The sequence below is a fragment of the Schistosoma mansoni genome, chromosome 1 (genome assembly GCF_000237925.1).
Source record: "Schistosoma mansoni strain Puerto Rico chromosome 1, complete genome".
NCBI classification, from domain to species: Eukaryota; Metazoa; Platyhelminthes; class Trematoda; order Strigeidida; family Schistosomatidae; genus Schistosoma; species Schistosoma mansoni.
Genome location: NC_031495.1, coordinates 1,927,007 through 2,068,751, shown reverse-complemented (window position 1 = coordinate 2,068,751; position 141,745 = coordinate 1,927,007). Strand labels below are relative to the sequence as shown.

Sequence of the window (141,745 nt, the reverse complement as noted above, 5' to 3'; positions counted from 1 at the left end):
AGACAATTGGTGAACGGTTGCTCAACTTCGTGGATCAGTTGAAGTTAGACATTAACACCATTGGATGCCAGCTCAGTGGTCTAAAGGTTAAGGGCTATGGCGTGAGACTGGTAGGTCCTGGGTTCGAATCTCGCGAGCGCGGGATCGTGGATGTGCACTGTTGAGGAGTCCCATAATAGGACGAAACGGCGATCCAGTGCTTCCAGGTTTTCCATGGTGGTCTGGCTTGAATTGACTCACGCTTTCAACTATTGTTTAATAAACATAAGATTTGTAACCCTTTAAATAAAATAAACCAGTTGTATGTATTTATATTTAGCCAAGTGGAATATCATCATCATACAATTGAGTATATGAATTTGCATTTATTAGATGGAGTTCTCAAAAATAAAAATGAAAAATATACATTCAGTAGTTGAATAATTCAATATTATTAATAAAATGGTAGATTAATAATAATAAATTCATTCAGAAAAACAAAAAAGAAGAGAAAACATGCTATCGATAGACTAAACAGATTACTAATTTGTTAATGACAGTTGACTGTTTCTTCAATGCTAATAAAGAGAATAAAAAAGAAAAGAAAATCAGAGATACAAATAGATAATAATGATTTCATTACTACTGTAGTGAATGAGAACACGGGTGGAGACAGTCGGATGTAATTAAGCTCAAGTTACAGACTATCTCTCTAAATTCTGATAGCCATACAGCAAACAGTTAATTTGCAAAATAACCATCAATTGTCTCAATCTTCACTGTTTCTTCTGTAAATATCAGTTCATCTTCTCTAATTCCATTGTTCATGCATTCTCGTACCGATTGCGCTTCATTCCTGTTCTTTCCTTGTCGATCTTCTGCCAAAATACATTCTATGTCTGACCATCGCCATTTACTACTTATGTGGATATAAGTAGACCACACCATACTACAATATTCACTGACGTTTAAAGTTTATCGATCGATATATGAATTTTAAGAGTAGTTATAAAACTAAACCTGACTTTATTTCTTAGGTCTTTATCTATATAAGGGGAAAAATATACTTTAGATTAGTTAGAAAACCATACTCTCAAATATTTAAATCTGATTCTTTCAAGTAAATTCAATATTTTAAATATCATATGGGTCAATTTGCTAGGTGTTGTTTACTTGTATCTTCACATTGTTATTGACGACTGCAATTGATCAGTCTCTTGTTGACATATGTGCATCCTGTGCGGACTGCCTCGATATTGCCTTATGTCACATGCTTTCTAAACAAAGACGGATAGTGGCTAGTAGTGAAATCTAGGACGCTTTAAGCTTTATCAATATGTTAGTAAATATAATAAAGATAAAATTTAAGATATAATTCTAGAAATTTGTAGTACCCTTGCTAATCTAATATTCTGGGAAATAGGAAGAAATATATGATGGATTCGAGCTCATGATTCAGTGATTACAAATTAAAAGTAGAGAAGAAACTTGTCTGGATTTATGCACATTTGCTAAGGTTATATGTTTATATGTTTATTAGGTAAATCTAACTTTGCCTTTACATGAATAATTCTAAACTTCATAATAATCAAATAGCTTAGTGTTTCATACTTAAGTGTGCTGTATAAAAACTATGATTTTCGTGAAAGGTTAACTTTCATCTATTATTCATGGAAGTTACATACCGAATTAAGATACAAATATTAAGAAACGAATTGTAATTACTTTAATTACAGATCGTCGATTCATCTTGTAAAGTGGATACATATATAGTAAACTAACTTACTGGTTAAGTTATATAGCAAATGTTAAATGATGCTTCATTAGAAACTAAATGAAGCTGAAGGATTAGTGAAAACCGGATAGAATTAGTTTAAAACTTTTCTATAGTTTACATCCACTCTCGTACACGAAGTCTAACATATAATCTTTAAGTCTTTCAATGAGCATAATGCCGTTAAGCCATTGAATTTGTATTAAATGGTTTTAATTTTCAACTTTAAGTAGTTTGAGATACATCACAACTATTATTCAATACCAGTGAGGAACTATTACATTTACTACAAGAATGACTTTAGAGATCACTATCTTCTACTTTCAGAAGATTCTTGGTTCAGTTTATTGTTGAATCATTAGTATGTACTCCTGAGGAATTTCAATCTAGCAAGAAAACATATATCTAATGTTCTTTGGTTTTCTATGGTTCTTCACCTAATTTCAGTTCATAATTTAGATGAAAGTGATATAAAATATAGCCATATAACCATCTTGATAAAATGATAAAGGTCAGTAATGAATACAATTTATAATCTGAACTCCCAAAACCAGATTTGTTTTTTTGGCTTGCAACGGTAGCTTAATAAAACTAATCGGCAGAAAACCTTAACAATCACGTATAAGATTATAATAATGTTATGTATACCTATCATTGTCAATTAGAAAACAAAGAAACCGGAAGTACGTTAGGCTATTACTGATTAACTCAAATCTATTGTTTAACATGCTTCTGTTTATTACTTTTTAAGAAAAAACAAACAACAAACAATTAAGTGAATGGATAAATAAACATATCAGAAAACAAATACTACTTATATCTATAATAAGAATGAACGGGAAATGATTTTTTTGTTAATAATGTTTAAATACTGTAAATAAATTTCATCTATTGAACAATGAGCAAGGAAATTGAACATTGAACACAGAATTATATTGTATATCAACCATTGGAGTAGGTAAGTTGTATTAGTTCAATCAATGTTTAGGGAAATGCTGAAATACCTAATTGACATTCTTCTGATTAGTGTTTCCAAAAGAAAACAACTCATTTTATACATAAATTAGTTGTTTTTTGGTTACCATTATAGTATTTAAGAGCTAGATTTAGTCGTAGTGATTCAAAGGACGTCCGTTACTAGAAGGTGAAATTGTTGTAATTTCTGTAAAGAAACCTGGGTTTGTGGAGCCAGACAAATAGGGACAAATGATCTCTGATTAAATTTAAAAAAAACCCAGATATTTTGTCTTTCTAATTGTTTACATTTCAATTACATTGCAGTTGTATTGAAAATTAATGATCATACGTTTGGCTTAGAGGGGGAAAATATATACCAGATCTTCTGATAAGCTTCAAGTTTGGGCAAAACACCCATCTGTTGTTTCTTTTGTCTGCGGTTCAGTCACCTAGCATTTGTGGTTGCGTATGCTTGCAAGCTAACTAAAATTGAAAACTACCAAATCGTATTTTTTAAAAAGTGCTTTTTGCACTAGTGTCTCGCTTTAGAGAATAAACTGTCAACCATGGATAATTGATTATCCATGTCCAGCTCACCAAGATCATCTTCAGTGGTACATATATTTGCCTATATAATCATTTATCCAAGCCTTCGAACCATTTAATCAGAACTTAATAAATCTCATTGTTTAAAACTAGAAATATTTGCAATTTTCTTTAAAGTTATTTTTATTCTATCTGTTCATTTGACGAAAGTTTATTCAGTAAACTTGGTTAGTGCTTAAAAATTATTGAGTTGTTTTGCATTATACGTGCTTATTTTAACTTCTGCAACTCAGTTGGGTTTTCGTTCATGTATTTATCGCTTTCACACAATCTACCAGACATCTTGTAAAGTTTCCAAAGGGCTTCATTTATTTCAAGTATTTGTTCTTACCACTGTAATCTATCCAATGTCAAGTAATCTTCAATCGATTAATCAAATGATGAAATATGGTTGAAATCAATTTTGGGGGATATTTTTGGATTGTGCATTTTGTCGAATTGTTTTTGAATAGTCAAATGACTAGTTGAAGTGCATTTCAGCATTCACAAACAATCCAAAATTAATAAACTTAATTACAAAAATTAGCTATGATTATAATTTTGGACCGATAAATGTAGAATCTGATGGAAATTCACTGTAAAGAATATTCCTCATTAACATACCGTTGTTTTAATAAAATTAGAACTAGAATTTTCTCAGTATTACTATTATCATTATTATTATTATTATATAATATATTCTGGAAATAATATTTACAGAATTCACACCAGTTTACGGGCATGATCAGATTGATATAAAAAATCAACATTTAATGTAGAGAACAAACATGAAATATAAGATATTTTTATGTTTGCTGGTTTAGTAATTGATAAGTAGTTTATATATGGCATATATCACGGCAAGCCAATGCAACACCAGGGAACTTTTAATTTTTTCATAAGTGGATAGCCTGATGAATAATGAACGTTGTTCTGTAAGGTTATTTCCAGTGCCAGAGCGAGTTATTGATAAATATCTACAACTAGAGAAAGTAAGATTAAAGCAAAGAGCACGGAACAACAGAACAATGATTGCCAAAATATGCAGGTAAGGTTACCACTGTTCGTGTTAGATATTATTCAAACGTGTTAGAGTTGCTAGTGACAGTGTTAATGTAAAGTGACAGCAAGTAAGTGCTTATACATTTAAAGTTCCGATAATCTCACTTGTGGAGTAAGATACACTTACAGGTGCTAGAGCATTTAATGCATTTTCAGAGGAGCAATATGCATTAATGAAACGAACAAATAATGGGAGAGAGTTTATCGTACGGATAGTTTGTGGTAGATTATTCCAGAGTCTAGAAAACTTACAGGTAAAGTAATTCATATAAAGAGAAGATCTGGAATATGTTTGTTTCGCTAAAGACAAGGAGTTACGAATGTCGTAATGTGAAGTTTCAGCATATTGAATCGCCTGGTTGGATGTGAAGGATAGTTTGTTAAGTATTTTGAAAAAGAAGATAAGGTTAAGTTTGAGTCTCCTCTTCCATAAAGGGTCAAGCCCGAGTTTACTACACCTAGAATTATATGTCAAGGCACTATCAGTTCCAAGAGTACGAAGTGTAAATCGTCTCTGTACTGATTCCAGTCTTAATTTATCCTTTATGCTCGTGCTACTAAGAAGAAACGCGCAGTATTCGAGGAGTGGTCGAACACAAACTTTGTACATTAGAATACTAGATTCGCTGTTATGAAGGTTCCAAGTTATGTAACCTATAAGGCGTTGAGACTTGGAAGTTTGTTTCATTATCTGTTCAGTAAACGACAAGTCGTCGGAGTACCTAAGTCCTAGATCTACTACTGTGTGTAACCTAGATAACACTTCACCATTTATGGTAAGATCGAGGTTGAGTGATATATCACCGAAGTATAACCATCCACATTTAGCTGTATTAAGCTCCAGTTGCCATTTCGAGCACCAGTGTGCTACCTTGTTAAGCTCCGTGCTGATGCAATTTTGAATATTGCTCAGCTCATGTGGAGAAAATGAATACACCACTTTAAGATCATCTGCATACAAAAGGGACTTACCTACACAAAAGCACTCACAAATATCATTAATAAAAACTAAAAAGAGCAAAGGGCCTAAGACTTACTATTATTACTATTACTACTGCTACTATTACTACCACTACTTCTACTAACGCTTGTTGCACCTTGTTCGAGAGCATAGACCAGCATTCCCTATCAAGGCTCTCCTCTCGAATTGTTTCTTAATGCTATTCATTCTTTTCATGTCTGCTTCCAAGTCCCGACTGAATATGTTCATTGATCTGCCTCCTTTCCTTTTATTATAACGATTCCACATCAGTGCTTGTTTTGAGATGCAGTTTTATGACGTCCTCAGTGTACGTCCTATCCACCTCAAGTGTCTCTTCTTAATTCCCTCTTCAGCTGGAAGCCTGTCTATTCTCCCTCATACCAGGCTGTTGTAGATGTTATTCGATGTCTCAGCTCCGTACAGTAGAACTATCTTGACGTTCGTATTGAAGATTCTGACTTTTGTGTTGACTGACAATCGTTGTCAGTTTCATATGTTCTCCACTGGTTGCAATGCCGTCCTGGATTTGCCAACCCTTGCCCCTATATCTACATCAGGTCCTCCTTGTTCATCGATCATGCTGATCAGTCAAATACGCAAGTGTTTTCACCTCTTCCAGAGTTCCTCCATCAAGTGTGATTCGTTTGGTGTTATCTGTGTTATATTTAGAGGTCTTGTTGTTTTCCTTGTGCAGGTTGGGGCCTACTGATGAAGAGAATGCTGTTACACCAACTGTTTTCACCTGCATTTGTTTGTGTGTATGGAATAGAAGAGCTAGGCCATCTGCAAAGTCCAAATGGTATAATATAGTATAGTTGCATTCAAGCTGTCCACCCTATTTAATGATTCTACTGAGACGTGGAGGTCTTCACAATCCAGTCGGCCATCAGTAGAATGAGGAATGGCGAGAGTATTCTTGTCTGATTTGTCTCACACCGGTCCTCACTTCGAATGAGACTGTCAGCTGTTCTCCATACACGACTTTGCAGTGTAGTCCGCAGTATGAATTTCGTATAATGTTAGTGTTTTTTTAGCAAGGTTGCTTTCTACGGGATGTGGTTACTGACCCCATGCCCAACAATTATCCTTTGCCCTGGCTTGGGACTGTTAGTAACCTTGGAAGTGTTACGGGTGGAGTTAAATCGGATTTTTCAACCAATATTAATTAAATAACATTATTATAATTTATGGTTTATTGGTTTATATCGTGATGAATTAATATTATGCAAACCTCGAAGCAAAAACGTTTTCGAATCAGAACATGTCTATTGGATAGTACATAGTTTCAATGACACATCAATTAACAGATCGAATGATAACTACAATAAATTAATGCAGTAGATATTTTAAACACAGAAATGAGCTCAACAGGCTAAACCGTTGATCATTTGATCAAATATAGGTTACGGTTGTTAAACTTTCGTTCATTCCCTGAATATTTATCGATAGTGGAATGAATCTCAAAATATTTTAAACAACCATTTAAGGTGCATTTCTGTTCTTCTTATTCACACGTTTATCTAAATTATCTTCATATACTTGATTATTCCTTAGAATGTCAATTATTTAATTCAGTTGACTACCCTTACTTAACACAATGAAAATATAGCTCTTCACTCATAATTGATACAGCACTTCTTGACCATTTCTTGAATCTAGTTTAGTCAGTCAGATCGTGAAGTCTTCAACACTCATGCCTAGATTGTGACCATTAACCTCGCGCATGAATTCTTATACTGTCTTTGCAGGGAAATTTGTATTCAGGGGTGGTAATAATATAATTAAAAAACTCATAACGATGTCAGCTTATTTACTGTTTAGTTAATGAGCAAAAGATCATCTCGGTCTATAGTATTAACAAACATCATACAAGGAACCAAAATTCTAGGTTATCAAATTTCAGTTACTTAAATACCGAAATGAATCTATACTTTTATTGTAAAAGTTCATCATAAATGCATCAACAATTGATCTATATAGAAGATTTCAGTGATTTTACTTGACTCAAATTTCTTTAGACATCCTATCCAAAACAAGAAATCAAGACAATCATTTTCAAGATTACTAGTCTGAAATGAGAATAATATAATTAGGTGAATTTCCATTAATAAACTGTCCTATGATTACATCTCATTATCTGAGTATTTAGGTAACAATAGAGGATTTACTTCAAATCTTTAAAAATACCACCAGTTCATCTGAACGATTCAATGCATTTTACTTCGCTAGTATGAGATTATGAAATTGTTGTGTTTCATTCAAATCATAAACCGACTTAGGTTATACGACCGCTGAAAAAACTGGAAGCACTGGACAGCTGTTTCGTCTTAGCATGATACTCTTCAGTAGTGCGCATCCATAACGAAGTTAGGCATTCGCACCGTTAGATACCAGCTCAGTGGTCTATAAGTTAAACGTTCGCACTGAGGGCCAAAGGTCCGGGACTCGATCTTCGCGTGTTGAGTCGCAGATGCGCACTGCTGAGGAGTCCTATACTAAGACTAAACGGTCTTCCAGTACCTCTAGGTTTTCAATAGTGGTCTAACATCGATCAGGTCATGATTGTAATGACATTTAACTTCGTATGAGTAATTCACACTTTATTAAAATCCACAGAAAGTAAATAATGACCTCGTATCATTAAATTAGTTTTAAATATCAGATGGGTTTTTGTGGGTTTTATGGTCATTTTAATAGTTGAGATCATGAGTCAACTGAAGATACACCACCATGGAAAACCTGGAAGCACTGGATGGCTGTTTCGTTCTATTGTGGAACCTCTCAGCAGTGAGCATCTACAATCCCGCCTCGCGAGGTTCGAACCCAGGACATTTCAGTCTCGCTCGCGAGCGCTTAACCTCTAGTTAATCATTCAAGTTTCTAGAACCTGAAATTAGTATGTATAGTAATATTCTTCTCAACCATTGAATATCACTAATAAACCAATGATAGTAAGAACAAATATTTGAGAAGGATAGCACAAATTCATTTTACTTCGTTTGGTTCTCGTCAGCTGGTTACAACCTGTAATATTTAACAATCATAATTATAAAATGTATTTGAATCACTCACATAAAAGAGTTTAGTTGGAAGTTACTATGATCACACAACAGTACAGTAGAACTTATCCGTTAGCCAAATTATATACTGTATAAAACAACATATGCAACAACCCAGTCAAAGGTCGACCAGTACCCTTTTCATATTACCACTAATTGTGTTTCCAAATTTACGCATACTTACCAAAGCAGTTACATTAGCTTAACAGAAAGAAGGGCATATCTTATATTTTTGAGCGTGTTCCAAAAAGCCTTTGAATAAGAGGAAAAAGTGCTTCAAACAATTCAATTACTGCACATCTCTTGGACTCAGAACATTCCAAAATAAGTAATAGACAACCAAGCTCCAGTCTTTCGAAGTTTGCCGAAGCTATTTCTATCAGGTCGTCATTACCCTGATTTCAGTTCCCAAATGGAGACGATTGTTAATCTTTTTTTGCCTATGTGGGAAATATTCCTTCATTACATCATAAAATTCTGTCCAACTCTTTCATTCGATGGACTACACTCTTACGTCTTTTTATTACAACTGACTCTTAGAATAGTAATCTTATTTTAAGTAAGTGAGCACTACGTATTATCAGCGTTTACTCAGTACTTAAACACTTATTTCTAGTCCTTTGGACCTTTGTTACTATCAGTGTTGTAGAATGTTCATTTACATAAGGTATATATTCATAACATTTTATTCAGTCTGCTGAATTTATTTACACCCTTGTTATATTATACCGATATGAGATCATAGCAACTTCCAACTAAACTCTTTTATGTGAGTGATTCAAATACATTTTATAATTATGATTGTTAAATATTACAGGTTGTAACCAGCTGACGGGAACCAAACGAAGTAAAATGAATTTGTGCTATCCTTCTCAAATATTTGTTCTTGCTCTCTTCAAGATGGTAAGGTGAATTATGTATATGAAAAGCAATAGTAAATGGACAATCGTTTAACATTTCTGTAGGCGATTTAAATGACAAATAACAATAATATTTGATAACTTCTAGTGGAAGTGTCTCTATTCAAAACTAGTTAGGTAGTAACTTCTGATTCTAATGTGATTCATGCGTTATTAGTTAAACATATAAATTGATTTGTAAATTTAAGGTGTTATAGTCTATTTCTTTAACTTAATTCTAGACTGAATTATTTTCATGTTAGAATACTTCTCAGTATTAGGTTGCGGAGATTTTTATGATTTTGATTGAGAACATGAACTGATTGATGTTAGACCACCATTGAAAACCTGGAAGCACTGGACGTCCGATTCGTCCCATTGTGGAACACCTCAAAAGTGCGTATCCACAGTCGCGCCCTGTGGGATTCGAACCCAGGACCTTCGGTCTAGCTTGCTAACACTTAACCTCTAGACTATTGAGCTGGTAACCAACGGTGTTAATGTCTAACCTCAATCAATCCACAAAATTGCGCGACCATCTTAGACATTAGCATTGTTGGATGCCGGCTCAGTAGTGTAGAGGTTAAGCGTTCACTCGCGAGACTGAATGCCCTGGGTTCGAATCCAACAGGGTGGAATCATGGATGCGCACTTTTGAGGAGTCCCACGATGGGATGAAGCAGCCGTCCAGTGCTTCCAGGTTTCCAATGATGGTCTAACATCAATCGGTTCATGATCTCAATCGAAACTAGAATATTTCTAGCCATAAATATTTAGTAAATTAGATACAACTATGTCATTAAATTCACATGACAATTTTAATTCATTTAAAGTTACAGGTTAATGACCTTAAAGGTGACAGATCTCAAAGTATTTATTCTTATTATTTAATTATTCTATTTTAGAATTTAACCTATTACTACAATAGTGTAACTTAATGGTTCATATCTCATTGTAATAAATTAACTGAATAAAAAGTCTATAGAGAATATTTAATTATAATATTTATTCATTAATATTTGTTACTAATCATTTATAAATGTTCCGATTATCTACCACCTTACGGTATACACCCATCCATCTATCCATCTATCCATCCCTCTATTGATTCAATAGGAAGACAAGTGATTAAAACAAAATGGATAGATTCAATTTTCAATGACCATAATTGAATAGGTAAATAGAGATAATAATAATAATATGGTATAGTATCTTCTTTAGAATAATAAAAAAATAATATTTATTATATTATTAATTATATAATGTAAAGAGGATTTTATCTTTATTATTCCGGATATGCAATAAAAAGGATTGTAATTAATAAATGAATGACTATTATGTAGAGAAGGAATAATGAAATACCATTGAATAGACCCTGGATTTTGTTTTCCTGTATTTAATTAGTTGTTTATTCATCTATGTAACCGGTTCCTGATTAACGATTAATGAAATCACTTGGATAAATAATAACATTGACAAAGTTAATGGTATTGCTGTTGTTGTTGTTGTTGTGGATGTTGTCATTATCATTAATATCCCATTGTTTTCACTGAGGATAAATGAATAGAGTAATTAACGGGGGAAAAAAGACATTGTATAATTATGCATTAATTAATTAATGACCTTATAGTATGATTAAATAATCAACTTAGTGAGGCTACTCTAATTTAAGGCATATAGAAATATGCATGTACCTATTCATATATGTCAATAGGATAAACTTAGTGAACTGCAGTAACACTTCTCATAATCTTGAAATATATTCTGTTCCCTGTTTGACCAATGATCATATAGATAGGTTAAAATAGAAATCTGTTAATGAAAATGGATCGAACTGGAACTTATTCTGCTTTTCGTATAAAGAATGAAATCATTAGGGTTCATAATAACTTTTCACATTATTGTTGATGTAAGTACTCGAAAAAGACTCATCCAGATGATAAAATCGAGTTTTTCTCTTCAATTTTTATGAGGCTATATTAAGTACTGCCTGAAATATTTTACTTAGTCTTTCAGAAACAGACAAATGTAAAATTTCTCAAATGTTTCAATATGCTAATCTTATTATTCAATACCAAATGAGATGCATAATTCTCAATCATTATTTCTTCATAAAACGACAGTAGTTGGATTAACCAAAGACTGAAATAGCTGAAATTGTTCAATAACATATAACTAAAGTTATGGAAAATATCAATAGTTTATCTCAATTGTTTTCCCATTTAAATCTGAAACATTTTCTATCGTGGTTATTGAACCATTCAACTTAGATAACACTGAATTAAAAAATCGAACTGGAAGTATCAAAATCCCACTACATTACATCCCCGGGCCAAATATTCATATAATTCAAAAAGTAATTTGTTGTAAGGATCATAACAAAACACTGATTAAATTAAATAAGAGGTTTTTAGTTTGCCCCTAATTTTCGCCTATTATTGGCTTACTTATAAGTAGTATGAATTAAACTACAAAAATATCGGTGACCATTACTGTGAAATGCGATTTACTAACTGAGGAATTTCGTACCAAATAGAATTTTTCTATTGATTTGAAGAAGAACATATCCACAAGTGAAGTATAGCTTGACTCGCTAAATAAGTTTATTTATGGAGTAGAGCGACGTGTACATGTTGGCTTTGTTTTACATTGATGTTCCAACGATAAGCTTGAAATCAGATTTTCCTTAACAAATATCACTGAGAATTAATAAATATATTAATGCATACTTCATCTGAATAGGATACGAAGAACTGACTATTCTGATGTACGTGTTTCATGAAAAACTAAAACCAGCAACATAAAACCTGAAATCTCTGGAAAATTGGACAGTCAATAATTGATACCGAAGCGTGAATAATATAGAAGTCTAGTTGACCTTTTAATTTTCATAGAAAAATGTCTTAACAAGTAAATGTGTGATCAGATTGTTCGAAATATATTGTGCAAATATATATATATATATATATTCTGATAAACTTAGTTTTCGCATTGCATTATCGAAATTTATCAAAGGGACTAATTGTTTTAAATATAGAAGTCGTCAGTTTGGATTTGCGGTGAATTTGAGTTCAGTTTAAATCACAAACCCATAAAAATTAGAGAATAACTGAAAATCTAGGAGCACTGAACGGCCATTTCGTTCTAGTGCAGGACTGACCAAGAGTGGGCACCCACGATCTTGCTGGCAGGAATCGAACCTAAGCCCTTCAGTCTCGCACGGACGCGAGTCATTTAGTGTTTTTCGCACTGTGCAGTGAAGGTCATACGGGATTATTCGTCTTTAAGAAGAACTGGATCGCTCTGTCCTTGGAGTTCGATAAGTTGTGTATTTATCTCACCATTCCATTTATCACATGAAGCTATCAACTCTTTAAGTAAGGCGTCAGGATCTCCCCTAGGAAATAATCAAGACAACTTCACCTTAAGCCTTTCAAGATTTTGTAAGCCTGGTACTGATGGCCTCACTTACTTACCGAAATCTCGCACGTCAAAAATGATGAACTGTCATTTCGAATTAGGAATTCAGTACATCTTTATATAGGCAGCTTGTGTCAGGTTACGTATGTAGTCATTCCAATGCATGCTCTAGTAGTTTCAAATGATCCATTATTCTAGTAAAAGCGAAAGCAGTGAGCACACTTCGAGGTATTGCATTCTTAAATTCGGATTCAGCGTGCAGTAATGTAAAAAGTTACTGTCGTTATGCACCAAAAGCGTACATATAATGGTCTTGGAATCTGAAGATTCTAATTTTTTGATTGAAACAATGAAGTAAGTTAGTTATGTTCACAACTAACCGATCAAATCGCCGCTTAAGGGCCCAACACGACAATGTGCTCCGACATGTTTATAGACTATCCCTGCTACATGTGAACCGCCAGTTGAGGAACATTATTATCGTGTTTCATTAGTGCGACGCATAATTTTTATTCATTTCGATAAGACACGGAATACTGGTCGGTATGTTTATGCATTCCACCCAATGACCATAATTCCTTTAATTATTGTACCAATCAAAATGTTATTTTTACGTTCAGAAACGGATAAAGTTTAAAGCTAAGTTGTCCTTGTTCTGACTATAGCTTTCACATAGACTCTGGGGTCGCCAGTATTGCGTTTACAGTTTTATTGGAATATCTGTAGAACAAATTAATTCCTACGAACTATAGACTGTCTTTGTAAACAGTAAAATTGTGAAATGAACTGATAGAATCAAATAACCGCTTCTAAATATGGAAAGTGCCTTTCAGAATTGCAGACAAATACGACATAAAATTATCAGAATCAGACGTTTCACAGCCTCAAATCACAATTTCTATTATCACCGGTATCAAAATGGAAAGTATTCCTACACACAAACTCGATGTTACGAAGGAAGCTTGAAGTATGAAACCAACGATCCTTTTGACTGAATTCTATATATTTGTTGTATTGAAACTTCAAACCTGGTTTGTTTGTCCTGTTGAGCTTTAATGTTTGGTTACACTCTAACTCTTTGAATTGTCCATTTCACTGATAAGCTTTAATATTGAAGTTTTCCCATGACTTTTTTCTCTGTAATTAATGTAAGGAACAATTATTTGGTAGATCCGTACTTATATACAAACTATCCCATTTGGTCTAAATGTTACTGTAATTTTGGCTGTAACTGTAAATAAAATAAAATAAAATAAACAGTCCTGTGAGTCTTCAACTTTGACACTGACCTCTTTAGTTTTACTGGGCGCACCTCAACTTAAAGCGCTCATTCATGTATCGGCACCAGATCGCGAGTGGGTACGCCGTGCTACGTGTCCCTTCCAAATAATAGCGAGCTTACATCAAACACTTATCAGTACAGTGACAACCTTCTAACTCTATCTTCAAATCATTCATTCCGGATTTCTGATTTGACTGGGTTAGTATCCTTCTATTAAAAAGGTGTTGTAGACAAATGCATCGTCAAACCCTGAATATCTGTAGCATATTGTAGTGTTTGTATAAACTAATTGTTCTTTTGTACTGGATTTGCGCCAGGTTTAGAATTCCGAAAGAATATATGTTCGTTTGTGCTCACCTAGTTCTACCTGACATAAACTGCATTATTTTGGGGATTACGTGGAAAGGTTCCAAACCTGGATTATGACAAAGAAAGATGTTGAATATGTTAATAGTGTGGCTCCTTACCTTGTATTCATTGAAAAAGTAACCTAGAGCCAACTAAAAATTTTGACAGTTCCAGATAGGACGGTTTCTGTTTCTTACTCTTGTAGAAAACAACCTTGCTAAAATCGCTAACCAGAATAAATAATTCAAACCATTTGAACTTTGCCCTCCGGATCGAAAGAAGAGTTATGACACCGCTAGATGAAAGCCGATATTCATCGGAAGTCACGAGACCGATATCTTTTTAAAAACCAGAGCAACAATTAATGTAGGTACTTGGAATGTCCGCACATAATGAGAGACCAGGAGGACAAATCAAATAGCTACGGAAATGAAGAGATACAGTATGACAATGCTCAGAATCACTGAAACAAATTGGACCCAAGATGCACAGAGAAGGTTATATCCGGAAGAGATGCTGCTGTACTCCGATCACGAAGATGAAAATGCTCCGCACACTCAAGGAATTACACTAACACTGTCGGAAGAAGCACTTAATGCACTTATAGGATAGGAATGTCATTCATCCAGAATTATCAAAGAAGAAGTGAATCACAATAAATGTTATCCAGTGATATACACCTAACAGTGATAAAGATGACGACGATAAAGATCCGTTTTATGAGGAGCTGTAATCGATCACAGTAAAATGTACAGCAAAAGAACTGACCATCAATATCGGAGATCTAAACGTCAAAGTCGGAATGGACAGAATTGGATATAAAGATACCATGGGACGAAATGGACTGACTATGATAAAGGAACTAGGATGGTAACACATCTGAAAATGTATATGCATTCCACAAATCGGTTATAGGCATCACAATATTACACAAAAGCGCACACACGAAGACAAGTATCACCGGACCAAACTATAGAGAGTCAGATCGATAATATTTGGATCGCTAGAACATACAGAAAGTCAATGGTACACGTGGGAACCAGGAGAGGAGCTGATATAGCTTCAGATCACCAACTAGTGGTTTCCAAAATGAATCTGAAGCTAAAGAAGCACTGTAAAATTATTATTATTATTATTATTATTCACAAACACCTTATGGGTACATAAGTGTTGTGAAGAAACCATTTCGGGTTTCTTCATAAATGCAACAATACACAATTTTCAACAATGTTAGCATTACATATGCCATGTTTGAGAAAGGAAGGAAAAGGAAAATAAAATATTAATAATAGAATAGTAATAATAGTAATAATAAATCAGGTTCTGTGTAATTAGCAAGAATTTTGAATTGATTTTGAAGAAGGAAAGGAAGAAACTAAGGAAATAGAAATGAAGGAGACGCGGAATACGTAAATTGAAGAGGTAACATCGCTAAGGTTAAATAGAACCTTCCTTCGAGATACTGAAAAACCCAGTAATTTCAAGACAGCTCTCAATAACAGGTTTAAGGCCTTACAAGATCTACTGAAAGGAAAAGAACTTACTGTATATAGTAACTGTGAATGCATCAAAGAAGGGATAACTACAACGTTTCAGAAGGTTTGGTTCTGGGCCGCAAGAAGCATCATCATAAGGAAGGGATCTCTTTCTAAACTCTAGACAAGATTCAAGAAGAGAAGAACAAAAAGACCGCAATGAACAACAGTCAAACAAGAACAGAGAAAGTCAAGGCACAGACCGAATACACAGAGGCAAGCAAGAAAGTGAAGAGGAGCACTAGAGCTGAAAAGCAGAAATACGTGGAATATCTAGCAGTGAAAGCGAAGAAAGCTGAAAGAGAAAGAAATATTAGACAACTCTGTGGTACAACGAAGAAACTGGCAGGGAAATATTGTAAACCGGAGTGACCAGTCAAAGACAAGGAAGGCAAGACAATCACTGACATTCAAGAACACTGGAACAGGTGGGTTGAACACTTTGGAGGACTCTTAAACAGACCAGCCCCACTGAACCTAGTGGACATCCGAACAACACACACAAACCTTCCCATATCTGTCACTCCACCAACGATCAAAGAAATCAGCATGACAATCAACCAAATCAAGAGTGGGAAAGTAGAAGGACCTGAAAACATACCAGCTGAAGCACTGAAGTCAGACACTGAAGCAACTGCAGACATGCTGCACGTTCTATTCAGTAAGCCTTGGGAGGAGAAACGAGTGACATTGCTACCAGTGGAGAACATATGAAACGGAAAACGATCGCCAGTCAACACAAAAGTCAGAATCTTCATTATGAACGTCAAAATAGTCTTGTTGAACGGATGGTATGGAAGAATTAGGTAATCTGCAATATCCAAATCGCCAAAGTGCATTCCACCTCTCCACTTTATGAAGTACTTTCGCTGACTTGTAGAGGTCCTCATAAACCCGCTGAGCACCAGATTAAGGTGACAGTGTAAGAGTAATCAGACTTGTTCAAAACTTGTCTTCACCTTGAACGGTTCTGTTAATTTTCCTCAATGTGCTACCTGAGTTTCTATACGGTTAAAATATACAAACTCTCAGATGCTTCCTCGTGGTCATGAAAGTTAATGCATAGTGATCGGTCTTAGTGCTCAATAATGATCCTCAATTTCTCCGTTTTGTCGGTACACGATTGATCTTTAGGAATCGATGATAAAGAAGTCGGGTTTCAATACATATGAAATGGGTATATTTTTGTCTCAAATTACAAATGAAGGGGGGGTCCAGTTTATTTACATCTTTCGGTGACTGTTTGTGCACATTAAAGTTGTAACAGCATAAAGTAATGGAAGCCATATGACATTCCGGACATACTCGCTAAATCAAAGGCGACCAAGCTGGGAGATTTTTTCAGGAGATTTCGCTCCAAGAATACTAATTTTAACTGTTCTCATATTCACACATCTGAGATACAGACCGCAATACTAGCTTTTTGACAAAGGGAACAGTTTATCTCTTGATTAGTGACCTAATAAGCAATTAGTCCCGATGGGTAACATCCACAGTTTTTTGTCGTTTCAAATGTTATTTGCATCAGAACCGCCGAGAAAGTAATTTGACACGTGCATTCCCTATATTAAACACACAAGCCTCCTTTTGATAGGCGACTGAAGAACATACGTCCTTCACCCCTATAGTACAGTGATAGATAACCTAGTAGTGACACACCGTATTAAAACTAATGATTTTGGTATTGCCACGTTTGAGTCCTCGCTACTCGTAATACATATATTAATTGTCACGCTGGTTGTTAGAAGGAGCATCGCCCTCGTGACTTCCGATGAGTCTCGACTGTCACCATGAGGCGTCATACTTCTTCCTTCAACTCGGAGGGTAGAGTTTAAACGGATTAATTTGTTTATTCTTGTTACCAAGGTCATTTCCTTCTTTATGCGGGCTTGGGAATGGCAGCAGCCCTAGGGGAGCTATAGGCTCAAAGACTAATATCGACAGGGTTCACATTGAAATCCCTATTCCGTCTTCAGTAGCAAGGATAGAATGTCTATCGACCCATATTGTTCCATATAATTTGTAACTATGGGGAGATCCTATCTCGCCTTGAAAGTATAACCAGCAGGTGCTGATAGTACGTATTTTTGTAGAAAATTCCAGCAATCCAATACTCGATGTGAAAAACAGAAACTAGAACGTAAGTGGTTTGATTTCGTTTTTCAACTATTTTAGAATGTCTTCTCAGATGAACGGTCCCAAACAGAAAAAAAGATAAAACTTTAACACCAAGATCATAATTTAGTATACGACAAACCCATAGTAAATGGCTAAATAGCACCATAACCTGCGGTAAGATAACAGAAATTGGCTAAGGTGTCTCAGTTTGTCTTTGTTGCGGTAATTTTCTTATATTGTGACATTTTTTGTGTTTTTTGGATATTATTTTTCCTCGTTCATTCCTGTTTTTCATACTTGCCATAACGGAACAGATACCTGAAGTACTTAAGTTAACGACTATGACTCCACCTTGTAGCCATACAACATTGGGGCCTGGTCCTGCTACGCAAAAGCCGACTTTTACGAGCACGACGTGAACGACACACGAATTCAATAGGTACATGACACCGAGTGTGTTTACTAGTGATGTTTCTGAACCTTACGAAACCCTTAAACGATCTATTCGTGAGCACGGAGACCTAACCGTTCGACAAAGGTTAAATCAACTCCTCAATAATGTCGGCCTACAACACGGTTCTGAGACTGACATGTTGCTAAGAACTAGAGAAGTAGTTGGTCAAAGAACTTTCGATGATGGCCTATTCAAACAACTTTTCTTGTCTAAACTTCCTCAACAGGTGCAAGCTGTGCTGGTCTCGTTTCAAAACAACTCCGTAAACGAACTGACTGTATTTGCCGACCGCATCCTAGAAATCACGAAATCTTCTAGTGCCGAGGTTTTTCAGTTAAAAAAAAACTCAAAAGAGACACAATAAGACATTACGGAACTATGTCATACGCTGACATGTTTCCATCGTACTCGTAATGACCGTAAACGGTCACAAACCCCGCGAAGAAATACTTCACATGAACGATCTGTCTCCAAACCAAGAGAGACAGATAACCCCAACTGGTGTCAGTATCATAATCAGTACAGAAAATCTTCTGGAAATTGCATAAAACCCTGTAATTACTCGAAATCCAAACCGACCGACAAGAAAAACAATCCGGGTAACTTCCTAGTCGGCATGCCTTAACGGCAACCATAGCCGGCGAACATAGTCGTTCGCTATACGTCATAAATGTGATCACGGAAGTTTTCTACCTCGTCGATACTGGCGCAGAAGTTAGCGTTCTTTCCGCAAATTCTAACGACCGGCTTCGCGGATCCGTTCACAACATATAGGCGGCAAACGGAAAGCCAATCTCCACACATAATGAAAGGTACTGTAGCGGTAAATAAAACCCCAAAATCAATGGCTCTGTAAGTGTTCGACATTGGATGCTGACCACAGTAGTATTGATGGACTCACCTGGGTGAACGCGTTCGCATTTCGGGGTATTTTCCCCTCGTCCATTCCTATACTTTAAATTTACCATGACAGAACAGACTCCCAAGCTACTTAAGATCAAGACTATGTCCCCACCTTCGTTTCAACTAATTCCCTTCTCGCCAGACAACACCGAAACCTGGTTCTGCTACGCAGAGGCTGATTTCTGTGAGCACGGCATGACTGATCCTGTGGTATGCTCATTGGTGAGCCTAACGTGATCTGGTACATCAACCTATAAACCGTGAGTCCGTTCCTCTCTGGAACTTCATAAATCATTGCTTTACATCACTTTTTTTATATATTGTGCGTCTACTTTAACGTGTGTTTACGCAAACCCATTCACTGGATCTTCGTTGTTCAGATGTTTCGGAGGCTAGTAGACGGAAACACTAATTTATCTCAAGGGGGGTTTTTGTGGAGATTTAGTAATTTTATAGTTAAGATCATGAGTCAATTGAGGCTAGACCACCATCGAAAACCTGGAAGCACTGGACGGCCGTTTCGTCCTATTATGGGACTCCTCAGCAGTGCGCATCCACGAACCCGCTCTCGCGAGATTCGAACCCAGGACCTACCAGTCTCGAGCCTAATTTATCTGTTTGCGAAACTCCCTTTTCTGGTTGCAAACGAATTTGACCACATGATAGAGTTAGGAATCATTCGACCGTCAAAGAGCCCATGGGCATCTCCTTTACACATGGTCCCTAAAATGGACAGCAACGATTGACGCCCAACTGGTGACTACCAGCGTTTCAATGCAAAAACCTTAGATTTCCTAGAACACACTATTGATGCTCATGGCGTCCGACCCCTTGGGAGCAAAGTGGCGGCCATTCTGAATTACCCAGAACCGACCACCATTAAGCAATTACGCACATTTAACGGCCTTGTAAGTTTCTATAGACGGTTCAAACCTGTTACGTCCAATTGTGAGTTTTTGCCCGTTCCAACTATTGAAGTACTGGCCGTCGATATTCGCAAATCACGAACCCAAGTAGGCAAGAGAACCAAAACTCAAAATTAGATACCAAGTTTATTCGCAATTCACAAATAATCGACCAAAGTCGTTCTAACAACAATAATTATAACAATTACAAAACAAACCTTCAATTTTGTAGGTTCCGGGAGCAAAAACTCCCAAATACCAAACCAATGACAAAAGAAACCAAGATTTCCGAAAAGAATGATATAAACAAACAAGTCCAAAGGTTAAGTAAAACAAACACATCCAAAAACACAGTAAAGTTGATGTACAGTAGAAAATGTTTTAATCAGCCAAATGTCTTCAGTTCTCCCGTAACAAAACCGAAATGCCCATCCCTTATGAAACCATTAACCGACTAACTTCGTGGTAATGCGAAATCAATTAATCTGGATGACACCGCGTGAAAAGTATTGTCTATAATTAGGGAACTTATCGCAAAGGAAACCATGCTAGCACATCAGGACACTCAAGCACCCATCAGTATCGAAGTAGACGCATCCGAATCAGCAATCGGAGGAGTCTTACAACAATGGGTTAACCACTCTTGGCAACCTTAAGGATTTTTCTCAAGAAGGTTGCTAGACCCTGAATCTAGGTACAGCACGTTCGGTAGGGAACTCCTAGCTATGTATTGTGCTGTACGGCATTTCCAACATTCCATCGAAGGACGAGAATTAACGCTTCTTACCAATCATAAAACTCTTACCTTCTCTTTAAGTTCATCTTCAGACAAGTACTCACTTCGAGAGTCTTGACAACTGGACTACATTTCGCAGTTTACTTCAGATATACAACACATTTATGGAGCAAACAATGTAGTTGCAGACGCTTTGTCTCGTGTAATTTCCTTGAACAGTTTCCAAGGAATCGACCTTCTTAAACTCGCCCAGCTTCAAAAAGAAGACACTGATCTTCAGCACGAGTCATCCTCGACAACTCTGAAACTGCGTATTAAGCGGATGAGAACAGGTAAGGAAAACATACTATGTGACACATCTACAGGTAGGGATCACCCAATCGTACCAAAACATTATCGACGCAACGTCTTCAATACGTTGCACAATCTTTCTCATCTAGATATTCGTGCATCCATCAAGCTCATAGCCGAACGGTTTTGCTGGCCTGTTATGAATAAAGACGTGAGGGGGTGGGCACGCTCCTGTGTAAGCTGTCAGAAATCTAAGGTCATTAGACACAACAAATGTCCCTTAGGTTCTTTCAAAACCCCCGATGCTCGTTTCGACCATGTTCATCTAGATTTGGTAGGACCCTTACCCGATTCAAACGGATACTCATATCTCTTAACATGCGTAGACCGTTTCACTCGATGGCCAGAAGCAGTACCTATTAAGGACATTACTTCTGAAACAGTGGCCCGCGCTTTTGTTGAACGATGGGTAGCAACTTTCGGCTTTCCTTCAACTATCACTATAGACCAAGGACGCCAGTTCGAATCTCAACTTTTCCGTTGTCTGACTACGCTTTTAGGAATCATACGATTCCGAACGACTGCCTACCACCCATAAACAAATGGATTGGTAGAACGCTTTCGCTGACAACTAAAAGCTTTGCTGTCAGCTGCAAACGTTTCACAGTAGACCGACGGTTTTCCACTCGTCTTACTAGATATTCGCAATGCAGTGAAAGCTGACATTGGATACACTGCAGCTCAACACTCCAACTTCCAAAAGAATTCGTTTCTCCTTCATCTTTTTCAACTAACATGGATCTAAACTCCTACACGAGCAGGTTTACATGCTCAATACGTTCAGTTAAACCTGTTTCCACTAGACTGCAATCAACCGATGTTTTCGTTCAACCTGACTTACCATATAGTACGCACGTCTTCGCACGTCGAGACTCGCATGGACGACCCTTGGAATAAGCATACGAAGGACCCTTCAAAGTTCTTCAACGTGAATCTAAGTACTATGTAGTCGATAAGACGGCACTAACGATAGCATCAGCATCAATCAAGTCAAAGCAGCGTATTTAGAAGGGAATCATATCCACATTGATTTCCTTCGGTACATTCGAACGACACGACCCCTACACTTACGATACCGCATCCGATAGCCATCACTCACGATGATACTTTACAGTATCTGAAAATAGACTCCAAACAACCCGTTCTGGAAGGAGAGTAAGGTGTCCAAGACATTTAAACGATTGTTTCACTTTAGACACTGATTGACGTTTTGTTTTATCTCGATTTTTTGCATTATATAAAACATAAAAAAAACAATTTCAGTATACCTATATTTATATATTTATCCCAAAAAACAAAAGAATTTTTGTTCGTTAATATATGTATATTAAAAACTTTTTAAAAAGCGGAAAAAAGCCATTCTTTAAAAATCATTTTTACGCTATCGCATATGTATGAGTTTATTTTCCTTTCGCCCGCCTTGCGTCTCTATGCTCGTACGAGTGTGATTCGACATGCACTTACATATTCTTTTTTTGCTTTCCAGGATGGCTGGAAAAGACGAAGAAAGAACGGTGAATTTCATGATGAACCGAAATTTTCATTGTATCTTATTTCTTTAGTATTGTACCGCATGGCTTCTTACAGCAAGAAAGGACAACCAGACGCTGCGGAACATAGCAAGCTATCAGAAGAGTGTTTACCAACGAGAAAATTGTTGGGTTTAAACATCTCGCTGGCCACGTCTGTAAAAGTAAATAAATCCCCAAAATCACTAGCTCTGTAAGTGTTCGACATTGTATGCTGACCATAGTAGTATTAATGGACTCCCCTAGCTGAAGGCGTTCGGTCATGCATCCGCACCAGATTTCGAGTGGGAACGCCGTGTTTAACATACCCTGCGATCACTAGCCAGATTAGATCAGTCACTCCTCGATATATTGATAATATATAATACAAATCTTCCAACCTCTTGGCTTCTGACTTTTGATTTCACTAGGTGGTTAAGATTGATGGTAGGTGTTACTGGTAAAGTGTTGTCAAACTCCAAATACCTGTGGAATCTTCATCTGCATAAGATAAGCCATAGTGGCCTTTTACCATTTAACTCTCTTACCTTTGAACTCATTCTAGCATATCTACCCCATGCTCGAAACAAGAACTCGCTGATCTAATCCCATATTTCGCGTGTCTCCTCACAAAAGTAGTGTATAAAACCCTAAACATTTTTCGTCCAAGTACTGAAACGACTAAGGAATAGTCTATAAAACCCTGAAGGCCTTGGAAGCGGTAACCTGCAGTTACTTTTAGCTTTAAGGCTACCACGCATTATAACTCCTTAATCTTCATAGTTTATTACTTAGGGAAACACAGCTCCACATATTGTCTGATATGAATCGTTGAGGTTATTACTCGAACCCTCACACACTTGTTAGAGTTAACTTTTAATGTCAGTCTAGAGAATAGCTTAAAGTTGCACCTGTAGGAAATTGCTTCATACAATGCATGGCTGAGCGCATGCAGCTAGGTGAGCCCATTAATACTACTTTGGTCAGCACTCAATGTTGAACACTTACAGAACTATTTATTTCGGGGATTTATTTACCGTTACATATTATTCTATCTGATATATTATGTATGTGTTTCCAAATCTTCACGTCATTCGCAAGGAGTAGAATAGATGACTTTGCTTCAGTTGATAAGTCATTTGCATAAAGTAAAAATGGAGAGGATCGAGGATCCCACCTCCAGGAACTCCACATTTTACAAATTCAGACGTTGGTAGAGCCCCATTTACTTGTACCTGTTGTCTGCTCTCAGTGAGAATGTCATTTATTCAGTCTACGACTTCACAAAGGATATCAAAACTTCCCAGCCTTGATTCGAGACTCAGATGAGAGACCTTATCAAAAGCCTTACTTATGTATATATGGACATTACATCTAAAACAATATTTCTATCTTTCGGTCCATCACAACCTCTTGCAATGAGCAGATCTGCCAAGCATGACAGGCATTTCCAAAAGCCGTGATGTCCCCCGAACAAAAGTTTATGCCCTTCCCTACAGTTCGAAATGTCCATATGAATGGTATTTTCCACTATTTTAACGACCACACTGGTCAGATCAAATGAACGATAGTTACTAAGTCTCTATTCCACATCTTATACACAGGACTGATTATCACGTCCTTGTCGGTAACCAGGGCAGTCCACCTGGATGAAAAATAAAAGTTTCATTGACGAAATTTTTCAAGTAAACACTCGGTCCTAATGGGAAACATGTCACTAGGATTAACACTAGTCGGCCTACTGTCCTTACATCAGAAAAGCAGTATATACTTATGTTAAGAACTACCAAACTAGCTTCCAGTGTCAAATCTGGAACAAGCGAAAAATAAACGATATGGCTTTTGTTCTCTTAATTCAAAATGGTAATTTATAAAATTTTACTTATTATGCACCACTTCACCACTCTCATATTTGACTGTGACCTAGGGTTAAGGGGCGCTTGGTACAAGGTCCTGTTCGTAAAGTGGTATGTTGTTTTGATTTTACTTATCCTCAAGTTTAGTTATGATTTTTTGCTATGTTAGTGCTTTTTGTTGATATAACTATTCCATTTTAAGTACTTAGTGGCTGGCTTTTCCGATAAGAGATCGTACTTGTCATAAATTTCCTTGTATTATCATTTTGAGCTGTCAAAGACTGCATGAAATTTCTGGGAATAAGTAAATGTACTATTTTAGAATCACGAAAAAAATAAATTCCATGGTAGCTCTCGTATTTTGATGCGCGCTTGAAAAATGCTAATTCGTGTCAATTTGTCACGTAGCATACTCTCTTAAAGTTGGCGAATCAGCTTACAGTCATTGACCTGCTCAATTCGTGTTGTTCATCAGAATATTGAGTGCAGGGCAATATTAGTCCTTCATTAATATTTAACTGTTCGCTTCAGGACATGAAAATGGGTTTGGATTCATGTACATTTATGCGTTTAAGGACTATTTGTTAGCAACATATTTGGGTAAGATTAAACTATACTGCCGACCTTTAAACGAATCTTAAATGACCTTGAGAAATATTAGCCAATCAGAAGACAGTATACAGTAAAAATATATTATACAAAACCAAAGAATTAAAGTGGAAACACTTCTTTTACATGGGTCAAAAACTTCTCAATGTCAGATATAGGTTCAGAAGTTCTAAAATCATAGTGCATACGGTACAGGAACACATCCATATGGCTCCATAGTAGTCGACCTCTGAAACCATGATAAGGTCTCAAAAATTCTTTTAGCCTCGACCACATAGCTTCAATAATGTTAGTATATTGGTATGGTTTACGGGTTAGGGTTAGAGTTAAGGTTTAGGTGTAGGGTTTAGGGTTATGGGTGAGACTATAAGTTATGGACAACCTTTGAGCGACGCTAGAGTGACTCTGAGAGTGTCAACATAATAACTAACACTAAATGAGGGTTATAAACCTGTGTGAAGAATTCAAATTATGATTTACAGTTCATGATTAAGGCTAGGAATTATACTTAGGGTTTTCATCACGAACTGACATCAGCTATAATGCCGAAACTCTATTCATCCAAATGGATAATTGAATTTCGCGCCAAAATCTTATGATCACTGCTATTGTAGACGCCAAATTATCACGTCTTTCCTAAAATCCGCTGTAAACCGACCGTACGTAAGCATCAGACACCGAACTTAGCGCCGTGACCCTGAAAACCCGCAAAAGCTTCTGATTGGTTCGGCAGTATAGTTTAATCCTACCCATATTTGTAGTCCCATTGCTGTGGCTTTCAAAAATCTGAGTTTCATTTTCTCTAACTCTTATCTTCCGGTGACTTTTCTAAAACCGTGAATAGGTGAAATTTAAGACGGTGGCTAGGTGTGTATTTCAAAGTAACAACCTGAGCAGCGTTTCTTTAATGTCTGGGAACACTCTGACCCACTTATGCTAACTCATCAACGAAACCAATAAACCTAGTAAGATTAAAAAATTCGATTGAACGTCGGAAAACGCAGTTTAAATGCAATACAAATTAATTCGTCGGTGGGAACGAATTGAATGGTATAAAACGCAATTCTCACAAAGTGGGAAAATAATTGTGATAGATTAATGGATTTCTTTTAGTGTAAGTATTCAAACGTTAAGATTTTTCCACAACGTCTTAGATGTTCCCAATATGTTCTCGTTTTAGGTGTATTGTATTGGAAACCTTGAGTCTATGTTTCTTACTAGCTTACATTCATCAATGAGGCATGACATCTTAAGTGCATTGAAAAAAAAGTAAGGAATCAAGTAGCTGACATCAAAACGCGAAAGAAATTATTTGTACTGCATTCCTGTGTGATTCGCCAATTATTTTAGAAACTACGATTCATTAATCCAAACACTGAACTTTCAGCCGATGTTTTTTTCAGTCTAGAACTCCGTTTCAATTGGTTTGAATGTAGTAATACACAACAGATGTGGATAACAGTCTATTAATGACTGTCATAAATATGCATTTTTGTAGTATTTATCAGTTTTATCTCGTTTTATGTCAGCTGGTCGAAAAAAGTGCGGTTTATCAATATTTATATACGTTTTTTCCTTACAGAAAATATCTCCTCAGGGCGTTTCACAGTTTGTCATGTAACGTGACGTTTAATTATTCTCATGTTACTTTTAATTGCTTCCGGTGCTTTCAGTACTCTTTTTATATATTCATGTATTCAATTAATCTGCATAAAAGGATATATTTGACAATTTAACTATCGATTTTACACATTTCCCATGATGAGTTATCAGTTTTTAATAATACATTTTCGCATCTCTCTTCATTGTCCTTTTGTTTATACAACTTTTCATATGAGCTTTTAGGACACTAATTATTTTAAATGCCTTAAATTTTTATTTGCAATACATCTTATATGAATAATAAATGTCATAAATGTCTGATAGTAACAACAACAATAACAGTTTTAACGGCAAATATCCGCTTATTTCGTCTCCAACTATTTCCACTTCAGTCGGTTTAGGAATTACTACTGAGCAGCATGCATATTCTAATGTGATTAATAATGATCTAAACAACTGTACTGATAAGTCGAATTCCTCCATCACCTCATCTGGCACTACTGATATTGGTAGACTATTATCATGTATAACTTCAAATGGAAATTGTTATCCTACATATACTTCAACTCATCCTACAATTCAAACACAATTTTCTAATGATGTAGGAAGTGAGATTTCTATTCATCACCAGCAGCAAAAACAAGAATCACCCGGTGAAAATAATTCATCTACAAATTTATGTGGTTTTAGAATTAAATGTGAAGCAGATGATGGTTTTTCACCGACTGGGAATTTGTCCGGACAATCTGCGCCAATCTCTAAGTCATCGTATGAAATGATGTGTAACAATAAACCGACCGCCACTAACTCTACGTTAGAATCTTTCTCAGGGAAAAGTGAGTCATTCGAGGAACATGAAATAGTTGATGATCAGTTTGTTGAAAATCGGAAACTTGTCGAAACGTGTGGATCTTTGCGAGCACATACACAAAGCAATAAAATTATTGGTAATAATGATACAAAGGAATCTATTTCATCACAATCAACAAGATATATACCATGTTCATCAGTAGATCAACTTACACTACCTCAGACTAATTTAAGTAATGCTTTCCATTCAGATAATATTCTTAATCCAGGATGTAATAATCGTATATTGAACAATTCCCCAGTTCGTGTTGTATCTCAGGGTCGATTAGATAATGATAACGCAAGTGTTAACTCTTCATCAGATTTTACAGCTGATGCGCTTACATTCATTGATACATCATCAACATGTATAAATACATTTGATACAAATGAACGTATGCTTACAGGAACACCTGATTTTTCATGTTTCTTTCCTAATACATTATGCGATCCGCTGACTAAACGTTTTACTTCTAACGGTCATACACCGTGCGCTGGTTTTTCTGTAACTAATCAGGCCGATTCAAAGGTTCTAATAGGTTTGAGTCCTGTATCGAAATCTCATCGTTTGTGTTATCCATATGATACATATGAACCACTGAAAAGTGATTTCAAAGAACACCCAAATATAAATAATAATAATAGTGTTGACAGAGCTCAACCGAATCCTTCACCGAATAGACTTAAAAATATACTAAACAATACATTTTATGACCGTACTGGTAGTAACAATGGTTCTAATTCAGTTACAACGCCTATATCTTCTTGTAATAATGATGAAGCGGTGAACTTAATTACTGACTCTGGTCAAAAGAGTTTTGTAAATTGTAACGAAGTTCAATTACCAGGATTCAGTAGTCCTGAATCAGCTTTCTATCAATATCAAAATAAAATGGAGGGGCAAAAATGTCAAGTATGTGGTGAGTTGGCAGCTGGTTTCCATCATGGAGCATATGTGTGTGAAGCTTGCAAAGTAAGTCCGTATTCATTGTAATTGGTATTTCTTTGGTGTTATTCGTAATTTAGTATCAGTTAAGGAAATCCTTTTTAAAAGAGCAATATATTTTATCTATGGATTAATTGTACGTTTACAATGTAATAACTTCGAACTCCATAGTCTCATGGTCGATCATTGAGTATCTAAAGTATCAATGTCCTATTAATGGGAAAAGATTCTGTATATAACCCTTTAGATATTTCACTGAATAACTATCTAATTAATGCATCATAACAGTTATTAAATTTTGCAAATTCTATACACTAAGTATATTACTACTCTATGTTTTTGTGCCATTGTCTTTTCGTTTGTGTATTTTATTATTCTCCTTCCTTTTAAATTTCTCCCTTGGTAGTTTTGTGTAATATTCCTTGTTCTTGTGTATCTTCCATCAATATATGAAACACTTGATGACCTCCCACTGTGTACTAAACTTTTCATGTCATAAACCATATAAACATTCCACTGTGGTTTATAGGAGACTACATCCTAACAACTAAGAACAGGTTTGTTTGTGAACCTTTGGTGACTAGAACTATTACTTGGTTGTCCAAACGAAAGTAGTAGTAGGCGGTTCGAACATGTGGTTCTGTTATTTAACCAAAACACTACTCAGACAATACAAATTCATAATTAATAAAATATCTATCTCATAAATGTTCGATATTTTTATTTTCTGACCTCATTTATGGTTTATCTGGTTATTGAAATTACTTAAAATATTTTGTTTTATTTAAATTATATGGTAACTTTGCTTAGTTCTCTGCGTAACTTATATTTAGCAATCCTTTCCATATAATCTGCAATCTTATTTAATAGAATTATGGCATTTTCCCTTTGAGTCGAGAATATATTTTTACTTGTTAGCAGTGAAATAGTGTCTGGGCATCAGTGAAGACTAAACATACTTACAAGGACTGATCAATTTAATCTTAATACCGTAGACAGAAAAACGTTTCAAGCTATAGTAACAGTCGATAACAGGCGTTTGAGCCACTGCATTCTAGACCGGAGTTGTAATATAAACCATACATACTAGGAATGTTGTGAAATCCACGTAAGGGGGATTCACATCCCAATTTCCACTGGTAGCCATTAACGAATGCAGTTAAAAGGAAAACACATACCTGGCTGATAAAATTTACAACTTCGTCCTAATTTCTTGTTAACACTAACCAGTTAATTGTCATAAATTCGAAGAAACTGCCTGGAAGAATAAGGATTAAAAATGTCCTCTTTTTATTCACTTAACATTTATATTGTGCAGTGGTAAGATATGGTATTAGTCTATTTCTTAACTCCTACATATGTGTATTCACATTTATATGTTCTGTTTAGGTTCACTTGCCTTCCAGGATAATGACCTATAAATTGTAATAAATCCAGTACGCTTCGGTTCAGCACAGCAACAAAAGATCGAACGAATCGAAATAATAGTAGTATCAATGATAGCAAGAGAAAATAAACGTAGACAGTATATTATACGTATGTTTAGTACGTGGTTGACGGTAGAATTCACGTTTTGTCTCGTTTGACACTCGTCAGCTAGATGTACGTACATCTCAGTATTGTTGCCCACAGTGGAACTCAAACCTGCTACCTTTCGCCCCATACGCCTAACTCATTGTTCACTGAATCCTATATAGGACGAAGCGCATATCTTGGATTCCACTGCCAGCTCATATTAAATATCCCAATAACGTGGCGATGCTATATCTAGCCACAAAGGATCAACCTAGAGGAGTTGGAAAACCCTGATTCCAAACCAATAGTGAACATGTGATCCAGGATCCTAAGGAAACAAATGACATATGAACCAATCGTTGATCACCGGCTACCATAGGACTGCATCTCCTTACGTTGCTCCACTGCCTTGTGGATCAGATTTTTAAGTCGAAGGCTCCGGGTGTGGCTTTCTAAGAAAACCACCTGCTTCGGTCTGGGCACCCGTGCAGCATCACAGTCCACACACAAATCGAATGACTTGTGTGGCGCATATGTATTCGGTGTCCTTTTGTACTAATATTTGTGATCAAATAATAATGATAATAATAATAATAGATGTCAAAACTGAAGCAGTTATGTATGAACTACTAGTAGGATATCTGAAAGCCAGTTAACAATTGAGTACATCACACATCGATCCATCCTGTTTGAATGATATACAATTGTGTACGGTACGAGTTGTTGATTCAAATAATAACCTAATTCTACTGTTTTAGCAAATAGAATTCTTTTCGATCATCGTTTTAAATCTGGCTAAATCTCGCCAAAGCTCGGATAAGTTGTGACCGATTTTTGAAGATGTATAGAAATTTTCTATGAATATGCACTTTGTGTCATCATTAGTCGAAACTACAAGAAAATATTTGAGCTTTCTTCGTCTTCTCGATTGCCAGAAGCAGAAAAAATTAATGAGCTAATAAAAAAATGAAAATTTTACCATAAGTTTTTGTGTTATTATCCTAAAGTTTCGAGCTGCGTAGCAGATTATACATCAAATAAATTTAATTTATTCTTTTCACTGTAAATTATTTGATATTTGTCTAGGTAGGTGATTTTCTTGATCCGATAAGAAGTTATTAATTACCAGACAGTTTGTATTCGTACATTGAACTTTTTATGACGTCATAACTGTCGAATTTTAGTACTATTTCTAATTGTCTACGTCCATGTAACTGTATAAAGCTACACTTATCTTAACACCTATACCATTTTGTTCAAAATACTTTTGTTGCATTTGCTTCTTAGAAAAAGCTTTTTCTTTACAAAGTAGGAATGCTTGACTAATTTAAGTTGTTCTTACATCACTGACAATGTATCGTAAGAATATAATTTATGGACGACCTTTGAGCGACGATGCTGAAGTGACTTTGAGACGACTCACCTATTTACTACAGTCAAAAAGAGTTAATATGAAGAGTTACGGTTACAAATCGAAAGGTTTCTACCACGAACTGAATGAATTTTGCGCCAAAGCGCATGACTTGCTATCCTTAATTCCATTAATTCGTCCATAAATTATAGTCTTACCAATATAATTCCTGATTTTTGTATTTTCAACTTATCACTTTTTACGTTTTCAGGTAAATATTCCGAGTGTATAAAGATGTTTTTCATCTTTGTAACTCGAACTTTTGATAGTAACTGAAGACTTCCATTTCCAACGAATGTATTTAGCTTATTTGCAAAGCTCAGGTTTTTGTAGCCAAGTTTGAGCCATATGTTTGTATGGAGATTAATTGTACTTCCTGGCTGCACAAGTTAAGCGGGGGTTCAAATCTACTATTGATATCGGTTGAAAACTTTATACTTAAACCATTAGGCCACTATTCTGTCATCGTGAGTACTTTTCAATCCATTTCAACTGCAAATAGTTGATAAATCTATCTAAAAAATTATTTTATGATTCACAATAGCATACAAATTTTGGTGTGAATCTCTCCAAAATAATTATTTAAAGCTTAATTTTCTGATGAGAAAGTTAATAGTTTTGACCGCTTAATGTATACTCTCATGTGGATCGTTTGAAACAGAGATTATTCTATTTAATTATTACTGAATTTATGTAAATTATTTTATTTAAACACATAAATATTGGTACGAAGGGACACCGAATACATATGCGCCACACAAGTCATTCGATTTGTGTGTGGACTGTGATGCTGCACGGGTGCCCAGACCGAAGCAGGTGGTTTTCTTAGAAAGCCACACCCGGAGCCTTCGACCTAAAGATCTGATCTACAAGGCAGTGGAGCAACGTGAGGAGATGCAGTCCCATGGTAGCCGGTGACCAACGGTTGACTCATATGCCATTTGTTTCCTTAGGATCCTGGAGCCATGTTCACTATTGGTTTGAAATCAGGGTTTTCCAACTCCCCTAGGTGAACCCTTCGTGTCCACCACCAACCCGGTTAAAGCGTCGGACATTCGCTTCTCGTCCTCTCAATGTCGTAAACAACAATAATGCTGCGAGAAGTCAGTGAGTAGGACTTCTCTGGAAGTTTTTGTATGTATGTGTCCATGTGAGAGTATTTCGAGACATAGAGCTGACTCTTCCCACTATCGGTCGTACCAGGGCACTTGGAAGCACTGGATAGCTGTTTCGTTCTGGTACTGAGCTGCATAGAGAGTGCACATCCACAACCCCTCTGGGTGTCGTTTTCTGGACATTAATATTGAGATGAGTGGTTAACTTCTAAACCACCGAGTTAGGATCCAATCGCCTACATTCAAAACTTCAACTGACTTGTGATGTTATGCATCCATCTACTACCCATTCGTAAGTAACTGAATCACATCCGATATGGTCGAACCTCACTGGTCATCAGTTCTCACTGAAACTCGGGAAGCGCCTTTCGAAATTAGTTACTAGTTACTACATGGTTGTTCTTCGTATGAGGGATTTGTGAGGGTTGTTTAGTTCCATAACTTACGTCACGGATTGTCCTTAGACAACCATTGGATTATAATGGGTTCAAAAAAGTAGTAAAACTGGCCTTTATGTGCATAAAATATGTAATTCTATGCCAAATCTACGTGACCATAAACTTGGTTTCTAGTCTACAGTGAGAAGTTCATATCCGAATCAATGTAAGTTTCCTTACATAATAATTCTATCGGTTCACTTCATATATAAGAAGGAAAATGAATAAAATGACATTCATTAAATAATCATAGGGTTACAACATTTAAAATCTTGTTAAACGAGAAACGAACTACAAGCAAGTGTTTTCACTTGATTTTAAACCATTCTAACCTTGTATGTCATCTCAAAAAATTCAACTAGAAAGCTTTACATTTGTACGCACACGTTCAACCAATGTCTTTATTAATCAATACAGTGGTTTGGCTCACTCAACCTCCTGTAGCTGACAACATTGTATTGTATCATCGGATTGAGTAGTAGCGAAGTAGCATTGGGTCCAATAAGTGAGACGCGTAGTTTAATCAGTCTAAGCATCTGAATAATAATATTACTAGACCTCATGCTTGTGAAGTACGCTAATCTGTACCTAATAATTGAGTTAATAAAAAAATATTTACTTGTAAGCTGAATATTTACAGTGGTAGCTGTCTTTTCTTCCCATCTATTATAAAAGAACACTATAATTCATTAATCTTCTTTCCTATTTGATTTTATGCTAATAAATCAGTGTTATTTCGCTTTGAGTTATGCTGGTGAATAGGGTTTTAATGTCTGTAGAATAATTTTGTCCAACCATATTTTTTTGTTTTTAGTCTTTTTTTACATTTCTTATCACTACTTACTGCTTGATTTTTTCCTAGTTTTCCTTCATTTAACAATGTTCTCTTGTTGTCAACTTACTGTCTTATTTTTTTCTCCAAGGTTGCGTCACAGAATTTTTCAGATTAATGAATCACCTTCTACTTGATCTATGTTGGTTGAAACATGACCGAATTTGGGAACTGCACATATCATCGATCACATTTAAAGATATTTTCACCAAATGTAATTTCACCAACATACTTATCTTTTGTAAAATTCTGACTTCCAGTTCTTGTATTTTTATTCTTCATTCAGCTTCCTTTGTACTGTTTAACCACTTTGATTCTATGGAGGCTTTTCTCTTTATACCATTTCATTATCACTCTAATTTTTAATTAGCATTACTTTCCCTAACTTCATACTTAAGTCTGAGACGAGAATGCCAGTGGCTAGATAGATGGATGTGCTCGAATTACATTCATGTCCGGATTTTTTCCACCAAAGTAAAAATTTTGTCTCCTCCATCAGGTTATAAACACGACTGTTTGGTCGCCGAAATTGAAATGTTTCAAAATTATGGCACTTAGTCATTGGTTGGTTAGTGGTTAAAACTAAAAATTATCAATTTCAAATAAACATGTGCCTGTCTGTTCCATGTCATCATCAGTAAACTTTTCTTGTGGTGATTCACTTTCTGTAAAAAACTGTTATCATTATTTACTTAACTAATCAATTAATTATAGCGATTCGGTAATCGTTTTTTTGCTTTACCTTTTTCTCTAATTCCGTAGAAATTTTTCATGCGTCATTCGATGGCTGATACAAAACCGACAAATGTCTGTCCAACCGGTGGTAACTGTATAGTGGCTAAAGGTAGTCGTGGGAAATGTCAAATTTGTCGTTACCGTAAATGCTTACTAGTTGGGATGAAAATGAAAGGTGAGTTCTCTATGTAGAAAGAAAGAAATAGGAATTTTATAAATTAGTGTCATTCTTTAAATTGAGCCAATGATAACCACTTTTCTTCAAGCAGATTTCAGATGTTTGTCTTCACACTCTACTTAGTTATAAAGGTTGACTGAATCAGTCTGTCTTAATCAAATTAGAACCTGGCATCAAGGTTGTGTATGTTAATCTAAGTCACCACATCACATTAACTCGACGAGCTGAATAGTGGAGCTGACTAAATCATTGTAATTTATAGTTTAACTCGAGTGATTCAATTAACGTGTCTGTGATGATAACACACCATATAATAAGGTTCTTAACTAGTCACTGTGACATGGATGTCCTAATTTGTTAAACTCTGACTTTAAATATTATTTTATGTATTCATTTTGGTAATTTCTTTTTATTCATACCCCATGTTCTCCATGTTTATTTCTGTATTATTACTTCGATTCTTTTGCTCATCCTCTCGTTAGTTTCGTTTTGCTGTGCTAATCTAGTGTAGCAAATTGAACTGATGAACATCTAAGGTAGGTGTCACATTTATTACGATTGCCTAATTCACCAATAGTCTTGCTAGTTATGGCTTTAAAATTTTAATTGCCAAGCGTTTTGTTAAGGATTTGGCTTACTGACTAAGGCGTTCAACATTCAACCATTATTTATCAGGTCCAAGTCCCACTGCGATCAGATAGTAATACACAAAATATGACTCTAAGCGAACTACTCTGATTTCGTATTTAGTAAGTGATTTACATTAATTATTATTAAAATTCAATCACATGATTGCAATGTTTAATTGCATTATAAATAAGGAACAAGTATTTTTTAAATGTTAATTAATATCTTCATTGCAAAAACAAAGCACTTATTATCAAATGTATAATGAGGTTTATTTATTTTCAAATTAATCAACTCCCTTGAACATTCACTTATCAGTGACAGGATCTAAAAAAAACAAATCCTGGTAAGTTCGTAGCTGAAGTCAACTGGTTCTCGAATTATGACATTTAATTCCAATGATAACACCAACATGTCTAAACAGTTAGTTAATAGTCAGGCTGAGCGAATGTCAAACCTAACAGTTGTGTAAAATCTCTTTAGAGGTTGAAAGTACACATCATTATATAGTTTTTCCCAGGAAAATTTTCTTAATGGTTGTGGCAAGAATTATCGTAAAATCATCACATTCAGTTGAAATCTAATTTTAGCGCTTCTAATTGCCTTTCAGATAATGTTGGAATTCGATTAGCACTAGATGCTATGGACATGATATTGGTTACTACTCAGAAACCTAAGGTGTTGGTTGAAGGTAGTAAACAGGAAATCCTGCACTTAGATTCCGTGCTGTTCCGCACCTGTCAACAAGGTCTGTCTGTAATCTTAAGGGAACTAATGTTTCCCCGTGAACTACTTCCAACCACCACCTTACATTTTAACACAGTCCACGTGATGTCGAGTCATTTAGATTAGTAGTCACATTGCCACTTCATCGATAAGACTGGATCAACAATAAGAAGGATATGACACACTTGACATTGGCCAGTCCTTAGTAATCATCAAGTTGTAAAAAACTCAAGGACTTATTAGTATGTAAATATCTGGTTTCTACATATGGTTAATAATCGCCCAACTTGTTCAGTGGTATGAGGTCTCTGGTTGTGACTATGTTTGGCGTAGTTTCGAATCTCACAGTGAGCATCGGTTCCTTTACTGACGGATGCTAACTAATGTGAAACGTCTAACTGCTCAAATTTAAATAAATCTCATCTCTATATCTAGTCACTTGAACCACTGAGCACATTAAAGTGGTTTCGTGGTTAATGTGGTCGATTTTTAGGCCAGAGATCAGTCTCAAACCTCCGTTACACCTCCCTTAGTTAATACAGCTGGGTAGTAATACTAGCCCTTACATACAAAGATGTTTGACTCTAAACTTAGTTATCTGTGTGCATTTTATAGGTTAGCTTCATTACTATATCATTTTATCCTTTATGTATATATTACAAATTGACGGATGGAATTCGATTAGCACAAAGGTGTAGGCAGATGGGACATAGGTTACTTAACAGTTAATGGTTAATGATCATGTAATTACTATTAGCTAGTTAGCATATTGTTATGGACTCATCCAGCTTATTGAATGAATTTTTTTAATAATAAGTTAAGAACTTAGATGTAGTTGGGAAAAAAGCAAAATTTAATCAATCATAGGTATTCCAAACAGTTCATATTCATTATTGAATTAAGTTATCTTTGTTCAATTGATAAAATTCCGATTTAAAAATAAAATGAACGTTCTATTTCATTCATATAAAAGTCATATATAATACCACCAATCCTACTGTCATCAACTGTTTCTTTTATGAATTAATGGATATAATAATAATAAGAAGAAGAGGAAAGAAAAAATAAGAATAATAATGGTCTTCATTTTCACGTTCATTGTTTTTGATAATGGTCATGATAATGACTTAACTTATTCATACCAGCACATGCATGCACTACCGGTGATAGGATAAATAGTAATAAGAAACCTTACAGAAATCTGTATAGATCAAATTGACCTCACGATATATCACAACACTAAAAGGTAGAATCAATGATCATTAAATTAAATGGTTACAAACATACATATATAATTTTCCATTAGTTAAGACGCTTGATAGCATAACGAAAAATGTTTGCATTTGGGAGAACTTTGACATTCTGAATTATAAAATACCCTGTGATTTAACAGTCAAAAAGTCGAACAGTCATAATCGCATATTTATTTTCACTACTCTTTTTTTTCTCGATACGTTGAGGCATGGAGCTTGATAACTTGAGCAGATACATATCGCATCTTGTACATAAAAATTTGTAGTTAAAAATAAGAACTTTAAGTCGAACTGATTTTGTGAATAGTAAACTATTATCTGATAACTTCAGTCAGTTATTCACCAAGAATCTTATAACCTGGCATTAATATACATTGATTTACGTTGTCATATTTCATAACCAATCAAATAAAAACTAAATGATTCGAAGTTACGGTTATATTCATTATAGTAAAAAACTAGGCATAGAGATTAAAATGTAGTTGTACAAGTTATAAAGTAATTTTGAAACATAAAATTTAGCAAAAGAACATGAATCAATATAACTGCGCCATCGTGACCAATTTTCAGTTGTCGTTTAAGAATCACAACGATGACGTATTATCGCCTACAGTGTAACCAGGTCTGCATTTCTTTACATGTTTTTAAGTTAGTATTTTAATCATCTGAGTAAATAATTTATTTCGACCCCACCTGTTAGTCTCTTGCCAATCAAATTCTATGTTAGCCACCATAGAACGCTGAAGTAAAAATTAGCTATGTTACATATTATATGTAATATTTAATTTGTGATTAGATTGTGATTGGAAGCGATCAAATATCTGCACGTTAATTAGTTTTCATACTGAATTAGTATTCCTAAAAGCAACTGATAATTCATACTTCCAACCTTCGTATGGGTTTCATTTTAACTTTGTCAGTTAAAATCAGTCTGTCATAACTAGCACAAATTCTTTATACGTACTAACTGTAAACTTCAAGTTTACCATACTGTCATAATAATAATCCCTCTCAAAGAAAGCATATTTCTTCGAACTACTGTACTTTCTTGTCAAAAGTGTACATAATTTTAAAAGAAGATTAACAAAGTGTTCGTCAACCGCTAATGTTTTTCTTGAAGTTTTGTTTTATGAGCTATATGATTTAGTCTCAAGGCCTTCATTGTTTGTCTTCTAGATAGCAGTTGTATTGTCTATAGAATAAAAATCCCTCATCTCGAGTTACAAGTGGTCTCCATTATCGCAACAACTAATATTCGCTGTCTCACTGACCCAAGCAACGAAACGCTATGGTTTTTCAAGACAGCTAAGATTTCATGGTCTGACTAACTTGAGTCTTTTTGCAAACCTACTTCCTTATCGTCGAAAGATCTATCATTTATTTATAACTGTTTAGCTAATAAGCTGAGTGCTAGATGTAATTTGCTATTTATATATCTTCGTACTGTTAACATTTATTGCATTTGGAGTGGGGGATAGGTTAGCTATGTATTTCATCAAGTCGGTTGTTCTGAAGAAAACGAAACAGAATTATTCTGTAAATAAGTCTTATAGTTTTTTCAAGACTTTCAACCTCTTTTAATCACTTCTCGTTTCTTTTCTAAGACTAACAATGTTGTCTCACTACTTTGATATTTGCGGATATGAGTATCAACGGGATTCAAGTTTAAGGATAGCTTGTTTTAAAATCGTAAATTGATAGCTCCCGAATGCCCTAGTACGACCCATAGTGAGGAGAGTCAGCTCTACCTCTCGAAGTGCCCTCACATGGACACATACATACAAAAACTTCCAGAGAAGTCCTACTCACTGACTTCTCGCAGCATTATTGTTGTTTACGACATTGAGAGGACGAGAAGCGAATGTCCGACGCTTTAACCGGGTTGGTGGTGGACACGAAGGGTTCACCTAGAGGAGTTGGAAAACCCTGATTTCAAACCAATAGTGAACATGGCTCCAGGATCCTAAGGAAACAAATGGCATATGAGTCAACCGTTGGTCACCGGCTACCATGGGACTGCATCTCCTCACGTTGCTCCACTGCCTTGTAGATCAGATCTTTAGGTCGAAGGCTCCGGGTGTGGCTTTCTAAGAAAACCACCTGCTTCGGTCTGGGCACCCGTGCAGCATCACAGTCCACACACAAATCGAATGACTTGTGTGGCGCATATGTATTCGGTGTCCCTTTGTACCAATGTTTATTTCAGATAAGCAATAATCCCCATACACCTAATCTCTTGTCGCTTGTTTTCAAGTTCAATCATGTGGATTGCAATATTTACTACGCATACAGTCGAAAAAATAAATGCTCATAGTTATGGTGATAATAATTGTGTTCTACTTGATATACGGCCCATTTAGTTCAGTGGTCTCATGTCCCACTGTAATACTGAGTGGAGGCAGTGTGTTTGAAGCCCTAAAGATTGACGATATCAGGTGATGATAACGTTGTAATCCAGATGATTGCAAAAATTAGTGTTGCGTACTCTATATTTATTTTATAGTACCCATAGAAAATTCGTTCTTATATGTATTTTTCTGATTAAAAAAATTTTTTCCTTGTATTTTTTGTTCACTTTGGGTTGTAGTAGAGGCTGTAATCTTAAACAATTTATGTATAAAACTGTTCAACATTTACGTCTCCTTATTTATAAATGATGCACATCAATTGATATGTTTCATTTTGTCTCTCTCTCTGACACACACTACTCTGTGTCACCAACATCACTCAGCGTCTTCCTTATAATCATTATTGTTGTCCAATTCGTTTTACCTTAATTGATGCGTTATTGTTGTTTTTGTGCATATTAATAATACTCATTATGATTGTTATTGTTTTCAAATCAATTATTGTTTTAGTCAGTGTGAATGCCAAATTCGACATTGATTTTTGAATATCTTAGGTTGGTAGCTACGGTTTGTCTGTGTACGTTTAGTTTGTATATACATACCCGTAAATGTGACACATACACGTTATATATCTATCGATTGTTGTTCATGTAGTTTTCGTAACTAATTTTTCTCTTTCTGAGCAGATACTTACATGCACATAAAAACTGACTCATTCAGTTACTCTCAACTTCTTTCAGCTATGTTACTGTTACCAGTCACTATACAATAATAGTAATCACTTTTCTGTATAGGATTACTCTACTTACACGGTTCTATGTCTTTCATTCTATCTAATTTGTTTTACGGAAATTCATTAGGCATCTGAGTATTTTTTTAATTTATAAGGTATATGTGTGAATTGTTAGATTCCAACTAGATAGTCTGAAGATACCATTCTCGCCTTGATGTATAAATCTACAGAGATATGGGTTGTCCACTCTCAACGATTCCTGCAGTAAAACGAGATAACCGGCTATTTCTCCTTGATTTCCAGTAAATTGTTTGGCCAAAGTTGGGTACCGAAGATAAATACTTATGCTATGAACAGTTTTGATTGTCTATCCACTTATTACGTTATTTCAAACTTTTACATTGACACGAAATGAACGCAGGAATCGATAAACACAATAAGTTCTGTTTCTATACAAAAAAACTATACAGTACTGTACATGAAATTGATTATTATCAAACAGATCAAAATATGGGGGGCTTTGGACGGCTGTTTCGTCTTAGTATAGAATTCCTCAGAAGTATGTATCCACGACTATGTTAACAATTGGACTCGAGACGTTTCATGTGTTGGAGACTCTGCTCACTTTTTTTTCTTTCCCGGTTTTAGTAGTTCCTCAGTTGGTACCAATCCATAGTGATAATCAACTTTAAATCAACTTCATAATTAATTATATTTTTTTATGATATCCTAATCAGTAGGGAATTGTATTTCTAACATTTCTTGACTTTAAGTGGCCAACCAAAAGCTAGTTTAACAAAGAAATTCAATTTCACAAAACAATAACGCCTTCTATCCTACTATATGCTTGTTTCATATTTTGATCAAGGATAGAGGACGTAAAAAAATGTGTATTTTAAAAAGCATAAGCTTCATTAATTAATGAGGTTGTTTTTAAATATATTTCCATTCTTACTTCAAATGAGACTGAAAGGTAAACCAAGCAGTGCATTCCCTAGTTATTGTTTTGTTATCAAGCCGAAATATTTAGAAAACAAGTTAGTGGATATCTGAAATTAGTATCACATGGCTGGAAACGTGTTTTTGTTCAAGTGATAGATTCTTGGTCCGAGCCTTAATATGAACGTTAACACCAATGTGTAGATAAATCCAGGTTGCCAATTAATCTCAAATACAGCATAACACTCATTTTAAATCCCACCTACTAACCACAATCTAAATATACTACACTGTTGTGATAAAAAGCCAGTGTTATGGCATACTTCCTAGGAGATGCACATATGATAATGTTCAATTTCAGTCTTGAATATTAACAACATGAAAATTCAAGCCCTAACCCTTGAGAACTGTTATAATCAACCATTTAGTTCTATCCTTTCCCGAATTCCTATCTATAACTGCCTAATTGTTGGTCGCTTTCAATAAGACATATTGTACTCGTTTTTTTTTCAATTCACCATACATTTGATTACGATGTGACAATTTAACACCTTAGAGTTGTCTACCAAGAACTTCTTTCTTTCCATTCCTGTCTTGTATCACATCGAGCCATCTTATTCAGCATAATCACTTTTTTTCCTCTCTGTTAACTAATTGCTCCATCCATAAACTTCACTAGTTATTTATGTAATTGATTTATTACAGTGTGTGTGCATGGGTATAATAAGGATTTCGTGATGGACGTATAGATAAAAATTCACCTCCACCGAAAAGTTCAAGCCAAACAATAGTTAGTCATTATTGGATTTGGGGAAGGAAGTCCATGTGTTATAATTACCATTGTTATCACCATTTCTAATTGATTTCTAATTCACTGAATATCCTCTACTTTTGACACCATACTCATGCTGTTATGGAGTGTAGTTTTGTGTATCCCATGGATCCACATAGTTTTATCGTTAAAATGACCAAAGAGAATTCCTAGTGAATAGACGACGATGTACGATGCAATATTACATGTTGTGACCTATTGATAATTGCTCACTAGACGGATACACTGACGTGACTTACCTACTTACTTACGCCTGCCACCCCTCGTGGAGGAGCATAGGCCGCCCACCAGCACTCTCCATTCAACCCTGTCTTGGGCAATCCTTTTCCACTTGCTATTTATTTATTTGAACACATAAATATTGGTACAAGGGGGCACCAGATATATACCACCAACCTGGTCAAAGCGTCGGACATTCGCTTCTCGTCCTCTCAATTTCGTAAACAACAATAATGCCGCGGGAAGTCAGTGAGTAGGACTTCCCTGGCAGAGGCTGTATACGCGTGTCTGTGTGCGAGCATCTTGAGCGATAGGGCGGGCCCTCCCCACTGTCGGCTGTACCAGTTGCTGTCCATCCTTTTCATGTCTGCTTCCATTTCCAGGCGTAATGTATTCTTTAGCCTTCACGCTAACGTAAGTATCGGACTAATTTGGTGTCACCACACACCACAGCTGGACAATAGTTTCTTTTTCTCTAGTAAAATGATACTGATATATAAAAATAAATTAATGTTATTCAATAACATGATTGATTTGAGGATATGAGTTTTGTCGATCGCTCAGTCACTAAATGTACCAGATTATCAGACTTAGTTCCTGTTTTTCATATCACATGCAAATCTACGTATTTCCCTACTTGGGTGTTTGTTTGACTTCCTTTATTTCAAACATGTCCTCCAGGTATTTTTTCTAAAAGCTTGTACAAAACGGATGAGTCAATAACGTCTTGAACCGTGGTACAGGATGATACGGTTCGAATCACATGGGAACTTTAGATACGTCCTGTTCGCGAATGATGTTTAGTATGAAATCTAAGTCCAGAGGTTCGTAATGACTTATTATTATTAGCTTTATCCAATATTATATTTTTGGTACAATATAGGATTCTCAGAACAAAGTATTTCAATAAGCTTTCGTTTCTTACTTCTTGGTCGATCCTGATGATAAATATTAAGTGATCGCCAGTTAGAAATTAGCAATCTAGTCAATCGACATCTTAATATTGTACGTTCTTTTCACTGCATATTGCCAGCAATTACATTATCTCTGGTTAGACCTTTTGTAACTTGTACAACGAAAGGTTTTACACTTTTCAGAAACGCACCTGAATATGTCTAACATTTCTGCTAATACTTACACATATTTCTTATTAATACAACGCCAATAGATTGTGTTTGGGCCTTTTCCACAAATTAACTAAAAGAGTCCCAATATTGAATAAATCCTATGGTACGTGAAGATTTTATTTTACTTCCTATAATTATCATCAACTTGTTAGTCGTTTGTTTAAATCAAAAATATTCTAGATCGGTAAACTTACTCTCATAAAAATATAAAAATAAAATTTTTTTCTCAAGCACAAAACAACTAATGTGGATTGCAATTGCAAGACAATGTTTGTTGTCTTTATTTGATAGTAGTTTGATAGCTTTGATAATAAAATCCAATTTTATCCACTTTTTTATAAGTTCTGTGTTCACACGTACGGTCAAGGCATAAAGCTTATGTGTATGAACTGCATGTTGTAGTGACATAATGTTAATAATCTAAAGTGCAATTAAAATCGATGTTTGGAATAAAAAGAGAGAAACACCACTCTTCTCTCGTCATTTTTTTGGCATACGAGTACTAATAATACTGCTCATTTACTTGTGTGAGTGTGTGTGCGGCCGAAGCCCATTCCAGAATACGCATTATCTGTGCTTGCTTTCTCATCTCTATCTCTACTTATAATCGTTTTTATCTTTAAATGTTAACCACCAACGTTTTTTGTTGAAAAAAAATACTTCGCAGTGTAATTGGAATGACATTATGGCCACCGTTAGACCTGATATTAGTAGCTACTCAATCCTCTAAGTAGTTCGTCACTCTTTCTAAAGTTTCCAGTGATTCTTTATCTGCTTTCATCCTATAATAAAAAGCTCTTCACATTGAACAAATAATAATAATAATCGCATGCTCAGTTCTAACTGGCTTCAAAACGAATTTATTGAAATTTTTAACGAGAAACTGTGATTTATACGATCGCAAAAGTCAACCTGTTATCTTACTCTTAAACTCTTTGTGTACTTAACAGTCTAATTTGATTTTTATTGACCTGTTTACTTACCATTGTAATTTCTATATTCTCTAACCCTAATTTGTTGAATAGCAGTTAATTAGTTTAGTCTTAAAAATATCTGACCCTACGATATTTATTTTCATTAATGAGTTACACGTATATTCGAAAATGTAGGAAATGAATTTATCCTGCTCAACTATTTTCATCAATTTAATGGTTAATTGTCTATTATCAATCAGATAAAGGTCAACCTGTCAGTAGTTAGTTATAAATAATGTAGCGTCTAAAACAAGTCTGTATCTAACTCAATTTGTTGTCTCAGAGTACTTTAACACGACCAGATGAATAATAAAAGATATTAAGGTATGTTCACGACAATATTTTTCTAAAAAAAGAACGTAATGTGAGGAAAATTGTTTAAAAAGATGAAACAAAGGAATAAAAAGTATAAAATAATGTAGAAACGTACAGAACAAATACATCTACGTCATCGCATCACCAATTTCGCGCTGTACAACAACGTATTTTATCGAGTTACATCTGCATAATATGTAACTTATGTTTTACACTATTCAAAACGAAACTATACTTTTAATCACTCTTGGCCCCTTGTCTATGTGTATCGTTTTTCATAAGTAAATATTTTTTGGTTTAGTAAGTTTGACCGCTATATCATCTGTTGTATTTTCTAATAAAAAACTACCGATACTACTACAGACATTCTATGTTGAATACAAAACTGCTTTTGACGTTGATGACAAATTCAGTATATCCTTATTTACTCATATATATATATATATATATATATATATATTTGACGAGATCATTTTTCACTGAACATTTATGTCAGATATACACATGTACTGAGATGTAGGTACACATTGTTGTCGTGAAAATCAACACAATTATTAATTAGTCTGATTATATTAGTAGTATACATGTTTCTATTTATTTATTTATTTACTTATTTGAATACATACATACATGTCTATGTTCTAGGCGTGTAATTCTGACCTGTTCACCAGTTATAACTTGAATATTAATTTCTTTTTGTGTTTATCATACATTTATAGTTTTAATCTCAACAGCTTAGTAGTTACTGCTATATTTTCTCTTTGTCTTCCTCTTTGAATTTCATCTCAGATTAAGTCAGTATTCGTATGTAACGTACATTATTATTAATATTTTTATTATTATGAGCGAAATGAATTAATCCGTCATAAACTCATCTAAGCTCCTCAACTTTCAATTTTTTGTCGGTACTAAAATTCATTTCATCTACTATATCATAAATAATTTAAGTAGTATCGCTAGTTCTTATATAACAAAAATGAATGCGACTCTGCACGAAGTCTTCCAGCTGCGGAATCTTAGTGAGATGAGTAGATAATTGTAACATGTTTTTGTACTATATATATATATATATATATATATATATATATATATATATAATATACATCATTCTTATTGGTGTAAGTAAAAAAGTTTCGGAACCTAAATTGTCGCCCAGATAGTGTTGTAATCTGATTAGTTAGTGGTTGAAAAGTCACTGAGTGATACATACAAATACTTAAAGCAAACTTTATTTTACTATTGACACATTCAGTTTAATATAATTCCATAAAAATAATTTATTTTGGTTTGGATAAGTTCTGATAACTATTTTTCGTTAAAAAAAGTACTTGCTATTATTCATTCATGTATTTTTCTGATATACAGATCCAGAAACTCAATCAGAAATCGATATTTCTAATATTCCTTGTCGAGTGTGTGGCGGTAGATCGTCTGGATTTCATTTCGGTGCATTGACATGTGAAGGATGTAAAGTAGGCTTTCGTTTGTCCATTTATTTGTTTTTCAGAAAATTATTTATTTGTCATTTTTTTTTACCTTATAGCTCGTTGTTTTCAGCTCAGTACTTAAATCGAAAGAATTCGATCAGTACTAGAAGGTGAACAAGTGACCACTCATTAAGGAAGTCAGCTTCCACGCAATTGTGTCCGTGATCACGTTTTAACTGTAACACTGAATGGTATAATAATAATAATAATAATAATAATAATAATAATAATAATAATAATGGTCTCCGATTTCATAGGTAGCATTAGTCCCATGTAAATTTTTCGAAACTTCCCCATACCTCTTTACGGTTAGCTGTAGAACTTCTCACTCGGACCTTTCGTTTCTGCTTTCAGCCTCACCTGCTTGTTTAACATGATAGAACCTAAAGGAGTAGTGTACACGATGTTTGAAAACAGCATTCATTGTTCTAATCAATGTATAATCTGTCGTAAAAACAACTTTTTTTATAATTAATCATATTCATTTATTAGCATAAATGAATTATCCAAACAATCGTATATTATCACACCTTACTAGTATAATTCAAGGCTTTGTATATAATTGTAAATAAAATTGTATTAAGAGGGATTTTTGTTTTTCTTTCGATTTATTCACTAATAATAATTATTCGTGGTATTTATGTTATAATAATAAGATAAATACTTTTAGTTCATGGGATTAAGACATATTTTCATAGTGTATTTGTTAACCTATCCATCAAAACATGAAACACTGAACTTTGGATTATCATTAACGCATGTGATGATCATTTCTGTATTCTTGTTAGTAGTATTATTTTGGTAGAATTAGATATATAATTTTACAGGAAATTACTTTTTGTTTCTTCAACCCAACTAACAAATCAAACCATATCTAATAATATGAAGATTGCAATTTTTCTCCTCTTTTATTTTTGATCCATAAACTAATTTCATCATCGTCTATTATACTATACACACATAGATGGAACTTGATCCTAATCTCCTGGCAGTTAAATTTATTCTTTTTTTCTAATTCTTCAAAATTTTCTTTTGGTATTTTTGATCGTCAGAAAAACAAAATTGATTTCACTTGATAAATCGATTTTTTACACAATACTATGTTCCAAAAGTTGGGACAATATTTTGTCATAGAAAATTATCAATACACTATCAATACACACATACAAATAAATGGAGAAAAGGAAACATACACCTTAGTCTATTATTTTCTTTTTTTATTTCACTGATTTATATTTTAACACAACATATTTGTTTGAAAATGCAAGTAAATAAATTGCAGATAGAAACAAGAAAGAAAGAAGGAAAGAAAGAAAGAAAGAAAGAAGGCGAGAGAGAAGAAGAAGAAGGCGAAAAAAGCCATGGATTACATTACACATTTATTTTTAACCAGTAATGATATCATTTTATTTGTTTGATCGGGATTGATAAATGATCTGAATTTTGAATGGATCACATGCTTATATATTTAATTTATTAAAACTAAAAAGATGGTTTGTGTAAAATCAGCTTTAAATCATACAAAGTTATCAAACAATTGATTGATCATTGAATAATGACTTGTATCATATTTGTTTAATCCTGTTTAATTGTGATCGAATTCTATTAATCAAGTAATATGGCGATTAGCCTAAATGACTCTTTATTGCATGTACTATCTTAAAATATTAGGTAGTTTGAGGTGAAAGTCAATAAGAAACCTTGAATATCTCCTTGATGAGTACCGACCCCCAAATGCCCTGGTACAGCCGAGAGTGGGGAGAGTCCGCTCTCTCTCTCCAAATGCTCTCAGATGGCCACGCCTATATAGCCTCTGCCAGGGAAGTCCTACTCACTACCTTCTCGCGGCATTATTGTTGCTTACGAAATTGAGAAGATGAGAAGCGAATGTCCGACGCTTTAACCGGGTTGGTGGTGGACACAAAGGATCAACCCAGAGGAGTTAGAAAACCCTGATTCCAAACCAATGGTGCACATGGACTCCAGTATCCTGAGGGAACAAACGGCGTATGAACCAATCGTTGGTCACCGGCTACCATGAGACTGCATCTCCTCACGATGCTCCACTGCCTTGTGGATCAAACCTTTAGGTCAGAGGCTCCGGGTGTGGTCCTCTAAGAAAACCACCTGCTTCAGTTTGGGCAGCTGGGCAGTATCTCAGCCCTCACACAAATCGAATGATATTTGTGCGGCGCATATATATCTGGTGCCCTTTGTACCAATATTTATGTGTTTAAATAAATAAATAAACCGACTAGCATTAAGCTCTTAGTTCAGGTTTACCTATTAACCTAATAAGTCAACAGTAAAAAATCAGAAAGACTATTGTATGGTAGAACGACGGTTGGTAGTCTGACACATGAAACGTTTCTGTTTTTCCAACTAAAAATTGTCTTTCGATATTATCCTATTCTTAATTGATAAAAAATAAAAAAAAAGATTCGTCAATATCATAAGCTGTTTTATTCCTTAGAATCCATTGTGAAGAGATTACTGTTTCTATATAAGACAATGTATGAATGATGTCAGTGTTACCTTCTCCATTTATAATTATCTTGTATCTGGAGGAAATACAGTAGGCAAAAAGTAATGTTGAACTTTTCCTTCAACTTGTCAATTTATCAAAAGTTTTTCCTGTCAAGTTTATATTTTGTCTTCGTTTGTTTTAGGGTTTCTTTCGTCGTACTGAAGGATCATCTAATTCATTAGTTTGTGTAGGTGGTCAAAATGCTTGCACTATAACACCTCGAAGTAGAAATGCTTGTAAAAGTTGTCGTTTTCGTCGATGTTTAGCTGCAGGAATGTCTAAAAAAGGTAAGAGATTTTGTTGTTGAATTGATTCGCTTTTATATTCAGTGTAGTTAGTTGTATGTTCAGTTATGGGATACATATTAATGAATGGAAAAATATAGTTTAATTGAAAGATTTTTATACTTTGTACTTAAATTCTTATCCGTTTTAGTCCTCATTTAACTAATTCACTCGTATTTCACAAGTCAGTTTTTCTAAGCTGTAGAGAATGTTAAAAAAAACTTAACGTCTCAGTTAAACGAAAAAGCAACCTATTGGCAAACGTAAATTACTCACTAGACAGTTGTTCCATATCTTTCTGCATATAGAGACGACACTTCGGTTATATATACTTATGACCCTACAGTGTATTGAACTGAAACTATCGCTACTGATTTTGATCACTATCACCCTAACCATCTACAACTATAGATAAAGATTATCTCATGGACATCAACTAGTAAGTCGTCTACATGTTAATAGTAATAACAATAATCTGTTTATTCCATATGTTTGATCAGATTAAAGAGTTTTCAGCAAAGATAACACAAAATTGCCGTTTTATAAACATATTCAAAAGATGTTTATAAGAGTAACTTCTTAGTGATTATCTATCATTCATTTTTATCCATGAATGTTTACGACCAACGATTTTTCAATCCCGGAATATATATGATGTATGGATTCTATGACAGTCAATTTCCGTTACTCGATGGTTGTATATCTTATATGTTGTAAACATTTTACTAAAAGGATAAGGCTAGGCGCATGCTGTTAGCAGATGTAACTAGTTATTCAAAATAAATGTATATTGGAAAAATTAATGGGAACAAAGTCACTTTTTAAAAAATAGTGTCCCAGAAGTTTGAACATCACGTCATGGGTTCACACCCTGTTTCTATTGAACGAAATTTATACAGATTTAATCAATTTGCTTGTTTGATTTTTTTTCTTGCAAGACAAATATTAATTATATATTTCAGTGGTTTCTAAAGACTACGACTTCCGTAATATATCTCATAAACCAGGTACACATTTTTCTCACTGCCGTCTAATTCAAAAGCGTATTTTCAAACAGTTATTTTTCAACTATAAAATTTATTTATTCCATTGTATAAATATGAATATATTTGGTGATTGAAACCTTAATTTTGTTTGTTTCCTCCGATCAGTTACTGAACAACAACCTTGAATCTCATCCACTTAAGTGTTTGTAAATATTTGTCTGGCCTCTTATAGTCTATGCTTCATGTATTGTATTCATCACTGAATTCTTCATACATTCGACGATCAACCTTGACCCAATACGATCATTTATATATTGGATATTGTCTTTGTTTGTACTTAAACATCTATACTGAAAAACATAAACAAATTCTGTACTCCCTATATTTTCTATTATGATATTTGAATTTTGTGTGTGCAGTTGTGTGTTGTGATGATTATCGATTGTGCTTACCGAAATTGTTGTCTTTCGGCCTTTTTCTATGCGTATTCTGTATGTGTATTTTTCCTGTTTTACTTAGTAATGATAAACACTTGTACATCCCTCTCTTTTGGTTGAACTATACACTTATATACAATGTAGATGAGTGAGTTGATCACTTCACTTATCTTGAAAATCTCATCAGTTCTGGCGATTTGATTGTTGTCAAATTCTCAGCACACTCGAAAAGTTCGCTTGGTTTGTACCAACTTTCGCTACCTTTAGTGTGTGAAGGATACCCGTTTGTTTATCAAAGATTGAGTATCCAGGACAGCAGTTCGATTCACTTTATGTGTTTAAAATATAACCTTTGAAGGTAGAATATATTTGTATTATTTGATCAGAGATACTTTCGAATCATGGCTTACTCGTTGTGGAAACACTGAGTGAACAATGCTGAGGCTAGATGTAGGCTGCAAGGTTAAAAGAGGACCATTGAATTAATAAAACTATGGATTTTCATCGACTGCGGTGACTGAGAAATATTTTCCATATCTCTAAGCACTGTCTCCTTCAACTAGTGATGCAGGCTGGAATAAAAAGAAAGTTTAGGGTGATCAAGCCAAGACGTGTGGCATCAGTCCATGAAGTCATTGACCATAGGTCTGAGTACGTTGGCAGAGATAAACTACTTGGTTGTTATTTGTATTATAATCGTGACTAGTAGTTGAATACTTTAGGTGACGTGTCTCAAAATCAATCACAGTAGCTAGTTGTATCCAATAATCTTCTCTTGGCTCACCAGTACTTTCTCGATTAAGGTCCTGGACATCTCACGAAGCAAGCGATGTCCAACCATATTACGCATCTCTTAATTGAAGCCAATAATGATCCTGTTATTCACTTTTTCAAAGAAACCTGGTAATTTATATATGTTGCCTCACTAATACTAACCACATTTGTTGCGTGAAGGTTAACGGTACTATCTATCTGTCCAAATCAAGGTAGGTAGAGTACGGTATTCGAACATGTGATTAAATAGAATAAAAGTTTAGTGTTGAAAGTCGAGGTGGGAGGAGTAATAGGAATTGAAGAAGGAGATTGATCATGAATACAGTGATCTTGAGTGCTGTTAAAGGTATGAGTACAGTTATCACTTCCTGGCTGCCCACACTGTGGAAGAGAATAAAATCCGGAATAATATTAGTCATTTTTACTCATAATTACTACTTGGTATTACTGTATCTGTCTTGCCTGTATACTTGTAATTAAATGATTGACTTTTTTTATTCGTTCCATACTTTGTTACATTATTATAAATCTATAAACAAATAAATTATCGTTACATCTCGTAGTAATTTTATTGAATATATATGATTTGTTACCGTTATTATTTATTAAATTCTAGGTAGCCGAATCGGTCGTCAACCGAATGCAGTCAAATTTCATTGTGCCATTGAAATTAAACAACTACAAGCTATTCGTGGTAATTCATCCAGTTCAACAGATGGATTATCACCGAGCCAAAGTTCCACAGGCTGTCCTCCATATAGTCAATATAATCTTAGTGGTGGAGGAGTTGTTGGATTTGGGAGCGGTAGTAGTGATCCATTAACTTCATCCCTAAATCATTATCGACATATAAGTCGAAGTGATAATGATAATAATGATGATAAGATTGGTCCTAATTATAGTTCAGCTGCAATAAATCCGATAAATTCTTCATTAAAACAAGATAATTTATTAATGTCGAATGATTGTAAGCCAACACAACCACCCTTATCTTTATTATTCTTCTTACCGCCGAATTCCATGTCAAATCATCACCAATTAACAACATTGAATGATTCAAAGTGTACACAATTATCGTCTGCTTGTTATTCAAATAATCATGATAGCGCTGAACAGGATGATGTTGATAATGATGATAATGACGGCGATGATGATGATATTGATGACGATGATGAAATGCAGTCAATTAGATCTGATTACAATCTGGAATCTGATACATCTTCTCTATCGACTAATTTGAAATTGCAAATATATAAACATATGCATATGGTTAGTTGTTTAATGGTCCCTATTGTGTATGTATGTGGTAGTATTATCAGTAGTAGGTTTATTAAACTTAGGAGAATAATCTATAGTCGATGAGTGGTTCCATGTTTACATCTGACCAATTTAATGTTTCGTTAGGTTTATGATATGCGTTCATTTTATTTAATTTTTTACGAATCAAGCAACGAATCGATTACTTTTAAACTAGTTGGAAAATTTTCAACTCTATTATGGAACACATTTCAAGCTGTTGTCTTGTTTTAGTAAGGTAATCCAAAATAGGTTCGTTTTCATTCTCGTTTTGGACGAGATCATCAGTGGTACACTACATGAAATAAAAATGAACAATTTCGACTTTTTGTAACTTTACCAAATCAGTTCATCTAGATGACTCTCTGTAAATGATATATTTTCTTCACAAACATTTCCTTACTTTCATGCTTGCTTACGCTAACGACTAAATATTGTGTCAAATTGATACTTTTTTCGGGAACTGATACAGAGATTGGACCTATGTGAACAGGATAATTTCCGGTTTTTGACAATCTAGATTTCAATGATCTTCAGGTTGATTGCAGTCCATGACAAGAGCTATTTATAGTTAGTGAATCATAATATCACGCTAACTCGAATACCGACTGCTTGTAATCTCTTGACATGGCTCGTACCATTAGTTTATGACAGAATCGATACAATGCGACCAAATGCTTTTTTCAAGTAGAATGACTTTTTATTCCACTTCTAGCCATAGTTTATTGGTTTTTTTTAAAAACATCAATTGATTATATCGAGCCATCCCACACAGAATACATGTATCCTAACAAAAGTTGATCAAAATTCAGTCCGGCATATCAACAATGCGATCATTTAAAGTATCGTTAATAATGATGTAAACATCGTACCCAATGAACTAGTTAATGGTTGCATGAACTCAGTAGATAATTCGGTGTTTAAAGTAAAAGACACTGGGTTCGAGTCCCTATGTGAACAAGAATATTGCTGACGTATCCCAAATAAGATGAAGTGTGTTTACCGATTCTATTTTTAGCCACTATCTATTTTAACAAACAATATGGTTTTATCTGCCCCGTGGTAATTATTAAAGACTAAACAGAAAATTGCTGCAAATTATGCAGAGCTTGATGTTTATTTTTTTTAAAAGTCAAACTCTGAATAAACAATAATTTGGCCGTCTTTTTTTAAAACTAACAATAATAATAATAGTGAAACAATTCAGATTTCCATACCCTCCTATTCAACTGAAAGAATAGTTTAAGCCATGATAAATTAAGAGATTACATATTATTTCTTCGAAACAACACCTGTCAATGCATGTTTCAGTTTGAAATACCACATGAATGAAACCGAAATTAGATCATTTAATGTTATAAATGAGTAAGTGTTTAAGAAACTTAAAACTTCGTGACTATTTTACAGATTGTTGTTGTTATCTACATTTTTACTGTCTGATTTATAAATGGTTGGACTATTATGGTTTTATATTCCCCTTTTTTGTAAGTTTATGTTGAACTTGCTAACTATTGTTATACTACTAATCAATCTTTTTACAACTTACCCTGTTCACTGGTAATTTTCGCTTGTTTATGTATAAGCTCTGTTTTTTCTTTACACTGTGATGCTATCCTATATACTTGTATATAAACGCATATATGCTTGAAATATAGTGATAGAAGCTTGCCTAGTGTGTGTTCTCTTATTTGCAGTTAAAACTGGTGAAAGAAGACGTTCATGTCGATAGGACAAGATTATCCTACCCCAACCTAAGGTTAACCTTGGCAGCAGAAGCCTATGATTGGTCAAAGTTCAAGATTCTAGGTTATGAACAAAATATTATACACGGGATAGAAAAATTATAACAGAGATTCTGATTGACGTTTCAATCATAACATTAAGTTTTAAGAGTTCTTGTTATATGCGATAATTAGTATGGAAGAAAGGTTTGTGAAGATTGTTATCCTGAATTCACTGAAGCTCAAAATGCCAACCACTAAAGTTCCTGAGTTCATTCTCTCACAGCATTGTGAATACTCACTGCTGATGGGTCTCACCCTAAAAAAAACAGCTGTCGAATGCTCTCCTATATTCAATGGTATTCTAGCCAATCAGCCCTTAAACTAAACCACATGTAGAATAATTTCTTTTGTTTCTTTAAGAAAAATATCAGTCGAAGAACATTCAGTTTTTTATAATACCGAATTCGGTATTTTCTATGATTACCTTTCAGCGATCATCACCACTTAACGATTCTCCTCAATTGATTCGTCATTATTCCAATGGATCATCCAGTGTATATGACGCTTTAGAACGACATGCTTTGGATCGTGCCGGTGAATCTATCACGTTTAATGATGATAGAAATGATGGTAATGAAGGTAGCATTGATCAAAACTCAGGTTATAAAACGGTCAAATCTATTCCGCTGCATCAATCACCTATTTCGGAATCATCATCGGCTACATTTTGCGCATCTCGTTTACTTAATAATAAAAAATTATTATCCTTTTATTCTCAGGAACATCAACTACAATCATTATCATCTCAATCCAATATCAATTGTTCTCTGTCATCTACCTCTTCTATTCCTACTACTACTTCCTTGTGTTCTTCTCAACGTTCCTCTTCACCTTTTTCACTAATCTCTTCAAATCTATCTCAGGTGCAAACATGTACATCTACTATACCGAACTCAGAGAATGAACGTGTTAATAAAGTGAAACTACCTACCTCCAGCTTTTCAAACTCAACTCTCAATACTACTACATGCAATAGTACTACTACTACTCCTACACTGACAACAATTAATACAAATACATCATCAAATGCAACAATGGCAAATAATACAACTGCTAATCGTCACAATTTCATAAGTTTCGATGATCCGTCATTTTGGGAAGACGTAGAAGATACTTTGCCATCAATTAATGTAACTTCTGAAGCTGTTTCACAATTCACTGATGGCATGCGTACAGCTACTGAATTCCTACGATTACCAAATGCAGTAAGTTTTTTTAGACGAATGCTATTCAATGACAGTTACATACAGTATAAGTTATTACAAATACTCAGGCTATGATATAGTAGTTACAGCATTCAACTACCAACCCATAAGTTACAACTTCTAAATCCGCTTCTTAGTCCACTTCAAGTTGAACAGACGAATAGGGTCATCAGACCTTATGCAAACTATGTAACTGAACGCTAATTAGATAAATCTCTATATTCGGTAAATGACTTACATAACATGTTCCTATTTGTTACTTTTTCCCTGTTGAGTAACAGAATGATTAATTTAATATGGTTACTGTTCATTTTTAAAGTGTATTAAAGTGACAATTTATCCAAGAGCCCAGTCACAGAATGTAAAATGAACAATTTCTAGAAATAAAAGCCACTAACGCTAACTGATTGGATATAGATGATATTAAGATATTAAAAGTTTTCCATGTATAAAACAGTCAATCTATACGATAAATAACTAATCAGTATTTAAATGAGTCACAAATCAATCAATGATCCTTTACATCTGTTGGTTATACCACTCATGGTAACTGAACTTTGTGTAGAGTCAACCAAACATTTTAGAATATGCTCTATATACCGCTTAATCATTCGAATCATAAATTCAACGGTCGCTTTAGGGTAGCGTCACTGATAACATTTACAAAACAGGTGGGATCTCACAGTTTTATGAATAATTACCTTCTGTGTATACGTTTTGAATCGCCAGTCAGAAGTGTACTTCTTTACTGATTGAATCGTTTCGACTTTTGATCTTTGAATTACAACCTCAAACCCTATTCTATCTGCGTGTTCCGTTCCTACAACCATCTTTTATTTCCAGTCAAAACAGATTAAATATCTTCAGTACGAACAAGTGTCAAATGAGAAAGCATTGAGTCACTGTTTAATCTTTGTTTTGAATCCATCGGGATTAACCGACACCTAATAGATATCAAGACCTTTTAATTTTTTCAGTGAGCACTATACCTTTTTGATCATTTAGTCATGGAAAGTTTTTTAGTTTAAATCACAACCTGACCTTAATTATACAACCTTTTAAAACTGGGAAGCACTAGACAACTACTTCGTCGTAGTGATAAATCCCTCAATATATTTTAAACACATAAATATTGGTACAAAGGGCACCAGATATATATGGGCCGCACAAATCTCATTCGATTTGTGTAAGGGCTGTGATACTGCCTGGCTGCCCAAAGCGAAGCAGGTGGTTTTCTTAGAAGGCCACACCCGGAGCCTTCGACCTAAAGATCTGATCCACAAGGCAGTGGAGCATCGTGAGGAGATGCAGTCCCATGGTAGCCGGTGACCAACGATTGACTCATATGTCATTTGTTCCCTCAGGATACTGGAGCCCATGTACACCATTGGTTTGGAATCAGGGTGTTTCCAACTCCTCTGGGTTGATCCTTTGTGTCCACCACCAACCCGTTTAAACGTCAGACATTCGCTTCTCATCCTCTCAATTTCGTAAACAACAATAATGCCGCGAGAAGTTAGTGAGTAGGACTTCTCTCGAAGTTTTTGTATGTATGTGTCCATGTGAGAGCATTTGGAGAGATAGAGCTGACTCTCCCCACTCTCGGTCGTACCAGGGCATTTGGGGGCCTCAATAGTGCAAGTCCATGACCCTATCAGGGATCAGAAACAGGATATTTATGTCTCACGACAGACTACTGAGTCAGACTCCGATAGTTTACATTTGAAACTTAAATCAATTTACGATATTTTGGAGCCATCTTCCATTGCCATTGTTAAGTAACTGAGTCAATCACACCTGACATAACTGAACTCCGAGAATCACCTCTCGAAATAAGTCACCAGTACCTACATGAAGAATTTGTGAAGATTGTTAAGTTTCATAATATCCGTCACCGACTGACCGTAGACATACAATGGTTATCTAACCCAACGTATTTTTACACACGAACCTTTACCCGTATTATTCAAAGTTATTTATTTATTCAGACTAAATATTCTTACTTAAGTCTTCCCATAAAATTTGTTTCATTCACTTCAAATTTGAGCAACCGAATATTAGTGTCATCAACCTTCAGGTAAAAATAATATCTAAGAGCTAAGTACATAACAGCTGGTCGTACGTAATAACTGTGTTACGTTCATACAGTGAAATTAACTAATACAATGACCTAAGATTATTGAATCTATGATTCATTATTAACAAAGTAGCTGTGTACGTATCGACAGATATTTATTAGTTTCATGTAAACCTTCTTTAAGTTTGCATCATATACATACAATAACAATTGAAAAGTAATCATATTGTGTATTTTGTGTCTAGTTTTCAGACTTTTGACCTGATTTCTAAACTAAATGTTGATATGCTTCGCCGTTGAACCTATTCATATTACAAGAATACTTGAATATCGTTTAAATACACGGTGACCAATGGGTTTTCCGCTGCGAAATGATAACCCCATTCATTATCTCAGTCATAATCAATGTAGGACACGATTGTATGTCGTTCCTAGTTACCACACCTTAAAAAGAAAAAATGATATTAAACTTAATCGAAATCATGAATCGATCTAAGTAAGATCACCATTAGAAACCAGGAATCACAAAATAGCCTATTCTTTCTAAGATATAACTCCTCGGCAGTGCGCATCTACGACTCCGCACGCAAGACTCGAACGAATGACCGTCTTTTTTGGGCGCGAACTCAAAACCTACAAATCACTGTTAAAGTCTAACCGCAATCAAGATATAGCTAATTTGAAATGAGGAAGGTCAACTGGTCTAGATGGATTGGCTCCAGAGGTCTTTAAATATGTTAGTCCGGTTTTCGCGTTTAAGTTGACCAATATTCTAGCTATAATCTGGGAACCGAATGATGTCCCATGTGATTGGTCACAATCACTGATTGTCCCAATATATAAGAAGGGGTCGAAATCATCCTGTGATAACCATGGAGGGATTAGTTTGACTAGCATAGCATCCAAAATACTAGCCTCAATAATTACCGGACGCCTAACAAAGACTCGTGAACTCCGAACACGAGAAAATCAGGTTGGCTTCAGACCTGATCATGGCTGCATCGACCACATATTCACTATTCGTCAGGTTTTAGAACACAGGCATGCTTATGGGCGTCTGATAATGATGGTCTTTCTTGATTTAAAAGCCACATTTGACTCTGTAGACTGAGAGGTTTTGTGTCAGTGTTCGTCACTGAAATGTGTACCTCAGATGTACATAAACCCTGTGAAGGCGAGTCAGAGCGTATGGCGAACTATAATCTGATCCTGCAACCTCAAGTGGTGTCCGACAAGGCTGTCCACTATCTCCATTTCTGTTTAATTTCATCATAGACCTACTGTTGGAAGTAACATTCTCGTCGACTGGATTTTCAGGAATTGATCTCCTTCCAGTAACAGTGAGGTTAGACTTAGGGTATTAGGGAATGGTGGTAAATCGGTTGATGAGGTTGTAAATCTTCATCGACTGAAATGGTTGGGCCACGTGTTACGTATGCCTAAACATTTATTACCACGACGCATAATAGTAGCCGGTGTTAGGGATGGTTGAAAAAGAGTTAGAGGCGGCCAGACCAAGAAATGGAATCAGTCCTTAAATTCACTAACTTCCAGTGTGAGCCATGTTGCTAGATGCAGACTACTTAGTTGGAGTCTTCGTTACTATCGTAACTAGTGGTTGTGAAGACTCTGAGCGACATGGCTCATAATCGATCACAATGGCGTAAGTGTATACACTCGTTATATTTCCTTAAACCCTGAGATTTATCTTTATACCTTTCTTTCTAGAACTAATTCTCCCTGTATTATATCCTTACAAGCCATCTTTCTTTTATATATTAATACTATTGAAATAACTATTATGAATTTGTTGTTCATCTTGTTGTGTTAATGAGGTGTGGCAACTTGGAGAGATGCATATATGTGCCTGGTCCTACGTTTTAGCTGACTGACTGATTGAGTAATAGTGTTATTAGTAGTGTTACTATTGTTATAAACAATGAAAATTGATTTTTTCTATTTTTTGATAAATAATAAAAGGTTCATGTCTATGATTGAAATATATTTTCTATTTGTTCTTTTCTTGTTTGTTTATGTTTCTGTTTTCTTTAAAAATTCAAATTCAAGTACTTTAAAACACGTTTCCGTATGACATCGATACCACCGGAACATCAAGATAATATTAATCAAGTATGGGGTCATATGATGAATCATTTTCATATGCACGCTCAACAGGTTGTACAATTCGCTAAACTTGTACCCGGTAAGAGGTGTTAATACTCAAATTACATTTAGTATTGATATGTGTTCTGTTGTTTGCTTGCTTTTAATACACTTCTTCCGTTGTTCGTGATTCTTTTTTTCAATCAAGAGAAGTAAATGAAAAATTAAATTCAATAGTAATGAATAGGTAATAATAATAATGCTTTAGCCAACATCATTAACTAAATTAATGTGACCCATTTTATCAAGTCAAGATTTGTGTGCCCAACTTTACTGAGATTGTATGAGGATTAAATGTTTATTATTTATACACATAAACATTGGTACAAGGAGGCAACAAGTATATATTCACCACACTTCATTCGATTTTTGTAGGGCTGGAATACTTCCCGAGCACCCAAACCGAAGCTGGTGATTTTCTTAGAAAGCCACACCCAGAGCCTTCGATCTAGAGGTTCAATCCACAAGGGAGTAGAGCAACGTTAGGAGATGCAGTCCCATGTTAGCCGGTGACCAACAATAGGTTCATACTTCATTTGTTCCCTCAGGGTTCTGAAGCCTATGTGCACCATTGGTTTGAAATCCGAGTTGCCCAGTTCATCTAGGTGGATCCTCGATATCCGCCAAGATACTGCCCCGTTATCCTAAGCCTGCAAAGTACCGTTTCTAGATGATGAGATCAGTGATTGTAAAATGATTTTACTGGGTATGTGGTGATTTTTAGACTGTGAAATTAAACCAACCGACCATTTTTGGATAACTCGTCCAAAACGGTAGATGCTGCGCTTATACATCTATATTTTTCTAATCGCTTGAGAGGTTGGGTACGTTATGTACGACAGAAGTTTAGTGGCGCTGATAGATGGCTTCTAGATAACAAAAATCCACCTATAATACCCAGCAATAATCATATCCGGTTTTATGGTTCATAACTCGATCATCACGCCAGATTGCACGTTTCTTATTCCTTACTACTTGTTCACATATAGTATAGGTAGGTGTGCAATATGATCCTAATGTAGTGTCAAAATACCGGTAGTATTGTGTTGTTTGGCCTAGCTCGAAGAACACAACACAAAAAATATTTGTCTAACCTTCAATCTTCTCTATCAATCCAAATAATTGAATACCTTGATATCATATATACTCACCATATCTTAGGACTTAGGAGAGTAAGACACTTAACTAGTATTACTGATTGGTTGGTAGGTAGAATGAAAAGGTCAGTCATATTCGATCAACAAAAGTTTCTTGATAGAGTATACAATAAAATACCTTTTGTATGAATGTAAATTTCTCATTATTGTTTGTTTGTTAGTTGTTTATTTCATATTGATTCTAATTCCTACTACCTTGTCTGGATATTTGTCCAACAGATAGATTAAAGCAAACTTAAATCAATTAATCAATACATATACATGCAGATTGATACGAGTACAACGACGAAATTACCCTCTGTTGTCTCGTTTTTTCTATCTCATGATATGATGTGGTCTTTTTTCTCTTTATTGGTGCGGCTCTGTTACTGCCTAGTTTTCAGAACTGTCCACTTATAATAATAATCGTATATCAAACAGTGTTGACTTATAGTTATCATATCAGCTAACAACTTGATCATAAGTTATTATAAACAAAGGGATTACGTAACCGCAATAAAGCTGAGATATTTCAGCTGTTGAGTACAAATTTTAAGGAAAACCTATTGGAAAGTTCATGTATTTCGGAGTAGGGAGGGGACACAGTTATACTGTGTAATATTTTCGTTCGGTAAAATGATTCGGTTTTGCTCTTTAAAATATTTTCTTTTTCTAAGTATCGATTGTCCTTGAAACTGTTATACTTTATGTATATCTAGCACGCTGAATGTAAAAATTGATGATATAACTCATTTACTATTTATACATTTGTATACTCAACTCTGAGACAAACCTTATATATTATGGTTAGTGCTACTATCCTTCTGCCAAACTAAAAGTAGATGAATTGACACTAGGGTTTTCTATTTAGTAGCTAAACGTTGAACACCTTGCAACCTCATAACCGCTCTTCGGAAAGTAACCAGATCAGGATATTCACCGTTGTATCAATGATAGAGAATATAGTTTGAAAACCGACGCGTAAACTCAAGGCATAAAAAGGAAGAAATAATATTCAAAGGGAAAATCCCGACGAAGGCAATTTATTAATATTCTAATAAAAACAGACTTGCATACTTTCGCTTATAATTCAGTTATCATATATTCTTCAGTTTCTTCGAATAAAGAAGAAACGTTAGTAACAATAACTATACCAGAGCGACTTTAGCTCATTGATCATCAATTAAATCTGATATACTTCATATCCTGATTATCGAGAGTAAATCACTAATGTACAGAATTAAAATCCATAATGATGTACCATTAGCCTAGATTGTTTCTCAAACACCTCTGCATAGTTCAAAGCAATAGACAGTGAATTTTATTGAATAATAATATTTTTCGTTCCCATGTAATTACTTTCAAACATTTTTATTTGCTTTACTTAAACTGATATTGTACATCGAATCAATAATATCCAGCAGCTTATTGATTTATTTCATCATTCAACCAATAAGTCCCTAGGTTCTAATCACATTCTATATTCTCCAGTTAGTGTAACTGTGCTGTATAACTAATTCTCATTCAAAGTCTCCCTCAAGGTCAAGTATCTTGTAGTGGATGAATTCGAAGCACATATGATTCACGTGCCATTCCTTTTAGTTCTTATCAGTTATTAGGATGCTAATATTTTCTTTACAAGTAAAATCTTCCATACGTGCATCTTAAATATCTCTCATTGAGTGTTTGACTTGTTTACACGTCATCAATGCTGTAAAAAAGGTATTATCAATCAAATACTTGTGACATACTTGATCAGTTAGGCTTTTATGCCTATTTAATAGATATGTAACAGAAAAAGATCTATTGTTGTGTGATACATTTGTCCTTAGATGCAGTCAGATTTTAACATTCCAACATTTTGGTATCAAAATAAACGTTGATAAAAACAGAATTCTGCTTATGATTAACTTACCACCACTCTAACTTTTGTTCAAGTATGCCAAATTTTGCACTTACTATTTCTTTTCTGTAAACTCAGTGTTTAGTTCCATTCAATTTCTTCGCTAAAAATCTTTATTGATTCCCTTCTATCTCTTCTTCTGTCCTCCTATTCACAGGTTTCAATCAGTTAGGCATAACAGCCAGAAGCAATCTAGTTCGCGAAGCTATGTATTCAGTCCTACTGCTGCTTCTTAGCCGTGATTATTGTCCAGAAACGGATGAATATAATTATTTTGATTTTCCAGCAAAAGAACGTGAAGTGATCATGCGACACTTCCCGACATTTAAACGTATCACAGAGCACTTACGTGTTTCCGGACGAATAATGCATCATTTAAATTTGAGTCTACCGGAATTGTCGTTATCGTGTGCTGCGGAAATATTACGAAGTAAACAATTCACTAGATCTGTTTTTTCACACTCCACATAAATTCCTCTTTCACTCGGTTAATTTTTTTATACGAATATGAAATTTTTCTTCACTGTTCAAATTTTTGATCGTGGTATTATAAACCAATGGTCGTATTTTTATTTATTTATTTATTTAATCACATATATATTGGTACAAAGAGCACCGGATACATATGCGCCACACAAAATAATAAGAATAGGAGGAGAAGGAAGAAGATGTGTATATATAAAAGAAGGAAAAAAAGAAAAGGAGAAGAGTAATGATGGGGGGAACTGAAATGTACAACCAGAAGAGCTCTCTCAGTTAAGAAAGTTATAGCCACTCTTTATGAAGAAAGTAGAAGAAGGTTACAGCAGGTTCGCCACTGTCTTCTATTCTGAGCCATATCTGATAACGTCTCTAGCTACTGTGTTGCACCATCTCTAGGACCCCAGCCAGGGAGTCGTGAAGGACCAACAGAAGCTAGCCCTTTGCAGCTTTCTTTCATGCCACGACACCATGTCATACACTGACCTCCTCTCCGCTTTTTCCAACCAGTCCCAGAGTCGGCAAATAATGCACGACGTGGAAGTCTCTGGGACGACATTCGTAAAACATATCCAAGCCACCGAAGTCGGTGTTTCAAGATGGTGACACCAATTGAATAATCGTCTCTGCGCCCGAGCACACGATGCCAAACCTCTGCATTACTAACATGGTGTTGCCACTGTATGTCAGCAATCCTTCGGAGACAACGATGATCGAACACAGAGAGTCGTCTAACATCCTCAACTCGGAGAGGCCAGGTTTCACAAGCATAGAGCAAAACTCTCTCACCGACGCGTTGTAGATCCGACCTTTTACAGACAGACTAACATCACGAAGGCGCCAAAGATGGCCCAGATTGGCATAAGCCGCTCTGGCTATCACTATACGTGCATCAATCTCATCACTCACACCACCACCAGCACTTATGTAGCTACCTAGATACACGAACTTCTCAACTACTTCAATCTGCTCACCATCCAGGGTGAGTACAGGATGAGAATCCTGCCAGTCTTGTAGGAGTACTTTGCACTTGGAGAGTGCAAAGCACATGCCGTACCTGAGGACACTGATTGCCAACTGATTAAGTGCGGATTGCATGCCTTGGGCATTATCACACAGTAAGGTCGAGAAGTCGTTCTCCAGGCAGCAAACCCATACCGCCATTACTTACATCCATCGGAGCTGTTTCCAGGATGTCGTCGATGGCAAAGTTGAAGAGGAATGGTGAGATTGGGCAACCCTGCCTAACCCCACTGCTCGAATGGAACAAGAGAGAAAGGTGGTTGTATGCCCTCACTCTGCCTGAGGTGTTCGTATACAGGGCCTTTAAGATGTTAATGAACTTCTCAGGCACACCCTTCTTCAATAGACAATCCCAGAGAACAGTCCTGTCCAACGAATCGAAGGCAGCCCTGATATCAAGAAACACTACGATTGTTGGCCTGCGATAAGTATGACGGTGTTCTAACATTTGGCGGAGGGTGAAGATGTGATCAAGAGAGATGTTAGTGATTGGCATCCTGTCATCCTCGCAGATTGTTTCACTCACACCAGACTTCTTGCTGCCAGTGGCTCGGATGAGTTGGAAGAGCTTCCGGCAGTTACCAGATTCAGCTGCTGCTTCCATCTCATTAGCACGCTCCGACCACCAGGCTTCTCGGTCCTTACGCAAGCTTTGCCCAGTTTCATTACGTAACAGCCTTCGTTTGTGGTCAAACTCACGGTCACCCGGAGTAGACCGACGGGCTTCGATCAGTTGTAAGGTGCCAGAAGAAACCCAGTGCTTGTAAGCGGGACGTTTCGCGAAGCCGCAAGTGGCTTTGCTCGCCATTCTCATGGCGTCGTGAAGATGCAACCAATGCTCATCTATACTTTTCGGTGGGATGGTAGTTAACCTAGAAGTTAGTTCGGCTCGATACTTACTTGCAACAGAAGTTGCAGCCAGTTTACTAACATCGATCCGTTGATGGCGGTCAATCTTTCGGCCACTGAAAAGTAAGGTAGGATTGGCGCAGACCAGGGCATGATCAGACTCCAGATAGGTACTCCAAAAGGAGCGGCAGTCTTGTACACAACCACGCCAGCGGTAGCTGATCGCGATGTGATCAATCTGAGTCCAGGCTTGGGATGCAGAGGGAGGACGCCAGGTGGCACACCGGCGATGACTATGCCGGAAGTTAGTGCTGGCCAGAAACAGGTTGTGGTCTGTGCACAGTTGCAGCAAACGGTCCCCGTTATCTGTCCTGCGACCAACAAGTCCCCATCGGCCACCTAAACAACTCTCTTCTGTGCCTAGACGCCCGACCTGTGCATTCAAGTCTCCGGCTAGTACTACAATATCTGTCGAACGCGCTTTCTGGAGAAGAACAGTTAACTGGTGGTAGAACTCATCCTTGATTGCATCCGGGCTGCAATCTGTCGGGGCATAGGCGGAGATGACGAAAAGACACCGTTTTTCACGCCGATTTCTTCTCACTTTGATGGAACTTTCTAATCTAACAGCACATAACCGACTGTTAATGGGGACCCAATCGATTAGTGCTGCCTCAGCTCTAGCGCTTAGTGCGACACCAACGCCAGCAAGACCAGACGAGGATGCCACAGGGTCCCCGGATAAGCGCACGTGAAACAAGCTTTTCGAGGCGACAGATGGGGAGCGGATTTGTAGTACTTCACTAGAGTTTCAAATACGAGTCTCGGATAGACAACAAACATCAACATTAAGACTTTCTAAAGACAAAGCCAGCCCCATCTGTTGTCTGATCTGCATTAGTGTGCGAACGTTGAAGGAAACGGCGTACGTGGTTTCAGAAAGACTGCTTCAGTATTCGTAATCGGTGGAAGCATTCACTTTCTACCAGACAGTGACTAGAGATCGTTTAGATGGAACAGAGTTTCCACCATGGGCGAGCTGCTGCATAAGTTGAAAAGTAAGGTTACACAAATTGGGGATAAAAGGGGGTGAATTAGCGATATGGTAAATAATAATAATAAATTTAAATTGTTTTGTTTCTAGTATGAACGAGAATAGAATTGTCAGTTGAATGTGTCATTTCATTTATTTGCGTGAGGGCTGTGATACTGTCCGGGTGCTCAAGCCGACCCCGTCCCGTAGAAAACCAACTCGCTAAAATACGCTAACCAGAAAAAGTCATTCAAACCATTCAAACTCTGCAATGTTTTATTTATTTATTTAAACACATAAATATTGGTACAAGGAAGCACCAGATAAATATGCGCCTCACAAATCTCATTTATTTGCGTGAGGGCTGTGATACTGCCCAGGTGCCCAAACTGAAGCAGGTGGTTTTCTTAGGGGGCCACACCCGGAGCCCTCAACCTAGAGGTCTAACCCACAAGGTAGTGGAGCATCATGAGGAGATGCAGTCCCATGGTAGCCGGTGACCAACACTAGGTTCATACGTCATTTGTTCCCTCAGGATACTGGAGTCCATGTGCACCATTGGTTTGGAATCAGGGTTTTCCAACTCCCCTAGGTGAACTTTCCATATCCACCAACCCGGTTAAAGCGCCGGACATTCGCTTCTCGTCCTCTCACTTTCGTAAACAACACCCCTCCACGAGAAGTCAGTGAGTAGGACTTCCCTGGCAGAGGCTATATATACGCGTGGCCATGTGAGAGCATTTGGAGAGATAGAGCGGACCCTCCCCACTCTCGACCGTACCAGGGCATTTGGGGGCATGGTCGTATAGTAGATCATTCTTATCCTCAACAACCAAATATTTTAAACTGTAAAACCGGATTATGCGGGTTTAAAACTCGCACGGAGCACCAGCCTTCTCCAGATTACAGCTTACTGACGGGTGCCAGCTAGTACAAAACCTAGGCCCATGGTTTCTTGTCGACTAATTCCAACTATCTAACACAAATTAATAACTTTGATCATCGGTAGTTTAAGGATAATTTGCATCGGCAAAGCATCTCTAAGAAAAAAATAGGCTTCTGCAAAGGTGTTAAATCGTCAAATAACATACAAATTAGTGTAAATTTTATTTATGAGAAATTCGTAGATTTTTTATTAGTTTTATTTTGGTATCACAATGCCTTATTGTAACAAGTAAATTCTCTAGAAATAGGTACATTTTGGTCAGTAAGATTTGACGGTAATTATTTTTGTACATCAAGTTCTCCAAGTGGCAATATTTTAAAACATATTATCTAAGATAAACAACTCACTATAGTCTAAGCATTTCGGAAATAATCAGTAACTCAGTAGAGGAAGTTTCGTCTGTTAGATCAAAAGCATATCAGTGTGTTCTTGAAAAACTCAACAACTACACTTCTAATTTTTTTTAATTATCGTGTAATGGGAACCATTTTTTGCACAAATTATTAATTAAAATAGAAACCCATTGCTTATTATGACAGAATAGCTCTGAGTTGTTATAGTCGTCGTTATTTTTGTTTATTCCAAATCAGTAATTTGTTCGATAAATGGTATTTTTACAAAGAAGTTATGTTTCACTACGATTATAAATCAAATGTCTATCGTCATTAGAAATCAATAAGCCATTCGGTTCTGTTGTACTATTTGCCTAAAATATCTAAGACTCTTGAATTTTTCTCTGTTCCATGGGGTTGTTGATGGGTTCGAACCAACGGATCCTGAATTGATTTTTTTAAAGATCACAATTATCACTTTCGATAATTTGGAGGATCTTCATACCTAAATCTTTTTCTTGTTTAAAAGTAAATAAATAACACTGAAATGAATTACTGTCTGTTTATCTATGTAGCTCCCAGTTTTCATGCCACTTGGAATATTTATTAAATTCAGTTTCTTCTAAGTGTTTTATTGCAGATGCGAGAATTTTTACTTTCTTTTATAACAGAAAACAAATTCTCACTTTGTACACTTCCTCTATTCCTTTCAACAGATTATTGTATACTTGAAGAGCCTACCGCAAAAAGTACAGCTGAATTATTTGTACTGGCACATCATAGTTTATTAAATTGCATGGCAAGTAAGTAGTTACGTAGATGAAGTTATTTTTCTGGCAATAATATATTCGTTTGTATATGTATATCTTATTATTTTTATGCTGTTATTCGAGACTGCAGTTCATATATTTAGATCTTTATTAGAAAAAAACGCGATTGTAAAATTCATCCGTAAACTTAATTCGGATTAAAATTCTTTTCACTGGAACGTTTTTCGATAAGCAGGTTTATACCTCTAGCTTAATGTTTTAGACGTTATGATCATAACCGCTGTGTCCCAGGTTAAATTCTCGCTTCGCGTAGTTCCATTTGAACATGCGGATAGTCCTCACACCGATAGCATGGGTTAAAGTACCTTATCTTTCTCTCTTTCTCTGGTCTAATATTACTACTTTATTATCAACCTTGCTCTGATATGGTGGTATTTCAAAAAAACTGACATAACAGTCAGTGTTAGTTAGGCAGTTTTAAGCAACATAGAATGGTGGAATGGATGTGTATTGATCCAAGTAACCATAGTTTGTATCAGCACAAATAGAAAAAAATTGAGAGAACCTACACGATGATAGTCAATAAGGATTGTTAAGTTCAAAACAAATCTAACCAAGGCATAAAGAAGTATGGAGTTTTATTTACATTGATATTCAGAAAAAATTGGGGAGTAAGTATATTTGTGTACCTACCACAACAGATTTCGAGCTCTATATTGCATAGAATCTATAATCTAGCCAGTGTTTCAACAACAAAAATTTTGTCAGATGCCTCTATTTTTCATTGGTAGACTTATTGAACATTATAATAGCAAAATACAGTAGACGTTAGCGGATTCTTTGTATCGTAATGTTCATGCGTTGAATCGTAACAATGATTATATGAATCTCAAACAGAGGCTATCGAGTAATGTTTACTTTCAGTCTAAAAAGATAAGACTCAACATTTATTCGTTTAATAATTCAAACAGTCCGCCATAAATGAAATAGGAGATGCATCAACTAAATATACGACACTTTATCATCAAAACGAGTTGATTGTATAATAATAATAGTAATAATAATAATAATAATAGCATGGTATTTGTCTTAGTGTATCGTTTAGTACCATGTCAAGTTCAAATGAGTTATTCTAGCCTACGGACAGACCAATTTATTCATTCTTCTCCAGTCACAATTTGATCTTATCAATTATTTGCCTATTGACCTTGTCTGTTTTTATATGAGCATACATTTGTGTATTGCTTATCCTATTCGTCACATTGGGCTCACCACTTTAGTGCTCCATTGGTCTGACTCCAATTTTAAAGAACGAATGAACATAACTCTGTATATTACTTAGGTTAACCCTATTTGTATGACGGCGGTAATAAGAAGCCAGATACGGGTTGCGTTGGATGAATTTATTTCAAGCACTTGTTTATCCAGACAGATATTTAGGATAAGAAGCGGAGAAGGTAAGTTGGCCAACTTATTTTGATAAAGCGTGATTCAATATTTTGGCCATACGAAAATAAACTGGTGACATGTGATGAATAGGGTAAGCAATACACACATATACCCATACAGAAACAGTCAAGGTCAATAGGTGAATAATTGACAAAATCAAAGTGTGACTGAAGAAGAATAAATAAACTGGTCTGTCCGTAAGCTAGAATAACCCATTTGGACTTAACATGGTACTAGATACTATAATAGTATGATTTAAAACGAATAGTATAATGAAATACAAAGACAGTACTGGAACTCGGAATACGGCAAGGACATGCGCTATAATTGCATCAACTCTAAACCACTTGATCCGAATCTGTTTGACAGAGTCTTGGCATTGCTCACTAAGCATTTCCAATTTTCCAATCCTTCCTCATTAGGCAAAAGTAATAAATCATAATAAATTTTATAAATATTGAAAAAATATTTTAATCCCCTATCGTTACTTCATGTTCTTTTTGATGTTGTTCTCTTACTTTATGGCATTCCTCTCTCCCCTCTCTGCATGACAGAACCTTCATCCGTATATATGAATGAACTATATTTATCTGTATCTTCACTACTATACCGTCACACTTTTCAATTCTATGTGTCTATAGTGATGGGTGCTTCTGTACGCTTGTAAGTGCATAGGTGTATGTTTGTGTATGTGTTTGTTGACGACGGTAGGTAGATAGTCAGGCACCGCCGTGATTACAAAATAACATAAAGGAAAACGTCCTAAATCTTGGATATATTGTATTACGCTAAAAAACAAAACAATACGTGAACAAACCAAACTGTTATGAATTTTCCTAATTTTATTATTACCTCTGCTGTTGTGTGCTGATTAAATTTGTTCATCTATTTGTGTATGTATGTGTTGTCAGCTGATTGGTTAACTGCCTGGCTGTCTGACCAACTGTATAATAAATCACTTGGTTCACTTTCTACAAACAAATTCACTGGTTATTACTTCTGTATATAACTGGCATCTTTCGATCTCTCACAAATCAGCACGCAAGTACAGACACTACACCTTTCTTCACAGTTTTATTCATCATTTGCTTTTCTTGATGCCAGTGTGGTTTATTTTACAGCACACATTTGTCTTTACACATATGGTTAACATGATGAATCAATAAGTAACTGACTGTCACTACGACGTCGACCATTACTACTACAACTAGAATTACTAATACCAATTTAATGTTTTATTATTGTTTTCATTGCTTTCTTAATAGATGGTTAAATATTTATGAAACACTATCAACTAGTTTAGAAAAGAAAATAAGTAGAATCTTTCCAATGAAACTTTAGTACATGTATGTGTGTCTGTATGTATGTTAATCTATTGTGATTGTTTACAATTCGATCTTGTGTAATTAAAATTATTATTTTACGTTTACTTAGGTGTGTTGTGGTCAGTTGTGCTAGTGATGAGTTAACACACATTCATATACTTGTTGATCTTTCTCATTAAGTGTTTTTATATTACCAAGTTCACTTTCATTACAGTTTATAGTCTGGTAAAAGAATACATTGAAAATTAAAGCTATAATTAGTGTAACTCACTTACTGAATACACATTTATGTACTCAGTTTTAACTGTTTTTCGTTTGAAACGTCTAGCGATCTACTACCACTCGGCTGCCTAAATACGTGATACACAAATCAAGTTTTTGACCGAATTCATTCATCGAAATGATGCGTCATGCTCATCTTGATATCAGATGATTCTCATTTCAGTTCAGTGTGTATCGGTCGATATTTTTCTTGTTAACAAATTAAAAGCTAAATTCAAACATCTATATAATACTTTCTAATGTTTAAAGTTCTTCAATTATTATCAGTGTGTCACAAGAACAGTCTTCTTAATTAATGCTGACAGTCAGTATTTAACTAGTTAGTAAAATACTTTAATTTTTAGGAATCATTTCTCTCACTGGTGATTAATATTTTGTTGTTTTCTATGAAATCACTGGTTATTTAACTAAGCCGCATAAGGAGATGTCAGCTTCATTGTTCGCATATTGATAGTGTTAGGAATTAGTCTCTATTAGTATTTAGTGACCTCTTTTAATAGATACCTAATTATTCCCTGAAATTGCATGTCCTTTATATTCTTTAATGATGGTCAGTTGCAGAATTTAGAACTTATATTTTGTTTTATTTGAGATTTATCAACTGTAGACATCTGCATTTTAATGTTGGGACTTCCATTGAAACTCTGGCCTAGTTTCATGGCCGATTTCAAACCGTGTCATTTGAGGTTACCAAGTCCATAGATTCCGACTGTTACACAGGCCTGAACTATGAGGTTTACACTTGCCTATACAGCTTAGAGGAACAGTCAGTGACTTTATGAATCACCTCTGTGTCTTGGTTTTGAACATGCCTCCGTGATTATTATGTTTAAATTACCTTATTCTGTAAAAATGTTTTATTAGAATTATTTTTAATAAAGATATATTGATCCCAGTGAGTAGTCCTAGTATAACACCTTGGCTGATTATTATTATTATTATTATTCTACTTTACATTTTTCCACTACGCATCTGGTATTTTCTATTTATTTCATTGTTGTTGGTTTTCTGTTTCATTTTCAAGAGCACTCTGTTCCAACTGTTGCATCAACTCAACAAAGACGGACCCAGTTATTCGCTCTTAGAAAAATGATACGAGTAATGGACAAGGAACATCATGGAATTTTAGCAGATTTAAGAGTAATGTTTATAATAGTTTTTAAAATTTTCATTGATATAATTAATATCACTGCTGTTATTGAATGGATCACTATTAATCGTATTATTTAATATGATATTATATTAATTGATATTCATGAAGAACTGCCTCTTCTACTGTCGCAACTGCAAAACCATTGAAACCATCCTTGTTATGATTACGCCGATTAGTAGTAGTAGACATTGAGTGATATAACTCAGAGTGGCATATATTCATTCACCTTTTATTTTCCACACTACTATCAATCCATCCATCTGACGACATATCTGTCTATCAACTCGTCTATCAATTAATCGATATGCCTATCCGCCCATTCACCTATTAATTCATCCATCTGTTCTATGGCATAAAAATGTTATCGGGATAAATTGTTGACCTATAGATTTTACAATCACTAAAGTATGATTTTTATAGTGACTAATAATCATAACAGTGGTAATAAAAATAATAATAAAACCAATAGTTATTTTCACATCCGGAGGGGATTTATAGAAAAGCGATCGAGAAAAAGAAGGATAATTGAAATTGTTATACAGTGAACTCTTTTATTAGATGAGGTGACATACTAATATAAACAAGTAAATAATAATTAGTAGTAGTAACCGTAACAACAGGCTGACAAAATGCTGCTGACTGATCGTCGCCTACCTCGACGAGTAATGTTTGGGTGGAAGAAAGTTAATGATGATCATGAAATTGACAACTATTGATCCAAGAGGCGTAGGTAGATGCATATTATTAACCGAGATCAGTAGTTGGGTAACGTGGTTCATAATCGGTCACAATGGCATATATTCATTCACCTTTTATTTTCTTCTAAAAATGGAATTCCAGTATTCCTTTATACATGACTTCTCATTCTGCCTTTTTTAATCATATTCTCAATGTTTATTCTTTCTCATCATCATCGTTATTACAATCATTTCGACTCATTAACTTTTCACACTGTTAAATTCATTTCATAGCACTGTGTTATGCGAACTTGAGTCATTGCATATCTGTCAGGCTCTCTACGTTGTGACTGACTGACTGAAAATACTGCTGAGTTATCTTCCTTATGCTGAAATTATATAACTTTTCGTGACATTTGTTTGTAGGTTCCAATTTCCTCATTATGAGTCCGATGTTTTTTCGCGAGGTAGAGATCGGTTACTGTTAGTTAGTTCACTGTATTCCCACCATGCCAACAAAGTAAAAGCTAAATATATCTACCTATTGGTTCGACGTACTAAATGTTGCAGTAATGACAAACTCTACCAGAAGTCTAAAAATTAATGAATTTTGTGATGAAAAAGGAATTCACTTGGAAGGGTGATGTATTTTGAATCACGTGACATAGAATTCATTGTAACAATATTTCTTGTATAAGAAAGAAATAATATTAGATTAATAAGTTGCAGTAATAGAAAACAGAACAATACGAAGGGCAAGTACAAAAAGAGAGAATAATAATAATTGTGGGGAAAGTTAAACAGGAGAGATTTAATTCAAAAAGAGTGTTAGAAACCGAACGATGAAAAAAATTACTTGACGCTAAATATAAGGCTTAATAGATAAGTGATAAATGGAACTGTACCACAGTAGCTTGTTTAAATATTTGACTTTGAGTCATAATTTTCACATGACGTTGAATAATACTAGCCGGCGTCACAAACTGAAGTACATGGAGCACAGTTAACTATTTATCTATCGCTCCACTTTTTTACATTTAAAAAATAACTTAAAGAAAAACAATTTTGAGAAATTTCATACACATATTTCTCTTTATTATCTTAAAGTGAGCAAGAACGAAGATTGATGCTAGAAAATATACCTCAGAATGAAATTCGATTATTATGTTTATATCTTGTGTTATGTCTAAAGCAACTAGTTGCTTTCCTCTTTCATAAAAATTTGTATATCATTTGTTCTCTGGTCGTTTGGACACTTTTTATTCATTCATATGACTTCATTTCCCCCTTATAACAATTCTACTAACTTGGTACGGTTGTTATCTTAATCTAAGGTTATGATTATATCTCACAATTTGATATTCATGTTATAGTGCACATATATTAGTTCTTGAGGTTCGTGTCGATTCACATGTTCATATGATAATTAATTTCTATAAACATCCTAACATATGATTCGTTCGTATTAGTTGTTTGAATCTTTCCTTTGATGCTATAGACTGAAGTTGATCGGTCTCTTTGCATTTGTGCATCTTATATGGATCCTAACATATGAATTAAGAAATATGATCTACTCCATGGACTTCTAAGCATTAAATTTGTACAGATAAACTAGTATGAAGTACCATTTTAAAAATGTAATTTTGTTGAGGAGAAGGAACCGATATTCTATTGATAATTATTTTAAAGATAGAATTTTCGTTACGCATGTATATGAGGCGGAGTATCGGTTAAAATTAAGTTTGTCATCAAACAGTTGTTCCATTCTAGTTCATAATTTTGTAAATAATGTGCATTTCCAATTGAGACTAGTGATCATATTGCAACTTGACTGATAGAGTTCGATCAACCCTAGCAAAGTAAAACATTAGTCAGTTAATCAGTGATCAATCAATTGTAAACTATGAGGATATTATTTTCAATGCATCAAACGGAGTACGAATAAACAGTAAGATATTTTCGGATACAATAGAGTTACAAACCAAACATACTTGTTAAAGAGAGACAGAGCTTACATTCTAACATTTGTATTGTACATATCATTTGTTAGGAATATTATTATTCATGTGTATATTGTTTCTGAAATTTGAGACCCAATGTTTAATGTGATTTTGTCTTTTATATGTATATATACATATATATAGGTTCTCAGGTCTGATCTTCGGTTTCCTGAACTATATGTGGAAATGTTTCAATTAGCTGATAGTGCATCAGCTCTATTTTCCGCTTCTGCTCAAGCTGTAACACTAGCCTGTTCTGGTGTTCTACAATCCTCATTAGGATCTTTTCAAAATTCTCAGTTACCATCAACTTCTTTGAATAATAATCAATCTGATTTAAATACAAATAAATTATCTGACTCAACAGTAAATAATAGTGATTTTATTCTATCTGTTGATCGATGGGATGCAGGCCGACTTGCTTTAACTGTTCCAGCAGCAGCGGCAGCGGCGGCTGCAGCAGTTGTTGCATTAACTGAGCAAACTTCTATATGTCAAAATAATAATAATAATCAATTATTACTACAACCTAGTTGTCAATTGTCTTCAACATGTGCATTTCCTCAATTATCCAATTCAATTGTTGTCGGTTCATCATCATTGTTGTCAACCAATGTTAGTCTTAGTTCGTGCCAGAAACGAGCTAAAAATGATGTGAATCAATCAGACAATATAACATCTAGTATTCCTGCTTTTCCTACTAATACAAATAATAATATTGCTTTTATTACATCACCTTCTTTTATGTTTCCTAATCAATTACATCATCCATCTTCATGATGTTTACCTGCCTCTCTCTATCCATCTCTCTGTACTTCTATACAAATATAAAATACCCAGCTACACTAAATCAATTCTGTTTATTGACCCTGTGTTTCTTTTTTCTTAAATCTTTCATTCTTAATGGGTGTCTTTTAAATCTATGAAATACATCTTTACCTTTCATCAGATCTATTTGTCCATCGATTTTTTGTGTTTGTTTGTTTGTTTGTTCTTCTTTTGCCCTCAAAATAAAGATGATGATTATTAGGTAACACTACACAATTACATATTGATTGATTAATTTTTATGAGACTGTCTCTTGGGTTTTTTCTTGTCGATTGTTTTTAGCTTATACTTTTCTTTCAAATCGAATTTCTTTTCTCAACCTTAACATTATCATCATTGTGTGTTGTACTTCGACTGTTGTGTATTTTGATTTGTACTACTTTTTTTAATATATACACATACATTGAATGATGAACCTTTCTGTAAAACAATTAAACTTCAAAAAGGAAAAAGAAATCTAACTAACCTATACACACAAATCTATGGTAATCAATAATTTAATTGTATTTCTCTCATAATTGTAACTCAGGTTATATTTTTCGGTCTATTTACATATTTTATTATTAAATTAATTTAATTTAATGAAAGGGATTTATGTTTTTTTATATCTTTTACTAACGCCTCTAAAATTTACATTGTAAATGACATTTTGTGTATATGTGTGTGTATGTATGTACAAGAAGAGACAAAAAAAGAGCAATGAAGAATAATGAATATATTGCCATTGGTGTCATTCATTGTTTTGTTGGAATTGTTATTGTTATTGAGTAATTCGTCTTGACATTATGGTTACAATTTATACAGTATGTACTTTTTAAGTTTCTATTGTCGTTCATTGTTCCCTTCTATCATCTTGTTCACTTAATTCAAAAATTATTTCTGTTTCCATTCAATGTTTTGTTGTTTTTCTTACAGTTCCAGGTTTTTCCATGATTTATCTTCATCTTTGTTTGAATATTTCATTCTGTGTTGCATGCTATTTTAATTTTGATTAGTTCATGTCATTCAATCTAAGCGTGTGCGCATGTGTATGTGATTTTGTACACGTGTCAATCCATATTTCAATAAATAGGTTCCCTTATTTTTTCAATATCACTAAGGTGTAATCTTGTTATTATTATTCTTATTATTATTATCGCCATCTCAGGGAGAAATGAACCTTTACTATGACTAATAATATCATTAGTTATCAAATTTGTTTTATTACCAATAATACTACTTACAATTTAGTGTTTATTATTATTATTATGATTACTGGTTAGTCTACCTATCTGTCTCATGGAAGATTTTGTACGTTTGCTTTCTATCTGCATTACCTCGGCCCCATTTTCCCCTTTCATCATCTATTCCTCTCTATATACACAGAGGCACGTACATGTATTTATCTATCTTCATATAATTGTTACAATTTTGTTCTATGTAAAATATTTTGCTGTGCCACTTTTACACATATATACACACACACACACTATTCGTACCCTTTTTATAACACATGAATTTGCTTTTCCTAAAGTTCTACAATGACTTAATTCCGACCGATGATACCTGAAAACTGTTTTATGGAGTCTGTAAATTGCTATTATGGCGTTTTTTCATCAGCATATGCTTTTATAAATTTATATATTAAAATTTTTTGTTCTTTACCACTTTTGAGTTGCTTTTTTACCCACTCCCAGTGTGTCTCTCCTTTATATAACTTTAATAAAACAAACTTATATTGGATTCAGGTGAGTGCAATGTACAAACCCATATACCATTTTTTTCCATCTGGATTTTGTCTTCTATTTTTACATGTGTGTATACGCGCACCCTGAATACAGACACTTTTACTTTGCTTTTTTTTCTTGCCCTGCTCACTGTCTACATCATGGTAACCAGTGTCGACGTGCTGATTCAAGTACCCATGTTTGTCTGTGTGCTCAGGCGATTTGTTTATCACATTGGTACACACATGTGCTTACAGACATAAATAACTTCATTTTGTTGAATATTCCATTATGTGTTCTTACTGGTAGACTTTTTTCTCCACCTCATTAAAGGAGATCAATTATCTCAGATGTGGAAACTAAAGCAGTTATATTGTTAGTCTTGGTGGTGAATGTGTGTACACTCGTATCATATACTGTTCACTGTTATGAATAATACCAGTTAATTTCTACACGATTTTTGTTATTAGTGTTATTTTGGCCCATTTATTTCTCTCATATTACACTATTCTTTCACTAGTTATTACTACAATTATCTTTTTTCAGTTTAATTTTACTTTCGAATACAACACATGTACATATATGCATACACATATTTCTTCATTCGTTTACACGGCAGGGAATTGCAAATAATGTTGTATTCCTTTCTTATTTTTATTAAAAAAGACGCAGGCAATAATTGGCTACCTCATTCTGTCATTATCACAAATTATTAACATTGTCAATCAAACAACATTGGAATAGGAATTCAGAACAGGCCTCACATGCACACACACATACACTTAAATGCACCTCACTGGTTCAAAAGTCGTAATCGAACAAGCAGGCAGTGTGTATATCATCTCAGGTGGATTTTTTTGTGGTACTTCAACAACCTTCGTTTTATTTATTGATTCCTAGTTCGCGACGTCATTTCCATTGTCATTATTCTCGTTTTTCTACGATGAATTTCATAAATATTGTTTTGTACTTCAGGGCGTATTATTTTTTAGCTTAATCTTATTAAAGCGCCAATCTGTCTCGCTACACACGTACATAAAGATGCGCGCCATACGAATCAGACCGATTTGAATGTCCTGTGTAATTTTATAAATAATAAACTAATAAATGCGCCATTTTTTGAATTTCTTTTTGTTTCACTCCTTTTTTTACTTCTAAGTATTACTTAATACGCTCTATGGAGTGACTTTTTTTTCCAATACATGTTTCTATCCGTTATTCTGGATCAATGTGTACAATCGAACGATTATGTATGAGATGTGATAGACGACAGAAATACAGATTAAAAAATGAGACTTGGTTTTTCCATCTACTATCTCCTATTGAGTAAGCAAAATCTTCCGGTATTCTCTTCGAAACAGCTTCATCTAAACTTTTCCATTTTCCACTATACTATTTATTATTGTTAATGACCATATATTTTATTTTTCTTCATAATGATAATTATTATAAACAGTAGAATCGGTTGGTTTATAGCGCCTTTTTTTAAAAAATTATTATTTATTTACTTATTAAATTATTATTATTATTTACTTTTAAATTGTTTATTTCAACTACATATTTATCGATTTGTTTGTTGAGTAAATGTGTTTTTTTGTTCTTTCTTTTACTCCCTCTCACTCTCTCCCTCATGAGTTTCTTGTCTCTTTTGAACATTATTCATTTGTTGTATGTATGTATGTATGTGTGTATATATTGTTCTGATATAATTACAGACAGTAAATAAATAGACATACCTGTATACATGCACCGAAACATACATACAGTTTAACCATTTTGTGCCTGACCCTTTTTTTTTTAATAAATTCAAAAATAAAATTTTAATGATATTTAATTCTGCTCTTTTTTTCTATTATCATTATTGTCAACTCTGCTTTGAGTTGCACCAATCATAGTTATTAGTCAGTCAGGTAGTTGTGTATAGATCTTCTATTTTGTGCTGTATTCTGTTGTTGCAATGATTGTGTATTGTTTCAGAATATGAGTTAAACAAAACGGAACATGTACGTGTAGGTATATCTTTCCAATGTTATATATATATATATATATATATATATATATATATATATATATATATATATATATTCCTTACCGTCACTCTGTTTTACACACACCCATACTCATAAATACACTTCCATAACAGTTACATTGCCATACCTCTCTCTTGCTCAGGTAATTTATGATCACCGGTCATCTTGTTAACGTGCTTTTTTTCTTTTCAAATACTTGTTTTTCGTTTCATGACTTTATTGGTGTATGTGGGCGTACAGTGTTGTTTCCTGTTCACTTATGTACCTTCCCTCTCTGATATATTATTTAGTCTGAATCCATATATCAGAATTCCATTCCCCACGTTTCTCCTTTCCAACGAATACAGACTGTGTAGTGAATACAAATTGAATTCCAAGTGACTTTTACCGTTGATCCTGTTGAGCTGTACGCCTCATCTTTTGTTTTTTTTGTGCGTTTTGTTTTACACATATGTGTAAAGAAGAATGAATAAACAGTTGTTTTTTTTTTTAAAAAAAAACTTGCCCTCATTGTCTCACTTCTCTTTGCGCCAATTGTTACTGTGTTATTTCCTCTGTTTTCTTTACTATTCTCCACGAGAAAGAAAAAACTATCATTGATTTTTGTCTTTTGATGAATAATAAATAGTAATATATTTTAAAATTTAGTTGTCTACACTTACAAATACAAAATATACTAGAAATGATTTGAATCTCATTAATATTTACTCCATAGAGTTGATTGGGGGGTTTTATTCAAATATTGAATGTAATAATTACAGCATAATATTGTGGAAGATGAAGAGTTTTATTGAATTCTCTTTGTGTCATATGTAGAGGTTTTCAAAATCTACCATATAGTGTACAACAAAATCAACCTTTTTGATTTGATTTTGTTCATACGTTTAAATAATTTAACGATTGTGATTAAGTATATGCATTTACTGAAATCTCTCAAATCAATATGTATCGAATATGCATTGTTTCTTGGCTCTACGAGGAGTCATTGTATCCTCAATAGTTCTTGGTTTAAAACAAATTATTTGGGAAGATGTTATTTCTGTGGAATCAGCCAAGTCAGTGTTGAAACAGAAACTCATAGATTAAAGATTTAATAAGGATTACGTTATGTAGACAACTTCGGAAAATATGCTTCGTTTAACTCTGAAGAAGTGTTTGAGTGATATAATGCCAACTAGTGTTATAGACTTTAATCATAAGGATTTTGAAGGTAGTATGTAGCGGAACGTGGTGTCGAAGTTTCAACAATTGTCGAACGGAGTAAAGAGTTTCAACGCATTGAAAGCATTACATTGACTGAACTCTAGGACTCCAATAGAGAAAACATTTCAGAGCACACTGGAAGTTGCAAATGGACGGCTAATGTATATGTATTATGTACAAAATTTATAGCTTCTCTCAATAAGTATACATACGTCCTGCCTGTTGCCATATTTTACAGTAATAGTTGTGATGTGTTGGTTCTAATTACAATCTTGTATGCTGTGAGCCCATATCACGAAAGAATTATTAAACTTCTGAAAAAACTAACACTGCATAGTTTTTGCTAGTCCTTCAATCCAATATTATTATTTGTGATGAAAATCAATTTTGCTGTGTTCACAATTCCCCACACAAAATCACTCAGCTCGAAGAAGAATATCAACAGAATCGTTTGTTAATAGGATGGAACAAACAATATAACTCAGTAATTTAATTACGTATGTTAAAGCAGTTTAATCCACTGTTATGTTAAATTGTATACATGCATTTAAAGGGAATCAGTGTTGTTCATTGATTCAAGCCTTTGTTATTCCAATCACAACTAGTACACTTGTCATCACACTACCAATTTATAACTTTCACTTATCTATGTAATCTATTGACTCATAAACTGCCTTGATTGGTTAAATAATTTCGTATATGCATATAAATATTACTATGTATTAGAGTAAAGCCCGATGAAGATATAATCGAAAACAATTATTTGCGCTCATATATGTTATATATGGATTAACTTAAGTTCTAGTGGATGGGTTTACGTAAATCCACGTACCGCTTACCATATGTGGCGTTTCGTTTTCCGTTTGCCTCCTGTCAGTTTAAAACCGGTTAGTGCAGTCAGTCGTTAGAATTCGCTGGAAGAATGCTAACTTCTGGGCCAGTATCGGTGAGGTAGTGAACTTTCATAATCACATCATTGACGTGTAACAGACGGCTATGTTTGCCGGCTACGGCTGCCGTTAACGCATGTCGACTGGGAAGTTTCCCGAATTGTTCTTCGTGTCGGTCGGTTTGGATTTCGGAAAATTGCAGGGTTTTCTGCAATTTTGAAAAGATTCTCCGTACTGATTATGATACCAGCACAAATCAGGGTTATCTGTCTGTCATGATCTAGAGACAGATTGCTTTCGTCAAGAACTCCTTCAAGGAGTTTGGCAGCGTCTACAGTCATGACGAATACTAAGGTAACATGTCGGAGTATGACTAAGTTCCCTAACGTCATTTCATATCGTTTGAGGTTATTCTTTGACTGGAGAAAGCTCGGCATCAGAAGTCCTTATGATCTCTATAATCCGGTCGGCAGATGCAGTCAGCTCGTCTAGAGCGTTGTTGTGAAACGAGACAAGCACTGCCTGCACCTTTTGGGGAAGCTCAGACAAGAAAAGTTATCTAAACAAGCCATCATCGAAAGTCCTTTGACCAATTACCTCACTCATTTGGAACATGTCCGTTGCTAGGCCATGTTGTAGATCGATGTTGTTGAGGAGTTGATCTAGCCTATGCCTATCAGTTAAACCTCCGCATTTAAGAATAAGCCTTTTTAAAGTTTCATAAGGTTCCGAAACACCACTAGTAAACATAGTAGGTGTGACATACCTGTTGAATTCGCGCGACAGTGCCTTTACTTACTTACGCCTGTTACCCCTCGTCGAGGAGCACAGGCCGCTCACCAGCATTCTCCATCCAACTCTGTCCTGAGCCTTCCTTTCCAGTTCTTTCCAGTTGCTGTTCATCCTTTTCATATCTGCTTCTATTTCCCGGCATGGTTTGTTCTTTGGCCTTCCTCTTTTCCGCTTCCCTTCCTGATTCCAAGTTAGGGATTGAGTCGTGATGCACATTGGTGATTTCCTTAGTGTATGTCCGATCCACTTCCAACGTCTTTTCCTAATTTCCTCTTTAGCTGGAAGATGGTTTGTCCTCTCTCATAAAACGCTGTTGCTGATAGTATCCGGCCAATGGATGTTGAGAATTTTGCGTAGACAGCTGTTGATAAATACTTGTACCTTCCTGATGATGGTCGTAGTAGTTCTCCACGTTTCAGCTCCGTACAGTAGGACTGTCTTGACGTTCGTATTAAAGATTCTGACTTTGAAATTAGTTGACAGTTGTTTTGAGTTCCATATATTCTTCAATTGTAGAAATGCTGCCCTTGCTTTGCCAATCCTCGCCTTTACATCTGCATCCGATCCTCCTTGTTTATCAACGATGCTCCCCAGGTACTTGAATGTTTCCACCTCTTCCAGAGTTTCGCCATCAAGTGTGATTGGGTTGGTGTTCTCCGTGTTGCATTTGAGAATCTTGCTTTTTCCTTTGTGAATGTGGAGGCCTATCGATGCGGAGGCTGCTGCTACATTTGCTGTCTTCATCTGCATTTGTTCGTGTGTATGAGAGAGGAGGGCTAGGTCATCTGCGAGGTTCAAATCATCTAATTGATTCTGAGCTGTCCATTGTATTCCGTATTTCCCGTCAGATGCCGAATTCTTCATAATCCGGTCAATCACTAGAAGGAAGAGGAATGGGGAGAGTAGACAGCCTTGTCTGACTCCGGTTCTTACTGGAAATGCATCTGTCAGCTGTCCTCCATGCACGACTTTGCACTGTAGTCCATCGTATGAGTTCTGGATAATGTTGACAATCTTTTCAGGAACTCCATAGTGTCGAAGAAGTTTCCATAATGTTCTCCTGTCCACGCTGTCAAATGCCTTCTCAAAATCAATGAAGTTGACGTATAGTGATGAGTTCCACTCAACTGATTGTTCAACGATGATCCGTAGTGTCGCAATCTGGTCTGTGCACGACCTATCCTTACGGAATCCAGCCTGTTGATCCCTAAGTTCGGCGTCTACTGCGTCTTTCATCCGATTCAGCAGCACTCTGTTGAAAACTTTTCCAGGTACTGATAACAAACTGATGCCTCTGTAGTTCTCACATTTGCTCAGATCTCCTTTCTTTGGTATCTTGATGAGATATCCTTCTTTCCAGTCCGTTGGCACTTGTTCCTCTTCCCAAATCTTCTTGAATAGAAGGTGAAGCATGTTTGCAGTTATTTCAATGTCTGACTTCAGTGCTTCTGCTGGTATATTGTCAGGTCCTGCCGCCTTCCCACTTTTGATTTGTCTGATGGCCATCTTGACGTCTTCGATCGTTGGTGGAGTGACATCTATGGGAAGGTCAGTGTGTGCTGCTTCGATGTTCGATGGATTCAATGGGGCTGGTCTATTCAGTAGTTCCTCGAAGTATTCTGCCCATCTTTTCCTCTGTTCTTGAATCTCAGTGACTGTCTTTCCTTCTTTGTCCTTGACTGGTCTCTCTGGTTTGCTATATCTCCCTGCCAATTTCTTCGTCGTATCATATAGTTGTTTCATATTCCCTTCTCTTGCAGCTTTTTCCGCTGTCGTTGCTAGTTCTCCCATGTATTTCTGCTTGTCGGCTTTAATGCTTTTCTTCACTTCCCTGTTTGCTTCTGCGTGGTCTGCTTGTGCTTTGACTTTCTCTGCTCGTGTTCGGCTGTTGTTAATTGCTAGTTTCTTGTTCTTCCTCTCTTGAATTTTGTCCAGGGTTCCCACGATTTAATGAATGTGTTCATAGACTAGCTTGTGCAATGAATCAAACAAAATCGTTGAAGTTAGTGCTTCTTTTATCCCTTTCCAGTTGTCCTTCAAAGTAGTTTCTTGTTCATTCAGTAGATCCTGTAGAGCTTGGAACCTGTTGTTGAGAGTTATCTTGAATTCGTGGAGCTTGTCAATATCTCGAAGGAAGACTGTATTGAACCTTTGTAGCGCTGTTTGTCCAGTTGTCCAGTGTTTCTTTAGCTTCAGTCTCATCTTGGCCACAACCAGGTGGTGATCTGAAGCTATGTCAGCTCCTCTCCGGGTTCTCACATCTTCCATTGATCTTCGGAATTTTTTGTTGATACAGATGTGATCTATCTGGTTCTCTGTGGTTTGGTCCGGTGAGATCCATGTAGCTTTGTGTATGCGCTTGTGTGGGAATATTGTGCCGCCTATAACCAATTTGTTGAATGCACATAGGTTTGCAAGTCTCTCCCCACTTTCATTTCTCTCTCCTAGTCCATGTCGTCCAATTATATCTTCATATCCTGTGTTGTCCACTCCAACTTTAGCATTTAGATCTCCCATCAGAATGGTGAGGTCCTTTTGTGAGCACTTCGCTATAATTGATTGCAGCCTTTCATAGAACTGATCTTTATCATCGTCGTTGCTATCATTGGTGGGTGCATAACATTGGATAACGTTCATTGTGATTCCTTCCTTCTTTGTTCTGAATGATGCTTTGATTATCCTGGGTCCATGAGATTCCCATCCCACAAGTGCATTTCGTGCTTCTTTGGACAGCATTAGAGCAACTCCCTGAGTGTGTGGAGCATTTCCCCCTTCGTGACCGGAGTACAGCAGCATCTCTCCTGTACCTAGCCTTTGTTGTCCAGATTGTATCCAATGGGTTTCGCTGATTCCGAGTACTGCCAAGTTGTATCTCCTCATTTCCATTGCTATTTGACTGGTCTTTCCTGTCTCCCACATTGTCCGGACGTTCCATGTACCTATAAAGAGTGTTGCTCTGGTTGTTAGAAGGTGCATCGGTCTCGTGACTTCCGAAGAATTTCGGCTTTCATCATGAGACGTCATAATTATTCCTTGAACTCGAAGGGCAGAGTTTAAATGGTTTGAATTATTTTTTCTGGTTAGCGTTTTTTTAGCGAGTTAGCTTTTCTACGGGATGGGGTCGCTAACCCCATGCCCAACCCTCCTCCTTTACCCGGGCTTGGGACAGGCAGTAACTCTAGAAGAGCTACAGGCGGAGTTGTGCCTTTGCTACTGAGAGGAATTGTGCATGTGGATCAGTCACGTCAGACATATACTCCTCTGATAGTTTGCTATGTTCAGCGGCGTCTGGTCGTCTTTCCTTACCATATGGGGCCATATGGTACAATATAGTAATGAAAATTAGATACAATGGAAATTTTGATCCATTGTAAACTTCGTCGTTTTTTCATCTTTTCCAACCGTCCTGGAAAAGAAAAAGAAGGGATATGCAAGTGTATGTCGAATCACACTTATACGTGTGTGAAGACACAAAGCGGGTGAAAAAAAGGAAAATACACTCATATACATGCGTTTCGTGAACATACAATAGCGTAAAAACAATCTTTACAGTATGGTATATAATACAAAGAAAAATCGAGACGAAAGAAAGTGTTATCATGGTGTTGTTGTTTAATTACTTCAATAAATAAGTTAAAGGTTGGATATTAATTCTTCTCAAATACATTGATTCAGTTTTAACTATCTAACTACTACCATGGTACCATGGACGTCAGTACTTTTCTTGATGCTTACATGATTAATGGTCTATGGTCCCTATTTTACGCTCTTTCTCTTAAGACATAGGAGAAATTTGATTTATGAAAATTATTCAACAATCCTTAAAAAATATGTATGTTATTGTGAAATATTTTATTTTTCACACAAGTTGATAAATTAAATCATATGCAACAAGTGATGTGACTGTCCATTCCCCTTTATATTCTTGAACAGACTATTCCATAAATAATTATCCTAATCCAGGATTGTGGATTATAACTTTTAACATCTGATTGTATTTGGTATTTCATCAATATTGAAAATCATCAGAATAAATATATTGCTTATGTTGTTTATTTGTCATCTTCAGGGAATAGGTTTTGAAGTGGATCTAGAAATAATGGCGTTATTATATCGGAAAAAGATGAGTTTATGATCATCTATAGAATGATTGTTGTTGTTTACGTTTTCGCACTCACAAAAATAAATTGCATAGCACTATCCTAGGTGATGAACGATATATCTATCTATCTGATATAGCTTAGTAGACTATGCTACATTATATAATCTATCTATAATAGGAGCGACCGGATTGTAATTATGAGTTTGCAACAAATTATTTGACTAAATGCTTTCACACACTTGCTCGGATTCTTACAATTGTCAACCCATGTGGAAGAGCATGCGCCAGTCACCAGCATTCCCCATCCAACTATATCCTCGGATCTCCTCTCCAGTTGCTAATCATTCCTCTCATGCCTGATTTCAATTCCCGAATCAATGTATGCATTGATATGCCTCCTTTCCTTCCACCATCACGATTACACATCAGGGTTCGCTTCGAGATGCTGTTTGATGACTTCCTCAATGAACGTCCTATCCACCTCAAGCATCTCTACCTAATCCCCTCTTCAACTGGAAACCGGTTTGTTCTCTCTCACAGTAGGTTGTTGTGGATGATATCCAGTGAACGGACACTGAGTACCATGAGTGGACAATTGTTCATAAATGCATATATGTTTCTGATGATGGTTGTAGTAGTTGTCGATGTCTCATTTCCGTACAGTAGGACTGTCTTGACGTTCGTATTGAAAACTCTGACTTTTGTGTTTACTGGTAATTGTTTTGAGTCCAATATGTTCTCCAGTTGTAGGAATGCCGTCCTTGATTTGCCAATCCTTACCATCAATCATATCTGCATCAGATCCTCATTGTTCATAGATCATGTTGATCAGTGAAGTGCGTGGATTTTTTCACCTACTCCAGAGCTTCTCCATCAAGTGTGATTGCATCGTTGTTCTGTTCTCTACGATAGGCTTGAGGGCCTTGTTGTTTCCCTTGTGTATGTTGAGGTCTACTGATGCAGAGAATGCTGCTACAACGACTGTCTTCACCTGCATTTGTTGGTGTGTATGGGATAGAAGAGCTAGGTCATCTGCAAAGTCCAAATGGTATAGTATAGTATAGTGTAGTTGCATTCAAACTGTCCACTCTATTCAATGATTCTACTGAGATGTGGAGGTCTTCACAATCCAGTCGACCATCGAAAGAATGAGGAAAGACGAGAGTAATCTTGTCTGATGCAGTAAAGAATTCTAGGGATATATTGTCCACTACTACAATAAACTTTTTTAAATATACTTTTAAATTGTAGCTATTCCAAACATCTTTTAGAAATGTCTTTGACAGTATTCTCTACCTGAACCAATCGTTAAAGTTTTCTACCAGTTTAGTTGGTACAACTGGTTTTCCGCCTAAAATAATGTGTTGAATTCCATCATGTTCATCTCTTGTTTTGTTATAGTACAGGCGAAGAAGAAAATGTGCCACATATTTCAGTGTATCTGTTTGAGTTTTCAAGTATTTAGTACAGTTATAATTCATAATTCTTTTAAAATAGTCTGACAGTATTTACAAATACCATTCAAAATCGTCCAGTTCAAACAATTCTCAAACAAACAGTTCAATTGCAATATTTGAACCGATTGAAATATAGGTGGCCCAGATGGTTTATGATGTTAAAGACCAATCCAATTATAATTCTGATAATTTCCCCACTACTAATAACTCTTTAGATAATTCCGAATTTCAGATAGACAAAGAAAATAAAAATAAAATTGTTGAATATTAAAGATCGAACAGAATTGCAAATAAACCCAGACTAAATCATAGACATATAGACTGAAAATCAGTATGTAGCGGGTTTGGCGAATAAATACTACACCTACTGAACAGATGAATATTTTATGTTGTATGTAAACCGATCATAATAACACAATCCAATCTGATATTGCGTACGTCGAATTTAAGTTATTAATTGTGTCTTGTTGAAGTTCTTGACCTATTGGGATTAGTTCTATTTCGTTACATTATAATAAATTCATATTGATTTATTTACGTATTGTGTAATACCTATACACAAAAAAAGTAAGCACAAGATACACACGCCCCCCTAAGACCCTATAGTAAGTAAAACAAACTTAAAATTTGTACCTTTAAATGTAATTAAGAAGAATATCCATTATTTCTTTTTAAATAAAGATAAAATGAACTGAATACACGTTATTAATGAACAACCGGATCTGTTGTAAGGTAGTAACTCACTAAAGACAATGGTGGACGGTGGCTCAATTTCGTGGATTGGTTGAAGTTAGACATAAACACCTTTGGATTCCGGCTCAGTAGTCTAGAAGTTAAGTGTTCGACTCCCGCGAGGCGGGATCGTGGATACGCACTGCCGAGGATTCCCGCGATGGGACGAAACGGCCTTCCAGTGCTTCCAGGTTTTCCGTGGTGGTCTGGCTTCAATTGACTCATGAATTTAACGATAAAATTACTAAAATCTCCACAAAACCCCTTCTGAGAATATTTATATGTTTGTTTGTGGAACATAGATGAATAAAAGTTAAAAGTAAACAAAAAATAACAAATCACCAGTTATATATCAGGATAACTGTAGAAAACAAAAAGAAGACATGAAAATCAATCAGATAAAGGATAAACACTATTTCTAAAGTATCATTACCAAGGTAAGACAAAGTATCATTTTAACAAAACTGAACATTAGATAGAAAGTTAATAATAAAAATAATGGTATAGTCGTAATATCTCAACGAGTAGAAATCAGAACTTTCGACGTTTCGTGGATTCTTCAGAGAGTAAATAAGTAAATTAAATTAACGCAAGTTTAAGTAGTACAGAAATGAATAGAATAAATTGAGATTGTTTGGATAAACGGTTTAGGTTGAATGAATAGTTATACCTTCATTTCCATTGTAGACAGAGGGATTTAGGACACCACACTTACTTCCCCTTCTTTATATTTGGAAAAACCTTTCTAAATTATTTCGATATTTTTCATATATAATGGGTGGATATTAGAAAGTAACACTTACTACCGTTTCCTGTTTGATTTGTAAAATTTCAAGTTCTACAGAATTATTAAGTCTCTTTATGTGGCTTAAATGTTTCTTGATACGAGTTAATATTACATAAGAAGATACTTCAACACAGAAAGCATCACAAACAGCAAAATCTAAAATAAACGGAATAAATATAAGATGGATCTTTTCTTCTATCCGGACTAACACATTTCAATAGGTGTTAGGCGCTTTATAGAAAGCTTTAATTCTATATATGCCTTCAAGATAGGTTGCGATTCTTCTGTCTTACCATGATGGGAAGGCAAAACTAAATTACCAGTTCATGATATTTCATTCAGATTGTTATTCAAAGCTATAGTGTTTTGTTTTAATACTTTTCCAATAATTTTTATATGAAAAGGGGGTAATCTATGTTAGGTGCTGACCGGGAGGTGTGACTTCGACGTCAGCTGCTGGTTACACCATTTCCGTCTAACTCGAGTAGGCTCCAATCATTGGACATAGATCATCTACATTAGTGATCTAAATTAACATTAAAACTGAGACTAAATATTCATATCAGGAAAAATATATTAATAACAATAATACTAATGTAATTAATCTTATCAAACAACAAATTAAGGTGATTAGTTATTGCGTCCCCACTAATGCAGTTGGAAGTTTAAAATCGAATCCCCTACTAATCAAAGTATATCAACTGAATTTTGCATAGTTTTGAATACAGAAAAACATTATGCCGGTAACTCTATTAAGATTATCTCCGGTGAAGTGCAGCACAAACACCAAAAGTTCTATGCTATATCTTAAATAGTATTAGTGAAGTGTATGCTACTGACGTCGACAGAGATTAGTAGTACGTGACGCCAATCAGAAATGGAGTAAAGAATAATCTACAGAAGATTTGCAGACGAAGTATTTGATCTATGAATTCATTTAGTATTGTTTGTTTGAGTATTCCCATCGATGTGTTAGGACTGCAACTGGTCAGTCTCTAATTGGCATATGTGCATACTGTGCTTATTGCCTCAATATAGCCTTAATTCACAAACATGTTAAGCAAAGATGGATAGTGGCTAGCAGTGGAACCCAGGACGCGCGTTTCGTCCTATTTGCAGGTTACATCCAGATGATGAGTCCCAAATTGGACGAAACGCGCGTCCTGGATTCCACTGCTAGCCACTATCCATCTTCGCTTATTTGATGTATGGTTTTCACATTTTATCAATGAACTCTGTAATTCCATGTTGAGAAATAAACTGGTCTTCCCCACCTGAATGTTCGTTCACTACAGTACTAGTAGTAATAGTTCTTTTCAACTACAATTATTCATCATTAATTACCCCGTTAAATATATTTGGCTCTCTTCACGATGCTATTTTGCCATATATCGTGAAATATTCTCATGTTTTAACCACTTATATATTTTAATTTTGTTCATTCGTCAGGAATAAATGATTGGATCACTCTTGGCTTTTAATTAAGAGACGAACAAAAGTCATATTATCGTTTTAAAATTGTCTTGAATTTGGATAACTCGGTCATAACTTTTAAGACCTATTTGATTTTCATTCAATCACCGTTCTAAATATACTAGGATTATTATATTTGGTACGTGGCTAATAGTGGGATTCAAAATGTGCGTTTCTTTCTCTTACGAACTCGTCGGCTGGATGTACCTGCATCCCAAAGTTGCTATTCACACTGAAACTGGAATCCAATATGTTTAGCTTCTAGGATTCTATTTTAAATCCTTCAAACTTGTGGTCATGAGATGAGTAAATCTCCAACCGATGATAAAGTGATACAAAATGTTAGTTGTAGTACACATATTATTTACAAATATCAAGATAAAGAATAGGAAAACTGAGAAATTGTACTCTTTGTTCTAATAAGTCAACAGACTGTCTGACCTTGAAACAAGGACATAACCAAATAATAAGTTAATCAATCGGTAAACAAATAGATTTCCGCATAAACAGAACACATTATCCATCAAAACGACTGAGGTATGAATGGAATATATTATGCACAAGTGACTAATAAATCAGGTCAAGGTCATTATCTATGTAACCTTAGCGACAGAGTTAACTTATGAGGAGGGGGAGAGAAGAACTGGAACGCTGGTTTGAAAAGAAATTGAAGTAACAAGGTTCAAACATGCAAATGTTGTTCCACATTAATTGATGGACCATCGAAATAAAAATAATTGAGTAACATTAAATAATATGAAGTGAATTGGGCTAAAATTTCCTTCTCTGAATTCTCTTTATTTTCATTCAATGGGTCATTTTAATTGACTAAATAATATACATGAAATCATTCATTTCAACAATACTAATTTTAGAAGGGGTTTTATGGAGATTTTAGTAATTTTTATAGAGTTGAGATCAGGAGTCTCAGTGCTTGCAGGTTTTCTATGGTGGTCTACCTTCAATTGACTCATGATCTCAACTCTATAAAAATACTAATTTTAAATCTCATAGTCATGTGATTGATAAATTATGCACAGAATAAATTAGCTCGGTTTAAAATACTAAATTACCTTCACAGATATTTTTTATTGTATACTTTGAATACAATGTATGGTTTGCCAGAAATCCCTATTCCTGTTGACATTTCCTTATGATTGGTGTATTTTGAAGCTTGACAAAATCCAAGATTACCCAGAAACTGAAACTTCTTTCCTTTAACATCTCTGAGTAGTTCAGTAGAAGAGTCTTTGCGGGTTCTGATCTGTGAAGAAGGAAAAATGTTCTACGGATCGTTGATATAAGTGAAATTGAATTCCGAGTAAGGGTTTTTGATCTGTTGACTTCAGCCAAAAGTTATTGCCAAACAGTAAACTCTTACATCACTTACCCTAATAATTACACTGGAAACTGAAATAACAACGTTAAATTACCAAGCTCAGTAAATAGAAATTTTTGTGATTTGATTGTAATAATCATTCCAATATAACCACCCCTTCGAAAGAAAAGCATGTCAACAGTTGTGATAGTTTCTGTTGAATTTTACAGTTTTTAGCTAAGCCATAGATTTTACATAAAGTAGGAGCTGATAGTGTCATACTGAATGACAATGAAATCTGCGCAATAAAATTCAGAGGACGTAACACCAAGAACAGTTTTTATAATTACAATAATAATGATAATAAACGTCTGTTAAAGGTGGTGACAGTGAGGTAGAATAACCAAAGGTATTAAAAAATCATTTTAAACACGGAAACTAATAATCGTCTGATTGTTAATGGTTTAAATATTCATCAAAACATAAATAGGAAAAATTATCATTGGGAAAGGATGGATCAGTATGATAAGATAAAATGTTGAAATTGAGATTAAATGTAATCAAGAGGATCATGGAAACAGAAATAAACCAGTAGGGGGTAGAGTGTTTAAGGAGAAGATGGAAGGAGATAGCTATTAAAGAAAAAGAACAGGAAGAAAGAAAAAAAGTCATAAAGCATTAAGACCATGGTAGCAGAAGAGGTTGTACCAATCTCTTTCGGGCACACAATTCTGATTTACCCAGATGTATGGCTACTGCTTCGGCATTGCTAAGAAGATGCAATATAATTGCCTTTCGAAGACTTCTACTTACATTGTGGATGACTTTGAACGCACATTCCGTCTTGATTGAGTGACCTATGTTCACAAGGTGTTCGGTTATTGATCTTCTTATTAAGCCGTTTGCTCCTCTCCTTAGTCACGCCAGGTAATGTTCTTGAATTCTTCTGGATAAAAAACGCATTGAACGACCTGGCTCCACATGAGCAGGTAAATTGGTAAATGCGAATTGAGTTTGTCAGGTGAGATAATTTATCCAAAGATTATTGATGAACAATGATCGGCTGGAAAATATTATTCACAACGTTACTGCGAAGAACATTCTTTTCAAAAATCAGAAATTCTCCCCTATAAGACGTACGTGGGTCTGTCAACCTTGAAGTCGATGATCATGGATAATGTTTTCTTTTCGACTGAAGTTAGCAAACTAATCACGAAGGACAGTATCTTTCTCAAAAGCTCCAACCAGAAAAAATCATCCATTCTATTTAAACTATGAACTAGGGGAAGAAGGGTAGTCTTTAAAAAACAGGTACGATACCTTATGATGAAAGACAAGATTCATCCCAAACCACGAGGCCGATCACCCTTATGATAATCATGATAGTACTTACCATTTCTACGAGAAAAATCAGTAGTATGTATGAGACCAGGATGATCACTAAAGTAAATTCAGAAATTAGAATATACAAACTCACGGTGTCTGGAATAAGCGAAACTAATCGGGTGTAAACAAAACAGAAAACATAAGAACCGAAAGAGGTGTTGTTATACACTGATAATAACGAAGAGAATACATATCACACTCAGGGATTTAGAATGATACCGTCCTAAGAAGTACGACAAACACTCATAGGATAAGAATCTCACGAATACACAACCATAAGAGCATCCTTCAAAACAATGAACAAGAGAATCTCAATGCATGTTATCCAGAGCTATGCACCCACCAATAATAACAATGGAAACGGTAAAGACCATTTTCATCAGAAGCTCCAGTAGACCGTAGATAGATGTCCAGGAAAGTACATGATCATCCCGATGGCAGACTTAAACATCAAAGTCGGAATGGACAACACCGGTTATGAAGATATCATGGGACAACACAGACCGACTGAGAGAAAGGAACGATACACTGAACAGGACACAGGAAAGGAAAGACAAACAGACAACAATCAATAACAACCAAACAAGAACAGAGAAAGTCAAGACACAGGTCAAATAAACAGAAGAAAACAAGCACGTGAGAAGCAGCATTAGAGATGACAAGCAGAAATAGGTGGACCACCTAACAACGAAAACGGAAAACGCTAATGGACAGAAAATCAAACAACAACCATATGATACATAGAAGAAGCTAGCAAAAAAATGTAGTAAACCAAATGATCAATCAAAAGCGAAGAAAACAGTCAGTCAGTCAGTCACAACGTAGAGCTTCGTACGTACGTACATCAATTCGAGTTGCCATACCACATTAGCACAGAGATGCAGTTGTCGATTCAAATTCCATAGTGGTAGAAGTAGTAAGAGTATAAGCATTATGTTAAAGATTAGGGTTTGAGCAGGGGACTTTCCATCTGAAACAATAGGGTTGGTTGTAGATCTACAAGCTGTTAATAATTTTGCAATTACTTGATTTGTCCCCTCGTCTCCACCTTCCATCAATACTCTTTTAAACGTGTCAACAAAGCGCTCTGGCTGTCCATTTGATTGAGAGCGATAGGGTTAGAGAGTAAACGTGTAATTCCGTTAATGCTGCAGAAGTGCTTGAATGATTCTGAAGTGAATTGTGAGCTGTTGTCAGTCACCGAATTCTCCGCAAATCCGAAACAGCTGAACAATTCAGATAACCTCATGAATGTTTCACTGCCTGTACAATTTGCCATAGCATAGATTTGTGGCTATTTCAAGAGCGTGTGCACTATGACTAGAAATACTTTTCCTCGTACTCGGTCAACAAAATCTGCGTGAAGCCTCTCCCAGGGACAATCAGGGTTTGTCTAATGTTGTGGTTCAAATTTCTTCGGATTCTTGACCGCTTTTAAGCACGATGAACAATTGCAGCATCTAGTCTTGATACCTTCATCTATGGTAGACCAGTAAGGATAGTTTTGAGCAAACGATTTTATCTTATTGATACCGGGATGGCTGCTGTGAATGTGTTTCAAGACATTTTGATGTAATGGTCTTTGGAACAACAATCCTGGATAAAAAGTTTACCAGCGTTTCAGGGTCCCTTTGTGCTATTTCTGAGGAATTTTCTGCGTCCCCCCCAAAACACTACCATTGGCATTGACAAAACTTGGAGCATAAAAGTGTTTTATTTTAAAATCAAAATTTCATAACCCTTTCATTGGTCTGTGGAGGTTCTGAGTAGCAGTGAGAATAAACATACTACTATCAGACAGGGTTAGTTGACAATATTATACCCTAAAACCTATATTTGGTCGTCCTCCAACCGAGTTTTCTAGATTATTCTGACTTCGTGGAACATATGCTCCGGAAAAATAGCTCAATTGTACCATCCTATTAAGATACGTAATTCTTGCTGCATACAAAACTCAATATGTAAATGAGAAGACTGAAAGGAGTTATTTACTTACACCTATCACCCTCGTGGAAGAGCATGCGCCAGTCACCAGCATTCCCCATCCAACTATATCCTCGGATCTCCTCTCCAGTTGCTAATCATTCCTCTCATGCCTGATTTCAATTCCCGAATCAATGTATGCATTGATATGCCTCCTTTCCTTCCACCATCACGATTACACATCAGGGTTCGCTTCGAGATGCTGTTTGATGACTTCCTCAATGAACGTCCTATCCACCTCAAGCATCTCTACCTAATCCCCTCTTCAACTGGAAACCGGTTTGTTCTCTCTCACAGTAGGTTGTTGTGGATGATATCCAGTGAACGGACACCGAGTACCATGAGTGGACAATTGTTCATAAATGCATATATGTTTCTGATGATGGTTGTAGTAGTTGTCGATGTCTCATTTCCGTACAGTAGGACTGTCTTGACGTTCGTATTGAAAACTCTGACTTTTGTGTTTACTGGTAATTGTTTTGAGTCCAATATGTTCTCCAGTTGTAGGAATGCCGTCCTTGATTTGCCAATCCTTACCATCAATCATATCTGCATCAGATCCTCATTGTTCATAGATCATGTTGATCAGTGAAGTGCGTGGATTTTTTCACCTACTCCAGAGCTTCTCCATCAAGTGTGATTGCATCGTTGTTCTGTTCTCTACGATAGGCTTGAGGGCCTTGTTGTTTCCCTTGTGTATGTTGAGGTCTACTGATGCAGAGAATGCTGCTACAACGACTGTCTTCACCTGCATTTGTTGGTGTGTATGGGATAGAAGAGCTAGGTCATCTGCAAAGTCCAAATGGTATAGTATAGTATAGTGTAGTTGCATTCAAACTGTCCACTCTATTCAATGATTCTACTGAGATGTGGAGGTCTTCACAATCCAGTCGACCATCGAAAGAATGAGGAAAGACGAGAGTAATCTTGTCTGACTTGTCCCACACCGATCCTCACTTCGAATGAGTCTGTCCTCCATACACGACTTTGCAGTGTAGTCCGTTGTATGAGTTCCGTATGATGTTGGCGATCTTCTCAGATACACAGAAGTGTCAAACAAGGTTCCATCAGGTTCTCCTATCCACACTGTCAAACACTTTCTTATGATCAACGAAGTTCATGAATAGTGACGAATTCCATTCGATTGGTCGCTCGACAATGATCCGTAGAGTCGCGATCTCGTCTGCACATGATTGGTCCTCAACAAATCCAGTCTGTTGATCACGAAGCTGGACGTCTACTCAATCTTTCATCCGGTTCAGCAACACTCTGTTGAGAAATTTTCCTGGTAACGATAGTAGTGTGATGCCTCTGTAGTTAAGTTCCCACATTCGCTCATATCTCCTTTCTTTGGAATCTTGATGAGGTATCCTTTCTTCCAGTGGCACTTGTTCTCCTTCCCGAGTATTCTTAAATAGGACACGGAGTATCTTTGCAATTACTCTTATGTCTGATTTCAGTGCTTCAGCTGGTATGTTGTCAGATGCTTCTGCCTCCCCACTCTTGATCTGTCTGTCATGCTGATCTCTTCGTTTGTTATTTGAGTGACACCATCTAATGTGTGTATATAATTTGCAAGATCAATAAATTGACTGATGGAATTGAAAAACGTAAGACATCGATGAATTATCTTTTTGCTCCCTATTTAGGAAATATCGAGAAAGAATTTTATCATTATCTACAATATTTACACTATATAATCTAACTTTTAGCATATAATATGAGCTTCATATTTTAGCAATTGAATGCAGTAATGTTTCTCATTTTATAAGAAAAAACATCAACTTCAACAGTGTATGATGTTGAAATTAACAAAGTCTTTTATCTTATCTACTTCCTAATTCTACAATTTACATATCGTCAATATGAGATCTCAACGTTATTCATCTGGAAGAAAATATAGCTGTCGTGAAAAAAATACCATGTTGGTTATTTTTAATAAATTTATTTATATTACTAATAAGTAGGCAAAATACGAATGCGAAAACAAAGAAAAATCATAAAACATCCGGAGAATAAAATTACATTGACAACAATAATAATACTAATAAACAATAATTAATTGCGCGCCTTGATTGATGCATTTGGAAGAATTACTTTATGGATAATCATAACTGTTTACTGAGATAGTTGTATAAATTAAATAGTTTGTATTTCATATTCAAATATTAAACTGTTTTAATATTTTTATATATATCTAAACCAGTCATGGTATGTATTAAGTGTGGTAAACTATTCATAATTGTAAATAATTCACCAGTTAATTTCGCAACACCAATATCACCTTCACCTGTACAGATCATAGTGACTTTATCACATTTAGTTAAAGGTGAACTAATCTCTGCAGCGATTTTTGGCAACGATTGTAACACCATGTCTAATTTAGCAACATTCTGGAGAAAAAAAAGCAAACAAATAGACAAAATATGGAAAAATATTGGCAAAGTACATTTGCTTCTTAAAAAAATGAGTAAAATAGAGAAGATTTATGTACGTGTCAACACTGAGCCCCGTAAAATATAGTTATGTGAAGGATAGCAATATAACCTGTCTGACTTAATTAAAGTAGACGGAAGAAGTTTCAAACAAGCAACTGAATGGTGGAAATTTGAGTGTTTTATCCATTAAGTCACGGTTTCAACAAAATATGTGGTTGTATTTCAAGAAACAACACCATTCCTCATGATTGAGTTAAATGATAAACAGTAAAAATAAGATATATGTATCACTGCAAATCTTATTGACATCAAATTTTAACGTGGATATATCTGTTAAAGTTGGTAATCGAGTTCTACCCAACTTGTTATATATTTAAAGATTTTGGTGTTTTACATACTGTATGATAATAATAATCTACATAAATAAGCCTAAACTAAGAATTCGTAGTAAATCTGTACGGTAGTTCTGTTGACCTGGATACCTTCAAATGGACTTAACCAAAAATTATGCCAACATTTTTTCACTCATACATTGATGTAATTAGTGTTAATAATTAGTCGATGGATTCTTTTTTTTCTTTTGTCATTATTTAACAGTACAAAACTTATCATGTAATTAAGAATCCATTAACGTTGGAGAAACGTGGAATAATGAAATGAAACACATTAGCCTAAAGACTATGAGTTCATTGTCAAAGCAGAAGACCATGAGTACAATCTCTGGAGATAGTGGAGATGCACTGTTGAGAAGTCCCAAATTAAATTGAAATGCATGTATAATACGCACTGATTTCGAATGATTTTATGTTTATATTAATATGTGATAAAAACTACTTCAAAATATTATGTAATCTGTAGATAGTTAGTTTCAATTAACCTATTACATAAGCTGTTGAAATGTTCACATTTTTTAAATGTATCACTAATATTAGTTTCAATGAAGTCATAACTATAATTGACTTTATAATTGTGAAATTTACGAACTAATAATGTATTTAGTCATTATGACAATAAGGAATTCGCTGAAAAGAAATATCTCTTCCGTCCAAATTTTATTTGAAATGCTTTGATGGAAATATTTAATTTATGAAATTATACTTGAAATGTTTGAAGACTGATTTCTGACGACTAAACACCTCATGAAAATATTTGACAGAAGACTGTGTAATACAATATGGTTAACACTTTTTATCTTCAAACTATTCATCAAATGGGTGCTTTATCATCGAACAATTCTGAGCTACTACATAGAATCATCGGATATAGTAGTAAACACATCACTAACAAGGAACTATAAACAGATTTAATAAATTGAATTTTATCCACTACATATTAATGTGGGATTCTCCTCCATTGTTATTAGTACACATTTGTGTTTTCATATTAGTTTATAGATAAATAACTATAATTTGGTTAAAATATTAAATTTACTCATAATATGAAGGAAAAAAGAATCAGGAGTTTAGAACAGGCGATTAACGATGGTACTAGAAAATGATCATGTTACTGGAGTTACATAATTGTCAATAATTGAGTTTATGTCTTGTTATTCAACGGATATGTACCTACTCAGGACCAGTAGTTATTTGGTGTCTTTAAATTCGGGTGACAGAATAGTATAAATACACTTCATACAGTAAGTGTAACTTGAAGGCAAAAGAATGGAGCTAAACTCAGTCAAAATTCTAGTAATGTCCACTTTACCTTTCCTAAAGGTACTATGATTGCTCTACAGATCAGAATACTAACAGTAATCAAATGAGATAAATACAAAATTCATATGCATTTTATGATGTGATTATTTCAATTAATAATTCTCCACTTTGAACCTCGCTCGTACAACTAGACTACAACAAAAACGTGATTACATGAACCCACAGTTGGTGAATGACTTACATAACAAATCAAACTTAGAAAGACTTCCATCGAGTATCTATCTTGTTTCTATGGTTTCCAAAAAATTCTCTAACTTATATCAGTCTTTTCAACATAGTTTATCTTCGAAGTAATTACCACTTATTTATTGATTAATTAATTGTTTTCTAGAGAATAATGCACTTGTTTCATTTTGAATTTTATAGTACAAAAAACACACCAATATATATATGCAGTAGGAAAAAGTGAAAGGGTGTCATAATAATTATAGCAATCAATCTTCAACTGTTAAATCACAAGTACAAAACCTGTTTCGCTGACTATTTCTATTTGATTGACTGAGTAACTGGATAGTATCAATCTAACAGTTGAGTGCAAAGTAGAATCCGGTAAATATGTGCCTAAGTTCAAGTTGCCACACTACATCACTACAACGAGACGAAATTATGAAGTAGTAACACTATCGATAATAGTAGAAAACACTAAGCATAGGTAATGTGATTTGAGAGAAAAATTTATTCAGGGAATAAAAAGATAGGAAATAATCTTAAAACCCAAGATCTAAGGAAACACAGAATGAAAGTATCTGCACCATTGTCATAGATTTTGAGTCATGTTTTCAACCACTGGTTACAATAATCCCATGGACCTTAATCAGGTAGTTTGCATCTATCGACACCACTCAATATAGTGATTTCATGAATTGAGGCCAACTCTTGGTTAAGCAACACTTAGCTTTCTTTCAACTTACTGCTAAATGAATTAACATTTCGTGTCGAGGTAGGGGGTAGGTAGTGTCGTTACCTATCGGTATTAGAAAATTTAGTTTAACTGCAAGATCAGGAAACTATATAGTTGGCAAATGAGCTACATTATTTATTTTGATCAATAAACAAATAAATAAGCAAACCTGATAATTTTTCCATGCTTCAGCTTTCTTTGCCATTTGTTCTGCCTCAGCGTGTGCTATAGCTTTTAACGCTTCCGCCTCAGCAAGACCACGCAGCCGAATAGCTTCAGCTTCTGCTTCCGCCTCGGCGGTTAAACGCAGCCGGTCAGCTTCAGCGAGACGTTCCAAACGAAAACGCTCAGCTTCAGCTGGTTTTCGTACTGTTGCATCTAAATGACGTTCTTGCCGTAAAATTTCTAATTCCTCCACTTGGATTTGTTGAGTTTTCTCAAGAACGGTGATTTGCATTTCTTCCTCCTTGATTTGTTGTTTAACTTTGGCTGCCTAGTTTTTGTTCCAAATGCAGGTATATGTGTGACAGAGAGACAGGAGAAGGATACATGAGATAAGAAAAATAACAAGTATTCTTTTTATGACTTAATTAATTAGTATAATTCGGTATTCAGGATTTAAATACAAACTGACTGCACAAATGAGACGAAATTCGAACCCATGATCCGTTATCTGAATATAAAACTGAGGAACAGTTAAACTACTTATATAATATTCAACAAAATTTCAAATATGGAGGACTGATTCAGCAACTCCTTCAACTGAAACTGATAACAATTATATTACGATTAGAACATTATTTCAAGCTGATTCCATAAAATACAATATATCTAAGTAGGTATGCAAATAACATACTTTAATTGATTCTGTAAATGCAGAATTAAAACCTAATAACGGCCAAATAGCAAAATGAAGTTGAATAGTGTTAGAAGTGCGTGGGCAGTTCTAAATTCTGAGATAGGAAATATTTTCTTATAGGGCCTGCAAAAGAAACTAGGTTAATAATTCATATCTTCTTAACATTTAGGTCTGATCACAGAGCCTAAGAGACCTTACTGTCTGAACTGAAAATATTTGAGGTGTAATGGAATGTGTTATTTTTTTGAACAAACCTTTTCTAACCCCTTTCTTTCATCTGTGGAAATACAGTATCTCCAGAGACACTGGTCATCTGTGAGAGACATTGCATTCTGATCACTACCGAGTACTGTTGACAATACAATCAATTGGATCGTCTTAATAAACTAGCCAGACTATTTCACTAAGGTAACAGCTGTAGTTGGATCCGACCACAACTAATTAAAGATATTTAACTTGAACACATATTCCATACATTTAGTTCCTTTTATTATCATGAAGACAGAAAAAAAGAATTGAGCAGATTAACATGAATTCATTTTATTTGTTTAGGTTCTCATAAGCTGCTTACAACTTACAGTAATTTAAGATCAAAATTATCATAAAGTTACCATAGCGATAACATGTGAGAAAAGAATCTGGATCATCAGACAGTAGATTGTTAGCAGTTGGTGAGAATCTAACTAAACATTTTGCTCGATGGCTTCAACAAATAAAGAAATGATGAATTAATGAAAATTTCAACGTTCATTAAATTCATTTTAAACTAAGAATTTAGAATCTTTATTAATACTATCATTATTGATGAGTTGTACAACGTCAATTGGTGCATGATTTTCAAAAGTCTTTTTGAAACAATAAAAATAACTACATGTTAAAAAAATATCAACTTAGTGATATATATATGCATCATCCAAAGTTTTGTTGAAGACTGAAAGGTTCGAGAATTCCTGGTACCTAATGTTGTATTTTTATTAATAGTCCATTCATATGGACAGTGAAAAACAAAAAAAAACGACAAAGACAAACCACTCCAATGGAAAAAAAAGCATAGACAAAATTTCAGTTAAAAATTACCTGTAATTCATAGGCTAATTCCGATTCCGCTTTACGTGATTGTACTTCTTTCTCGTAAGCAGCATTTTGTAATTCAAAATCACGTTTTGATTTAGAAATTTCAATATCATTTAGTAGTTTGCCGGCAACACGTTGTTTTTCAGCTTCTGCTTCTCGAATACCAGCATCACGTCTTGCCTCGGCTTCACCGATACGTGCATCACATTTGACTTGTGCTGTTCTTGCTAAACCAAGTGAACGTAAATAACCCTAAGAAGGGATGGAGATACACAGATAAGGAAACAACATTGATTGGAATTGAATGGAAGATTGCATAACTATTTTAAATTAAAATTAAGAACTGTTGAATTTCAACTGAATGGCTTGAAGATATTGTGACGGCCATAGGATATGATGGTGCTAAGGACGTACCGCAAGAGAATTCATAATTAAAGTCATCCAAAGCTTCATTTAGAAAGTTTTCCGGATGACATAAGTTTGTGATGAAAATAACCTTCATTTTGTTTAAACAATTTTAAATGTTTGGTTTAACATTTGTCTTATATTTTAGAAATTTACATGTACAATAACATTGTTAAAGATCAAATAATTGTCTAAAAAATTATGAAAGCTATTTACACAGTACTATAATGAGAAATGGCTTCAATTTTTGAAGTAAACTAAAAGTGAATAAACTTATGATGCTTGCAAATATAAATTATTTCTGATCCTGTAGATATATAGACATACTAAAACTCGCGTTTACTGTTTAATCATGTATTTTATTATAATACATGGATATGATATATGAAGTCATTGGCTCCCGTAGTGAACCATAATAGCAGGTGAATACTATCTGTTTTAGGTTCTTGTGATAATCATGATCATTCGTTGAGGACGTTAGATGACAAGGCCTAGAATTGGTCAAAGTGACACGGATGCATTCACTCTTTATCTTTCCTTTAATACTTAGCTTCAATATTAGTTTATACTTGTATTACTCGAATGTACGTCTTCTTTTCGAACAATATTTTCTAATATTCTATTTTCCTCCATATCACTTCTACTACTACCATTTAGACTCCTTCACTATGATTTTTGTTAATTTGATTTTTACATGTTGACATGGTATGACAAATTGAACTAACACACATTTGTCCCAGGTTCTACGCTGATTATGACTGACCGAAAGACAAAAGCTGAAAAACAACAATATCAGGCTAGAGGTATTTGGACACTATAGCTTTTGAAGAGTCGTTTGTGAGTGATGAATAATATGAAGTAAATCAACTTATAAGATACGGGGCACGTACTGGTTGAGACTGGAGTCTGTTATACACTTCAAAACGTTACTCAAGGTAGTAATGTAATCTACCTAGATGGTAGAATAACTCATTAGAGTTCACTAACAACTGGTCTAAACTATGTACAAAACCCAGAATAAAAAAGGCAGGCACCATGAAATAAAAAAATCCCCGGCTATTAACAACTTTAGCTGAAGTAAGAATCGATAACAGAAATATAAACATCATATTATCATAAATATTATACATTTTTTTAGTCTATCCATTTTTGGATTCGCCAAATATCAGCTTCTTTTATTTTGAAATTTTCAGATTGAATAACAATTTACTTACCAATCCATCTATGTTTATTACTAATGAATAATTTACACCGCAAGTATATGTGGATTGTTCTGAATTTAATTAAACCAACTTATGCTCCCTAAGTAATTACTTTCCATTTTTATCATGTATTACACTGAATTAAATCAGGCAAAAGCTCGTAGAATTCGATTCACCAACAGTTGGTTTAGTTTCATATTTATGCAGTGAAGATCTGTGTGTTGATTATACGACTTTAGTGCATAAGTGATAGAATAAAACATAACTTGGCTGAACAAAATAAAGACGGTGAAATACTTAAAGATGTCAAAAGAAAATATGTAGCTCACAGAATAATTAATTCAATCTACAATAAACCTGATTATTTTTATTTATTTGAACACACAAGCATTGGTAAAAGGAGGAAACATATATATGTACCACACTTCGTCACTCGATTTGTGTGACGGGTGAAATACTTCCCGGGTGCCTAAACTGAAGCAGGTTGTTTTCTTACGTTGGCCACTTCCCGAGCCTTCGACCTAGAGGTCTAATCCACAAGGCAGTAGAGCAACGTTAGGAGATGCAGTCCCATGGCGGCCGGTGATCAACAATTGGTTCACACGCCATTTGTTCCTTCAGGATATTGGAGCCCATGTGCACCACTGGTTTGGAATCAGTTTCCTAACTCCCCTAGGTGGATCCTTCATATCCACCAACACGGTTAAAGCACCGGACATACGCATCTCGTGCTCTTGATTTTGTAAACAACATCGCCGCCGTGAGTAGGTATTTATTTAGCTTAAATGAACAGACTCTAGTGGTCTAATCCAATGAACTGGAGTTAAAGCAACTGAAAAGATGATACAGGCTATTTTTTTTAACTAGTTGGTGAAATTCATAAGTCAATGTAATTAGTTTCCAATACTAAATTATTATTATTTCTTATTGAAATTATGTCCGATATTTGAGAAAGAATTGTTTACATAATAATAATAATAACAATAATAATAATAAAATGAATGCAGTTGGTGAATGTATTTATATCTAATGAGATTATGTGTAACTTCTAAAGCAGAAGAAAAAAAAAGGATAAAAGTGAGGTAAACATGTGAAGAAAAAAGACAGAAATATAAATAAAACTGGGTTTATGAAGAGGAAAGCAATTGTACCTACTGTTTCTATGCACGTAAATGTGACTTCATGTTGTGCATTGCTAATGCCTCTGAGTTATTTTTTACTAAGGCATAACCAAGAAGTGCTCTCTTGAGTACAGACAAACGGTTCTCCATGAACTACTTACGCACCTACTTTTATCACTGAAGGTGAACAAACATATGTACATCAAAATATTCGACTAATGTAACTTGTCCTTTATACAGGTATGTAGTGGTGAGTAACTAGTGTAAGATATCTGAAATGAAGATGCATAAAACGTTCTCGTGATAACCTGACCATATGATACATCAGAACTTTATCTGATTCATTATCTTTAAGTACCAGATTAATGTATATTTTCTTTTGTGTAGTGATGACCGTTGGATGACTCGATATATTTAATTTTTATGCCGATGAACAACTGGATACTATCTTTAGCATTCGCTTACACAAGCAAAAATGTGATGACCTAGGAATTTTTATTTGACCCATGTTTCTTAGTAGAACCACCTAATGATGGTCAGTTACCTCAATGTAATCACTTTAGAAGATTAAACAATGTCTTGAAAGATCAGTTTTAGAAATTTTGACATTTCCTATCATCCATATTTAATGGTTATCAGAATTATATGAATGAGGCGACAAAAACTCGAGAAAACTAAACAAGGAGTTTTTGATCTTCTGAAATGTACAACAAATATAATCATTATTATAATTAAATGAAACTGATATTTACGGTTTACATAATATTGTGATTTCAGTAAGAACGCCTGTTATTGTTTTTTTACTTAATAGTGTGTATTTTGGTTAAACATTTTGATTTATTATATTAAAATTCTTATATGAGTGCTTCTTACATTTTGCAGTATTTCATATTATAACTCATCAAATATCAGTTTATATACTCTATTATTTCTATGTAGTGACAGTATTCTACTGCCCCCAAATGCCCTGGTACGGTCGAGAGTGGGGAGAGTACGCTCTCCCTCGAAAAATACTCTCACATGGCCACGCGTATACAGTCTCTACCAGGGAAGTCCTACTCACTGCCTTCTCGCACTACGGGTGTTGTCTACAAAATTGAGAGGATGAAAAGCGAATGTCCGGCGCTTTAACCGGGTTGGTGGACATGGAAAGTTCACCTAGGGGAGATGGAAAACCCTGATTCCAAACCAATGGTGAACATGGGCTCCAGTATCCTGAGGCAACAAATGACGTATGAACCTAGTGTTGGTCACCGACTACCATGGGACTGCGTCTCCTTACGATGCTCCACTGCCTTGTGGACTAGACCATTGGGTCAAAGGCTGTGGGTGTGACCCCCTAAGAAAACCACTTGCTTCAGTTTGGGCACCCGGGCAGTATCATAGTCCTCATACAAATCAAGTGAGATTTGTGTGGCTCATATATATCTGGTGCCCCTTTGTACCAATATCTATATGTTCAAATAAATAAATAAATAAGTATTCTACTGCTCATATCAAAGTAAGCGATCTATTAAATAAAAGTCCAGTGCATTAGACGCTTAAATTATTCTCATAGTTGAAAGCGTGAGTCAATTGAAGCTAGACCACCATGGAAAACCTGGAAGCACTGGACGGCCGTTTCGTCCTATTATGGGACTCACTTAATCTATTTTGTTTGTGCACAAAAGTGGAGCAAATTGTAAAGCAAAATGTTTATGTATTTCATTCATATCGATTTTTACTAGTATTTTAAACAATCCTTCACGGCATACACATAAGTAAACATTCATTGTACAGATAATTAACAAGAAAGAAAATATGATAGATAAACTGACTTTTTTCTAATTCGTAATAGAGGGAACAAAATAAAATTCATTAGTTAATATAGTCAAGCCTTCCCATTTGTTAAATACAGAAAATAGTAAATGAAAACAAACAACCTATTGAAAAATTGTATGCCTATTCACATCAATTACTTCCTTACCAAAATCTATGGAAAAGTTGAAAATGAGTTATTATTACATCAAAAGTACTCTACATAAATGGTAGTAAAATATAAGAGATGAAAGACTACTGAGATACATTTCAATGACATTCTAAAGTTATGTAAGACATAACATATTGAAGCAACATAACAATAATCCTTAAGGAAACTCTTTAGGCTTTAATAGTTCAAGTGTTTTTCATAACAATTAGTCATGGATATGCAATTTTTATTCGGCTGACGATTTCATTATTAACAATTATCTAGTGTAGCAAAGATGCAATAACAGGAATTACCAATTTAATTATTTAAGACCCTATGAGTTAACAAAAGTTCATCAAAGTTCGTAGGACAAAATGAATTCATCATTCTATTTCACGCTTGCACATCAGCTGGATCCAACTATAGTAGAATGAATTCATTTTTAATGTCCAAACCTTGTCATTATTGCTTTGTTTAAATTTATCAACGGATCTAGTTGGAAGAAATTCAACAATCACATCACATAAAGTAGTTGTTGTAAGTTCGTGATCTGACGAACAATGATAATAATAATAATAATATGAGCAGAGATGGATGGTGGCTAGCAATAAAATCCGCGACGCGCATTTCGTATTACTTGAGACCCGTCAGCTGGATGTACCCGCCACCATCCATCTCTGTTTATGATGCTTTTGATTTAAGGCAATATCGGGGGAAACTGCACAACATGCACATAATCAAAAACTGACTGATCAATTGAAGTCCTAAACGTCAATGGGAAGATCAAAATAACCAGTACAAGATGAATAGTAATAATGATAATAATCTGAGTCTATACTATATTACCAACAGTCACTGAGATCCAGACAAATTCAGTTAATGAACTGCGAATTCAATTAAATATGCATTTGGAATTCTACGGTTACTAACTATCATTAAATATATATGTATGTTGGACTGAGCCATGTGCATAGGTGCAAACTACCTGGTTGGGGTCCGAGCGATCAGTGTCATCAGCGGTTGGGGACTTTGGGTGAAATGAACTGAAGATCAGTCCCAATGTGACAGATGAGTTCACCGGTTGTTCTTTCTTAGATCCTGACTTTTGAAATTATTTTATGCTTTTTTATTCTGAGTAGCCCCCAAATGCCCTGGTACGGTCGAGAGTCCGCTCTCCCTCTCGAAATGCTCTCACATGGCCACGCAAATATATAGTTTCTGCCAGGGAAGTCCTACTCACTGCCTTCTCGCACTACGGGTGTTGTCTACAAAATTGAGAGGATGAAAAGCGAATGTCCGGCGCTTTAACCGGGTTGGTGGACATGGAAAGTTCACCTAGGGGAGATGGAAAACCCTGATTCCAAACCAATGGTGAACATGGGTTCCAGTATCCGGAATGAACGAAAGGCGTATGAACCTAGTGTTGGTCACCGACTACCATGGGACTGCATCTCCTCACGATGCTCCAATGCCTTGTGGACTAGACCTTCACGTCAAAGGCTCCGGGTGTGGCCCCCTAAGAAAACCACCTGCTTCAGTCTGGGCAGTATCACAGCCCTCACACAAATCAAATGAGATTTGTGTGGCTCATATATATCTGGTGCCCCTTTGTACCAATATTTATGTGTTTAAATAAATATCTGGTGCCCCTTTTTATCCTGAGAATCCACTCTTTTATCTAGAATCATATTGTTTATGCCCAATCTTTCCAACTATCACTTATATCATTACTGTTCAGACAGCTCCCAGAAAGCAAGATGAAACCTACAGGGGCTCTAAAAAAGCCAAAGAAATCCCATACGATCGCAGCTCGATAGAATTTTCTAGAACATCGACGTGTGGATGGACAACTGTATAAACTTCCTGCTTGCAGATTGGGTACCCCCAAATGCCCTGGTACGGCTGAGGGTGGGGAGAGCACGCTTTCCCTCTCGAAATGCTATTATATGGCCACGCGTATAATGATGTTACAGCACATACCGAAAACCACAAATTCATGTTTTTCTGTACATTTCAACACTACAGTAAACGCTTGTCTTATTTTCTTCTGACTTTTAACTTGCAAATTGGGGGTTTTACACGTGCAAGTGCCGAAGTTGTCATCAAGTGATAAAAATAACAGGTACTACTTTTATTACCCCGGCCTTTATTTAGATACTTTCATTTCTCAGTGCTGATATGATGTGACAAATTGAACAGATGTGCATATGCACCAGATTTCATGTTGTTCATGACCGACTGATTGACTTATGTAAATATACACAGAAATTTGTAGATAATTTGCTATATTGTTTTGTAAATCACTCAAACTGATTAAAAGTTACATAATCGGTATGTTCAAACTTATTTTTTTGAACAGTAACTAGATAAATAAATAAGGTTGATCCAAACAAATATCGCTCAATGATAAACAAACTAACAAAACATAATAATATAATAATTTGATTATTTTAATCAACAAATATTTTATGGTAATAAGTATTTATAGTTAAATTTGAGCACTAAAAGTCAATGAACTACTGGCAAATGTTTTGATGCTTCTATTAAATCAATAAACATCATTAAAAATAACCTAAATTCAAGATTTAGAGGTTATCTTTTCAACCTACGAAAAAAAATACCTTTATATTTTATCAAGAATCTAGATATCCAAGAACTAGAGAATTTTAATGTTTTGTATGGCATGAAGTCACATGACTTTGAAGAAATCTGAGTGATGTTAGGATTGTCAAGTACGGAATTCGACCTCATGCTTCAACTGGTTAACTGTTAGTACTCAGTGGTCGGTTAGTGCAAAAATATTAGTCTTACAGGACAGCAGTTGTTCAAAATAATTCAACAACACGTTACTGATTAAGACATTACGTGACACGAACACCAATCTTTGATGAGCATTGATTCCTATTTAATTGTAGGTAAGACTGATTGAAGAGCGCTCATCAGCATGAAACTAGGGTTTAGGGCTTCCTGTCGATTTACAATAATCGATCACCAAGTGATAATCATTGTCATTTTTGCCTAGCTCTTAATGCTAGCTGATTTTATCGATCAGGTTGCAATATGAGTACTCATCTAAGTAATTTAACATTATCTAAGTTATATTCTGATGCAATAGCTCCCCTGGAGACTACCTTCAATCATATAAATTTCAACTGATTGCCTAAAGATACTTAACATTAGAGAGTGGATCATGAACTCAACTCATTTAGTAAAGTTATTTAGTGAACTGACGTTACTGCGCTCGTTGCGAGACGTAAAGGTTCTGGATAAAGTCTCATGCACAGGACCTCCAAAATAGGACGAAATAGATGTCCAGTCCTCTAAAGTTTCCCACAACTATTTAATTGATCTCCATTTATGATGAAAATCATACTTAAGTTGGACAAGGATCTCAAAGAACCATATATCTAAATAAAAATTATTACTACATACATACCTCGTCATCTTTTATATCTTTTAGTGTATAACTAACTACACTAATCCCCATATTCACCAAATCTGAACTGGCTACTTCAAAAACAGCTTTTGAAAATTTTTTTCTATCTTTGTATATTTCTTCAACTGTCATATTCCCCATAATAGCACGTTGATGACCTTCAAGTGTTTCTTGAGCTATTTCACGTATTTCATTTTCTGATTTGCCAAGAAATTGTTCACATGCAGCCGCTAACATTTCTTGGTTACTTCCATTAATTTTTACCTAAATTATAGATAGATCACATAGAAGTAAAGATGAGAAAGCCCCAATTATTGAATTGTTAAACCACATAAACCGAAAGTCCTCCTATGGTGAATGTACTTATTGAGAATCTTCAAACTAGGTATTTAGGACATTTCCAAAAATGGTGATTTGGCCGCTTCAATACAAATGTGCACTGTCTACTTCCTTGTATATAGTTCTCTACAAAAATCTTCCACAGAGGTGATGTTGTAGCTTAGTCAGCAGCAAATAGTTACTTAAGACGTTGTTTCTATTGTATTGGTTAGTTTGACAGTAAAACAGAGAAACATAAATTATTTTGACATAAACCTAACTCATACTCCCCAGATTTTGATCGTATCAACAACTAACTACATGCAAGACAGAAAAATGGGAAGGTTAGTGGAAATAGCTTCCTCAAGAAGACTATGCTTATTGTTGATTTAAACACAAGTATTTGTACAAAGGGGCACCAAAAAATATATATGCACCACACAATAAGAAAATGAGATTGCGAAGGGATAGAGAAATAAATATATGGTAAAAAACATACTAAACGAATCAAAATAAGTGAGAGTTCAATTAGGAAAAATACAAGTACAAAGAAGTCCCGCTTGTTTATATGGAGAAAGTAAAGGAAAACGGAACCAGAACCTCCATTAGCTTTCATTCTGAGTCATGTTTGACAATGTCTTCAGCCAGTGTCGTACTTTCTATGGGACCCCAACCAGGGAGTCGTGAAGGGCCGACAAATAACATTCATATGCAGCTTTGTTGCAAACCGCAAAACCATTTCACACACTGATCACTTCTCCGCTTTTTTCAATTAGTCCCAGCGTCTGCAAATAATACACAATATGGGATTCACTGGGATGACAATCTTAGTACATGTCCAAGTCACCGAGGTCGGTGTTTCGAGATGGTGATATAAATTGAATTATAGTCTCTGTTTCCGAACACACGTTGGAGAACCTCTGCCGTAATAACATGGTGCCTCCATTGAGTGTTAGCAATCTTTTGGAGGAAATGATGACCAGATACTGAGAATCGCTTAACTTTCTCAAGTCGGAGAGGTCAGGTTTCATATGACTGCTCTTACCGACGCGTTGTAAATCCGACATTTTACAGACAAACCATCATCACAAAGGAGCCAAAGATGGCCCAGATTGGTATAAATCTATGGTTATAATCTCTCTTATTACAACACAGTTGTTCCTATTGCTTAGTATTCTTGGACACCAATTCACTCGAGCACGGTTGAACAGGAACGAAATTATATTCCACATATTGAGGGTAGATGGAAGTAAGAAACACAATAAGAAAAACGTTAGTATATTTATAGTTCTTACATGAGAAGATTCTAAAGTCTTCTCCAAGTATCCGCTAGCGCTGATTGGATAAGAAATAGCCAATCAGCGTGCACGGAACGTGCTTTAATCCAATCTATATTCCGCTAACACCTCTCTGACCTATACTATACCTAATATGATCTCATCACTCATGCCACCGCTAACACTTACAAAGCTACCAAAATACACGAACTTTTCGACTACTTTTAACTGCTCACTACCAAGAGTGCAGGAACAGGCTCCTACATAATGTAGGACAATATCAACCACATACTCAAGATCCTTCTCCAGGTAACAGATCTACACTACCATTATCCGCTTTCATCAGAGCTGTTTCCTAAAGGTTACCGGTGCGAAAATTGGAGAGGAGTGGTTAGATTAGACAGTCCTGCCTAATCCTATTCCTCAAATGGAACAATGAAGAGAGGTGGTTGTATGCCCTCACTTTACCCCAGGCGTTTGTATATAGACCCTTTAAGATGTTAAGAAACTTTTCAGTCAAACCCTTCTTCAGCAGACAATCCGAGAAAATAATCCTCTCCGACGAACAGACTACACAAATATACGGAAATGTGGCTACACCTGGATAGTCGAAAGTAAGCATCAGATATTATCACTGATTGAGATCACTAAATACAGCACACAGCGATATTCAGTAACTTACCTTAGCTAATATGATCGACGGAACTCAGTTAATATTTGAACTGGTGGTAATACTATTGAGAAACAGATAAGTAATCTCACCCATGTACACATCAATTTTAGTTTATATATATATGACAGAGAGAACCTAAATGGTTACTCCTATTAACAGGAAAAATTGACTAGCGAAATTTTAAAAACAGGAAAGCAGATAGTTTCTTCAAATTTTTGTAAAAACAAGGTAGAGTTAATAAGGATGTTCAAAAAACTTACTACGCTAATATGATCATTTGTGAGATATTATTGTTTTACAGTCAAATATAAAGAAAGCCGAATATTATCAGGTTAGAGCTTCACTTCTGATGAAGTTTAAAATAAACAGGATTTTAAATAGACTAAATTATAATTCTAAGAAAGACTCCATAGCATTTGTTTTCGGTATACATTTAAATATTTCGTTGTTGGTAATGTAGAATTTGTACTTACTAGTTCACTTTGTCAGAATTAGCCTGTCTGTTTAGCTAGATAACTATAACTTCCCATATATTCGTTTTCATTTGCTTACTGAAAGAGTTTCATGAAATATGAATCAGAAAACTTATAAAGAATATATATTCTACTACTATATTAAGGTAGTGAGGTCGTCTCTGAGTAAATAAAATGGCATAACCACAAACAAACATACTTGTGCGACACCAGTTACTGTGATAGGAACACCAAGCTGGGTGTAGATTCGAGGGCTTTCGATGATTAGTGTCATTGTATTCAATGGCATTCTTCATTTGATTATTGGAAAAAAGTGAGCAAAAACACAATTGCACAATATTAAAACTATTCAGTAATCACAATATAAAGTTAACTAATTAAAACGGTCGGGTTTGAATATCCCAGCATACATGATTCAACGTTGTGACTGACTGACATGATTCAACGACAAAAAATATACAGTTGTGCATTAACAACTGAGGCATAGGAACTTCAATTCATGAAATGCACATTTGAACCTTTCTTCATCTACATTAGTTTCAGAAACTGCATAGCACTACAAACCTATAATAGGTGAGGCCCAAAGCCAAGTGGAATGTCTACTTGGTATCGGAGGTGTGTGCTCACTTAAAACTAGAAAATTTGACCACGCAGACTTTCTTAAAGAAGCATGACAGACTGATGTTTAACCTTTATAACGAAGAGTAAGAATTGATACTACATTAAATCGCAGTATTCTCAGCATCAACCTTGGGGAGTTGTCTGAGTTCGATCATAAGTACCATAAAGGTTACATTGTAGCTATTTTCAGGCTTATTCCTAAGTTCATGCACTTGATTGTCTGCTCTTTTAGAACTTATTGTGAGATAAAAATATACTTCCTGAAGCACGTGAGTGTAAAACTTCAGTTGTTTCTAGATGAAGATTTGTGTAAACTGTTAGGAAAGTTATCATCTGGGTGGTATATCTTAATCATATCTTTATTGACCGTTATGGTATCGAAAACCCAATATCAGGACGCTAAAAGCCATGCACGAAAATAATTACAAACTTCCTCGAGGTTAATGTCTGCTCCCCTAAGGAATGCGTTTCTGTATCAGATAGTAGTTCAAGCACAGATCGTGAGGGACAAACAGCTGATGATGCAGGTACTCTGTCGACTTCTTCGAAAGGCTTGAGAAACACATTGGGTTCAATGGGTCTGAAGGAGACATTTCTAAGCGTCTTTCAATTACTGCTAATATATTTTTTTCTAACAATACAGAAAGTTGAACAGAAGTGCGATACTTTCTTATCTTAAACTGCCATCAATAAGTCAGGCACAGATCTCAAGGAAGTAACAATTCCGTTCAATAAAACTTGATATTTGCTGAGAAACGCTACTGGAAAAATGTGACACTTGAGGTTAGATTTGAATTATTTTATTAGTCGGAGATCGTGACTGCAGAACCACTACAAAATAATATAGTGTTAATATCCACACTTAAATAAAGATAGAACAAATATTGATGCAGAATAATATGAATTCATTATATTTCGTGGTTTCTCATCAGCTGCTTACAACCAAATATGCATTAGAGTTTTATCATTGGGGTAATAAATAATGTGGAACAATTGACATAATTGAATGTAAAGGATTGGAATAACAAAAGTCATCGATGATAACTATATATATGAGCAAGGAAAGGTCAGAGGTTATTAGGTACTGAAATAAAGGGAGGCGTAATAGTTGAGTGGAGTTCAGAGACAGATAAAACCAAAAATGTGATTATTTTAGAGGTAGTTGAGAACAATTAGGGTGGGTTACGTAATAATTGAATAATTTATAGAGGTAGTTGAAAACAATTAGGGTGGGTTACGTAATGATTGAATAATTTATAGATGTAGTTGAAAACAATTAGGGTGGGTTACGTAATAATTGAATAAGATTTGGATAGTTCATATAATTAGGAGAGACAAATGAGCAGAAATGTGTGAAAGGGTGGTTTAAGAATTGGGTATAAAAAACAACTGAATATTAACCAAAATTGAACTAATAACAAAAAAAAACAACTGAAACAAAAAAAACAAAAAAAAAACAAAAGTGGGTTACCAAGGTAGTAATAAGTTTATTACTGTCTCTTTTTGAATACATAGGTCCGGTTTGAGTTTTTTTATAGCGATCGCCTCAGCAAACCGGAGAGCAGTTGTACTTCTTTGTTTACTAATGATTTTAAAGGCATGAGAAATGTCGATGCTGTGCCCGGTGTCGAGTAAATGCCGAGCTATCGCACTGTTGAGAGCCCTGGACCCTTGCAACCTCAGTTTCTTGGGAACATGCTCAGAAATGCGGACATGCACTCTTCTCTCGGTTCTTCCAATGTATGTGCTTCGGCACGTACATGTAAATTGGTAAATGCAGTTGGAGGTACTGAGAAAAGAGGACTTATCGATTTTGGTTTGTTTGAGTGAGCAATTTGTTTCCCACACCGTCGTCAATTTAGCTGCTGGGTAGGTCACTTTCAACGCGCAATTAAGTCTGTGGTTAATCATTCCAGCGATTTCGTCACCTTTGAAGCGTAGGTATAGGAAGCATGTTTTCTTTTCAACTCGATCATACTTTATTCGACGATTGGTGTTTGCATATTTGTGGATGAACTTCTCTGGATATGCATTTTCACGTAGGCATTTGGTGATTAAAGCTATTTCTTCCTCAAGACACTCATTGGAGCAGATTTTGCGTGCGCGGTCGAAAAGGGTTCGTACCATACTCTTTTTGTAACTCATCGGGCAGAAACTGTAGTAATTGAGATACAGTCCACTCCAAGTGTTTTTGTGATGAACATATCTTTGTAATGTACCCGCTGATGTTCGTCTAATTCCAATATCTAGGAAATGGAATTTATCTTCGTCTTCATGTTCCATCGTAAATTCTATATCCTTGTGTGCTTTGTTAAATAAATTGAGCAGATTGATGGAGTGTTTATGATTGTCGCAAACAAGAAAGGTGTCATCCATGTATCTGCAGTATAGTGTGGTACTATCGATAGCATGCTTAAGCTTCTTCTGTTCGAGGTTCCCCATAAATATGTCAGCCAGAATAGGACCCAAAGGGCTACCCATGGCTACTCCATCAATTTGACGGTAGAACACATTGTTGAATTTGAATTGTATGTTTTTTGTGCACAGAAACAGAAGCTGTTTGAAGTCATGGAATCGTAAAGGTAAAAGTTCAGAGTATTCACCTATGATGTCGGCCGTTTCATCTAAGGGTATATTGGTGAAAAGCGATGAGACGTCAAATGAGACCATGAATTTATCAGATGCATTTATCTTGTCAAGTTTTTGTACAAATTCAAAACTATCTTTCAGACAATAGGGTGCTAGTTTTTATTTATTTATTCATTTATTTGCTTATATTTGGTGAAAGCATATTTGTAGTCCAGTCGTTTACCTTGTTCAAATTGCTCTGAAGTATAACGATATTTAATAGTTTCCGAATCTTCGATCAACTCTCAAAATCTGAACGAAGTAGATTTATGGGGACATTCAGTAAATAGTTGAGGGATAGGATAAAAGATGTGGGTCGATAATGAGAGCATGTGCTATTCAACTAGTTCTGAAAGGCCCAGTAAACAAAAATCAAACTCGAAAAGTTTGAAACGTGTCATTGAGACGGTCCTTCATATATTTAAACAAATACCTGTAAAAAAACAGATTTAAGACCCAAACCAGGCACTTCACGATACGCAGTTTGAGGTATAACAGAAGGATACTACAATGGACACTTCGTCCGAATTGCGGGATTAATTATTCGAAGTGATTGACAGATTAGTAAGAAGATACCTTGGAAATGGAATCACTAGTAGATCCATTTGTTACTATTTTCATGACTTTCGAAACAAATGACAAGAAGGAAATATGTTTAAGTTCGAATAGTTTGACTTCTTACCTTTTTTCCACTGAGAATGACTGACTCTAATCTCCAGCTATCCAAAGGTTAGATATTTGGGGTAGAGGGCAAAGTAAGTCAACAAAATCTTTTGACACACTAAGGAGTGTCATTTAAGCAATCAGACTCAATTGGATCGAAATGGTTCGAAATGAGATAGGATTAAATCACAAGGAACTTAGAGAAATTACTAGAAATATGTGAGAAAGGCGGCAGACCTTCTTCCTACTAGAAATTGGGTGAGGTTCAATTAGCCAGAAAATTAACGACCTGGCAGTGACAATTATGAATCATTAGAAATTTTCGTACTTGCACGTAAACAGTGAAAGTCCCTTTATACATTAATTAACGCAAGGGCTACCTGTTGCCTAAATTCTAAACTAAGTGCGCCACACAAATAATCCGGTTGAGAATAAACTAACAGAACTGTTTATAACAGATGTCTACATCAATATATATGTAATATACCCCGCCTGATTTTCATGGTTTCGCTAGAGGGTTGTTTCCAGTTTGGAAAGAATGGAGCTGGTGAATAAATTACTGTAATGAGATTGAAATAATCATACAGTTCTCAAGAATTATGCTCACCTTTCCACTCTTTGAATTCCTGGCCAGACAAATACTCGTCCACCAGGGACCAGTAAGGGACTTTTGTGAAAGCAACCTGTGGAAGTAAGAAAAAGTTAACGCTAGATCAGAAACATGCCAGAGACAACCATGGCCTCATTCGGGCCACATGTATTAAAACCCCAACCCATTTACAGTCAGAAATGAAAACTTAAAATGTTCTCCATAATAAGGTCATAGGAATGACCTCAAAGATCCAATAACCAATATCTCTGTCACGAGCATACATAAATCGTTTGATTTCTTTGTGTTCGCTTCTTGTTGCTTCGACACGACTTCATGTATTCGGTAATGTTTAATGAGTGGTAGTCTGGCCACTCAACTGCACTAGTTTTAGTCAGTTTGGTGGTAGTTGTGTAGTGCCGTGCTTCATTAATCGTTCACCTCGATAACCGTTATAATACAAATCTTAACGGTGCATAAAATGAGAAGGCAAAGAGAAGCGGCAGCTACAGTTTATTGCCAAATAACGCAGGCCAGAGAGTTATAAGCACATCAGCAAATATCAGCGGGTGAAGCAAAAACAACACGCATTGGAGATTGAGATTAAGTTCGTGGTAGTTTCTAGACCAAGATCGTGCCAGGAGGAGAATGTCAGGGGCAGACTTCTATGAATGATTTATGTTGTTTGTGGAACATGGATCTAAATGTTAGAATCGTTAATGTTGACTCAACTGCCTATTCCTCTACTTTGTAAGGCCTTTTGAAGTCTCACTTTCTTAACCACTCTAGATACTGTGATGGTAAATAAATCTCAAAAATCAATAGCTCCGTAGGTGTTCGACATTGGATGCTGACCACATTAGTTTTAATGGACTCGTTTAGCTGAAGGCGCGCGGTCATGCATCCTCACCAGATCACGGTTTGGAACGGCGTGCATACAGCTCTTCCGAAAGTGATCTACTGGCCAGACACTATCAGCAACATTCTACTGTGGGAGACAACAAACCAGATTCCAGAGGAGGAAGAAATCAGGAAGAAGCGCTGGAAGTGGATAGGACGCACATTGAGGAAATCACCCAACTGCGTCACGAGACAAGCCACCACATGGAATCCTGAAGGTCAAAGGAGAAGAGGAAGACCAAAGAACACATTGCGCCAAGAAATGGAGACAGACATGAGAAGAATGAACAAAAATTGGATAGAACTAGAAAGGAAGTCTCAGAACAGAGTGGGTTGGAGAATGCTGGTCGGCGGCCTATGCTCCATTGGGAGTAACAGGAGTAAGTAAGTAAGTTGTAAGTTGTGGTAATCTCTAAAGGCCAAATAGAATTTTGTAGAAAGTCGATTACAATAACCCAGCATCCATTCATTTTAAACATCGCTATCAGACTTATGATAATGTAGGGCCAGTGAAATGTCACTGAGCCCTAGCTAAATCATCTGGCAGTTGGGTCAATGAATACCGAGCAGATCATCGATCCATGTCAAGCTCAAGGACAACCAACACGCACCAGCTAATCATACGTTATGGAATGATTAATGAGGTGGTGGTCGCACTTTCACATATACCTACTCTAACTAATAGATTTCTGTCATATAACGTCCTTTGTGTTATACGGTCTTCAAAGTATCCGTAATACCTCGGTACGATGAAGAGGTAATCTCTGCTACATGCTGACCGTGAGGTCACGAACTCCTCTCAAGAGTTTACCTCGTCAGTGGAAGGTGACAAATCGGACGATACTTATTGAGAAAGGCTACTTTTATGAATTAAGGAAAAGAAGAGTTTCTAGTACTGAATCCTGAGGGCCCCGTTTATGACATTCCGTAGCCTGAGATGAGGCGAATTCTATCCTGACTCTAAAATGTCTGTTGTTCGGACATGAATTGAGCCAATTAGTAAACGGTGACTTGATATCTAACCATTCGTGCTTATTGTTGAGACATGTACGATTGACAACAACCCAGAACGACATTACGGAATTATGTCATACATTTACAGGTTATCTTAGATTTGATAATGACCGTAAACGGTCACATACCCCGCGAAGAAGCCCTTCACGAAGGCGATCTGTCTCCAGACGACGAGAGACGGATAACGCCGACCAATGATAGTATCATAACCAGTATGGAAAGTCTTCTGGGAATTTCAGAAAACCCTGCGATTATCCGAACTCTAAATCCACCGACACGAAAAACAATTCGGGAAACTTCCCAGCCGGCACGCGTTAACGGCAACCGTAGCCGGCGAACATAGCCGCCTTTTATATGTCACAGATGTGACCACGAAAGTTCGCTACCTCGTCGATACTGGCGCAGGAGTTATCGTTCTTCCTATGAATTCTAACGACAGGCTTCACGAATCTGTTTTGAGCTTACTGGCGGCAAATGGAAAGCCAATCATCACATATTGTAAAGGGTAAGTTTACCTGAACGTGGGTTTATGCAAACCCATTCACTGGATTTTCGTGGTTGCAGATGTTTCTATGCCGATCATTGGTATAGACCTGCTGCAACACCATAATCTACTCATTGACACACGCAAACGAAGGCTATTAGACGGAAACACTAAGTTGTTTGTTTGTGTAACTCCCTTTTCTGGTTGCAAATTATCTCTAGTCACAATTAGGCACACAATAGACCCACTCCATCAACCATCGCTCGATAAGTACTCTGGGATATACCAACCACAACCGAAATTGCCTTGTGTAACCAGCAATGTTGCACATCACATCACGACTACGAGACCACCTGTATTCTCGAAAGCGCGCCAACTGGCTCCCGAAAAGCTAAGGTTGACCAAAAACGAATTTGATCACATGATAGAGTTAGGAATCATTCGACAGTCAAAGAGCCCATGGGCATCTCCTTTGCACATGGTCCCTAAAATGGACAGCAACGATTGACGCCCAACTGGTGACTAACAGAGTTTCAATGCAAAAACCATTCCCGACCGTTACCCGTTGCCTCACATTCAGGATTTGACAGCTACCGTGAAAGGTACAACTGTCTTTTCGAAAATCGACTTGGTTAAAGCCCAATCCCTATGGCTGCTGACGATATTCCTAAAACCGCTATCATCACTCCCTTTAGACTCTACGAATTTTTGCGAATGCCTTTCGGCCTGAGAAATGCTGCCCAAACCTTCCAAAGATTCATCGACGACGTTTTCCGAGGTCTCAACTTCATACATGCGTATGTTGATGTCTGCTTGATAGAAAGTCTGTACAGAGAATCCCATCTTCAGCATCTGGATATTGTGTTCGAGCGACTACAAAAGCATGGCATTACTGTAAACATTCAGGAATGCTAAATCGGAACCGACTCCTTAGATTTCCTAGGACACACTACTGATGCTCATGGCGTCCGACCCCTTGGAAGCAAAGTGGCGGCCATTCTGGATTACCCAGAACCGATCACCATTAAGCAATTGCGCACATTTGACTGCCTTGTAAGTTTCTATAGACGGTTCATACCGAAATGCCCATCCCTTATAAAACCGCTAACCGACCAACTTCATGAAAATGCGAGATCCTTTAGTCTGGACAACACCGTGCGAAAAGCATTCTCCACAGTTAAGGAACTTATCACAAAGGCAACCATTCTGACACATCAGGACACTCAAGCACCCATCATTACCACAGTAGACGCATCCGACTCATCAACCGAAGGAGTCTTACAACAATGGGTTAACCACTCCTGGCAACCTTTACCATTTTTCTCGAGAAGGTTGCTAGACACTGAATCGAGGTACAGCACTTTCAGTAGGGAACACCTGGCTATATATTGTGCTTTACGGCATTTTCAACACTCCATCCCATCTCTTAGAAAAATTAGTCGTTCCCTTGAGTCATGATGTCGTGTATGTGGGGGATGGGTTAGCTATTAAAATGCGTAGCTAAGTTTATTGCATGGTTTTCTCCACATGTTCTCCAACTAATCCCATCTTTTTTGCGTACCATGTGGAGAGGTGAGGCCCAGGGACTGTGCGAAGGACGAATAATACCATTAGCTAATAAATTGTCGAACTCAAGTTTAGCGAAAGCTACTTTGTCCGGTGCCAGTCGGCGAGGTTTTGCCGTAACTGGGGGTCCGCGGGTGACCGTGTGGTGTACCACACGATTAGTCACCGAAATGATCTCGACAGGCTTAGTTAGTAGAGGAAATTTCTGGAATAACGCTTGGGACATAGCGTCACGCGAATGAAATACTATTGTGTTTCAGTAAGCATTTCTTTGAGCTGTGAAGCCCATGAATTTACTGTTCGACTGTGTATCCATTAGATGCAGCCTACGTGCTTCGACTAGCGATTCATAATGCAGCAGGAAGTCGATACCGAGCATGGCTGTGTGAACATCGGCAATGATGGACGACCACAGATACTGTCATCGGTTGCTTAGGTTGACCGTAAGCTGTCGTGTACCATTGGTAGGAATGACTAAGCCATTCGTGGCGCCTAGTCTAAGCATATTAGCTTGAGGCTTACTATAACCAATAGGTCCGACAGAAACTTGGGCACCTATATCCACCAGGTACCTAGCGTTAGCGCGATAATCGAGCACGCTAAATAAGAGGACAACATGAGGTGAAGAGCCGGCGAGTATAAGCGGCTGTACTCGCCGGCTCGGGGGTTTCCCACCTTGTATGAGCAGGGGGCTCGACAACGGCGGTCGTTGGACCTGAAAGCACGGTGGAACCAGCAGCAACCAGAAATCGCTTCCGAAACCGCCTTTTGGTGTGGCTCGGAAGATACCGTAGGGTTCTGGTACATTGGATCGGTCTCGAAAACTGAAACAGGTGTGAATACAGTTATTTTTGTCATCATGAGCCATAGGTCGACTAGCATAGAGATCGGTGTTAGAACATGGTGTCGAGGCAACTACGCAGTTTTCTCGAGTGCTAGTCTGTACCAATATCTTATCTCCTACGAGGGCCACCTGTTTAATTGGGGTGTCCTTAAGCACAGCCGTTATAGTTGTTTGCATATGTCCCTGCCGACAAAAATGATGAGTCGCATTTGGAACACGTACCATTTCCGTACTAAAAATGATGAACTCGCGGAGGACAAAATAAACAGAACAAGTTACGGTGATGAGGAAATTTCTGCACCCCATAGTTTCGACAAACAAACTCAGCGAAGCCTGAGCAGCAAGATCTGGACATACTGAAATCGCATTATCTTGTCGATACTTTGTCCTCATGTCAACTCTGCTCGTTGATCCATCCGGAGGATTGTTCCATTATGATTCGAATAACCATAATAAGCCCATTATTACATTAATGTCATATCATCACGTAACATGGAATTATTATTGCTGTTCATAATGACATTAAGTTATAACATTTACACAGTCAAACAACTCAATAAAAAATACTAATTTTGCGAACATTCCATTCACGTTGACATTTGAAACGCACTGGACTATTTTACTACTCAGTAACGTAAGATTTTCCTGCTCTAAGTGAGTTCGTTCCACTTATTTCCATGTCATTTTTGGCTTAATATTAAACACATCCACTTAGTCAAGGTCATTTTTTTCATGTTATCATACAACACATTTTTCATTTTGATATTGCCTCCTATTATGGCTGTGGATGCCTGTAATTTTAATACGTTTTTCGCTAAGACCAATCATCTCTATTTTCTTCTGGATCATTTATCACATCAAGGGCAAAATTATTATCGTTCATTGTTGCGGATGTATCACTATCTCATGTTATATATTTCCGACGTCTTTACTACCTGCTCGTACACTGAACAACCTGCAACCTGCTAAGTAAATTGATGTTCTAGTGAATCATGCATGCTCACGAATTCTCAGTCTAAGCAGTCGAGCGAACTTTCTGCACGCTGATAATGGCATGGTCGCAACTTCACAAACGCTAGCAACGGTTCGCAACTCTATCATAGACATAATATCGGGAGTCATACTCCCGATAGTAGGAACTTATGTTCTCGATGCAGCTAATGTTCATTCATCTCATTGGTACGCAGCAATCGTCGTTTCCTACACTTTCAGCGACAACCTAAACCGAACTCCCTCAATTTTTGTTTCACAATGATCCCTACTTTAATGTCTATACACAAATCAAGTATTCGACGCCGCACTACCAGCCGACTAGTAATGATTATGTTCATATTATCTATTCATTCACATGTATAACTGAATGCTGCATCACCCATTACCCATAAACACTATTCGATCACTGCAATTAATATTCTATTCCCATTGCACTGTATACCAGAACATAGAGTTTTGAGTTGATCTCTCAAAAATACACTCTTGCCCGTCACATTCAAGTCAGTCTCACTCACCGTCATCGATAATCATACGTATTGGTATTGTTTTCATGCCTTAGTACGGTTTCGTAACAAACGAGGTTAAGCACATGTCCCTCAAGCCACAAAAACCACGTTGAAAATCATGATCGTAAGGGAATAGGGCTCCACTTATCTCGTCTTCCAGTCACTATCTTGTTCCTCTGGTTATTCTACTAATACATATTTAACGATAACTCAACGCAAACGACAACGTACTACGACTTCACAATTTATCATCATTTTTCAATAGCAGTACAGCAACGAATACCACCTGTTGATGTAGTCATCATCGTACGGTTGGATTATTTTTATCCCACATAAACTCCATGTATGGAAATTGGAATTCACTCATCACTAGTCGACGCTATTTACTCTACTGCGGCTTATCAGAACATCTTCATATTTCACTGTTCTTTACCCTAATATTCAGTCAACACCACAGACCAATTTCTGTTATATTCTACCTCACTTATTTTCACGATTTCTTCAGCTGTCATACCTATAAACAATTTATTACTCTTTCACGATATTTAGAATTGCTCATACGAACATGTTATTTTATCATCCAGATAGTCACGACATAAATGCATGTTGAATTGTTTGTACGCTTACTAATGTACTCATAATCACATACTAACATTTCCTTTTTGTCCGCATTTTGACGATACTCATGTACATTTTTACATAAGTATGATACTTTTGTATGATAAACTCACCCCTCACATGACACTGTAATTTACCAGGATAGTACGTTTTTTTCACTACCTATTGTTAAAGTTATATTAATAACGTTATTATAGCTTCTGGACAAGCCAATTTACCTATCCATCATGAGTCACGTTTTGACCTTGTTAATTATTCACTTATCAACCCTGACTGTTTTTATATGAGCATACGTGTGTGTACACTTATTTTCCTATTCATCACATGTCTGTAACTTATTTTTATCCAACTATACATATCGATTAACGCTTGGTTAAAGTCAGTTGGCTTACCCGCCATCTCCGATGCAAGTCATTTCTGTTTCTCTCTCTTCTATTCGCTTCATCCCTCTGATTTCCCGTCCAGATCAATGAGTGTACAATATATATGTATTCTAGATCCATTCTCGTATTTGACTCATTTAACTCCGTTATCCATCAACGCGGATTAAGTGATTTATTACATACGAGGATAGCCAGGATGTATATTTTGACAACAATCATTCGTAAGATCTAATTGGAGTCAGATCCTGGCCCATAAAGATGTTGGTTCGCATTTGGAACACGCACCATTTCTCTAAAACAGTATGTTTCTCTGTCGGTTGTCCATTCAGTAAATATCTCAAAGCTGTGTCAGTGTAATTGGAGGTTTAGTGGCACAAATATGCATGCAAATCATCAGTTTAAACAATCGAGCGAATCTCTTGCAAGCTGAAAACGTCACCATCGAATTAACCGCAACACTGACTAAAGTTCAAGTCATTATCATAGACATGAGTTGAGAGTGTACTCTCCTTGATTACAACTTATGTTCTCCCTGATAATCAATTCAGCATCACTCACTGTCAGTTATTTTGTAAAGACTTATTTAGCAGAAGAAACCCTACTACAGCATATCACCTGTGATTGCGGCAAATAAGCTTAGTTGATTTCAGCAACTTTTAATCACTGTCTCAATAAAATCGTTTTCCGCTTTATGCTAAACTTCATACTTGCAACCATCTGGTAAGCACCATCACCTGGTAAGTATGAATTTAAATAATTATTATATGGGAAATCAGAACATTGAGTCTAGGGCATGTCTCTTACGAATAAACTTATGTTTAACGAAATGTTCTTATCTATCTGTCCAGAATTCATAATCGTCACTTTTCACGTATTGGAAAAAATTTTGATAACCATTCATATATATTAGTATTGTTACTAAATTCTATCACCGTTAAATAATAATGAGGTCGAGAAAACCTCTGCATAACTAAATAAACCGTATCAAATATAATAAACTAACTAAAACACTGGCTGGAATTCTTTTCCACGGTTATACTTTTGCTCTTTCAGTTAGCCTACTAGTGCAGATGCTATTGGAAATGAAGTCATACAGACAGCATGCTAACATAAGCGTCGATGGACTTCCTAATTTAAACTAAAAGTAATATCGATGTCAACACCGACACTAGATTAATTATTTTTCTACCTCTAAGAACAAAATACTTATACTACCTAAAAGTTATCAACCGGCGGCTATCAATACGCATCGTGCGGTGACCTGTTGAAAGGTATATACACAGAATCATTCTCAGTTATTATAATCCCACTCTGTTTAGCTCAAGTAGTCTTCACCTAATCCTCCGTTTTGTGCACGTTAAGAATTAAACCAAACATTTTTAAACTGCCACGTGTATTTCCCGACCAGTTGCTGCTGCTGCCTTCTTTCTGATTTATCTTTCAGCTTTTTAATACCCTGAGAATTCTTATTATTCTTGGTAACTTCTGACGTGCGACAATCCCACTCAACTTGGTATCGAACCAACGTCACGTTGATTCTGATGGGAGAGTAATGTAGTGGAATTGTGCCTGAACCACACAATCCTCAAAGCTGAACACGAGGCAACTGGGAAAACGGATATTCAACATTTAACGCGGAGAAAAACCCAATGATGGAGAAGGAGGGAGGAAAGAATTCAGTCGATTCAATTCATCGGATGGCATGGCTCAGCCTTGCAGGCTTAGTCGTTCTTGTGTGTTGTCTTATCCCTCTTATTCATTTTAAATATAAGGTTCTATCTGCAGTTTAAATGTGTTCTCCATCACATATTGATAATTGTTACGATACGATGCTTCAGTGTGATCAATGATATGACTTACACGTAAGATCTTATAGATTAGGCAGTTACATCATGAAAAATCCACAATCTTAGGATTGGGTCTATTATTCTACATATGTTCAAAGACGACTTTTTATTACCTTTAATATACTCTGATAATACTGATTTATTATTAAGCGTGGTTTTCACATTGTGTACTTAATTATTATCTTCCTTTCCTCTTACTTTCTAAACTATCTAGTCCTTCTATTTTTCATATGTAATGCATATGTGTTGTCAGGTTGCTAGAGATGCATTCGAGAAATATATCTCATGGTTTTGATAAACTTCATCTTATCATCGCATTATCAAAGCTTTCGACAATATCAAAGATTTAGAGTAGAGACTCACAAGTTTACATTAAATCGTGATAGATATGTAACATAATACACTAACAATGGGGCTGCCTAATAAGGGTGTAAAACATATCAAAAACTCCAGGTCACTCCAATTAGAGCATCCTACCCGAACCTCAACGCTGCAACTCATGCGGCAATCCAGAACGAATACTCATTAAAGAGTAAGTACTCAGGTAAGATCACAATTCTTCTCAGTACGAGTAAGCTCTATTCGGATGGCCACCCTAGCCAGTGTAGCTACAGCTTCCTGAGAAGACAGGTTCAAGAGGTTGCATGACAATTACCTACTCACTACTGCTTACTGTACTTCACCTGAAACAGCAGTATCTGGAAAATTTTTCGTATGTTGTCATTACTACGGCTGTTATTCTCATCATTAATAATACTATTATTTTTATTATTATCATCCCTTCATCTCCACCATATTTTTCTTCTGAACATCTGTCTAGTCGTTATACACAGACTTTTATTTATTGACACTATTTGCAGGAACTGTTTATTTACACATTCTGGTATTTAACCTCTCTTTGCCAAACTACATCCTGATTTTATTATCCTTATATTTTAACACAATAATCTCCGAGTCAGTACTCTAACAGATGCTGGTTGTAGAAGTCAAACTGTCCTAGAAAAGACACATTCATTTTCCGAAAAATATATTACCGCCAATTAATTATTCATTCAGGCCCGGTTACCATAGAGCGCTGGAATACAAAGCTCGAATAGCATTTGAGATGCAACTAAGAAAATCGCAACAGTCCACTTTGTGCAGAAGGGACTTACCCACACAAAACTCACAAATATGATTAATAAACACCAAAAAGAGCAAACGGCCAAAGACACTACCTTGTATTACACATTAGTTGAAACGAAGGTGGGGACATAGTCTTTAAATTAAGTACTTTGGGTGTTTGTTCCGTCATAGTGAAAAATCAAGTATGAGGATGAACGAGGAAAAAATATCACGATATACAAAAGTTTAAATAAAGCGATGATCTATGAAATTCCAAAAAAGAACAAACTCACAGTTCATAGATTGGTGTACCGGATCACGTCGGTCTCATCAATGAAGATGTCACAGGTATTTTAGTTTGACAACAAATTGACAATAACACCTTCTATGATTGAATCGCACCCACCTAGTAAAATCAAAAGTCAGAAGCGACGAGGTTGGAAGATATATATGATAGATTATCAATATATCGACAAGTGACTGATCTAAACTGGCTAGAGATCGCATGAGACGTTGATCACGCCGTTCCAAACCGTGATCTGGTGAGGATGCGTGACCGCGCGCCTTCAGCTAAACGAGTCCATTAAAACTAATGTGGTCAGCATCCAATGTCGAACACCTACGGAGCTATTGATTTTTGAGATTTATTTACCATCACAGTATCTAGAGTGGTTAAGAAAGTGAGGCTTCAAAAGGCCTTACAAAGTAGAGGAATAGGCAGTTGAGTCAACATTAACGATTCTAACATTTAGATCCATGTTCCACAAACAACATAAATCATTCATAGAAGTCTGCCCCTGACATTCTCCTCCTGGCACGATCTTGGTCTAGAAACTACCACGAACTTAATCTCAATCTCAAACTACATTCGGGATACAGCTAAGAAAACCGCAACTGTTCACTTTGTGCGACGACAGCTTGCCCCTATTTGGAATGCTGCCCTAGATAGTGCCCACAGCTCCCTCAAGGTGTAGCTTTAAAAAGAGGCTTGACGAACACATATCCACCCAAGCATCAACATCTCCCTCTTGAACCAGCTGTGTCTAGTGAATGTCTCATAATTTACCTACTGTTTTCGTTATTATGTATCAGTAACTACTTCGCATCTCTCAAATTATTATCTCCGTTTTTACTCTAACTCCTACCACCTGAACTTATCGACTACCGATCAATTGACATATACATTCATTTACTGAAACAATTGCCTTCTCTTAGCACTCTAATTTTCACATTATTACTTTACATATATCAGACAGCCGGCCAGCCTCCTGACTGATAGTGTGATAGCTGATTATGCCCAGAAACCCTTCTGTCCTATGACGAACGCACTCACTCAAACTATGAGATGCAAAAACCCACAAGCAACTACCATCGAACTGACTAAAACTAGTGTAGAAGAGTGGCTAGGCTATCACTCATTAGACATTACCGGATACATGGAGTCGTTTTGAAGCAACAAGAAGCAAACACAAAGAAAACAATCGATTAATGTAATTTCATGGCATGATATAAGGTATTGTACAATGAAGCATTGCTTGGTTACATAAAAGCTGCGAAGGTTCGAAATTTCACAACTTTCATTATTTCATCAATTGGTAATATTGGAATGTTTTTCAAGAGTAAGGGAAACATTTTGCATAAAATCATTCACCTTCAAAAAAGTTTCGGTATCTATATTGTTGGAAATTACTGCATATTCATGCATAAAACATTAATTCCCCAGTCTCCCTATTTTGGGGGAAATTTGTCTGTTTTGGTAGAATTTCGGGAAAATGATACGAAAACCCCGCAATATCCTCAGTACTGTATGAGAATTACTTTAGGGAAATTCGTCTGTATTTATGGAATGGTGATTTCATCAATCTTGTAACTAATCCCAAACAACCAATAAAGGGTAAATAAAGGTGAACAAAGGGGAAATAAAGCGGAGGAAAGCGTAGACAAAGGGAGTTACACAAACAAACAACTTAGTGTTTCCGTCTAATAGCCTTCGTTTGCGTGTGTCAATGAGTAGATTATGGTGTTGCAGCAGGTCTATACCAATGATCGGCATAGAAACATCTGCAACCACGAAAATCCAGTGAATGGGTTTGCATAAACCCACGTTCAGGTAAACTTACCCTTTACAATATGTGATGATTGGCTTTCCATTTGCCGCCAGTAAGCTCAAAACAGATTCGTGAAGCCTGTCGTTAGAATTCATAGGAAGAACGATAACTCCTGCGCCAGTATCGACGAGGTAGCGAACTTTCGTGGTCACATCTGTGACATATAAAAGGCGGCTATGTTCGCCGGCTACGGTTGCCGTTAACGCGTGCCGGCTGGGAAGTTTCCCGAATTGTTTTTCGTGTCGGTGGATTTAGAGTTCGGATAATCGCAGGGTTTTCTGAAATTCCCAGAAGACTTTCCATACTGGTTATGATACTATCATTGGTCGGCGTTATCCGTCTCTCGTCGTCTGGAGACAGATCGCCTTCGTGAAGGGCTTCTTCGCGGGGTATGTGACCGTTTACGGTCATTATCAAATCTAAGATAACCTGTAAATGTATGACATAATTCCGTAATGTCGTTCTGGGTTGTTGTCAATCGTACATGTCTCAACAATAAGCACGAATGGTTAGATATCAAGTCACCGTTTACTAATTGGCTCAATTCATGTCCGAACAACAGACATTTTAGAGTCAGGATAGAATTCGCCTCATCTCAGGCTACGGAATGTCATAAACGGGGCCCTCAGGATTCAGTACTAGAAACTCTTCTTTTCCTTAATTCATAAAAGTAGCCTTTCTCAATAAGTATCGTCCGATTTGTCACCTTCCACTGACGAGGTAAACTCTTGAGAGAAGTTCGTAACCAATATTATAAATTGGCACTTCAAGTGGATCTGAATGGACTTCAATGTTGTGCGGATAACAACGGGCCTACTTTCAACACTCCAAAGTGTAAAGTAATCTATCAGAGAAATGTTGCAGATTACTCATACACCTTGGTGACTCACCTCTGGAGGTATCTTGAGTTGAAAACGATTTGGGGTTTCTGATACCTTATGATCTGGAGTGTTACGCCAACTGCTACAAAAATACCATTCGAGCAAACCAAGCTCTAGTAACGTTGAAGCACACTAAGGGCCAGTTCGACGATAGAACTTTTCACTTGATCTTCAACAGCTTTGTCCGACCCCACCTAGTGTATGGAATAATAGTGTTTCTCTACTCACTCCAAAAGGATAACAATGCAATGGAATGTATCCAGAGACGAGAGTATCTCGCCTGTACTCAGTTTGGGGGCTCAAATTCAAACCGTATGGAGAGGTTCTCAAATCGCTTTATATTTACCCATCGGAGTATATACGTCTCAGAGATGACCTTTTGATGAGTTGTAACATTCTGAGCACCCCATCAAATATTTTCTTCAGCTCAGTCTCGACACAAACTGAGGGAGCGATACCTGGAAGTTACAGTCACGACATAGCAAAACGGACTATCGGTACACCTACCCTCTAAGGGTGGTAAAATCCTGGAAATTCACTGCCGTTTAAAGTGATCTAAGAAACCTCTCAGGAGTCCTGTAAGAAAAAGCCTGGCATATTATTAGGGACCCAGGTTAGTATCTCGGTATGATTTCTCAATAATCTTCCTTTTATCAGTAAATAAACTTATGTTCTTATCTGGAAGCATCAAGGATTAACCGTTACTGGATATAGAAGTTCGTCATGCGAGAGCTTGTTCTATTCCATCCATAGCCATCTGAACCACTCTCTCAATCCATATTTTTATTGAATGTAGAGTTGTGACCTATTTATTTATTGCCACTGTCGATTGATGTCATTTGTGTCATGCATTTCTGTCACTTTATAAAACTATATACTGTATGTGATACTCCATGTATTTTGTTTAGCCTTGAGAATTCTCAAAAAAAACTAAGCAGATTAGTTATTTAAAGTCAGAAATGTAAGCATTTGAGGGTAAATGGACAGTAATAGGCCGGATTAACTGAGAACATTTCAGCTCGTCACCCGTGAAATTATGACCAATATCGAGCTTTTTTTATAAGAGTATATGCTACCATATTTGAAATGCTATCTTTCAGTCTAAGGGAAGGAAATCAAAGGCCCATGCTAAATATTTTGGCATACAGTTTTGTTTATCTAGTTTAATTTAGAGTTATTCAGTCTAATGGACTGATATCGTCTCTTTTAGTAGTATGTTCCAGAATTTGGTTACTCTTAAGACGAATCTATAATCGTATAGAATGTGGCATTTCCTGAGCTTTTGAATTTGTCTTCTACTGATTCTCGGTTTCTTTAATTTAAATACGAAAGGAGAATGACCTCATGCCCATCACTATATGGTTTCGTTACGAATGAAAAAACTCTATCACCTTATTCTAACAATTTAAACCTTTTCCTACGGGCCTGTTTACCACGAATGTTTGATGATATCTACTCGTATGTTTGCCTAAGCTTTAAAATTAACCTATAATGGTATATGTTGGCATTTATTAGGTGAATACTTACTATTTTTGCATTTCACTCCTACAACTTACACATTTATGAATAATGAATATAAACCATGGATGTAGATCTGAATGTTTCGTAAGCGGAAGACACTAAAAAACTGTGATAGATTGCCTGAAAAATTATGCCGTTCATACAAGCAAAAACGTATGGATCGTGAGTTTTAAATTCAGTCGTCAGATGCTATATAACTTTTATAGAATTCAATGCCTGACTCTTACCACGTCTATTTTGAGCTTTACGTCATGCTATCAAAACCCATTACACCTAGAAGAAGGTCAAATAAAGAACCAAAGTCAGTACCGGTAACCAAGTAAGCATTATATGAAACAGTGATATTTCTAGCGTGACTCGATAGCTCTTTTTACGTCGGGTTGTTATTCACACGTGAGACTAAAGTCTCTTAGAGCTGTACATATGTGATATTATATATTGTCGTTTAGACATCCAATAAAAACTTCACTAAACACACATGTACAAAATACTTGATGAGTTCGCTCACATACAAATGTTTTATCAAGTCTTTTATGTGTAATAAAAAGTTTCTAGAGGTTTCTAGTATTAAGACCTCTCGTAATAATACATCTTAACACAGACAAGGGCCAACTAATATTACCAATGTAAGTGGAAACAAACTCTAAATATAGTTTATGCTACAAAATATTGTAAGACACAAAACTATTATAACATGTAGGTTCCAAACAGCCGCTTTTCATTGATTTTTAAATTATTTAGTTACTTTAACGAGTGTTTCTCATAGCCATTAATTTTAGGATACTTGTGCTTTGTATACACACGGTTAATCTAAAATCACATTATACTGTCAATTAATTTATCGTAATGTTTATGTCTTTGAAAAAAGATTTCATTTATTCACGTTGTTTTTTTACCGGGAAGATGGTGGATAACTTAATGTAACTGGCAAATATTCTAGTAGGCGTGAGACTGATAGGTCCTGGTTGCGAATCTCATGAGGCAGGATCGTGGATGAGAACTTCTGAGGAGTCCCAAAATAGGATGAAACGGCCGTCCAGTGCTTCCAGGTTTTTCATGATGGTCTAGCTTCAACTGACTCATGATCTTAACTATTAAAATTGAAAACAATTTGTTTAATCATCTAAAATTAATTCTCGCAAACATCCTTTCTTCTTTTTAATTAATATCACATTAACATAAGACAAATATCTAAAATCTTTCAAAATTTTTTTTATATTTCTCTAGAACAATGAACAGATATAATTTGATATGAATAAAATAAAAGAAATAACTGAAACATTACAAACAGAAATAGATGATAGTAAAATTATATCTCAATTGACAGAGTTATATCAAGTTTATTTACAAGAAAAAAATGAAAATCATGAATTCATAAATAATTATTTAATTAATTTAAATTTACCGCTCATTTTATGCAAATCAATAAAACAAAATTTTTCACAAATCAATCAAAATTGGTTCATTGCATATCAATTAAGTTGTTTTTTATTAGATATTATCTTATCATCAAATAATACAAATTTAAATGATTTTCAAATTAATATTATTATTGATTCTCATTTAATTTTATTAAAACGTTTACAAAAAAATTATCTTTTAAAAAAAGAATCAATAATTAATTTGGAAACAACAAGAGATGAATATTTAAATTTAATCAGATTAATATTAAATAATTTAAAAAAATTAATTCAATATTCTACAAAAATTTTATATTTATTATTGAAATCACCATGTTTTCTACAATTATTTATAACAGATAATAAAGAATTTTCATTATTATTAATAGAATTTTTTATTGTATGTATTAATTTATCACCGGAATCATTTGATCGATTAAAGCACAGTTTAAAAATTGACATATTAGATGAATTAATTTATCATTTATCTATAATGAATAATTCTGAAATGATACAAAAAATAATCAAGTGAGTTGAAAATTAATTGTGGTGTGTGCTATTTATATCAACATAAGCAGTATATAACGCTAGTCAGGAATAGAATGTCTGGGAGCAGAAGCTCAAGAAGATCAAAAAAGAAAGAAAGGGAACACAAGATAATTGGTATTGAAATATAGGGACAGTGAAGTCTGAGACAATTGATTGATATTTTGCGAATTAATTATTCACTGTATGGTTCTGAGATTTTCCTAAGATGTTTTGTCATTCTGTGTTCAAACACATTTGATTGTTGTTATATCGTAGCGAAGACATAAGTCTGGGTATTTTATGGGACCTATAAATGGACGATTATTCTATGTATATTCTTATTGTATAACTATTCAGTAACTAGATTATCTATATCTATATTCATCTTATTACAAGCTTCATTTTGACCTATTGATTATTATTATATGGTTTTTTGTTCCTAAATTATACTCGGTTTATTGAATACTGTCTCCCACGCTTACAGCCACATTTGGCTTAATTTTGTACAAATATTATTTTCTATTTTATGGTGTGATGTGGTCTGCCTGTCTGATATATAAACAGAGTATGTTTGAAATAAACGATTCGCATAGATTCGCACAGATTCGTATAGATTCGCATAGCAGAAGCTGCTATTGGTGTTCTAGACTCAAGTGGACGGGCTAGGCAGATTAAGGACCAATAAGGACGCTAGATTACTCATACTAATCGAAAGTCATTGTCACAGTGTTAAGGTCGGAGAAGTCGTATTTCTATTGGTGTATAATTCACGCGAGTTACGTCCTTGTTTAATTTGTAAAGTCATAACAAATTAGCGACGACCTTCATCAAATCATAACAATTGGCAACGGCTTGAACAAGACATAACAATTCTTCCAATCTGTGTTCTCGTTCACGACATCACTGCAATCAATCTTCATTTGCACTGTTGACTAATCATTTGACAACTCAAAAGTATATCATAGGTTTGTTTGAAGATTTTGCACATAAATAATGTCTATAATTTTCCAGAACATAATCTAGGAGTCCTCTTAGATTCTAACTCTTTTCATGGTTTATATTCTTGCTACTAACCAAAACACCACGTATATGTCACAATGACATTGTTGTTCCCAAATTGGTTGGTTAACCTTATAAGATGTTAATTTGCTTTCCCACCATTTTGTCTTCCAGAGAGATATTAGGGAACCTCTTCAAAAACACTTGTCTACTCTTTTCTCTCTTACTGAATACTTTGATACAAATATGCTTGAAGAGTGATCACAGAGAAGAAGAAGCATAGATCATGGATCAACATTTTTCTATAACTGTACCCACGTATTTCCATGTTCAATCGGCTAGTCAATGATTCTATTTTCTAAATTCGTGTATCGTTTCTGTGGTCAAATAATCATTTTAGCCGTCTCATTCATTTCAGTATATTATAAAATAAACTGGCCCTCGTAACACACTGTTCTTTAACTTTTCCAGATCTCTTGTTGTATTATTAATTAAAATACCAGGATTATCGAAGACTATAGTAAAACGTTATCGTGGTATTCAATTGTTGTTAATGAAATGGTTGGATCAGTTTACTAATAAATCAAATGGAGTGGTTAGTACAAATGTCAGCATGGAAACTACACAAACAATACTGGATAAGAATGAAGCTTGTAGACAATTATTAACACAACTAATTGATCTAATCAATGAATCGCAGATACCTACAGCAAAAGAAAAAAAGTCAGAAATGATAGTCAATAGAAAGAAAACACTTGAAAATAAGAACATAGATGTGAGACAAGCAGCGATTATTATTCAGTCAAATTGGAGAGGTTATTCTGATAGAAAGAAAATAAAACGTATGAATGAAAGCATTGGACTTTTACAGGTAGGAATATTTATACTTTCATTTTATTTATTTAATTATTTGAGGTGATCATATGATATTTCATTTTCGACTTTTATTCATTCTCGAACTGAGATATGTGTTATTCTGATATTTGATTTTAATAATGATGTATTCAGAAAAGTTACGATTGGTTATTGAGTTAAGACAGGCATAACCTTACAAGTCATATACATATTTGTTCATGAATTTACAATGCATCCGTCCTTCAATGCTCAATATGAGTACAATAATGAGGACTTTTAGACATTTCTCAGTTTATTAAGTGGATGAGTACTGCATATTAGCGCATAATTATCATTAAGAATTTCATTTCAAACTAACTTTCTTTTTATTTTCTTGATTCATCTAATGAACTGTAATGCGTTGTAGTGGTGTGCTCATAAAAGACATATGTAGATAACTTCAGATAATTGACATGAAATACCCGGTGAAAATCATACTCTTTTTTTCTCAGTATCTACCCATTGAATGAATGGAAAAAGTGCTCAAAAACGCTAGACATTGCAATCTAAATGAACATAGAAGGAAGGTTGGATTACCCCGCATGCAATAGTTGTCTTACATTTATGGTTATAACTTATTCACAAATTAATAAAATATAATTAACATTCATTAATTTCCTAATATAGACTGTTTTTAACTGGCTGTGAGTCAGTGTACTTAATATCCTTTAGTCAATAAGAATAAGGCTTTATTCACAAATTTACTCCAAATAACCAATCAAATTCAAGGTTATTGTCACATTTATATAACCAGACTTTAATGTTTAATTAACGTAGATCGACATCAGCTACGGTCAGTTAGAAGAGAAAGTTTACCGACAAGTAAAGTTATTTTCTGTCAATCCTAAAATAGTTCTGAATTATTCAAACATTAAAAAAAGGTATGGTAAACTTAAAAGAAACTGGGCAATGCGGATGATGTTGTAGACCAATAGGAATGACTTATGATGAAGATAGGCTTACATTTGATTTGTTGGTAATTAGCCAATTTCACTTACCTAAAGAAGTTGGGAGGATACAAAAACTATTCAAATTTTTATCAACGGAGTCAAACAAACGTCTAAATTCTTGAAAATCCTTTGTTTCATCTTAGTTCTAGATAATTTTGTAAACAAGAAACAATAAGTTATAATACGAGAAATAATGAATCTCTAGAAATTTCATTTGATGATTATATTTGACAAGTTTATATTGTTAATTAAATACCTTTTGATAATGAAATTTCATATCAATACTTATCAAGTGGTGGATTTCAAATCTTTCACGATAAATGTATTCTTTTATCCTTATACTAAACAAGAATTTTCTCTGAAATCCCTCACCTTATTCTTCTGCTTTACAAGCGACATTTTAGAGAACATCAATTGAAAAAGTTAGAAAATGAGCAACAAGTTCAACTTGAAAAAGACTTCCAGATTATGATCACAATGAATCGTCATAAACGCTACCGAGAGAAGTTAGAAACAGAAATTAAATTATGGTCAAGTTTACCTGGTTGTTTAGTTGAAAATGAATGGAATAAAGAACGTGAATTAGCTGCCGTATCTATTCAACGACATTATCGTGGTTACTGTGCACGAAAATATTTGAAAAATCAACGGGATTATTTAAAACGTGATAAAGCTGCTAGAACAATTCAACTGAATTTTCGTAAGTATTTATCACGTTTAGAATGTGCATCGTCTGGAAAAAATGTGTTCAAGATAGATCCAACAGAGAATAACTTAATCAATAATAAAAAGTTAGAAATCACTATGAAGGAAGTTCTCAGGGTAAGTATCATCTCAACTACTCAACATATTTTCCATATGAACAAATAGTTGTATAGAGAATAGGTTTCTTTTACCGAGATATAGTTTTTAGTCTGAATTCTAACACATTTTGTTAATTATTGCTCGTTGTACTGATGTAAGGTGTGATATTTTGACCTAATCCACTGGTTTATCAAATTCTGTGTTGTTTTTCACTAGATGATCATTGATGACTTGCACTATTAAAAAACAGTTGGAATAGTTTTAAGAGGTATTTAAAAATGGTTCATGATAATATGAATGGGATAACTTTAAAGGATACATTTGGATTGATCTAGCAGAATGTATCGAGTAGGTATGAGACAACTGAACATCTTTTCCTGTGTTCAGTTATGAACGGTGATGTTCAGAAGCGTAGGAATGAACTTTTATCCTTTATTCAAACACTTGGTTCCCAAAGCTAAAATCCACTGGGTTTTTCCATCCAACTCGTTCTGAGCTACAAAATGTTGCTTTGTACACAACCCAGGCCTTAATGATCCACATAAGTAAATCTGATATTAGAATCCAGAAAATTCTTGCATAGTTCTTCACTTTGTTCTGGCTATCTAATTAACTTCATGTTTACACCTTCATCCATCCAGCTTTACTGATATGAAGTTATTTATAACAACTAGCAGATTATCAAACTAAATGTTTTGTTTTTCCAGGTCTTATTCTTATGGAAAATCAGTTTTAATAAATAATCGATCAATTCATACTTTCATGATTAACGTCACTATTATTATGCCCATTTCATAATCAACTTTACCTGTAGCTCTTCTAGGGCTACTTCTGGTTCGAAGCCCTGGCAAAGGAGGAGGGTTGGGCATATAGAGCCAGTATCCCCATCCCATAAAAAAACCTTGCTAGAAAACACTAACCAGAATAAACAAATTAAACCATTTAAACTCTGACTCGGGAGTTGAAGGAAGAATTAGGACGCCTCATAGTGAAAGCTGTGGTTCTTCGGAAACCACGAGGATGATTACCCTTCTAACAACAAGATCAATGATTAATAATAGGTACAAAGAATGCTCGGATAATGTGGCTGAGGAAATGAGGAGATACAAGTTGGTGGTACTAGGAATCAGTGAAACCCCTTGGACTCAAGCTGGACAGAAAAGGATAGATTAGGGAGAGATACTACTGTACTCGGTTGATGAAGAAGAAAATGCTGCACACACTCGGAGAGTTCCTCTGATGCCATCCAAAGAAGTATGGAAAGCACTTGTAGGATGGGAATGTCATGGATCCAGGATCATCAAAACATCTTTCAAAACAAAAAATGAAGGAATCACAATGAGTGTTATCCAATGTTAGGCACTCACCAATGATAGCAACAATGACGATAAAGATCAGTTTTACAAGAGGCTTCAGTTAATCTTAGATAAGTGCTCAGAAAAGGACCTGAAAATCCTGTTGTGGGACCTAAACGTCAAAGTCGGAATGGAGAACACCGGATATGAAGATATCATAGGACGGCATGGACTGACAGGAAAAAGGAACAAGAATAGTGACAGATTTGCAAATCTATGTGGATTCAACAAAATGGTTATTGGTGGCACAATATCCCCTCACAAACTCATGCACCAAGCTACATCGGTCTCATAGAGTCACATTACAGAGAACCAGATCGATTGCATTTGCATCACCGAAATTTTTAGAAGGTCAATGGAAGATGTGAGCAGAAAGTTGATATTCACCGAGAGGGTGTACCTGAAAACTTGGAAGAAGCCGAATAGTCTCCGAGCTTAAAACGTTTTTTAAAACTAACATCCACAGCAAGATCAACAAAGTGGCCAAGTGATAACCATCTAACATTGAACTATTTAATCGAATTGTATTAAACCTTAGTGTCTTATTTCTTAAAACCACTCAGGAACATCAAAAATGGTGTGAAACGCATCAGCAAAGTATGAGACCGATCAATCAATTGGAAGATGTTCATAAAGAGACCCAAATCAAAATTGGTCAGTATCGCCGTGATTATCGAGTGAACAGTATTAAAGTAAGATTTACTTGTTCATTATTGTTGCTCTAGTATTTTTATTCACATGAAGCAAAGGCTATCTACTTAAATCGCCAAGAATATTTGCAAGTTATGGTGAGATATTGAGCAATAAATGACTATGTACAATATGATACTGAATCGTCAATGTTCTTACATTCATGCTTAGATAGAAAAACTTGGAATTAGAGTTTATTGGTTTCAGTGTTCATCTGGAGAACATACTGTTAAGGTCAAGATGATTCATGGATTCCGTTAGAAATTTGAACACAACATTTTTAAAGGTTATCATGTTAAACTGTTTGATCAACAGTGTAACTATAAAGTACGATGTTTTCCATTGGCGAATGACCAATTATAACTAGATACCTAGGTAACTGATATAACGAGTAGAACACTACTCATTTTGTTAAAATAAGTATTGAATGTTTCGGTCTGCATGGAAACAGAAGAACCTCTGAGATTGTAAATGAACAATCTTAATGAACACCAAATAATTGGAGTTAGATCAGAGGATAAATGAATAAAATCTCCACTGAGTAACATCACGTTAAAAAGACTATGAAGCAATGCCAATGTTATTTAGATCTCCTATATAATACACAGCACCAGAAATCACTTACTTGAATAATTAGTTTGATTAAGTTTATCAATCATGATTATCAACTACAAAGACGTCCTGTCACTACAGTTATTCATTTACAACAGTTCAAATTATGCTACCTTATTCTTATCATTCATTCTAGTCAACATATATTGCTACTTAGAATAAGCCCGACCGTTGCTACTACCTTTACGTGGTGGTCGGGCTTACCTATCGTGATGAACCAATCGAGCTATGCTGGCTGGAACAATCGTTCCTCGAGGTCCGACCATGCCGGACAGGTCGGTTGAAGAGCGGTGAGACTAAAAG

The 141,745-nt window shown here is 35.5% G+C and overlaps 3 protein-coding genes across 5 annotated transcripts in view; 2 read left to right on the top strand and 1 right to left on the bottom strand.

Moving 5' to 3' along the window:
- Positions 1–27,237: 27,237 nt before the first annotated feature.
- Smp_016180.1 (putative nuclear hormone receptor) lies at positions 27,238–76,658 on the top strand (the record flags this gene model as incomplete). The annotated part of the gene is made up of 11 exons (XM_018792958.1): positions 27,238–28,746; positions 34,792–34,939; positions 46,401–46,507; positions 49,192–49,336; positions 52,147–52,799; positions 55,042–55,815; positions 59,960–60,095; positions 63,252–63,524; positions 68,474–68,560; positions 72,608–72,723; positions 75,558–76,658. The coding sequence occupies 11 exons, from the start codon at positions 27,238–27,240 to the stop codon at positions 76,191–76,193; spliced, it is 4,584 nt and encodes a 1,527-aa protein (XP_018647518.1). The 3' UTR covers positions 76,194–76,658.
- A 21,369-nt stretch (positions 76,659–98,027) lies between these two features.
- On the bottom strand, positions 98,028–118,651 carry Smp_016200.1 (putative flotillin-1; the record flags this gene model as incomplete). Of its 3 annotated transcripts, XM_018792955.1 has the most annotated exons (7): positions 98,028–98,493; positions 101,324–101,647; positions 103,091–103,339; positions 111,200–111,463; positions 114,140–114,230; positions 118,460–118,535; positions 118,608–118,629. In XM_018792955.1, the coding sequence occupies 7 exons, from the start codon at positions 118,627–118,629 to the stop codon at positions 98,269–98,271; spliced, it is 1,251 nt and encodes a 416-aa protein (XP_018647516.1). The 3 variants fall into 3 exon arrangements, with proteins under 3 accessions (XP_018647516.1, XP_018647517.1, XP_018647515.1); XM_018792957.1 differs by having other exon boundaries at positions 98,269–98,493; positions 118,460–118,651; XM_018792956.1 differs by lacking the exon at positions 98,028–98,493 and having other exon boundaries at positions 101,195–101,647; positions 118,608–118,651.
- Positions 118,652–136,383: 17,732 nt separating this feature from the next.
- Positions 136,384–141,745, top strand: part of Smp_209000 (putative DNA double-strand break repair rad50 ATPase) — a gene marked incomplete at both ends in the record, with an annotated part of 12,976 nt that continues 7,614 nt past the window's right edge. Inside the window, 4 exons of the mRNA XM_018792953.1 lie at positions 136,384–136,394; positions 136,609–137,008; positions 138,375–138,803; positions 140,704–140,832. Of these exons, the coding sequence (XP_018647514.1) occupies positions 136,384–136,394; positions 136,609–137,008; positions 138,375–138,803; positions 140,704–140,832 (969 nt within the window). The remainder of the gene's footprint in view (positions 136,395–136,608; positions 137,009–138,374; positions 138,804–140,703; positions 140,833–141,745) is intronic.